This window comes from Struthio camelus, chromosome 5, assembly GCF_040807025.1.
Source record: "Struthio camelus isolate bStrCam1 chromosome 5, bStrCam1.hap1, whole genome shotgun sequence".
NCBI classification, from domain to species: Eukaryota; Metazoa; Chordata; class Aves; order Struthioniformes; family Struthionidae; genus Struthio; species Struthio camelus.
Window position 1 is genome coordinate 55,090,647 of NC_090946.1, and position 113,449 is coordinate 55,204,095.

At 40.3% G+C, this 113,449-nt stretch overlaps 2 protein-coding genes and 1 long non-coding RNA gene across 7 annotated transcripts; 1 reads left to right on the plus strand and 2 right to left on the minus strand.

Annotated features, from left to right (window-relative positions):
* Positions 1-23,250: 23,250 nt before the first annotated feature.
* CFL2 (cofilin 2) lies at positions 23,251-28,348 on the minus strand. The gene is made up of 4 exons (XM_068946434.1): positions 28,174-28,348; positions 26,493-26,800; positions 26,322-26,398; positions 23,251-26,228 (listed from the first exon to the last, which is right to left on the minus strand). Exons 1-4 carry the CDS (start codon positions 28,174-28,176, stop codon positions 26,116-26,118), a joined length of 501 nt encoding a protein of 166 aa, XP_068802535.1. The 5' UTR covers positions 28,177-28,348; the 3' UTR covers positions 23,251-26,115.
* Positions 28,349-28,749: 401 nt separating this feature from the next.
* Positions 28,750-33,975, plus strand: LOC138067497 (uncharacterized). 3 transcript variants are annotated; one of them, XR_011141576.1, is made up of 4 exons: positions 28,750-29,148; positions 29,398-29,507; positions 29,690-29,903; positions 31,149-33,833. It is a non-coding gene; the product is annotated as an uncharacterized lncRNA (long non-coding RNA). The 3 variants fall into 3 exon arrangements; XR_011141577.1 differs by having other exon boundaries at positions 29,403-29,507; XR_011141575.1 differs by having other exon boundaries at positions 28,750-29,507; positions 31,149-33,975.
* A 9,626-nt stretch (positions 33,976-43,601) lies between these two features.
* On the minus strand, positions 43,602-111,878 carry BAZ1A (bromodomain adjacent to zinc finger domain 1A). Of its 3 annotated transcripts, none has more exons than XM_068946435.1 (27): positions 111,544-111,878; positions 110,681-110,831; positions 102,665-102,943; positions 90,037-90,180; positions 83,258-83,359; positions 81,725-81,812; positions 79,716-79,850; positions 78,980-79,082; positions 76,138-76,304; positions 75,236-75,331; positions 73,103-73,241; positions 72,510-72,656; positions 69,492-69,587; positions 69,144-69,368; positions 68,274-68,439; positions 67,906-68,019; positions 66,552-66,676; positions 64,357-64,965; positions 61,402-61,565; positions 61,064-61,218; positions 58,221-58,369; positions 51,067-51,314; positions 50,725-50,951; positions 49,073-49,557; positions 47,444-47,589; positions 45,128-45,215; positions 43,602-44,613 (listed from the first exon to the last, which is right to left on the minus strand). In XM_068946435.1, the coding sequence occupies exons 2-27, from the start codon at positions 110,791-110,793 to the stop codon at positions 44,423-44,425; spliced, it is 4,701 nt and encodes a 1,566-aa protein (XP_068802536.1). In that variant the 5' UTR covers positions 110,794-110,831; positions 111,544-111,878; the 3' UTR covers positions 43,602-44,422. The 3 variants fall into 3 exon arrangements, with proteins under 3 accessions (XP_068802536.1, XP_068802537.1, XP_068802538.1); XM_068946436.1 differs by lacking the exon at positions 111,544-111,878 and adding an exon at positions 111,291-111,478; XM_068946437.1 differs by lacking the exon at positions 111,544-111,878 and adding an exon at positions 111,317-111,400.
* Between the last annotated feature and the right edge of the window lie 1,571 nt (positions 111,879-113,449).

Sequence of the window (113,449 nt, forward strand, 5' to 3'; positions counted from 1 at the left end):
AGATCTATTCTGGAGGAATAAAGGATCAGTGACAGGCTGACCTTGTATTTTGTTGTTATATTTTTGTAGGATCAAAGAACCCTACTCAAAGAGTCATTGTGCAAAGGCTTTGCAAATAATAAAAAGATGACTCCCTGTTCCGAAGGCCTGAGGACTGCAGCTCACTGGCATGGATGTGGTAGGAAGATCAACTAAGGTGCATATGCAAAAGTATGGTTATTTGGCTTTCCAGTTGGCTCTGGAAGCGGTTTAGTCATTTTTGTGGTGGCTTGGAGGCTAATGAGGAGTATATTCCTCAGTACAACAGTAGTGCTTTGGCTGTAGGGGTATTCTGAACCAAACGATACTAAAATTGCTAAGCAGCATTATCCATGATACTAACCTTTTGCCCTGCCCTGATCAACCCATCCCAGCTCTGTGTCCTACTATTGTCCCCATGCCCTACTTTTGTCCCCCTGCTCCTCCCCACTGTTTGAGCAATGCTTGTTACTCCCTGTTTCTACTTCAGTAATGGAGAGAATGAAGTTGAGAGAGAGCATACTCTTCCTTTTGTCTGCTCAGTCTGTGGTGTCCCCACAGTGTGAGAGGAGAATTGCTATGTCTATAGAGATCTCTTGCTCTCAGGACAGAGGCGAGTCCGAATCTGGAAAGGCCAGCATTAATCTGTTAAAATGAGGACATGCAAAGTCGGATCCTTTACCAGAACCGGAATGGGGACTTGAATGCGTGTTTCCATCTGCCACAAGGACGCCCTAGTTACCTGGCTAGTGGGTTAAAGAAGAGCACCACCTCTTCTCAGTGGTATTTTGTCATGACCCAATTTAATAAGCCTGCTCTGAGGCTGTAGTATCACATCATGTTTCCTTGGACAGCAAAGCTTGCCCCACTTAAGGAGCTTCCTTCTTAGCTGTTTGCACACTCTCCTCTATGTTTACATAACAAAAATAAACCAATGAATTGACCAGTTAGTCAATGAACTAAATATAACCCAGCAAGAGTGAAATTACATGTTACAGCTGAACCAATCTCACAGCTCTCTAGTAAGAGCCCATTCTCCTCCTCCACACACCTTGACACCAACTCTGATCCTCATCAGTCCATGACTTCAGCCGACCTGTCTAACCAGCAGAAAAATTACAGGGGAAAAAGGAAGGGAAAAGTTTTTTGACAGGTAAGTTGCATTGACTCTGGTAAGATAGATATCCCCAAAGGGAGATGTAGGAGTGTGAAGCCAGAAGAAAAGGAGAGAGGGCCAGAAAGATAGTGAGCTGTTAAATGAGGTCAGCTGTAAATTCTTTTTTCAGCTCAAAAGATTTTTTTTTTGGAAGTGACCTGTTCAAGGACAGTCAACCCAAAATGTGTCTGATCTGCGGTAGTATTTTCTCTTAAGTTCTTCTGACTTTTTTAGTATTCAAGAGCTATGGTCGAGCTCCACTTATGGTCCTCCTTTTGTATATGCTTATTTAGAATAATTCCAGAGCTTAAATTATTAAAAGATCATATTCTTAAACTCATTTGTACATAATAGAACACCTCTTCATCTGTCTGCCTGCCAGAGGGAGAGGCCTGTTTGCTTTGTGTAAATATATTTACAGGCACATGGGTGTTAAGCAGAGCTGAAGGCCACCAGATAGCAGGATGCTCTCTGTGTGACACAGAGTGTCAAAGTCTATTAGAAGAGAAAGCAGGCGTTCAGAGAGTTAGTGCTTGTAGCTGAACCAGTCATGAGGACTGGAATTTGCTGGAAAGGCCAGGTGAAGGCTGGGAAGCCCCGAGAATCTCTGCACAAACAACAGGGACATACCCTGAGGAGCAGGGAATTGCCTCACGACTGTTGCAAGGGGTACGTTGGTGCTTTGCTGTAAGCATTGTCATGCAAAACTATAGCTCTGTACCTTGAGATGTAAAATACTTGACATTTGCAAAGACTGATGAGTTTCAGTTTTGGAAATGTCCGAGTCTAGGACTGATTTAAAGGGTATCTAGAACTCCCCAAACCTTTACCTGTGGGAGAAGATGGCGTCTTTCTTTTTTCCAAGCTCCACCCTCCATTTCCTTCCCTTTACTTTTCCGACTCTTTAATACCTGACCAGAGGTCAGGAAGGCTGAACTCTGCTCTTCTACAACCCTTCAGTTTTCTGTATGAGACACACACATGCCAAGGGGATCAGCCTGTCACCTCTGCAACTGTGACTCAAAAAGAAGTGGACAGCAAAATGACAGTCATGCAGACAGCAGTGACTAGCAGTGCAAAGGCAACCCTAGTAGTGGGATTGCAACAGAATTGTGTATGCAGCAAGCCTGTGTATACGCCAGTGATGAAAATGAACATTGTGGGTGTCCCAGGTACTGAGGTTTTCCCTAGGGAGGGAGAGGAAAAGAGCAGTGCAAGTCTGAGTAGCAGTAAGTCTCCCCTCAGGTGTTTTGGAGCTGTATATATTTGGCTAAAGTATCTGTTTGATAAAGAGTCTGTGGGTTCTCAAATTACATCTTAAGGGTTTATTCCCCTTACCAGCAACACCTCGCTCTTGCTCCAGGCTATGTACCACCTCATTCAGCTACTCATAATTATTGTGTTTATCTCATTTTTCCTATTTTTTAATTTACATTTTTCCTACCCTGTTACCCTATTTTATTTTGTCTCGATTTTAGCAGTTAAACTCTTGAGGGTAAAGATCATTGTTATTCTAAGTCGATAGAGCTGTAAGTAGAGTGAGGACCTGATCCTGTGCAGATTAGGAAACTGCTGCTCTATTGTAACACATAGGTCTTCTAAGAGCAGATTGTTTAAAAATACTCCCCTGCAAAGATTCCTAATGTCAGTAGATGGTGCTATATACATATTTTTAGGCACACTTTTTGGCCAAGAATGATCTACTAACTCAACTGATTACATGTTTTCACTTGTATTTGAGACACAGACATTAAACGAGTATCATATCCTTGGAAACCTAGAAGCCACACAGTTTAAGAAATGTTTGGCTTTTATTGGGAATCACTGCAGAGATCGACAGAGTTGCCACTCCCTGGCATCATGCCATATGGTACTACTTGCATGATTCAGTGAATGCAAGGGTTTGATGTATGCAAGTGCTGTAGTTCTGTTATTTGCTTTAGCTGACTGATATATTTAAAAGAAAATGTATGAGAAACTATTCTTCTTGCACTTACCTCTGTTGACTTCTCTCACTAAACTTTATTGCTATCAGTTTCCTTACAAACAACCTCATGTATTGCTCATGTGGGGCTCAAATACATCTTGCAAAGAAACCATGTACATCTGGACCAGCTTCCTTGTATCTCAAAGCCAGATTGATGCCTCTTTCATTTCCTCTTTCGGATGAAAACATCCCTTTGCTCCTTACATACTTCATTTAGATTTTTCCCTACTGCTGCTAAATGAAACTGTATTTAGGTACCATATCATTAAAGCTGTATTGCAAGGCTCTTTTGTGACAGAGCAGAAAATTACATTTTAAAAAAGATGACTCAATGATATGTACCTTTTATTTCAATGAAAAGGTAGAGCTTTTAAGTGTTATGTTTTATTACAGATGAAGGAGGGAAAAGGCTTCAAAATCTAACTATAAAGCTGGTCTTAAAAGCTCAGTTTTCAGTGGAGGCTTTTTACTTGCTATGGAGATAGATACTTTACAGCAAAAAATAACCTCAAACTGACCATATTCCTTTAAGGACACAAAGAGGATGTGACCTGTAGGATTAAAGGAACAGAGAGAAAAAATTACATATAGTATTCAAGAGAAGAAAGGGAAATACAGCTCAGCACAGGAAGTGCCTAGTAGCTTCTAGCCACTCTGAAGAACAGTAATTTCCATCAGAAAAAGATCTGCTTCTTGGTGTGCAGTAGACTTCCGTGAATTCCATAGCATAATGGGGCCATATGCAAATAATAAGGATGTGTGGGTTTCTCTTTCAGACTGCAGGGATCCCGAAAAGGCTCACTGTGCAGTTTTAAACATCCTGGCTTCTTTACGCCAGATGCTGTATATATGTATGCATATACAGAGCAATGCGATTCAAAACCCTTTTCCCCTGGGAAGAATGTGATTTTTTTCTTTTAAAACTTCATTTATGTGGGCATTATAGAAACATTCTCTCTTGGTACTTAGTGCCAGCACACACCTGCATTGATGCAGCAAGTTGCACTATCAAAAGGCTCATTTTCCACTAGTGCCATGAACTGATATCAAGAAGCTGTGTAGGGAAGAATGTATTATCCACTAAACAGGGGTAAAAATAACTTATCCTGAACCCTGAACTCCTCTGAAGGCTTTTTTCCTCTTTGGACTGCATGCCATTATTAACCTAATCATCTCTTTCTTATAAGAGAATGTGGGCAATCCTTGCCGTATGTAAACAGTTTATGGCAAATGGGTGCACAATGAGTCTGCATCTCCTGTAGGAGATACAGCAGTCTATATCTCATATAGGATTGTCTAGGACTCATCATAAAAAGGCTCTTTCCTTCCCTGGCATGCAGGGATGTGCAGATATGTTTACAAATAAAATCGCAGACTGAATGGTATTTCAGCTGCCTAACCTGGATTTAAAGCATTAAAGCAACTCAGTTCTTTTCCTGAACTCCAGTCACATTTCCTTTTTAAAAATGGCTAAAACATAGAGCGCTTCAGAGAATATTCTGAAGCAACCATTTCAGCTCACTTTCCCCAAATCTTGCTATATCTTTTAAGAGAGAGGCAGAATTTCTGACCCCACTTTGGGGCAGACTAAGGCTTTTACTTGCTCCCAGTACTGGCATCAAAAATCTAAATGGTTTAGGACAGTCGCTGTTCTACTTAAGTTTAAACAAACATTTGATAACAGAAACAGAAAAACCTTTTTGTTGACATCACGGCTGAGACAAGAAGGATTTTATTCCCATGCTGCATGTCAGGTTTTTAGTTTCAGAGCTGCTTGTTTTAATCCCTAGGGTGTGGAAGGCAATATGACTGCTTTGGGATATCATCAGCCTCACAGTAAAGAGTCTTAACTCTATCAGTCAGTAACTGCAGTGATAGAAGCGTTATGGGAGACTTCTCCTAGATGTTTTTATCACTCTTTTCACATCCGATGTGGGTAAGTTTGAGGTAAAAATACCAGAAGCCCATTTATAGTAGTGCTTTCATCAGGGCTAGAACTCATGATATTTGTCAGGGCTAGGGAATAGTAAGAGTTTCAGAAAATCCTCTGTATAAATAAGGACTTGTTGAAGAACGTATAACCAAGAAGGATAAAAAGCAGATTTGCTAAAACTGACCTTGCACAAGTCATTCCTCAAAGACCAACTCTGCCTCAGCAGGGCAGCACCAGGCTGGCTAGACAAAGCAGCACTTGTAATGTCTTGTCATTGGCACAATAACGGATATCAGGAAGGACTTCACAATGCAGCTTATTTTGTCAGAATGGATTGAATGACACTTTCTGCCTAATTCAGTATATACCTATTACTTTTGAAAAATCATCCTTATTCTTTATCTTTTTCTCTCTGTTTTCTTACTTCTTTTTCTCCTAGTCCTTTTTTGTTTGCTTTTCAGTAATTTTTCCTCTTTTTTTTTAATATTTGGTATTTTTGCTTCCTAATCTCTCATTCTCCTTTCAGCCAGTCTCTTTCTTTCACTTTGTTAGGCTCTCTCTTCCCATTCCCCATGTTTTTTCAGCCCTGCCTGAGAGCAATTGTCAATTCTGTCTATTTTGTCTATTCACAAAATACCACGTTTCCCCTCACTCCTAAACCTTCAAGTCTTTTCTGTAATCAGTCCCAACTCATTCCATTTTTGTCTCTCTTCTTGCCCTCAGTCTTAACGTTCAGTCTTCTGTTCTCCTAATGTACTCCTTATTGGTTTCTTGCTCACTTATATCTCATTTGAAGTCTGGCAGGTAGCAAAACTCAGTTCTGAGTTCTCCCCTGAAAACCTGGGATATCTCCTAGCATGTCCTCTGGATACCAGTAGTGTTACAGCATCACTTGCAACAGGATGCTTCTACTCAAGGCGACATTCACAAGCTTGCCAAACAATAACCAGTGTCTTTTGTCTTCCTGGACACATCAGGTGAGCCTTACCTGCCTAGCATCCTAGAAACTCTCTAACCAAAGAGGTCTCATTCAAAAGGATCAAAGATAAGCCAAAAACAAAAAAAAAACCTCAAACCATGATCAACCTCTGATGTATGTTTTAGCAGAGAAACTGCTGAGTTTGAGAGATGCCATCAACCAGCAGTAAAACAACAATCAACTGAGGCATTATTTAAAGGCCAGGGGTGGCTCTTCAAACATTATAATGTGTGACTCAAAAGGAGAGCTGCTTCCATCTCCAGGTGAACCTGTTGTGACATTCATAGTACAGCACATTTGCATGGGAGCACCCACTTTGAGATGCGTGCCATGTTTCACTCACAGTCTCAGCTGCATATTTGCCCAGTGGTCCAAATTAAAAAAAAAAAAAATGCTACATCCAAACGTATTCCTTTCCATATGTTTTCTTTACAGCCAGGGGTCTTAGGACTGACATGAGGATTATTCAGAAGAAAAATAAGCCAGCCTAACATGCCTAATGTACTCTAAAAATCCAGCTGCACAGACATTGACTGCCTAAGCACATTATCCTCTGGGTTCCCTTTTCCTGACTTCACATCTATGCAGATGCTTGTTATTTTTAAAAAAGTGTTGGGTTAGCCAGTTGCAATAAAAGACATGGGTAAAGATGTAGCCGTGCAGAGCGCTCAGTGTTAGGCTTCACTGCAGCTTTATGTCCAGCTGTCTGCTTTTGAGTTAACATCTCCTGCGACAGCTTGATTTGACTGATGATGCTCACTGCAAACACAGCCAAGCTGTGGAGGGTGACTATAACAGCTGCACTGAATAACTCGCTCCCCCAGTGCGACCAGCAGCACTTGAGCTCCTGCCCATGCTTTCAGACAGGCCAGCTCCGTCTGATTCGGATGGAGCTGACCAAATCTGTATCTGGGGACTGTGAATGTGAACCAGCCATAAAGCAGAGTTTGGATTAAGCCAGTCAAGGGATATAGCAGTACCAGAGAGGGGAGTCCTGCCTTACCCCTGCCCCAGCTCTCTCTTATCTCAGCACTGCCAAAGCACAGCCACACGGGCAGACAGATCAGGCAGCTGATCCAGGTTTCCTGCTTTTTTGAGGGATCAGTTTTCAGATGGACCACTTCTGCCAACACAATAGGAACACAGGGAGATCAGGAAGGCTGGACCACGTTTTTCAGCAGCAGTAGTTTTTAAGTGGCTTAAGCCAATCGGGAAACCTCTTAGGGCATTACTAATGGATTATTTCAACCTGCACTTGAGCAAAGCTGAGCCTGCAGGTGTGTTCCAATCAAGCGCCCCGCTGTGTAAACCCCCTGGGTATACCAGCTCCTTGGGCTCTGCTGGGGTAACCGCATTGCAGTGCTCCACTACCGGACACACAGCACATGCCGGCAGAGGGGGCTTCTGCAGCTCCCTGAGGCGCTAGCAGGTGTCAGTAGCTTTCTGCACTGGGCTTCAACTGATCTGACACTGGATGCTCTGACTGACTGACAAAAGTGATGACCCTGCTCCCTCTCCCACCATGGTTAGTTTTCCTTTGGATCTGTGATTCATTCCAGCTGCCAGCAGCCTTGCCATCACTGCTGCCTGCACAAGGGAGGCTGGGGAACCACGTCGGGGTGAAAGCAGAGGGCTGCTCCCCTACCCTTTTCCATGACAACCTGTGGCTAGACCAGACTGAATCTACTGTGAAGCAGCATCAGGAAGATGTTCCTGTGGGCCTGGCTGTGGAGGGTTAGAGAGTGACTGTTCCCTCACAGTTCTTAGTGTGCCACTTCTGAGGCACCAAAATGCATTCTGTCGCCAACGCTTTACCTTGCCCTTTGCTCACAGGTGCAGCCACACATCCCATGACAGCATTTGGCTCCTGTAGCACAAGGAAAATACATGTGTGGCTCATGCTATGGTGTTTTAGTAGAGTACATTGTAGTTCACTGACAGACAGGCTGTGCTGCAGCCGATCAAGCGAATGTGCTGAGTCTGTCCCAGTGCAAAGTCAGCTGGGATAGTGTACGTCACCACGGAGGTCTGCACAAAGCACGCCTGGCTACAGAGAACAAAAGCACTTGTCCATCAGTCTCTCTTTGCCAGCTAAGGGTGATTTTTTCTTTCAAACTCCCAGCCAACATTGCTAAGCTAGCTTGACTTTATGATGTTGACCAGGCCTGGCTATAATCTGGAATGAAGACCACTGGAATAACGTTTAGCTCTCCATTAACACTTTATTTAATTGCAATAGTCCCACTATCAAGGCAAAGATAATATGATACCATGAGAGATTATATCTTTGAAGGCAGAAATTAGAACTGTAATTTTGTTCTCATGAGCAAACAAGTCTTGTACTGCAATTTGGAAGACTAAACTGTTCAGTGTCTGAGACAAAGACCTGTAACGCATGTGGTCAGAAAAGAGATCTGTTTGTAAGTTCATGAGCGGGTCCTGGATCAGGTCTTCAGAGAAAAACTGCACAGTTCAGGCTGCTTTTTGTCCCAGCTGTTCAGTGTATGTAGGGGGAGGGAGAATTGAGAGCACTGGTGCTCTGGCTTTCCGTTTTTCTTTTTCCACATCCGTGCTTTTTGGCTTACAGATTTTTGCATCTGAGTGGGTGGATCTGATGGTGAACAGCTGAACTGATGTCACTGAGAATTTTACACATGGCCAAAGGGAATGCTGGGCCACACAGGTGGCTCTGGGAATGGGAGCCAAGCAACAAGAAACAGCATAGCAAACGCTTCTACCCCTCCTGCTGGGAGCAAGGTTTCTCCTTCCCAAGGTATAAAAGAAGAATTCAGAACGTTGGTTTGGATTTTGGAAAGGTCAGTTGTGTTACAGCAACTGCTCTGTTCAGATCTGCCCACAACTATCACATCAACTGTGATATTGTAGGACCAAATCCTGCTGATATGTGGGATAACATAGGCACCAAAAATTCTTTCATCAAGGCAGTATTTCACTCCATGCAAGATGCAAGGGGTTCAGTGTCCTGTTTATTGCTGCTGAGTTCCCGTGCTTCTCTGTTAGCTCAGGTGTGGCATCCTGCCAGTGTGGTAGGCACTGTGCAAGTTCGCAGAGAAATATATACCAGGAGCAGAGCAGGGAGCTGTGCCTCAGGGCTGGTGAGCGTGCACTGGTGGGGGAAGTCTTTAACCTCATCCAGGCCAGGGAAAAAAAAGAAGTTCAGACCCTCTTCTAGACTGGGTTCCTCGTACTTTGCGCACTAGGATTGTTAAAGATAGCTTGGGCGCTGAAAATAAGGACCTGCAAAATGGAACTACAAAAGAAACAAAGACCCTTAATAACCCTTATTCTTGAGAATTATTTCAGGCAGATTACCTACCTAAGCAAGACAGTCAGGAATGCACCTTCTTCCACGCAGCTCCTCTGCTAGTGCATATCAGTACTTTTCCATTAAAGCGAACGGAGGTTTGCGGATTACCTGATGTTTGGGATCATTATGTACAATCTATTGGCTCCAGTCATTTGATAATACTCTACCATGGGCCATCTCTTACCTCAGCTTCTTTATACGAAACACAAAGGACCAATACAGTTTCACTTCACTATATTTTGCTCTAGTTCTCACCTCCTCAAAAAAATCCTTTTGTTATTTCTCACTTGAGGGGGCAGCTATGACTAAGTGGCTGCATAAAACCTTCCGATCTACCAAACCTGCAACGCTGTTCATTTCCCACCATTTAAGGCAATGCTATTCTTGGAATTTGCACTTTGAAATCTCCCCACCCATAGAATCAGCGCTGCAGGACAAAGGTGGGCACCAGGGTAATTCCCAATTACAAATGCGCCAGGCTAGAAATTTTAGGTTAAATCTCCCCTTTCACATCTTATAGAAAAAAAATCTCCTCGTTGCATTTCCTTTTTTATATCTCCACATAAACTCTCCAGCATAGCGCTGAAGACAGAGGGATTCCAGAGATACATATAGCCAATGGATTACCCCTCTAGTCTGCGATGACCTTTCTTAGCTCTGGACTAAACAGTTGCAGTCCTGTCTCCCAGTCAGGTATTTGCAAAATCAGCTTTTAGCCACCAACAGCTAAGGCTTTTGCCCGATAGTGACTACTTTGCATTAGAATACACAGGAAGTTCAGCTCCACAAGATACCCCTATGTGCTGGTGTGGAACAAAGCTGTGTCAAATATTGCAAGCACAACCAAACTGAGTCAGTGCCTGTGGGACAAGCCTGTGGGAAGTACAGCTAAAAGTGAAAAAGTGATTCACTAGGTGTTGCTCTTCCCTCTGCAACAATTCTGAACCGATGCCCTAATGGTACAGGGGCTCTGACTTCCAGATTAATCGTAAGATGTCCTGGCTGCTTTTGATGTGACTATGTGTAACGTATGTAATCTTTGTGATGAGCTAAGACAAATAACAGGAACAAACAATGTTCAATTAGGTTCAATAAGGTTCCTTGTTAAATCTGCACGACATTATTAGCTCAAGCCCCCTCCTAGGATTCTAGCAGTTCTTCGAAACCCCTCCTCTTTGGGTCACATCTGGCTCTGAATCTAAAACTCACACTGACGCTAAAATTTGTTTTAAGGACATGCAGCTTCACAGCTTAGCCTGAAGTGCTGTCAACAATTGATTTATATTGGGCAACAAGGCTATCATGTAGGGCAATACAACAAGATAACCGCCTGCTCCAGAGCTGAAAGTTGGCTAAAAGCTCTGCTGCTAATAGAATTTGTGACTGTCAGTCACAATAAAGTTGATGATAACTATTTTATTGTTTCCCTATTTTCCTTGCTTTTGTGCATTTCTGAGACATGTTTTATAATTATCAATAGAATATTACGAAATCACTTAATTTGTTCCAATTCTTCCACATTTTTATTTTGAATAAAGTAGCAAATATCTGGGAAGGAATTTATCAATAATAAAAGCAAAATACCAATCTCTTCAAATTACATTTTAGATATATTCGAGAAAGGGAGTAAGTCATCCAGGCTCAAGGCCCAAGCATGTAAGTCTGTTCTGAATAATAAGAAAGGTTTTAGGACACATTTGGAAGGAAGGCATAATAAAAGAGAAAGACAAATATGGAAATGGAATAATAAATCATTCCAGAATTATTTGATATATTTATTTGATAAGATGATTGCCTGTTTTTTACAGAGAGACACTAGAACTAATTTTGCTGGACCACATGAAAGTATTTCGTATAACACTACCTAGTAAAATATTAATTAAGATAAACATCAAGACATATATGAACTGTAAAGCATATAAGAAACTGACTGAAGACGAGTCCTCTGTCAAGAGGGAGGGGAGTTATTAATGGAATTTCCTAGATTCACTTTGGGAACAATCTTATTTAATCTTTTCATTAATGACTTTGGCACAAAAAGTAGAAATTAAATGAGCTAAGGAAATTTGCTGACAACACAAAGCTAGAAGATACTATTGATACAGAACAGGACTCGAATATCATACAGGAAGACCTTGAGGACTGCAGTAGCAGAAATAGGATGAAATTTAATAGTAAATAGTAAATAATGCAAAGTCATGATCTTAGGGACCAAAAGAAAATCCTATAAGCATGTGGAAAGAACAGAGGAGGAGAAAGAAGTCGGTGTATCACTCAGTCGCATGATATATAGTGAAATGGAAGAAGGTATAGGTTCCTAAGAGGAAGAGAAAGGAATATCTTTGTAACATATAGCAATAAGGCCTGGTCAGACACGTTCAGGAAACATTAATTTGAACTGGACCGCGTACCAACAGGTGTTGCTAGGATAATTAAGGGAATGGGGAAGCTTCTCTTGGTGTGAAGAAATGAAGGCTTAAGAAGATACTGTAACATCGGGGGCATAAATACAAGGGAAAGAGGAGACTATTCAAAATGAAGAACAATACAGGTGCAAAATGTCTAAGAATATATTTAGGGTGGAAGTAAAATAAGGCTTCAGAGCACCAGCTTCTCAATCAGAGCAACAGAGAGAAAAATCTAACTAATTTTAAGGTGAGTTTGAAAAGTAAAGGGGACTGTATGGCTTGATAGTTGGCAATAGCAGGTGGTTGGAATAGACACCTAATTAGGTGGCTTCTGGTTCTCCATTCCCTGCCAGCCAGACCTACCAGAGCAAAATGTGCCAGGTTTCATATGCACAGCGTGGTGTCCTGACCTGCGACATCTCTGCAGGTTTGAAGCTGTGTGATCAGAGACAAAAAGATGTTTTAGATGCTGTGGCACATCGTATGGGCTGGAACACACGGAGAGGAAGGCTGCCTTTGGCTGTGGCAGCTCTATGCTTCAGCAAGGCACAAGACCAACAAATTTCCTCATGGGAAGAAAAGACCATAACAGCTTCGGCCTGCTCAGTAAAGTCCACTCTGAAAGGCCTGGCAACACGGGCAGTGCTGCATTTGCAGTGGGAACAGGTTTTTATTGGAATAGCTTACAGGGATTCCTCTCCTGCTTTCCAAACTGTGAGTTCATGGAAGTATTTCCTGGCATCTCATCACTGGAGCTGAGGCTGAGACAAATACATTCAGCGGTGAGCAAATACAGTGACTGAAAGATGATTTCTGGAGGAAGTAAATTAGGCACATAGTGACATTATTTCATAAAAATAAAAATAAAATTCTTCTGACAACTGAATCTGATTCTTCAGAAGAGTCATCAGGCGTATTAAAGAGATGTACTAAACGGGCAAATAAAGTGAGCAAGGCATCTCTTTGATGTGGAGATGTTTATGGTATAATCACTAAGAGCTGAATCCGCAAAGTGCAAAGTGAGCTGGATGCGATGATACATCATCACCATGATGATACATCATCAGACATCACCATGTCTGACCTCTAGTTGGCTGCTCTCCAGTCATTAACTAGTGACTCCTTAACATTTGTACAATTCTTGAAGCAGGAACCAGACAAAAAGGATACTTACCAGTAACCAGACTTCTTCAAGACGTAAAGTTCTTGCCATGTTCAATGTGAGGGTGACTGTGTGTTAAAGCATTTGAGAGGATGACTTTTGTACCTTACCAGCGCCCAGGGATGCATTCTGGCCATCAGGCAAGGCTGACCCACAGGGATATGGGTGAAACCCCCAACTTGCAAACTAAAGGGAAACTGGAGTACTGAGAACTGGTTAGGGCACAGCCACGTGAATTAGAAACACATCTAGATGGAAGAGGACATTAAATTCAGGCCTCTTCTTTAATAGGTGAATTTTCTGGTGGTTTTTTTCCTATATTTTTATATAAAAAACAGGAGCACTCACGCATTTTTTAATTAAAGTGGCAAGAAGACATGGGCTATGCAATGTTCGTGTTAAATTCAGTGCGGCCAATTTATGTTAGTGCTGTTTGAAATATGCTTACTACACTGGGCCACTTGAGAGACTCAGACAGAGGAGCGGCCAGTTCATGGCTCACAAATGGACCTTGACGCCAAAGTTATTTTCTGAACTCGGCCTGAGTTCACAACGATGAGGTGGGCTTTTGTACTCATACAGAATGCAAGCAGACAATACGGATGCTGAGCGAAAAAGGTCATAATAACTGTAAATGGCCACATGACAAAACTACAGCATTTATCATTGCATTTCAAGTATTTAAAAATGAGCACTATTAAATTAATAACACATATTAAACACCCTTTTGATTAAAAGAATTACGGGTGAATTTTTTGGTACCTATTGAGATCCATCACATTTTCAGTTTGGAATATATTATCTTTGTGTTCTAAAACTACAAATCAATGATGCATGCTCTGAAATATGTATAATGCTGGTCAATTATTAGCTTTCATCTACTGTACAGCCAGAACATTTCCCTCCTGCCATTACATTACAGCATACTGTTCTAATGACTCCAGACACTAATGAATATGTAATAAGCATTTCTAACTTCCACTGATTTCAGTGGGAGCTCCCCCCGATTATGCCTGGACTACATCAATCCTGACAAAATAACAACTTAATATATACTTAGCACACGCTGTGTGCACCAGTTGCATGCCAAATACATGTCAGGTGAGCTATTTTGCCAATTATTCTGGTTTTCTAACTAGCATGTAGTAAACTCATCATTTACTCCTGCACTCGAAACACCGCTACATACAATTCACCTGGAACGCTGGCAGGAAGCTAAAGCTGGACAAGCAAAGTTGGTCTTACTAGAAGACCAAATGAACAAAGCAAAAACCAAATGGTCAAGAAACGCTGGCCCTTGCGTACTCTGCGACATGCTATACATGTATATACATGTATATACATGCTTGCCTGCACCCTTAGCAGTACTGTGGCATGGCAGGACTCCCAGGCTCGGAAACGCCTGTAGTCAGCACTTCAGAATCTGAGGAATTCAGTTCATTCGTATCACTGATCTTCATGGGGGAAGGGTGGCCAAAACTCTGTTAGAAAGGGGTGAAGAAAGGAAGCCAGAGCTGGGGACAGGCATGCACACGCTCCAAGTTTCACCTTCAGTTAAACGTTAAAAGGCCTTTATGCATCTTTTGCAGCGCTATCAGCAGCTGAGATTGGATGAACAAATTTCACCACTGCTCTATCAGTTTCCTAAAGAATAACAGGCAGTTTAAAGTATATATGAGATAAGAAGCTGAGATGCAAACAATCATCAGGTGCCAGATTTTTGCCTGAAATTTCCCAGCCAGAGACACATATGAGTATGTCCAAGTTATCCACCCTCTAGCACAGGCCCAAATGAATCTGATGCTTTTGGTCCGTGTTAAATATATTGTGCCTGTACATATCAGCTGTGTAATATCCAGACAGAGTGTCCAACTCTTCCTGGAAGAGCTGGAGTTACTACACGTGTATGTAACAAACAGCCTAGCATTACCCAGAAATGTGCAACTCAACACATAGGAGCGTGGTGGCTGTCATGAATACAGGGTGAGTTAGCTCCTCCAGAGGCACCCCGCGTACTGTGTGCGTGCGCTGAGTTGCCTATGTCCATGTGCATCAGAGACACAGCGAAGATTTTGGGTGTACAGCAGCCCTGCTAAAGCTGTCAGCTGTGTAGAAATCCCAGGTAAACGTAGAAAATCCTCAAGAGCACCACAAAATGCTCAGCTGGAAATAGAGAGGCATCTCCAAAGCTGTCCTTAACTATATACGAATCTTTTTACGAAATGCAGAAAGCCCCAGAAGGAATTAGCATCTCTATCAGAGCACATAGTTACAACAAACAAGTTTCAAACAAAGTAAAATGATACTTACGCTATAAAGTTCAGAGGCAATTTGGGGAAGAATGGAATTGTGCCGTTTGAACAGGAAGCCCAAGGTGAATGAATTTAACAAAAGTGCTGTAGATTTTTATATTTTATAAGCTGTCAGCACTTCAACTGGACATCAAATATCTCTATGACAGCACGGAGAAGCACTGTTTCAGCACTGGCCAAAGGCAAGTCCCATGTGCTGAACTGTCATGGCTGCAGCAATTCTCAAAATCGTTTAAAACACTTTAGGCACTGTCCTTTCCTAAACAAGCAACAAACCAGCCTTTCCAAAATAAGTGAAAAGCGTGGATTCCAAAATTCACTGCATTGGTGAGAAAGGCACAAGCACCAGCACAAACGAGGGGGAGCGCACAGCCACGGTTGTGCAGGACTCCCTTCCCGCTGGCAGCTTGTCAGGAGACCGCCTTAGCTACGCTGTTAAAACAGCACCCACGGACAGCCCTACTTCATGTCTCTTTGCCTCAGACTCCAATGTGGATAATACAGAGAAATATGGCAAACAACTATATTCATTTAAACTTGATTACCAGGGCTTTTTTTTTTTTTTTTTTAAGATCAGGAAATAAATCCCCGTTGTAACGCTCTCAGTTTCTAGTGCTTGTGATTGCAGGGAAAAACTTGAGATGAATTAAGCATCATCTAAGGTTTCAGAAAATGAAGCAGATGACAGATTTTAAAATATGTTAATATAGCTTCTGATTAGACATAAAGCCACTTGATGATTTTTTGAACTTTTTTTGGGGGGTGAGTACCTAAGATTGGTAATGTGGCCTGTAATCTTTGTAGCAGTTCTCCGCACATTTTACACTACGGAGATTTTCTTGTTTCGACTATGCAGTTTTACCGAATGAGCAGTGTGATTGACTCTCAGGTATCTATGCTGGTATACAGTCTACTTTACGCTCTTCCTACAGCTTTAGTTTTCAATATACCACAAACTCATGCATCTCACCACGCTGTAAGTACTTATTGCTACTGTGGAAGTTACTAGCTGAAACTAGATGTTTTAATGACTGCAAAAAAGGACAGTTTAGGCTTCTGCCATTGAGAAAAGGATAAAATAACCCAATTCTGCTAACGTGAGAAGCGCTGAAGTAGTTAGCAACTCACTCCCGAATTGCTTAACTCTGGATTTCAAGTTAAACCCTGTGAGCAGAACGTTCAACCTTCCTGAGCGAATATGTCAAACTGTTTGCCAGTTTGGTAAACTGTAGTCAGTTCGCTTTCTGAAATCTTTCTTGCTAAGTATAAGGTTACATGTTTTTAACAAGCGAAACCAGCAAATGGATCAAAGGTGGGATTGTTTTCTTGTTTGCTGTTTGTTTGCGACTAAAGCACACTGGCAACATGAGGGAATAGGACCAGAAGAGAATCAGAGCTAGCCAGGAGTGAAAAGGGTGGCAGTAAGAATAGATGAAACTGAGGTGAGGAACAGAGATAAATGGGAAGATTAGAGCAAAGAAACAGGTGAGCGATTTCTGCATGTGGGCCCCAGGAGGAAAACATCACTTAGGAGGAGAAGGGACACAGAAGGCAAGTCAAGGAGAGAGGAAAAACTCAATTTTGTCATTTTACTCTTTAAGGAAATCAAAGACATGGTGGAAGACTCATACGTGTACATAGTGGGGATAACCTTTTCTGAGAATGCTTTTTATTCCTTTTGCATGCAGCCTGACTTGTAACTTCACTACCATTAAACTTATTCAACATCAATGATAACAGATGCTATAGCACCACAATCCTTCTTTCTATGCAATCTTTCACACTGTGCCTGAAGGAAAAACAAGCCCGGTAACATTTTAGCAATCTTCCAAAGTACATTAAGTGAAATGGCTGCTTCTATAACTCTCACTTTTAAGTTTTAACCCCTCAAAAGATGTTCAAGAATTACACTTCTGCTAGTCATGATTCATCTTTTTTTTTGAAAAAAAAAAAGTAGGTGAACACATCAAAACATTCATCACAAGTGTAAATGGCCTATGCTATACTTCTCTGGAGAGCTCCAAGCTTATAACAATGGAAAATGATCTCAGGCAAATATCAGCAAGAAGTTAGCATATTCATCTCTTACAAATGCTGGTGCAAGCTTGACAAGGTGGTCCGTGGGTATTTTAGCATTAAGCATTACGGATAATAATCTCTTTCCCATTGAAGGTTCCTAAATACTCTCAGCAAACCCATTCCTCCCTTTTCTCTAACTGAGTGTGATCCCATCTCTGCAGAAAGAAATAACTCCATAAAATTGGGTCAAGCAAACAGTTTATTCTTTCCTACAGTAACTGTGTGCAAAATCGCGCTCCGCAAAGTACAAATTCACATTGTTCAGCTCCAGCTAAAGATATTCTGAGAAACAGGAACAACAGATTTTGGTTTATAAAAGTCTGCAGAGACTGTCCCATTTGAAAAACGTAGAACTCTCCATTTCTTTGTGAGTGTATTTACTTCCAACTTACTCCCGTGAGGATGTACAATACTTGGACTGTATCATCTGCTTTATCCCACAGACCGGTCATTTTAATTGACTTTAACAGTATAGAATTACAATGTATACCTAAAAATCCTTTTTTGAGGCATTTTGTTTTAAAAGCATTAAAATGCACAAGCAAAATAAACATTTTAACTATTAAGCTTGTTTAAGGGAAAATAAAAAGGACTCGTTGCAAACCAGCACAATCTCGCTGTCAGGTAGAACTGGGGAAATGACACCCACCTACTATGAAAGTTAAAAAAATAAAAATCTGAAATAATGAAAAGGGTTCAGTGCAGTTATATACCTCCTTCCTTGATAACAGTTTAACCCAGTCTGTAATTAGCCTGAAACATGCAGCAGTGTAAGGAAGTTGACAAAATGAAACACAAGTAACAAACAAATCAAAAAGAGCAGATCTTATTGGGCCACTTCTAGCATACAGAAATTGTTAGTAGAAAAAAAACTGTAAGCTTTAAAGTCACGAGTTTTTTTCCCCCCGAAATATGCCTTTCAGTAATTAAAAGTTTTCATCTCGTAGCTGAAAAACATGTGCTTGTTCATATTAATACTAGTAAACGTGACTTACAAAAGTCCTGTGTTCTTGTCCACTGAATCACCACTGAATGTGATCCGAAAGCTATTTTGTGAAAAATTTGAGGGATCTGTATTTGCACACAACTTAAGATGCTGATACAAAGGAAATAACTATTCTCATCGCCCCATGGTTTGCCATTACAGCAAAAAGACTGGTTATTATTACCATTCCTAAACTGAAAAGGGGTAAAAGCTGGAAATTCCAGGTTCCTTAAATATTTATCCAAATACTATTTAACACACAAGCCTGAAAGTATGTTCTTCCATTTCCCAGGTATAATTAGTCAGTCTTTGAAAATAGCTAAAGAAAATAGCTGTTGAATTAAAGTGAGATCCTGAATTACTACTGGTGTTAAATTTATTTTTATGGTGTCATTATTACATCATGCACAGGAAGACTGCTGAGTGAAAAGGCATAATACATGCATAAACAGAGCACCATGTGCTCCTTGCATCTGGTGCGTACAAAACTGTTATTGGAAATATCCCACCTTTGTACTTGTACCACAAGCTGCAGCAGCAGCAGCAGAAGTCCTAGTGTTCTTGAAGATGTACTGAGCTACCAAGCGCTCTGACCTCTGAACCAGGGTAGTGCAGCAATGCAAGATTCCTGAAAAAAAAGTCCAGAGTAGACATAGCCTCCTGATATTACAAAGATGTCCCAGGGACAAAACTAATTGTCAGCTACTCATGTTCTCAGCTTTCTCCTGGAGTCTATCAAGCTCCATGCGTATTTCAAGCCTGACAAGATAACATTATGTATCTGCTAGAACAGCCACAATAGTTAAAAACAATTATGATGACCGCAGTTAAATCCGGTGCTATATTTTGGCCTTATACTGCATAAAGCTATGAAAAGTAATTCTTTCCTTCCTTCTGGTAATCACGAAAGGCTGAAATTAGTAACCTAAATGGATAGCTATATTACTGTAAGAAAAAGCTGCAATTGCCATCTGTCCATTCTATTCAGCATGAAAAGAGAGGTGAAATGATTTAGACATAGATACCATAGATAACTTCAGTATGTCCCAGGACAGGAAATTTGTCCAGCTGTGTAAAAAAGCAAAACAAACTGCTCTGATGTGAATGCTCAGACACTTTCTCAACCCTGTCATCAAGATCTGTGGTGGCTGTTTAGTCAGGAACCCACTGGAAGACTGCTTGACTTTACGAAGGTCATCCTCCTTGCAAAATTGAGATCAGGCTATAGAATTAAAATGATTTTAAATTATTACTAAATTTGACAATGATGGCTTTTAAATCTTTTTTATGCTGTGTTCTGAGCGTTATATTGGCAACGCTGAACTCAAGGCAGTTACAGTTGTAATGGAGTTGAAGTGACCCTCTGAATTAAAATAATAATGAGACCAAAGCAAGTACCAGAATTTTATCGAAAGGTTATATATCTAAATATAGCTTGTCCTGAAGATACTTCCAGCCATTGCACCTGTCCAAGTAGATCTGTAAAACTGCATGGAATCAAAGCCAGGTGGTTTTATCCGAATAGGTAAAAGAGAAGTGGTTATCACTGTGACCCTGATAACTGTCTCACCTTACCAGCGATCAAGGCATTCGTCAGCTTGTGAAGAAGTCTTTATCTTAGAAAAATTAGGATCTTCCATTCAGTTTCCACACGTTTCCAGAGAGGGGTTGTTCCATACCCACCTGAAAGGACTGACATTCTCATCAGAATAAACAAACACTTAGAGACAACATAGTTTTTACATGCAGCAACAAACACGCTCAGTGGCCGTGTAGGCTAATCCCATGCATTTGCTTCCTACAGATGCTCCACAAGATGCCTAGCTACTTTAGTCACACAGAATAAATATCTTTTAGCAACTCTGGTTATTTGGGAAGGGAGTTCTGGGAACTGATTTTGAAGTATCGATGTAGAGAAATAATGCAGCATTACCAAGGGAACCCACAAGTGCAAACGGTCAAAAACTTTCAGATGACAGATTCTGCAGCAGCAAAGCCAACGAAGAACTAAAATTATGCTACTGCTTCCTTTATGCAGGCAAAGAATTCTGCGGCCAGGGAAGTGTTGCAAGTTTAAGTCATACTTAAATAACAGGAATAACAACTCTAAAACATGACCATAAATTATATTTGTCACTTGCAATCTTCTAATTAAGAACTATACCAGTTCATCCTAACTCCCAAGGTAGTTAAGTTAATCATCATATTTGGTTTAATCTAAAAATAAACATTTTAAAGGATCATTTAAATGCAGCTTAGGTACCCCACCTCTGTGACATCCTAAACCGAAAACCTTAGCAGAGCATGGCTTCATGTTTGTAAGAGTAAAACAAATTTCAGTTCGATACAGACAAATACATTCACATTTCATTGCCTGAAAGCGCTAAGTTGAGACAGTTCGGGCTGTGGAATCGGTATGTTCAGGCAAAGCAAAATAATAGTATAAGCCCAGTCTGTACTGTTGAAAACTCATGCTGAAATTACAAGGCAAAAAAATATCCTCTGCTGTAACCCATTTTTTTCCCCTTAGACATATAGGGAAAAACCGCTCGTTCTAAACCTTCCTCTGCTTCCCTGCATCATGTTTGCTACATGCACATTCAATTTTCTGTTGAAACAGCTAAAATGGAAGAAAAGCTTAGCTCCCACATTAGCCTCGATAGAAGGTCATACATGAAAGCAGTGCTGCCACTAAGAGGAAGCAGACACAAATAAGGCTCTCTAAACCGGTTCCCCAAATCGCCTCTCTTTTTCAAGGCAATGTATACCCACCCTGCAGCTGTGTTCAGCAGAGATTCACTGATGCTTTTAACTTTCTGCATAACAGAAAAGCTTCTGAGCAGCATAATATTAAAGCATTTAGTTTCCCTATATCGAATTTGTACAATCACAAAAAAGAGAGGGGAAAATAGATACTAAAATGTACAAGCGGAGATTGTCCGTAGAGCTTTACAGACCATGGTGGGCAGATGGTAGGGATTTGCAGTGACACAGCTGTTTTTAAAAATAAGAGGTGGAAGAGCAGAGACATGATTACAGCTACATACACATTCCTAAGCCTGTTGACACAAGAAAAAAAAAAAAGCAAACACGGAAACTGAAATTTGAATATTTTTTCCTCATCATCTGAATTGACATTTAGAAGCTTTCTAAAATAAACAGCAGCACCTTCAAGAGTTTCTTCTCCAAGCATTAGAATTCCCTTTAAGTATCTATGAAATAAAGCTGGCAACAGAAATACTAACCAACAATGAGATAGTAAAAAGGCAATGCCAAAATTAGTGTTAGTACCTCCATCTAGCACACACATTTTTAATGTAAGCTTTGCAATATAAAAACAGAATCCCATCTTGACACGAAATAAACACTGTAAATAATTTTATCCCTTTGAATTTTCTAGCCTTCAGCAGCTTTTTTCTTCTTCAGATGTTATTTAGTAGATAACTTGGATAAGCAGTAACATTACTATATTAAATAGGGGACCTATTTTAGATTTCACAGCATAGGGGAGGGCGCAGAAAGGCCCAAACTCAATACAGTATCAAGCACTTGATACAAATATAGTAAGAACAGAAAAATTATGAACTAAGCAATAACTAAGCAATGATTTGGAGAAAACGTAATTTCATAAAGAGATCTTTCACTCATTTGTTGTGCATATTCTTATATACATCCCTTACACAACCAAGCGGAAAGCTTGTGTCGTGTAAACACACTGTAGATTATCCATTTTTCTATGGAAGGCATCTAGAGAATCCAGTGAAGCTGTTTCTTGACTAGTTTTGGTACCTTTGTTTTCAACATTAACTCTCTTCCATTTAACCTATTCATAGATCTAAGAAATTTTACATAAACAGAAGAGGTACTGCTTACACCAAAAGGATGGTCTTTTGCTTATTCTTTGTGTACTTCACAGAGTCGCCTTCTTCACATTTCATCTACTCACTCTCTTTAGAACATTAAAGGCAATGGTTCAGTGTAGGCACGTGTTTTGCTGCCTTCTTAACAACCACCTAATTTTCTGAAGACATGAGCTGAGACCTAAAACAGGAAAAAGTTATCCAGCATCTACTCACTAAAATCTCTCTTACACCTATCTCGGAAAGAGCTGATGCTGGCTTCTGCCACAGCTGGGTATTGAATTGAATGGACCGTAGATGAAATCCACTGCAAAAACGCGTGCACTCTGTGCATTTTCTCCACAATCTGTCCTTTTACGCTGTTTGGGCTGCTCCCTCGCCAAAGACAACAGCAAACTGAGTAGTGTAGGTGCTACCTAGCACACAGACGAACTCAATAGCTGAAGACATTTAAATTAACTTTATTTACACTAGGTTTTCAAAATAAGAAATATTTTTAAAGAAATTCAGTACTTAAAGGCAGGTGCTACATTAATGATTCATCCATCTTTAGTGCTATGTTTTCACTCTACAGTCACTAACTCTCCACCATAAACTAAGGGGAACTTATAGAAGTCTATAAAAAGGGAGACATGAAAATTTGGTTTCTGCTGGAATTGGCGTAAGAGAGTATAGCTTATTATCAAACTGTGGCAATTCCATTCCTATAGTATTCCACTACTTGCTCTGAGTGAGTTTTATAGCAGAAAGAGACTCTTCCATTTCAAGAAACTAACTCTATGGGTTTTAACCCAACACACTCAAAATCGGTTTAATGATCTGACTAGGAGTGATTCTTACCCTGATACCCTTATAATATTAAGGTTTGCATGTCCAAAATTGCCACAAGCATAAACCTCACTAACTCCCCCTGATCTTGGGCTATTTTCCCCTTTCAGAGAAATTAAGCCCGTATGTCTGTATCTTTTTCAGAATTTACTGAGTCAAAGCAAAGTGCTGGTTTTGCAATATTTTTAGAAGAAAAATGCCATTTCTGCACAAGCTACTCTCATGAAAAATTTTATTTAACATTTCTTTATCAATAAAGTAACTGAAGCCAAAATACCCAAATGTCACATCTACACGGAGATACACAGAAGATATTCAACTTGAGAGGATTTTCCTCCACTTCTAGATCACAATGAGGCCCTCACCATTTTGCATAATGACAGAAAACAGCAGCTGACAAACCATTTTGGAACAGATGCCAGCTGTCTCTCATTTGTTTTATAATTCAAACAGTAACAGTTTTGTAGCACTTTTTAATTTTTTTTTTTAAAGCAAGCCATGTGAATTGGACCTCACATCAGCCAGTCGCTTCAAGAACTAAAGGCAGGCTGATCCTTTCTGATCCAAAATTTGTTTTAGTAGGCATTCAGACTCTTACATAAATACAATTTGTGCTTCGATTTTGTATCTACTTGGACTGAGTGAATATACATCTAAGCTAGCTTAAGAAAAAAAGTAACCTCCTAATATTCAACTTAGAAGCCACAGACATTTTTCCAGACTGTATGCAGCAGAGACAAACATTAAATTTAAACACAGTACTGCTTAAAAAGAGTTGACTGTCTAAAATGAGATTTAAATGGTTTATTAAAACGTAACATTTTCAGTTTCGGCTTTTTCTAAAGAAACCATGTAGATCTTGTGAAAATCAGTTAAAAGATTATTCCATTATACTGCATTGAACTCAAGTCAAACATTAAGCACAAAGGAGATCTGTACATTAAACGGGGCTTTGCACACGTGAATAGTCAGAAATAAAAGAGACTATTTTGAGGAATAAAAAGAATTATTATTATTTTTATAGACAACATGCATACCATCAGTTACTTCTCAACCTTAATGAAAGACACCTGAAAGGAGAGTTTTGTAGAACAAAACCAAGACTCATTAATACATTTAGTAAGTCAGTGGTCATCATGCCTTTTTAGTTAAATTCTAGTAAAGCTTAGCCTACAGAGAACAGCTAACATGACGAGGTGTGTAAGTCATAGGGAGAGCTAGAAGCCTGAAATAAAGTCTTAAAGTTCTACAAGACAAGAGAGTCTAAACACACCATTACAAAAAAAAAAAAAAAAAAAAATTTGATGGCTATCTGCTTCCTTGTGGAAAAAGGGTTTTGGACTGAAAATAAAGGGCCAATATTTAAAAGCTCCACAGTTCAACTCTACCAGCTTTTTAAAATAAGGTAATGATAAAAAGCATTCCTTTTGGCAGCATGCACATTTCAGCTGCGATTGGCTACCTCACAGAGTTCCTTTATGCATACCAGTAGAATCATGTCCAGTTTTGCCATTTGTGGATAACGATGACAAGATACAAAAGCATGTGTTTGCCATAAATAGCTCTGGCTAACGGAGGATTGCTCACAGAGAGCAGATCAAATTCTCTATAAGGAGAGCATTATTTGGCTCTCAGCCAAAACATGTCCCCAATGCAAGCCTCAGTAGTGGCAAACACTTTCCAGTTCTATTTACATAAAAGTTAACAAGTAGAACAATTCATTTAGGATATTTCTTGTACCAAGTCAGTGTTAACTGTAACATTTAAGAAACAAAAAGTATTTACTGATTCATATTCTGCATATCATATGACTGTCATTATACATCAACTCATCAAAAGACAGACAGCTGTAAGAGCGCATTAAGGGTTTTACTCTGGCATGTAGAACTTTAAGAACATTCAGGTACGAAACACACTGCATGGTTAATTACTTTGTATTTTTAAGCTTCTGACACAAGTGTTTCATGATTCATGGAACTAATGGTCTCTAGTAGTGGTAGCTTCTTTAGTCAAATGGTAAACTAGGAATAGGTCCTGTATCCAATGATCAGAATAGAGTCACATAAAGTATTGTAAAGCAGTACCTAAATTGTGACTAGGAATGAAAAACGTGCATTATTTAAGATGAGATTAATGATTGTTTATCTTTACAATACTTTCCACAGAAGTTAAGTTATTTGAAATATGCTTAAATTAAACATACTTAAAAAGTGTATTTTCCAATGAAAACAAGGCAACGTTCTGTAATAAGCCACAAGTTTTATTGCAGCGTGGCCAGTTTTTGATCTCAAAAAACAATGTTCCATTTAAGGCTCTTTTTAATACAGAAATTGCCATCATGACTGATGTTTTACAGGACTTTAGTGTTTCAAGACTCACATGGTAAACAGATAACTTCTACTCCTGTTCAGTAGTGTACATTCAATGGAAAACAAAAGGCATCGTAACAGCTACTTCATTTATAAAGATATGCATGTAACAGGAATGAAACCGAGGTACCACAATAATTTGATGACACAGTTACAGCAACTTAATTGGCATTCCTTTGGGGGGGGGGGGGGAATCAAACATATTACAAAAAAGTGCTTTAAATGCATAGTGTTGTGTGCTGCCATGTCACAAAAAATAGGCTTGTCAAGGCAGGTGAGGTGTATGAATGCACAAGAGCCTCATGGAACTGCAATCAAGTGCAACTGTAAGTAATACTGTATAGAGTCTACCATCCGACCAGTGGACAATACTTTCAAGGCATTCGATTAGCTTACCCTTTGCTGTCTGCTAGACTATTCACATTAACTATCACATTCATTGTACATGTTGCAAGGAATGCATGCAACGTCAGTTTTGGCTAAGAGTATGACGTGAAAGCATTCCTCGGATCCTACATAAAACTACCAGGATTAAACAGTCTAATGGCAATCACTGGTAGACTGCTTAACAATGACATCTCCTTCAGGGGCGTAGGGAAAGGACTTATTTTTTCCGAGGAGGGCAAGGGGAAAGGGAGACTAATACTATTCCAATTGAACGAGCTGCAGAAATGGAAGCTCCTTAGATCCAGATGGCACTTGTCTGTCTTTTTATAATGGTTTTCCTTCAAGTGAAACTACCACGTTGCCTCCCAATTTCTCTCCAAGTGTTGAACGGTCCTTAATATCATCCAAACCATTTACTTGCCACTCATGTTTAATACCTGAAAGACAGATGGACAAAAATACATTTGTGAGAACTTTAGCGTCTAGAAGGCACTACATCTAGTGAGTGATTTTTTTTTTCAGGTCCATACCTGTAAATTTCTTTTTAATGGCATCTTTAGAGCTTGCGTAGATCATCTTGCTTTTTAAAGGTGCACTTTCAGGAGCCCTTTAAAGAAAAAAGAAAACAGTTATTCAATCATCCAGTTTTAAGGAAGAGTCAGGAATATTCAGTTTTGACAGAAAGCTTTGCTTTTACACACCAGAATATAAATACCAGGTCTTCTTTCTTAGACTCCTTTGTCTCATATGTGGCATCATACAAAGCGTATCGGCAATCATTCAAAGGTAGTAACTTCACAAAGGCTGTATAGGGGTCCTCCACTGTATCTCCAATGTCACCAACCAATATCTGCTTTGCCTCCTCTACAATTATTTGTTTTTTGTCATCACTTAAGCAGAAGAGAACTGCTTTCTTTCTCTTTTTAATCTCTTCTGGGGTTGAAGATTTCCTTACTTTCATGTCATTAAAAACCTTTATGACTTCATCATTCACTGTTACTCCAGAAGCCTGTAAAATGAGATCAAAGGCATAATTTAAACAGCAAAAACTAACACTCACTAGACAAGGCAGCCTGCAGTGCTAGATAAAGAAGCCTATCTGCCTCAGTAAGAATAAAAATATTATACTCAACCTAAACACCTAACGAATTTAGTAACCCGTGTAGGGTTGTTGCCAAAGGTACAAGAGAGCACAAAGTTTATCCCTCCTTTATTTCAGATCTCAGCATCTTCGACTTTGATTTTGGATAGCAGTTTCATACAACTAGGCATACAATTGTACTACTCAAGCAGTTTTCCATTACCTTATCATGAATTTGACTTATCTGGGCAGAGGGAGCAGGAGGGAGGGAACCGAACACAGGAGAGCGACTTTGTTGGCCTTTTTTTTTTTTTTTTGATGGAACAAACGCTACAGCAGCGGTTCGCATCCAGCACTGTCATGACTCTCATTTTGTTGAGTGATGTAAGACCCTACTAGCAGCAGCAATGTTTTCTGCATTGTGTCAGCCTCAACGCTATGCTTCAAGAACTCCTCAGTTTTACTTTATACTGCTGCGCTATTATTATTTGACCGCTCTTTCTTCACGGAGTGTGAAGAGTACAGCTCATTCAGCTCTCCGTAACGCTAGCAAACCATTCAGAGACCCAACCCGACACCAGCAAGGAGACAAAATACCGACTGGGCAGACTCGCAGCAAAAAAAAAAAAAAAAAAAAAAAAAGGTTAGTTAAACACATTGCTTGCGAACTAGCAAAAATAAACCCGCAGCGTCCTTGTTTTCAGCCCAGCAGTCGCACACCGAGGCAGCGGCGGCCGGAGCACGCCGGGTCGCGGCAAAGGCAGGTGCACAGGGCGCTGGGGAGCGACTGCTTTGTCCCCGCGGCAGCCTGCCTGCCCCCTCCGCAGCCTTTGTTCACGGCCGCTCCACCGGCCTCTAAGAAAGGCGCGTTGCGGGACGCCGTTTCCTGCCCTCACGCCGGCCGCCCCAGCACCGCGGCGGGGACAATGCGGCGCCGCCCGCCCGCCCGCCCCGGCCGCCCCCGGTGCGCCGCAGCGCCGGCGCCGGCGGCAGCTCTCCTCGGGGCGCGGGGCCGCCGCGGCCTCCCCGCCCGCAGCCCCCGCCCGGCCCCGCCGCGCCGCGCCGCGCCGGACCCCCGCTGCCGCGGCCCGGCCCGGAGCCCCGCGGCCGGCTGCCGCCCCGGGGCCGCTCCCCACCGCCCCTTCCCCCCGGACCCGGCTAAAATTAGACTAAAATGGCCGCCAGAGGCCTCAGGGCCCGAGCGTGCCGCGCCGGGCGCCGCCGGGCCTGCTCGGCCCCCGCCCGGCCGGCCCGCGCTGCCCCCCCGCTCCCGAGCCCCGGCCGCCCCCCGCCGCCCTTACCATGGTGCCGGGTGCCTGGGCGGCGGCGGCTGCACGCAGGAGAGCGCTGCGCTGCGCTGCGCTGGGGGCGAGGCGGGCGGGGACTCGGCCGGGCGGGGGATGAGCCGCGGCGGCTGGGGAGGGCCGGTCACATGGGCGCTGCCGCCACCACGTGCTGCCGGGCCCGGCCCGGCCCGGCCCGGTCCGGCCCAGCCCGCCCCGCCCGCCACGGTGGGACGGGCCGCGCCGGGGCGGCCGCGCCGGGCCGGGCCCGCCCTCGGCGGGGCAGGGCCTGCGGGCGGCGGGAGCTGGCTCGGCCGCCCCCCCCATCCTCCCCCCCAGCCTGGTGGGGGCGCCGGGGCCGCCGCCCGCCCTGCTCTATAAGGCGCTGTCGCCGCCCGGGCCCTGCTGCGGTCGGGGCAGCTCCCGCGGGGCGCCGCCGTCGGCGCCACCCTGCGAGGCCGCTCCGCAGGCCCCGCGGCAGCGCCCGGCCCGGCCCGGCCGCAGGCGCCGGCGGGCGAGGGCGGTTTGAGGCGGGAGGCAGCCGCCCCTCGGCCGCCTCTCCTGGGCCTCCCGCCTTGCCGACCCCGAGCCCGCCTCGGTGGGTCGTTTGCCGCGGTAATTACGCGGCCGCGGAGAGGTCTGCGGCGGCTTGATGGAGTCCCCCGGCGTAATGTAGCTGGCAGGGCAGCCCCCTGTTTTCAGCACTCAGTAGTAACGCCAGCTCAAAGCTGGTTTGTGCGGCTCCCTCCGGAGGCCCACTGAAATAGCGCGGCTCCCCTGCAGCGCGCTGAGCGGCTGCTCTCTTTACCAAGGTGCTCTCTGCTGCCCTAAAGACAGAAATTTGGCATCCTCTCCCCATTCGGAGCTGGGCCCCGGTCAAGCTCTGTCTGTACGTCGGGGCACGCTTCACAGGTCAGCGCAGGGAGGGTTTCGTCCCTCTTTGACCCAGAGTTGTGCTGCTCTCTTGGCTGTCTTCAGCCTCTGCAAGCAAAGGTACGGGAAGGGCTGGCACGGAGACGGTGTCTTTCTCGGACGCCACAGACATATTTTTGAAAGAACGGCTGATGGGATGGCTGGGCAGGTCGTGACATAAGGAGTGCTCTTAAAAGCCACAAAGATGACTTACAAGAAAATGAAGAAGAAAGAATAACCCCACTGAGAGCACTTCATTCATTTGCCCATGCTGTGAGTTGGACAAGGGTTTTGGCGCAGGATGCCGAATGTGGCCCGTTTTCTCTCCAGCACAGCAAGAGGAGAAGAGGATTCCCAGTTTTGTGTGGCTCTCCGCTCCCTGAACAAAAACATGCCTGAAAGCCAAGAACTCCTGAACATGCAGAATCTCCACCAGGAAGGTATATGAGATACAGCCCCCGCTCTGGCCCACCAGCCAGCCCTCCCCAGAACACCTTCCTTACTAAATTACCTTGCTGGACACTAGTAAGCTAGCACTTGTCAGTGTGTCCGTGTATATATGTATACATTCATACGGCATAAGGTGAGATACATAGGACTTTTTTTCCCTTTCTCCTTTAAGGTAAGCCACCATGTTGACCAGCTATGAGCCGCTGTGTTTCCAGGTCTCCTTTTTGAGTTACATCCTGCTCTCTCTGTGTTCAGAACGGAGACGGCATTCATCAACTTTGGCCCATCAGCCTTGAAATCACCAACTTGTCAGTAACCTATATTACCACCCCAGCTCCTTTCCATCTACCCATTCAAGAATCACCACCACCACTGAGCTCAAAATGGTAAGTCTGTGTGAATCAACTTTTTGCAGCTGATGACCACTGACTTATTCCTATTGCCTGTTCACATGCCAGCCATGTCAGATCCAGGCAGATCCAGAAACGAATGCTTTTATTACATACTCATATTTAAAGAGAGTGATCTGCTACATAATTCAATTTTCAAATACAATACGCACTTTTTGAGCAAACAAGTAATTATGATTAGTGAAAATTTATTATGAGAATTAATCTTAGGCTTAGGAAGGTGTCTCTCTATCAGCACAAATTCCTTTTTTTTTTTTTTTTTTTTGGCTCAATAAGGAAATGAACTATTTTTAAACAGAACAGATGAAAAAGTACATTGCACTAACAGACAAATTCCAGATAGGAAATATCACAAAGTACCAACTCTGTTAGCTCTCTGGACAGTTTTATGATTGGCTTAAACCAAGGTAGGTCCACTAAGAATGTCTTGACAGCACGTTTCTGGGCATATATTCCTCTTCTGCAGCTTTGCAGACTTACGCGAACTTAAGCTATTTCAGACCCTTGTTTTCACTGTGATTGAACATATTGCAAAACAGCATTCATGACACTGCAAGCTTTGAGCGTGTCCATGGAAGACAGGAGGAGCAAGTTGAGGTATGGAAACTATTCTAATAGAACTATAATGTTATGTGGGAAACGTGCCTTCTCCTGGTGTCCCAAATGGAGGTCTGTGTCCTTGCAACCGTACACAACGTCAGGAGGCCATTGTGGGAAGCAGCAGCAATCCATACCTGTTGGATTAACCTTTGTAAATAGGTGTAGCCATGCATATGTGCAGTACATCCTCCAACGCCAGTGCAAACAATCACTGTCCTGGCCTCAGCAGGCTTCTAGCGCTCACACGACACCGTGGAGTGCCCTGATCTCATGCCCTTGCAGGGTACTCTCAGTCACCTATGCAGGTCCTCTATACCACAGTTCCAAGGCACGTAAAGCAAAAAGTGGAAAAGGAGGTAGGAGCTCCAGAGTTGCAAGACTGGATAAATGCTCCAGGGATGACAACTCAAAATTGTGCCTGACTCACCCTCCCCCCCTCCCCCTTACTACCACAGAAACTCACTAATGAATCATAAGTGCTTGTTATTCTGTTCACCTCACAAGGTATATACCTGAGGCCTCCAGACACTCAGGGATGCTGGTGCAAATCACTGCCCAGTATCTGGCAGCTGTCAGAGTACGGAAGAAACAAGGAATAAAGGAATTTTTTTGTCTTTCTAGAAAGCTCTGAGAAATACGTGACAGTTTATCAGAAGTGGAAACCATTTCTAAGGGATGAAAACCAGAAGGTCACAGGTAAACAGAATAAGGCTTCTCGTTTTCAAAGAAACTGAAGGGTGGACTCCCTATGACTGCGGCTTCCAGGGAAGGAACCTGTGATAGACCCTTGTGGTGACCTTGCAGGCCACAGAAATGGCCAATATCCAGCTTAGAGCAATAATGACAAGGCAGAAGTTATTGCTGGAGCACACAGACAAAGCTGCTGCTCGTCTGGTTCCCCACCTTGGCATCTCGCAGCACTCGGGAAGCATCAAGTTTCCCTACCCCAGTGCCACAAGCCCTGCATCCCACCAGGAGCCACCGAAATAGCCCTATGATTCAGAGAGCCCAGCAGCCGCACAAAAAAGCTTTGTGAATGATATCCGATGCTGAGCACATGCCTCGAAGGAACCCCTCCAAGTCTCCCCTCACCCTCTGTGGATGGAAGCAATGACTCACTGGAAAGCAAAAGGCACTGCTCATTTGGATTCAACTCCTGGATGCTCATTAGCGTAAAGTGATGATAATGAAGTCAATTGCCTCATGTACACATGCTCTCTTAAATCATAGCCCTTTGCTTTTTTGTTCTGAACATCCACTTTGCTTCTTTGTCAACTAGACTAAACTCAGCATTACCATTTTAGCCAAAATTCCTGTGGAAGCAAGGCCTATACTTGGCTTCTTTGGGCATCCCTTGCCTCGCTTGGGCAAGTCCTTGCCCCAGTAACTTTTAAACTTGTCAGCTTATTTCAGTCATATCTGGCAGAAGGATAGAGGTCTCAAAAGTAATTAAGATCCTTAATTAAGTAATTAAGTTTCATAAAATAATTCATTTGAGATGCAAGAAAGTGGGGTGTTATGTCCACAAGTTCAACCTAGTAATTTGTGATCGTGTTGGTTTCTGCTATGAGACAGCAGGCCCCTTATGGAGTAGCCAGTGTACCTTCAGGAAGAGGGCTATAAAGGGAGAGCAGAGGACCGTGTATAAATGTATGTTGAAATAACAGGAAGGCTTAATACCATTCAGTTACAAAGTCAATCAGTCAAGAGAGAGAAAGCCGTAGGTAACTACATTTTACTAGTTATGTTGCTCACTGCTCTTCTTATTTTTCCTTTGCTCTGCAAAGTACCTCTGGAAAATATCCAGTTTCCCTCCAACAGTTGTGTTTTTTCAGTGGGAGTACCAAGAATGCAGAATAAAATCTAAATTCATGTTATATGAAAGAGTATTATGGAAAACCCTGGCAAAAGGCAAACACTGAGTTTTTTTATATCTTTTCTTTCATTGCAGGTACATTTCTTTTTAAAAGTTAGATCATACTGTAGATTTATTTGACTATAACTGGTAGATTCTAGGGTGCAGGAAGATCTCTTCCTGCAAGTGAGCACGATTTCCAGAGTCTCCTGTGGGCACTCGTCCTTACGAGCCTGCAGCAAGGGGCAGAGTCTGGGGGCTGGCGTGGAGCACAGGACCCCAGCAAGCCATCCTGTCAGACTGTGCAACTTGGGAGGAGAATGACTTTCCCTCTAAGGGAAGCTCGGGCTCCACATTCCTTGGCAAGGCACTTACGCTGGTGTAAGCCGCCTCATCCACCTCCCTCTGCCACTTGTTCCTACCCCTGCCAGTACACACGTTCATGTGAACTGAGCTCGGGACCTGATCCAGCTGGAGGAACAAACGAAAATCCAGAAAACCGCTCCAGTTTGGGGTGGAGCAAGGTGCTGGGGGGAGGGGAGAAAGCTCCCAAACCTGGGTCACGCTTGGGCTCGGCCCTGCAAGGAGGGACAGGGGCTGCCGAAGGAGTTGGTGTGGTCCCAACCCCAAAAGCCCTTTTTGGCTCTGAGCCACCAGTCGGCTTCTTGCAGGCTCGTGTTGGGGTGGGATGAGGGGGCGCAGCAGGGCTGGCAGCAGCTCTCGGAGGACTCAGGCCCTACCTCCTGGCCTCCGCCGCCGCTCCCGTGCAGAGCGGTGAGGCAAGCCGGCCCGTTGCGTCACCCTATGGGCGCCAGGCCCTGCCAGGACATTCCTCAGCCGCGCCGCAGAGCAGGCTTCATCCTCGGCACGCCGGCTCCGTCCCCCGCACACCAGCTCCCGCTCTGCCCGTGCTGCTGCTTCGCTGAAGCGTCGCCCCGAGGATGCCTGCGGGGCCCGCGGCCGCTGGGCTGGCCCCGCTGCTCCCTGCAGCACAGGCGCTGCCTCCCCCCGGCGCTTCCCAAACGTCTGCACCCGCTCAGCCGGCCCTGCGCCCTGCCGACCCGCGCCGCAGCACGGGACGGGGTCGCAGATGCGTAGGCAAGAGGAGGGACAAGATCCCCCTGTGAGTCACGGTAGAGGCTATGTATCACAGGGTTTTACTCAAGCTGCAATTTCGGTTTGATGGCTGTGATACGTAAGTTAGTTTGAGCCGCCCTTTCCTGGCCAGCGGAGCTGCTTCTCTGAATGCGGCTGCAGAAGAATACTTGTTTTTCTCAGCGAGTTCTTCATCCATCTCCGTTCCCTAATCAAGTTCGTCTTACGGCCACGCAAACAGCCGTGCCAGAACAGCCCAAGGAAGCGTCAGGGAGGTAGGAACGAGCAGGAGAGGCGACAGCACAACCCAGCGCTGCTGCTGGAGAGACGCTGCCGGAGCCAGCGGCTGGCTCGCTTGTCAGGGCAGGCTGGAATTCCCCATTTCCCTCTCGGTGACTCTTAATGTCTTGCTAAAAAATCACGCGTGCCAATGAATCATAATGCTGCTCGCCCACGTGCCTGTCGTTGGTCAATGGAAAATAAGAGTTGCATTTAATTAGAATGGTATGTTTTTTAATGACATCATTTTAGCAATGGCATTTAGACATCATAAAAAAAAGGAAATAAAAATTCCTTAGCTTAGAAACGAATGGCAGAAAAATAGGCAAACAGAAACAAAAAAATCCTTCTGAAGTCTAAAATACAAGGAAACTTTGCCCAGCCGTATTAATGAAAAAAGAAGATTTTAAAAAAATGACTTTTAAGTAATTAGCACATGATCTATATTCACAAAGCTTTGCACATTTGTAACACTGTTGAGAAAGTAACTACTATTTACCCGATAGCCTTCATAAATTTCCGTGTCCCCTGCAAAATATTTTTTCCCTAGGAGCAATTTCTTTCCAAGGCTCTCTTTTCCTGCTGCCTCTTGTTCACAGCTGAGATAAGTTTACAGTATAACCTCAGGTGAGGAAGGATTTACAAGATCAGACACCATCCGTGTGTATCAGTTATTCAATCTAGACACTTAACAGCTTTTCTCTTCATACCACTTTCATGTTCATGGTAAAGACAGTATTTTTTCACTTCTATTGATAGCATTTTTATTCCAAGGTCTCACAGCTCTCTATTAAAATGATGTAACCAAGTGGCGTGTCCAGCGGGTGTTACTTTTCCCACTCAACGACCTGCCTGAGGTCACACAGGAAGCCTGCAGCAAGCCTTGGCGCAGGGCGGAGAAGGCTTCGAACCCCTTCCGTGCTTTAAGCCCCAGACCATCCTTCCCCAAAGGAAGAAAATGTAGGTCGTTCAGAACAACTGTTTTCTTGGAACCTCTCTTTCGAGCAAATAGCAAAGTCAAACTTTCCTCCTCAATGAGCGTCCTCGAACAACACCAGGTCAAAGGAGTTTGGCGCTGGCTGTTAACTCCCAACTGCGGATGTGTCGGAGAGACACATACATCTCTACATACAGTGAAGCAGAACCCTGGCTATATAAAAGACCTGGATGCAATATGCTAAACCCTGTCTAAGGAAAGGAAATGTAAAAAGCAGGATTGTTTCTGGGAGGCAGAGTAGTTGCTGTGCTTCACAGAATAATGCTTATTACAGTGAAATGGCAAGAAGGGAGCCAAAGTGACCTTTAGAAAACTAGCATATAGATCTGACCTATACACTTGGTAAGTGGATCTGGGGAAAAGTTGCCAGACTGCTTTGGAAGAATAGACCGTAACGTTAAATGAAATATAGATTTTATTATTTAATCATTCTTATTAAATAAAAGTCCAGAATTTCTCTTCAAGCAGCCAAAAAGCAAAGGTATAACTTGTTAGAGGTGTTGGTCACTTGGAAAACCTCTTCTGGATAATCCATTCATTTTGTGTTCTTGCTTCATACACATAACTTTTTCCTATAAAGTGAGCTAATGGCACAGTCACCTAAAAAGTGTAAAAATCTCCCAAACGGAAAGCATGCCAACTATGAAAAACAGTAGGAGGAAAAACTGAAGCGTTTTCTGTTACTGCCAGCTTGTTTTCAGCTAGAGAACACTGCTTTTAACTTGAAATACGTTATTCTCTCTATTTATGTCTGCACCAGGGATGTGCTGCTGCACAAAGAAATGCAAAGGATGGGAAGTTATGCCTGGGATGCCTTATTTAATCTCCCTTCCCCCAGCCCACAGACTCCACTCACAGTTGCAGAAGAATCCAACAGCCTCACGCTCCTTCCTGTCACTATTCAAGGACACATATGAGTAACATAGAGGAGATGCCGTTAATAGTTTTGGTGGTTTCTGTCAGGAATTTCTAGTGGAGCAATGAAACTGAGATGGCTAAGGATAGCAGGGATGTTAATCAATGTGATGGTCCCAGGAGGTATTTCTTCAATAGCAATTTCACCCTTCACTAACCTCTACAAGTTTATGGCAAAAGTTCCTTGCCTTTGCCATTGGAAGTAAGTTGTCTATTGTACAGTGAACGTTCAGCAGACCACTGTCATATGCCTCGCTAGAGCTATGCGTCTCTTATTGCTGTAATGTCCTTTTGCTAAGCACATTCCTCGTCAGCATTCAGCACTTTTTTTGCTTTTTCTCCTATCTTACACAAATACGGTGATAGTCCTTGTGCTGCCAGTTTCTCTCTCCAAGTTTAGCTGGTCAAATTCTGCTCCCCCTTACATGAGGGTTTCAGTAGATTTGCCACAGCATAGGAGCAGTATTTCTTCTGTTTCTTTGTAAAATCTGACTGGATATAAAAAGAGAAATGTGCTCTATTTTCTTACTCCCCTCAATATTATGGCTCAACAATTGGTTCTTTGCTCACTAGTATTATGTGAAATTCAATATACAAATATAATGAACTTATACAAAAGAAAGTAGTAAGGACAAATGCCACCAAAATAAAAAGTGTATCAACAACTTTCCTAACAGTGGTTCCATCTTTTTAGGTTTCTGAATACTTTGAGTGAAGAGGCAGTGACTCTCAGTGGAGGAGTAGGACACTCGGAAGTGGTAATTTCTCGGACTGCTTCAGCTTGCTTCTAGGGGGAATACTGCCAAAAGCTGGGATGTCATCAGACAGCTCAGCAGATTGAGCAATTTAAACTGGTGCATCTCCAGGAAAAGGTGGTAATGATTTAAGGAATCTCTTTCCCTTCTGGATAGATACGTGCAAACCTTCAAAATGTTTGGGTTGGCTGGCACTGATTCTCCTTTATTGTACTCTTCTTTACAGAAGACTCCCAAAAAAGTGGACTCCAAAGACCACAAGGGTTCCTTGTGCAGCAAAAATCCTTATTTCCATGTGGCTGGACAAGTCCAAAGCAGTATTGCACACAGACTTCAGATGCTAGTCCAGAGTCTTGCAGGCCTTGGCCTGATTCTGCTAGTAACCTGTTATATGGTCACCAAGACGACATTTCACCTCTCAGTGCCCTGAACTTCCCCATCCTACTGTGGTTATGTCATCCAGTTGAAAGAAGAACCTTGGAAAATGGACTGTTTCTAATCATGAGCAACAGCCCTTGTATCACGTTGCAGGTCTGATTTAAGGAGACATCTTTGCAATACGAAATATAATCACCAGGAAAAGATCAAATCCTGTCTGGGAGATAAGAAAACCCTCACAAAAGTGCCAAAAAAAGGGGAGATTAATTCACAGGACCTGTTTAAATTGGAGGTCTCAAAGGCCAGACAGAAAGGAGAATAGATACTTCTGGTTCTAATTTTTAATACTGTTAAAATTGCTGCAGACAGACCTAGTGTGAAGTATTGCATCTAAACATAAGGAAATTCTGCTGTTTTGATCAAGGTTGAACACAAGGACGATGTCCATTGCAATGCTCTGTTTGTCTCTCTCCAGCCACTGAGACACTGAGCTATCAAATACAAGAGAGGGGGCTCTGATATAGCCCTTGCTACGCTGCAGTGCAAAACTAAAGGGATTCTGCGCTGCTCAGTAGTACCCCTTTCACCAAGCAGCTCCGTGCGTAATCCAGGCACCCCAAGTATGCAAGGAAAGGGCAAAGATGCAGTACAGTGGAGATCACCTTTGCTTGCTGGAGGTTTGAGGAGGTTTTGAGAACAATTCTACAAAGTGCTTAAATTGGAGCGACTAGAGAGCACCACTGAGGCTTCACCTTCCTTCCCTAGTGGTGGTAGGACGTGAGATATCTATGGGAAACAATTCCAAAGGTTTTAGATCAGGTAATGCTAAGATCTTGTACATGAAAGACCTAGCAGAAAGGTCTTTGTCAGCCCACCCTGAGGTGCCTTCTTCACTTCCTTCATGCCACAGAAACAAAAGATGCCCAAACTAAACCTACTCATGCATCTATCCCAAGTGTTGCAAGCTCCTTACACAGCAGCTCTCTGTAGGAAAGTAAAGTCCCTCATGAAGTATGTTGCTTAAAAATAGTTGATCTTGTATTTTAAAACCACAAAGCTTTTATTTTTCAGATAGCAATCTAAAAATAAAACATTAACTAAGCTTAACATGCTAAATACATGAGTTGAGATCATTTGTTGGGCTATGAAAATGGGCTTTAGGATGACTTGGGCACAGGAATATTTATAACTGTTGCTGGATCTCTAGACCTGTAGGTCACTGTGAAAGTGTCCTCTGGTGACAGCAGCCCTCTCGAGTGGTGCCAGGACTGCAAAGCCCAGCATGTGACTCTGATGGCGGGATCTGCGCAGGAACGTTCATGAAAGGCAACTATAAAGTCCTGATCCCACAGGCAAATCCACACGCTGGCCAGAATCAAATTCACAACTGTGACCCAAAACTCAAATGTTTCGGCATCCTGAATCACACGTCTGACCTTTCAAATGATTCGTAGGAGCCAAGCCACAGTACCACTGGCTCTTTAAACTCCTTGCCTCTCCCAACTAATTTGACTTGGAAGATAGCTAGAGGAAAAAAAAAAAAAAACTGAAAAGTACATTGATATATGTATATATACATATATGTATTCTTACGGGACTGTTAATCTAGGGAATAGTTATATAAAGCATAAATAAAAACGTTATATAAAGCATAAATAAAACAGTAAACTAAGACTAGCAAATCAATAAAACTCTCATGTTTGACTGTATGTTACCCTATCAGAGCATGAATATCTTCTACAAGATAACTTTGTTACAAATCACAGGGGAAGTTATACTGCAAACACATGATTTTCAGTTCCTCCATATGGCACTATTAAAATCAGGTTGTACATAGCACCAGAGTACCAAAATCATATACTGTGGCTACTATGCAGTCGACATGATGCTAGAGCAGCGTCACCAAGTTACTAGTATGAAGACCCTTTCTTTCATGGTTCTTTGAAACAAATCTGAGAAAGGAAACTCAAATCACCGTAGAGAAGAATAAATGAAAGCTGATCTTTTGTGGGCAGTAGCCAGTGCTTCGGAGAGTATGCTGTAATGTAACATGGTTGTAGGAAACTTGGCCCAATTAAACATTTCTATCATCAAAAGCGAGTGACCTGAACAGCTGGATATATTCTCTGAGCAACAGCGAGGCAGAAAGCAGAGCGTTTGTGCTTGTCCCATTCTCCCCCTTCTGGTCAAGAGCAAGGGACTGTCTTGCACATGGCACATGTCCAACCCCCTTCTGCCCCCACAACGCTTGCTCACTCAGAGCCTCAAGGCAACAGCCAATATCCTCTTGTATTTGGAGTCCCAGGAAACCTTTTTCTCCTGCTTTCATACCTAAACATTTTTAAAAGATGAAGTTGCAGCTAAGCAAAACTAGAAAATTAGTTTCAGGGATTACAGAGATTGCGATTTGCCACAAAAGCAGCATTATAAACCCAGGTAAACCATACATTAAGGTAGGGAAGCAAATGCAAAGTTGGCCTGTGGACTTCCGCCACTGAAAACATTTCAGGTGTGCTTCATGTTGATGCTTAGCATTTTTAACACACTCCAGATTAGAAAGCATTGGTCAGCAAAAGTATCTCTCTGGCAGAACGCAGCTCCGAGTATCAGTCAGCAGGTGCCTGGCTAAGTCTGAAGTGTTTCACAAATAGCAAATCAACTCTGTTTGATTACTTAAATAATAATTAAAAAAAAAAAAAAGTTTAAACGCAGACACAGCCCTACACTGCCGCTATAGTTCAGAATACTGGATGCTGCCAAGAGCAGGCAGAAGGCAAGAGGAAGGTGGGCTTTGTTCCCAGCGTGACTTGGGTAAATCAGTTTTTCCACAGTTTTCCAGGTACTGGAGACCTAATTTTCAAAGACCTGAAAGTAGCATGTTCATGAACGATAACCCTATTGTAAGGAAAGATGGCCTAAAGCAGTTAAAATGACAAAACTTAACATCCATGCAATCTAAAAATAAGTACATTTCCAGATTCTGTGGTGCACAAATACACAGACATGTTCTAAAGTTGATGCTACTTCAGCATCCATCTTTGGGAATAGACAGGAGACTATGATGATGGCTTGACTTACCCATCTTTATAATTTCTACCTGATTTGCAGCACAAGTCATTTCACCTTTTGCCCTTGACTTAATCTGAACATCTTCAAACCTGAGTGCCCCAAAATGGGAAAATTCCTTATCTGTAACCAGAGATTCTCCAAGAGAAATTGTTGTACACATGCGTTCACACTAGGCATACACAATCGAACACCTAAAAGCAAAGACTTTTTTTTTTTTTAATAGAGGGCTGTTTGAGGAAGCACCAAATTAAAGGAAAAGGGTTAGCTCAATGGCTACATCAGTAGTTCACAACCCATAAAACAAACGCACGCTCTCCTAAATTCTAAGACACTACATGACTGGTCCAGTAGCAACGTTATGTCGGCCGAGAGTTTGGGGACTTCTGGTGTCCCAAAAGATCTCCTCACTGCCCATGTCCATAGAAGAATCCCCACTTCTGGACTATCACAGTTCTACAGATCATTGGTTGCTGGGCGCATTGCAGTTGGTTACCACATCAAGTTGGGCTCTCCAGGGTCCAGTGACCTCTACCTCCCTATAGCTTATGCACAGAGGTTCAGACTGGTTTCTGGCTGGATCTCACTGGCTTCTGGTGCCCATCTTTGCTAAGATTATGCTACGATCATCTTGCTCAGCTATTAGTACTAAAGTCCAGGTGTTCTCTCCTAGGATACTTAGAGCGTTTTTTTTCACCCTCCACATAAGAACTATTCAGCACTGGGTGCAGGGTGTGGTGATTCCAGCCCAAATCCTTCACAAGAGCAGATCCAGAATCCATGGCCGGCTGGGTGGAACCCACACCAAGCAAGCCAGCCTTGTGCCAAAGTTGATTTCATCTCAGCTTCACCCCAACTTGCTTTTCCTTAAGATCATTAGGCAGATCAAGACTGGAACAAGGGCCTGCATCAGGGAAAACAGGAATGCATTTGATCCCGGATTGCCTTAAAACAGAAAACCAGTATTTCTTGTCAGCATCAAAGGCAAGACAGTCTTCTGCTCTAGAAGCTGGCCTTGAAGAATGCTGTCTCAGGTCTGTCGCATTGTCTGTCAGATCAAAGCAGCTCAAATTTTCCAACATTATTAAAAGTTTCCAGGAGTTCAGTTGTGAATAGGTGAATCTGATGCTGGATACACCACTCCAAAAGATCACTCATTTCTAATAAAGAAGAAGGGACCTGGCACCACAGCTTTGGTACATCAGTGCTGCCAGCTGACACCTAAGCAGAAACAGCATCAGTTTGACTGCAACAGCATACAAGAGAGTTACGTTTAGGATCTGAAGATAAGACTCCGTTAATGGGCCTTCTCCTCCTGACCTACTCCTGCTCGTTTAGGAAGGGAAGCTTCCAGTAATAGCAGCCACTAAGATTTGACTTCTGTGGTGGCCAGGAGCAGAGCAAGTTGGTTTTGAGGAAATGCTGGGCCTTCCTGGAAGAGACAGTATTTCGGGTTGGAGTTCAGTTCCCCCAAAGGAACTGGCCCCATGAGAATGAAAGAATTGTTACGTACAAAAAGAATCAAAAGAAATTCCTTAGAAGATTGTTAACTCAGTAATTCCTATCTGCCATGAATGAAAGGGGCAGAAAGGAAGAGAGGCAGAATCTGCACAGTAGGAAAAACAGCTAGTTTAACAATCTCTGGATAACTACTGGGGCTGAGGGAGGTCAAGATATAGTGCAGATTCTTGAAGGGAAACAGACTCTCACTATTGGAAATTGTTATTTTTCTACTTGTAAAACAGGCACTGGACTTGGAACCCAAGGAAGCCTACTGCCTTTTTTTCTTGAAGAGCCTGCTAAAGCAGCAACACAGAGCCCAGTTAGTGAAGACCTGGATCTGAGATTGCGCCATTTAACCTACCCAATCCTACACCTCTGTGAAACTTTGGCTCAGAGCTCCTGCAGACATGGCACTTCTCCAGGACGTGCTCCTCACCCTAGTAGTAACAGCATCTTGGATGACTTCCAGAGGAAAGCACGTGCTCACACCAAGTCAGACACTGGCTTGTTCTGGGGGAATTGTTGACAAGAAGCATGAGTATCTCAGGCCCTAAGATGGGGAGAGAGATATGAAGCAATTCCCCCTTTTGCAAAGGTGGGTGTGGGGGAAAAAAAAAACAGACATAAAGACTTCTTGAAATAGCTCAAAAACGGTACAGCTGAAGTTTGCAAAAAGCTGCAGCAAAAGCACCAACTCATCCAGTCCACTGACAGGAAGAGAGGGTTTAGGCCATGCTCTGTGCCTGAGCACACAACGCGCACTCAGAAGGCGAGAGGCAAGCGTGCCCCATGAACATCACTAAAGCGAAAGACAGTTAGATCTGCATTGCGCATGCAGTGTATATACGAATATTTTCAGCACTGTTGCTCAAAGGCAAAGTGCACACTTTCCTGTATTTTACCCTCGCACATTGAACCTTAGACTTGCAAACTTCATGGCAAATTGATAACACTAATGGCACAAGCACATAAACAGGGCCAAAAGGAGATATTTGGGTTAAATTGTTTGCACCTGCTCTCTTAAAATCATAGTAGTATTACTGAGAGGAAGTAATTGAAGGAAGTAAGTTTGGAGAAAGAGTGACAGGAATGAACAGCTGGGAGTAGGTTGAGGACAGAGACAACTTAAATTGCACCTGCCACAGATGGACTTGTTCAGCTCACTGTGGCCCCCAATAAATATTCTCATTGAAGTCAATGGGGACTATTCATGTGAATAAGAACTTCCACAACTGTTTGTGCAACCAGCTAGTCAGTATGTTCATACCCTCTTGGGACTAGACAGACAGGGATATCAAGTACAACCAACACCCTGCAAAGACAGCTCTGCCACTCCCATTGCTTTTTCGAGTACTTTAATATTCTTTGTCGTGGGAAGGCCAAAAACCTTTCTTATGTCCAGGTCAAGGACATACAGATGTCAACTATGATCAAGGTGAAGCTCACATAGAAACTATGAAGTATTAACAAGACGTTCTGAGAGCCCCCTCACTATTCTCATTTTTAAACTTGAAGCTGAGCCGTCTCCTATCTATCACCGTCCCCTCCCTAGGTGCAAGAGAACATCTGTTTTTGCCATCTCTTAAGGCAAGATAAGCGCTGCAGCAGCAGCAGCAGCAATTTGCAATGAAAGAGCAAATAACCTCTATATGCTACAGACCTGGACAGTTTTCTTATTGCTGCAGTAGAAGCTGGCACAAAAACAAGGAGGAAAGTATCTGCAGCAGAAAACTCATCTTACAGTTTTTTCCTACCTTCTTCGCCCCCACCTCAAGTTTCTGCTGCATGCTCTTTCTCAGCGTATGTATGCCTCCACCTGGGGCAAACCTGTTTTTAAAGGGGATGTAAAGCTACTTACCCAGTCTGATTTAAAAGATAAATACTGAAAGTCATGCTCTGGTAAAAAGACCGTTATAAAGGACAGTAAGAGTGCTTTAAAGAAGCTGTTGGTCAGCTAAACAAAGCTATGAGGTTTTACACTGTTAGAATAAAGATCCTAATTTAAACAAGCATAAAACTTATACACATATTCCCTACATACACCACTGATGAACGTTTGCATCAATCGGTCAGACACCAGGTAAGACAGTGGGACAGCTCATGGCTGCAGCTGCTGAAAATGCTAGTTGAAGCCAAATCCTGCTGTATTGTCTCTAGCAACTTCCTCTGGTAAAATAACAGGGAAGCTGGCAGAGTGGCATGACTCAGAAGTAAATTTCAGAAACTCAAGGTACTTTGAAAAATGTGTCATTTTATTTGTACACTTAGAAAGTTGTACATAGAAACTTATAATACAGTCCTGTAAATTACTCATTGCTAGAAGAACTGCCAGGGAGAGGGGAAGGTATTTATTGATTGATCATCAAGAAGTTAGAGAGGAATAAACAAAAACACAGGAAAAAAAATTAAAAAAAGTTATGGAACTCTCTCTTTTTTGTTTTTAATCCCCAAGTACAAATTTTATAAATACAAAACAAATTCACAAATTACTTTGAATGCTAAATAAATATCTACTTAATAAACTCAGACTGAATACCTCCAGCCAGCACTGGTACAGTACTTAAAGGATATGCAATTGTACTCATTCATGTGTAGTGTTGAAAAGATAAGCTCCAACAAGTTTTACACAGACACAGTTTCTTCAACTGTGCTACAGTAGAAGATTTTATCTGAGTTGCTAAAGCCCTCAATACCACAGCTCTTAGAAAATCTAGAGAATGAAACAAGGTCATTTGGTGCAGGAAAAACAACATATTACTGGAAGATATTTGGACACATGAATGTATTAAAAATGTACAAAACCTCTGTAAACCAGTACTGTATCCAGTACATCTATCAAAATTATTAGACACTGAATAAAACTGTAGCAAAGGTAATCTTTCCTACGTTCTCCTGAGTGCTTAATATTACATTGAGAATATAGTGCAGGCCACACTTCAAGGTGGTTAAACAGTTGTTATTGCTTTATACAGGTATGATGACTGCATGATTTAACATTTCATTTTAATGAACATAAAAAGATTCCCTCAAAAAATCCTTTGGAAGGCAGAGGTTAGATTCGTGACTTCTTTGCAGCAGGAGCGGCATGGTCCACATTGCCAGATGTGACAGGAAGTCCAAGCTTTTGAGCCTGAATGTGGAAGAAAGCTTGAAGTCTAGTTCCAGCTTTTGCTTCACTTGTGTTACGAGGGTTGTATTCAAAGCAGTTTGAAAACATCAGCTCAATGTCTTCAATGAATTCCGCTAGTAAATAAAAAGTGAACAAATGAATGTAGTGTATCTCATATCACCAGACAGCCGTATGAGTAAAGCACTCTGACACCACTGAATTAGTGCAGTGATGCTACACACAGAGTTGCCAGCAAAGATGTCTTTACATACGCATTAAATGTATTTCACAGTAGTGAAGTGTCATGCAAACATTCTTAAAGTCCTCTGATTATCAACAGAGGAAATACAAATCAAGCAATTACAACTGACCCTTTTCTAAACATTCTGTCAGAGTGACCCACTAACAGCAAAGGCTTGAGAACTTACCTGCAGTTTCTCAGTTGCTCATTTCTTTTCTATACATCATGTGTTTTGGTGGTACAAGAATTATGTTCAACACATCCTACTTTAAAAAAAGCCTAAGTGTTCTTTCAAAAAACAATTTCAGCTTTCTAATCCTCTGACATAGCTCTATTTTCTGATCAGAATTTATTTTAAAGTGATAAGAGAACAGTGTTCATTACCTCCTTCGGTAAGTAATACTTACATGCTAATTTGTATTCACATTTATTCACTTTTTCACGGATTATATTTAAGGCAATAGGTTTTTTGATGATATCATAGTAGTCTGGTACCTTAAAAAAGTTCACACAAAAACAAATGGAAGATTAAATTTCAACTTATGTAAAAAAATAAAGTATATTAGGCATTAGCATAAAAAATTTGTTTTTTTAAATAAATAGAAGAGTCCCGAGCCCAAGCAACTGCCTCCACGTACTGGACAGAATATTAGTTTTCAGATATTGCTTTCGTTTTTTAAATCATTAAAGTGGTAGACCACAACAAATATTAGCTAGTAATTCGGTAAATAAATCTAATCCTAAATACCCTGTGGACAACTGTAAAAAAAAAAAAAAAAAAAAAAAAAGCTGTACAAACAGTTCAGTGTTACAGAATTCCAGCTGTTCACATCTGTCAAGAGCAAAATTGATTTCCAAGACTTAAAAACTTCTCATTTTCCTGTAACATATGACCATATGAAAAGCTCCTTAATCATGAATAATAGCCATTTTACTCCTGCGCATTTTTTGAAATTCCATTTAGTTATGTTGAAGAGAAGGTAGTGAACCTGCCTGTAACAAGCAGGACACAGTATGCAAGTACCAGAGATAGATAAACAAATGCTATTCTGTCTGAGTGGCTATGTGAAAAAAGTGAAGAGAGGAAAAAGAATTACTTGAGCCTCAAGGGCATGGATCATTTGGATGACAAATTCTGATTTCCAAATAAACAATTCCAAGCTTAAGGCACCTTCCTTCAATCACAGAGCAAGAAAAAGGTGTCTTTTTCAAGGCACAATCTGATCCAAATGTGGTTTTCTTACAAGAACAAATATCCACATGTACCATCATCCATATTTTAAAACCAAAATGCTTGCTTATGGCCTGTAACTTTACTGTATCAAATGCACCTTGCCAGCCAACCTAGAAGGAAGGGTTAGCAGAGAAATGGAATTAGGTCGATTAATTTTTTCACTCCTTTCACTTTTGAAGTGCCATTTACATAAAGAAAGGTATTTTCTCTTTCTAGCTTGCTGGACACTCTGATCATTTAGTGCACTCTTTACATAGTCCTAAAGGCAGTAAGAAGTTTAACCCAAAACTTCTAGCATGCGGAAGAAAGTCTGGGGCACTCAGATATGGATCTTTCTTTCTGAACCAAACAGAGGCTATCCTTTAGTGCTCAATTCAGGCAAGCCTGAAAGCACTGAAGTATCTGCAGTTTCTTTTCCGGATCAACATTAAATTATATTTTTTCATCCCTCCATAAGAAGCTTCCTCATATTCAGCCAGATTCTTGCGTTTCCCAAAACAATTCCAGTACTCTAGTAGCTGGGCACTAGTCTCAGTTTCATTCAAAATTCCTCTCCTCCTCTGTGCTTACATCTTTCATTCACATTTGTGTATGATTCTTTTTGTCCAGATGCATTGATCCTTCCAGTTCCCTAACACCTGTGGCTCTTAAAGAGTTTCAGGTTTTCATTTACCAGCTATTACTGCTAATTTTAATAGAGCACTTATAAATTATCACTGAGCCCTAGATCCTAACAAACTATGGCTGCTGCCAGTGTGCAGAGTTTCTCCAGAGAGACTGGAGAGGACAGGTACTTTGTTAGAGTAGAATAGTTCCAGAAATGCCTTTCAATCAAAAAGCCAATGCAGAAAAGCAAAAGTGCTTTGGGAGCTTTTATTGTACTACAGACCTCTAAAGCAGAACTTACTTTAGGTACCTACTTTAACATCAAGTATTTTCAAAACTAAACTAGAAGGAAACTAGATTAAGCAGCAAGCTAAGAAATCATCTTTCTACTGCATCACAATTAACATCAGAATGAGGATAAAGTTGTCCCTATCTCGTTATTTTATTGCAAGTCTCTGTTTTGAAAATATACCTTTAGTATCTATACAGCTTTAGAAAGATCCAATCCAGTGCATAAATTGAAGATTATTTCAACTAATTAACAACCATAAGATTACCTTTAGCAGTCCAGTGCAGATTTCCCAAGGCTTTGGGGTTTTGGGGGGTTTGGGGTTTTTTTCTTGTTGTTTTTGTTCTTTAATCAAAGTATCTCACGTTTTTCAACCCTTGAGGCCAAGTATAATTATAATTTTCACAATAACAAGTTAGTTGGAAAATCTATTTCTAGCAGCAAATATTTGAGTTGAAAAGCGAGAGTTTACCTGAATCCCATTGCTTAGCTGTATTCTCCTGCTTGGGGAATGCTATAAATTACAAGCTTTACTGGCAGCAAACAGAATTCCTAAATGTTATCATTCCCTGCGCAGTCAGTTTTATCAGTTACCTGGATTTTGGAAACCAGTTTCATGAAAGGCCAGCTGTCGTCATGTCGTACCAGTTCTACTACAAGTTGTTCAAAAGCCGAGAGTTCGTGAACTCCGCCCTGACGTCCTGAACTTCTCCTGTTCAATGAGGTTTGAGGAGATGATTCTGAAATAAACAAATCAAAACAAAAAAACTGCTGAGGCTATTCAGAAGAAAGTGACACCGTTATTCTGCACTCAAAGAACAAACAAAAAGACTATCTAGCATGGGACATAGAAAAGTGAGAAGATGCATCATCAGGTAGAGGTCTCAGTCCCTGATCGGAAAGGTTCTCTTCTCCTTCACCATGTCATCCAAGGTGAAGACAAGACACACTGTTCTTAGTCTTTTGCTTGGCTGCCTCATCCTGTTCACAACAAGCAGGGACAGATTCCAAGCATAGCTATGTTATAGGAAGAAAGAAGAACTCCAAATTTCAGCTGTAACGCTCTGGAAAGGAAAATTAAAAGACGAAATACAGATTTTTTTAATCCTTGACCTCTGTGTAGCAGGATACCATGTGTTAGTTTTCATTCTGTATTACTGTTTTACTCACAACAACAAAAAATTTTGTTTATACTAAAGTCTCCTACAGCAGTTTGTTGTTCTACTGTTCATAATAAATTTAACAGCTCCCACTTTAGGAAAACCTTGGATATTGAAACTATCAATACCACAGTATCAAGGCATAACTCACATAGTTCGGCTTACAGTAATGATTATATTACAGCCTTATTATTAACCACTCTGGGTCTCTCTTGCTGTATAAAATGCAAAGCACCAGAACTTCTTCTATCTTCGTCTCATTAGTTTTGAAAATATTTTTTCACTGATTTCAAGTTTAAAACAACTTGTTAAACACTTACAGAAAAGCCTTATCGGAGAAAAACAGAATAAGCTCTCTGCTCATAAAGTCTACTTCGCAAAACTCTATTCAGTGTGGTTTTATCTGCTTTCAAGAGTAGTCAGCAAGATAGGTGCAAGATAAGCCCACCACACTCCCAATGGTGAGGGACAGACATGCTATAGAATACAATGCTGCCACACTGCAGCACAGGCTCTTTTGCACTTTTCAGTTGCACCCTGGGTTGTTTTTGTTTTTAAAGGTATCGTGGCTTTCCAAGTATTTCCCCGCCGTCAAATACTTTGCACGAGCTTAACAAGCAAGGATACTGTTAGCCCTACAACAGATGGATTACATTTTTCTTCTCTCAAGAGCTTCTTGTTTTACATGTATATTCCTAACTTCACTTTCTTGCCTGCTTGTGTTCTTCACCATCTAACTCTTTAATAAAGCAAGACCATAAGAGACCTGTAAGTAAACATTTCTATTCGCATGGCTGCAAGGCACACATATCACTTTCAGGTTTGCTATATATTTATTAGGGTATTTATTCTTTACATGACTGGAAATTTACAGTGACCCTAGAAGCGAACCCTTAAAAAAAAAGCGGGAGGGGGGGAAAGAACAGGACGGTCTTGTTGAAAGTGGTAAAAATTCCTTCAACCACAATTTCTCACTAATTCTAGTCTTCCCTACTCTACCACAGGAATATTTCAGCAAGGAACTGAGCTCTGTTTTCATTCTAGACAAACACATTTCTCTAACCTGTGGATTGTCGTTTCCTGCCTCTTCTCTTGGGTTCGCTAACAGGAAGAGAAAGTTTTGAAGCAGAAACTGGATACTTTCTAACCCGTTCATTCGGGTCTGCAGTATCAACGATTCTAAATCCAAGAGAATTGGAAGGACTATTTTCTGATGTGTTATCAGCATTCTTTCTTCCTCTTCGCCGTCTTCGAGGACTGAGTAATTCCACAAACACATCTGCTTGTAATGAACCGTGGCTCTGACGGGTGGTCCGGCTATTAAGTCTTAAAGTAGGCTTTGTCACCGATGGAGGGGCTGATTTTACCTTTCTTATACCCCTTCTGGTAACTTTACATGAAGATCCAGTTTGCTTGGGAGTATTTTGCTGACTCCGAGAAGCATATCTTGCTGGACGCTGGCTGTTCCGACTTGAGAAAGGATTGTTGAGTTTGGCTGCTCTCATTTTTAATGGAAACTTGACTTGTGGTCTTCCTTGCTTTGATAGGCTATAAAAAGCAGATAATTATGTATGATATTTATCCCAAAATTATATTCCCCTCTTCTCCTTCAGTCTTCTAATTCAGCATTAAAAAAAGCAAACAAACAAAAAACAACTATTCAAGGTCGGATCAGTAAGCAGGTGGCTTTAACTATTGCAGTCATCTTGTTACCGCTCTCTTAAATACTGCTCTGAAGTCTCTTAATTAAATATCATGAGCAGCAGCTACGTTTAAGAAAAATTCCCCGGATTCTAACTTGGGCAATGCAAATTCATTACCTGGAGCATCACCTATCAATTGCCTCTTTATTTCTCACAGCAACTGTAATTACTAAGATTTCTGAACGATGTTATCAGCTACATAAATAAATTGCAGTTCTAAAAAGCTAAACATAAAAGTTACGCTTTAGCCAGGGTTTGTAACTAGTACTTAAGATGCTCGTGCCGCTGCAGGAGAAAAGGAAGATCCCTGAGACAAATTTACTTCTCAAGGAGATGCAAGTTCTCTCCAGCTGTTGAACCCCAACTGTCGGAGCAGGAGATAATCTTGTTTCAGTCAATTCAAATGACTGCACAGATAACAAGAAAAATTCTCCCAGGTCAGAACAGTTTCCTTCAGCTTTTACACTCCTTACACGTATATATCAAACTCATCACTTCAGTGAAATTGTCAAATTGGATTATTTACTTTGTCTTTAAACCAGCTACTGCAGTACTGCTTAAGCCCTCCCAAAGTGACATAGCCTCGTGGGGACGATCCTTTCCTTCCTACTATTCAGTACTTACTATATGCATCTAGTGCCCCGAAACCCAAAACAAGGCAAAAAAACCTCCAGATTTTCTGAAGAAAAATCTTCTGTACTGTATGAGACTCTCTCCACTTCCCATCCAGGAATTTACATTCAGAACAGTAGCTGTACAGAAGCCAAACCTGATGGCCATCTCATCCACACATCCAAGGCTGGAATTATCATCTTGGAAAATTAATCTAAGTCCAGTGGACGTAGCTCTAGCTAGTATTAAACCCAGCAGTAAGAGCCAAATTCGTAACAAGCATTTTTTTTCCATCTCTTTAAAACTGAATTTTCTGAGATATGCGCTGGTGTGAAAAATTCCTAACACTTAATAATCAAAATATTCCAGTACAAAACCATTTTAATGGATCTCTATTTACCTTATTTCTTCTTCCTCTTGAGATTCATCCTCTTCCTCGTGCTCTTCTTCATAATCCTCTTCCTCACTTTGTCCCACTTCATCATAGTTTGTCTCTTCTTCCCCTTCTTCTATTCGTTCAGCAGCCTCTTCATCACTTTCCACAGAAGGTCTCTGCCTGGAGGAGAGGCGCCTAGAGCGCTGTTTTGGTCGGCATTCTGGACAAAACCAGTCTCCTTCAGGAACGGCCTAGTAACAGGAGAAAAAAAAAAAAAAAAGCAAGCATTAATAAGATGCTATTAGTTGTGAGCACTGCTCACATTTTCTGTGTGAAAAAAAGAGACAATTTTCTTTCCTCAGATACCTTAAGCTTTGGCCTGATACAGTAAGTATGATAGCCTCTATCACAGCCGTCACACAGCACCATGCTTTCTGCATCGCCCTTCTTTCGACACACTTTACAGCGAGCATTGAGGATGGACTTTGACCAGATGACACTTCGATCCAACGTGGAGAGATGAAGGAAGACTTGGGACAAACTGGTAGAAGAAAGAAGCGACTCTCTCCAGCGATCCAATACTGTTTTATAGGATCGTCCACCATCACTGGCATCTTCCATTAGAGAAAGAAAAAGCAGGATCAAACTTCTTGTTCCAACATCCAGATTATTCTAGACAATGAGGTAAGGCTTTGTATTTCAAACAGATATGCAGCAGTAAATTGAGATGATATTACAACCTCTGTCTTAACTTTTCAATACTTATTTCCTCCTTAGTTTCCAGATCTGTAAACTTGTGCTTCTCAATACAATTCAACTCACATACATAGGACATATGAGTAAGAAATAAGTCTCACTCAGACTTCAACCTGAAAACCTAACAATTTGAATCAGTTTAGAAAGTATAAAAAAAGAAGACCTAAGATCAACCCCACGCTCCTGCTTTACTTTGTCTTGTACATAGAATTCCAAATCCAAAAATTAAAGAAAGTTAAGAAACCACCAAGCATTAAACAAGTGACTTTGTTGACAAGAAAGAGCTTAAAGAGCTATTCCCACCTTCACTTGCTCCTGCCCCGTGTTGTAATCTGCTAGATTAATTTTTCAGCACCCTTAATGTTTTATCGCTATCCTGCGCGCTCTGCCTTCACAAGAATTGTCACGTCCATGTGGCAAGCCAGATCAGGTGACTGATCTGGTTGAAAAATAACTTCTTTCTTGATGCTGTATAAGCAATATAGCACATCTGAAACTGTGATACACTCCTGGTGGCAAAACAAATAAGATCTAGGATCTGATTTAGTTTAGAAATAAATTAGGGTGGGCAGGAGGGAAACCGTATTATTTTTCAGACACGTCTGGTTTTTGATCCAGGCCACCGAGATGGCCACGCAAATATATATAGAGAGCAGTGAAGAGGGCAGTACAGAACAGGAATGAGCAGTGGGACTTTTATGGAAGCAAATGGGCTATTTGAGCAGGTACAGAAACGAGAAGGTATAAATTACACCCTGCATCACTGCTGCTAAGTGGAAAGCAAATTCCTGCATGAACAGTGAAAGTTTTTTCTTGAATTTTAAGGCAAGAAGGTTTAAGCAGAGGAAAAAGCAATACAGCAGCACTTTTGGTTACAGAAACATGCACAGATTTTCCTTCTAAACGTGATAATCCAAATATTACTGTATGAATGCATTGTTAATCAGCCAAAAGATCAACAATGCTACCTTGCCTGCTCTACTAGTCACAGCGGGCACAGGAATGGCCTAAAATCCAGCTGTCTGCCAAATGATTTCTCCTCAGAAAGAGGAAGAGGAAAACGTCTAATAACAAATAAAAGAACAAAAATGAGACTAATTGCTCTCCTGGCAAGGCCATTCTGCCTCCTCATCTACTCTCTGCCAGGACTTGCCTAATCTTGCATACATTTGCATTAGCAGCAAGCAGCACAAGAGCAATGATGAGAGAAGGCAGAGGATAAACAGGCAGCACATCTTTGTAAATAAAGTTTAGCCATTACTGAACTGCAGATACAAACCTGGATTTCCCTAAATTGCTATTACTTTGTCCCTAGGTTTTCTGTCTCAAATTCAGTCTTTCTAATGAACAAGTTTGTTTATGCATCACTGCAGTACAGCTCTCAATGCATTATTTAAAATTCAATAAGAAGAAAATTAACTATTTGTTTATTACACTACCAGTGTATTAGTAGTGCAGTACTCTACCAATGCACTAGACTGCAACTGGAGACCTAGATCAGCTTTCAGTTCTTCCACAGATTTCTATTATGACCCTGGAAAAAGACAGTTTATCTTAAGTTTGGCCAGTGTTTCTTTTGCTGACAATGGCAGCCTGAGCGTTACTAATTAATTTTTTGGGCAGTTATTTTTAACCTGGATCAGTTCAGCAATATAGTTCATCACACAACATAACAGATACTTGCACTGGCACAACTGCCGTTGCGATAAAGATGTGAAGATTACTGATCATGGCCTGCTTCAGCATGTCCTGCTGCTGAAAGAAACACTTGCCAAGTGACACTCACTGTTTCAGTTCCCAATTTGTAAAATCAGAACAACACTTCTCCCCGCCCCCCCCAATCATCCTTCTCATTTATATTGTTAACTTTGAGGGAAAAACGGCCTCCTCTTTGTGTCTGAGCAGCTCTACATTGCTCAGTGGGATACCCTTCTCTCAGCTAAGCCCTCCAAGCCTTGCTGCAATGCAAATGAAGTTATTTGACAGATCTACACAGTCATCTATCAATAGCTAATTGAGTTCTGGGAAGGGTTTTCCATTCTAGTATTTCTAGAAAGGAATATGCAGTTGTACAATGCTGCAAAGTTTCCAAAAAACAAGGGCAAAAAAAAAAAGTATTTTATGAACATGCAGATTTCTGTCCCAAAGTAATAAAAAGAAAATATAATTCTTGATATCTGGTTGCAGAAAACCTTTCTTTTTTATCTTTAAGCTGTATTTGTTTTAGTTCAAATAAAGGTTAAGCCATTGGTTTCAAGGCTGCAATTCCTTCAATGTAAGCAACTAGTTACATAATTACTGAGGTGACAAAAAGGAAAACCTGATACAATATTCAATTCTTTCTAATTCTTAGCAATATAAGTAAACATTTAAAATTTACCATCTCTCTGACTAGTCTGGTCTTCCTCTCTCTTCCTCTTTTTATCCCCCCTTTGCTTCCTTTTATTATCTTCTGCATTACCTAACATTAAATTCATAAAGTTATTTCAAATACCTTTTTGAAGTGTGGTGGAATTTATTTTTTTTTAAATACTAATTTGTATAAATCTATACTTGTTCAGCCTAAAAATACAACCAGAACAGTGGTTCCCAACACATGCAAGTCAACAACAGTAGGCAGGGAAGGGTAGAGAATAATAACGTGCATGGAGTAATTGTGTAATCCTGGATTCACTTTGACTCCCTCTACAAACAAAAGGATTAAACTGAACGCTCTTTAAACCTACCCTCCCTTACCTTACAAGTTAAACAGGAGGTAAATGGTTCCCAACTATCAGTCACAAAGGTGTCTCCATGAATTAGAAACCAACTTTTTGTATGGAAGTCTATATTACATATGACTGAACATAAGGGATGCTTAATGACTAATGTCCTGCACTGGTGCAGGAAATCTCTTTTTTCGGCTGCCTCACTGGACACCTAGGTGACCAAGTCACTTCATCCTATGCCTCACTTTCCACCTCTATATAATAGGAATGAGGAGACATACTTCTCCACTGTAAAAACTTCCTTACATTTCACATATAAGTGGAGAAAAGCAATTAACATTAATGAGAGGCAAAACCTACAACAATAGCTGCTTGTGTTTCCCCCTTCACATACACTCTTATCTGAGAAGCAAAAACACTTCAAGAGCTTCCATCAAACAGCTACTTTAAAAAGTAGTTTAAAAATAATGTTTCAATTCAGACTTTTTGCAGGAAAAAACATGTACTATAAGCTACAACCCCTTGTTGCTATTCTCCCACAACAGTACTTTGGGACGGACTGAAGGAAAAAATAACCCCAAAGTTTTCACAGCTAATGTGTAATGAAAGGATTTCTAATAGATAATTCATAATTAAGAAATGCATACAATTCATGTGTTGTCAAAGGTAATCACCAAACATAAGATTAGCAGCCATCTAGCAATTCCGTAAGGCTGCTAGTGCTGTTTCTGGGGTCTGCTAGATCTCCTTTTGCATTGCAATCTTCTGTGTCAGTCTTCCCTTCTCTTCCACTTGTATATTTTGTATGCATCCCAACTTTAAACTTATCAGAATCACCAGCAAGGTTCCTGGCAGCCTGATAAGAGACTTTGAGCAGAAAAGAGCAGAGAGAAGCAGCTGGTCTTTTTAGGACTGTGCTGGATCCCCTTTGTCTGCTCTGCACCCTGGAGGCCCCAGGGGTAAACTTGCCAGTGACTGCAGGGAATTTCAGTGTGCTGTACTTAACGCTTGAAGCTGTAAAGAGAGTGAAATGGTTTCAAGTGTAGCTCCATTCCATACTGGGTAGAGAGCATATAGTGAAAACAGGGGAGGAAAAAAAAAGGCAAAAAACAAACAAAAAACAGTGAAGGCAATGACAGAAATAACAAGGAAGAAAAAGCAAGATTTAGTTGGGTTTAAAGCAAAAATGCAGGGGACTAACCTGACATACTATACACTAAAAGCCAATTTCTATCCTCACAGCAGTCTTGGTCACTTCCTAGATAGGCCAATAAAAGAAGGTATCTCTGTGAACAAGAAGTCTCCCAGTAAGACATTGTGTCCACTTTTTAGAGATATTTAGTAATAGCATTAACATATCCTTTTTAAGCTAAGCAGAGAACTTCTTTGCACATTATACACATGCAAGTTGCAAACTAAGAAACAGAATTTGCTTTAGTAACATGAAAAGACATTGTTTCCAGTAGGGAGCTTAAGCTGAAGATCAGAAATGGCAAATTCTGTACTTTTTTTTTTTTTGGTTAAAAACACGTTTGAAACAGCAGAGGGTTATATCCAGAAACAGCTGCATCCAAAACTGCTGCTTGACCTCTAAAGTGCCTGAATTTTCTGGGTGCCTCTCTAATACACAAGTTTCCTTGACATCTTGCAGTTAGACCTTTTGGTCATGTCCGAAAGCTCTTAAGTGAGAGCGCTTTTCATATAATTGCCTAACAGTTTAAAAAAAAAAAAAATCAATAAATAGGTGTGTATGTTAGGCCTTCTTTAATGCAGAGCCATTAAAAACTTTTTCTCCTCGAAGAGTACTCTAACCCCAAAACTAAAACCTTGCCTCCATTCAGGCTCTTCTCATCTCTTGTTAAAAGCAGGCCGCTATGCAACCAAAAACGTGAGACACTTGGCAGCAAAGGTAAAAGAAGGAGGGAACCTGACACTGTAGCTGAGGGTAGTCAGCTAGAACGCTGGAGGCACGGGATTTCTCCTGTTCCCTGAGCTATGCATGTTATTCTATACATTACAATAATTTTAAGGCAGAATCATTCTTCAAAGCAGAAGAGATGGCCCAGGCAGTATGGCAATGTAAACAAACACATGAGATTCAAGAAGTGTAGACTGTCCAAGACTGCCTTCTTTATATACAGGAGCAAATAATAATCATCAAAAGGTCAGACAAAAAAAAACCCACAAGCTATCGTTAGATTAGGACAGAACTGGGATCAGTGAAGAAAAGATGTACTAGGATTACTGAAAACTTTCTCCAAATATTTCAAGGACACTTTTTGCTTTTAGCCCTTTTGCATCTAACTCAGGATGGCCAATCTACAGCCCAGAGTCTACTCACAGCCAATTCTTTCTTCCCTTAAGGGCAGACTGTGGTAGACCGGTGACCACCAGCCAAAATACCTTTCTCAGGCACAGTTTGGAAAGGGAGGCATACATGCAGAACGCATTGACAGCCTGCACATGCAGAGCAAGTAAGAGAAACATTAGATGTACTGCCAATTAACTGTACTATGTACATGCTGTGAATCCAGTCACGTGGCAGGAAAGCAGGCTACCGAAATAAGCTATAACATGCCTGTCCTGGAAAGGGAGGACGCTCCTGTGCTGACCTAACACTTAACCACGTAAGGCACTCAAACAGCTGCAGTTTAAACTAATACTCTGCTCTTCCCTTCCATCTCAATCATTTGCTGCTTGTTCCCCTGCTGGACATAACCACACTGATGAAACAAGCTTGTGGAAGGGAACCCATGCCTGTGTGTGTCACATTTTCCAGTGTAAATATAGCTGAAACTCACCTTCAGAAGCAACTGACATTAAGACATCAGACTGCACACAAGAGATGCAGAAACACAGTCTTACATCAGCTGTACCACAGGGCGGTAACCTCTCATGAAAACGCAGGGTTGAGTGGTATTAACATCTTAGACTGCTGCAGCAAAATCTGTCAGAGTGTAAGGATTTTGCATGCAGCCCTTATCCTAGCGGACTGTCGGTTTAACAGAACGCGTTAACAGTCCATGCTCTGGAGGATCCCTGGTGTGCACTGCATTGCTAGCCATGCTGCCTTCTTAAGGATGAGAATTAAAGCAGCCCTGTTGAGGCACAACTCTTCCTGAGCATCACACCAGGAATGAAAACCTAGCTGAGACAGCTGCCTTCGGAAGGATAAGTCACGTACGCACATAACTCCAAGACGAAACCCAAATTTTAATCCCAAAAGGATGCAGGTAAGGAACCCATACCTAAGGGATCACTGGAAAACAACATGATTTTATGAACTTCAGATTCTGGCTCTCACTGCTAGAATGTGTCAGAGGAACTCAAGGAAGTAACACCAGCTAGAGTCAAGCTATAATCTTGCTTTATTTTGTTTCCTGATATCTTTTATTTCCATGTTTTACTGTGTAGTGCAACACTTGAGGATCTTAAAATATGCAATACAAATCTGTACTATAAATATCCTGTTACTGCTGAACAAGAGGGTCCAGGCAAACCAGGCCTGCACTGGTTTCACAGAAACAATGTAAAAAGGACCCCACCTCTTTACAAGCTAAAGACATGTAAAAGGAACTCATGGTGTAGTTACCTGATACATTGACCCCAAAAGCAATACTGAATTAAGAAGCGTTCCCCCAGCAAGCTAATTCATTTCTGCCTAAGGGTACAGTTTCTCTCCCACTGCATCAGTATAATTGTGGGGCCATGCTGTAAACAGTATCACTCTAACGATCCACATTGAATAGGCATGTATTTAAGTAAAGTGTTTAAAGTGCATTTTCCTCTTAATCCATACGTGCTATTCAGGACATGCGGGATGTTAAGAAAAACTATGAGTATTTCTTCATGAACTATGGATTTGTAATCTGACAGCAATGTGACTTTTTTTTTTTTAAATGTTCACACTCTCAAATAGAAATAGGTTATTTTTCCTTTTCCTGCAACATAACCCTCTAAAACATCTAGCCTTCATGGAAGAAGCAAAAAATGTTTATTCTTGTTAGAAATCTTAAACAAAACTAGAGATATACAGTTTTAATCCTGAAAGCTTACCAAGAGGTGCTTTGAGAAACCTGCGCTCAATTCCTTGTTCTATCTGAAGCAGTGCAGATGCCAAGCAGTGGACCACATTATTCACTGGCTGAGGAGTACTTGTACTTGTTGATGCAGTACTTGGAGCTTCAGTTTTTAATCCGACAAGTCTAAAATAAAAATGCATTAGATACAATTTTTGATATTTTTATTCCACACCAAGATACTTGCAGAGATCTGTATCCACATGTGTATCCTGGGGATTTATACTTTTATTTTATTTATATGTACAGAATAGGGACATTAAAAAAAATACTGCTCAAATGTGATTATTTAGTAAACTATAGAATTGGGATAACTAACCTAGTTAATCTAGATAAAAATTTAGATAACTCTGTTACCTAAGCATGATTTAAGAAATGTGGATGATAAAGCTCACTATAAACATTAAGATTTCCAGAAGATTTGACACAAATAATTCAAATTATAGTTCAAATAATTTTTAAGTAAAAGCTCTGCCAGTGGTAAGATGTAGCATTTTAGAATACCTCCATCTGCAAAAGTTTAACTACATATATTCTCACAACTAGCAAGATTCAGAAATTATTTTACAATGGTACATTTTAAAGAGTTACATGTTCTTCTCCCTGGAGAATTTCTCTAAAATATTAACCGTTCATGTAAGAAAACAAAAACAAGAACAAATTCCGCAGCAATAAAAAAAAGAGACTTCAAGAGTTTAACATCCACAGCAACAGCCTTTTAAAACTATTTCAGCTCTTTTCATTACACAAAAATCTCCATTTAAAACTCTAGGATGAATAAATGAGCAAGCTATATAATTTCAGATGATAACAGATGAAAACAGAGCAGTATTTCATTTCAAGAATATGGTTTCCCCTAAGGATTAAACATAAGATACGCCAGCCTCAGAACGTTCATTACTGAAGAGCCTGCCTTCAAACAGCTGAACACGGCAAAATACACCGCCTTGAAAGGGATGTGCTGTGGATTTTTTTTTTTTTATTTTTTATTTTTTTAGACTCCTCAACCAAGAATAAAAGGTAGTTTTCCAGTCAAACAGCCTTCTCTGACCAAGGACTAAGTGATCATTTTCAAAGTGTAGTTAATGTTCCCTAACCACAAGCATAAGTAGGATGTAGGAGAGCAGCTCACATTTAAAAAAAAAAAAAAAAAAATCAGTTTCTGCTTGGGGTTTATCAGAAACATAACTAACTAAGACTGTCTGGACTCTGCTTTATTCTGGTGAACGAGCAGCGCTTCTGGTTGTCCCTGTTCTTTTTTCACGCTTAAAAGCTGCTCATTATATTGTGCAGTCACACACATTTAGAGAGCCTGAAAGCAAACAGAAAAAAGCTGCATACTTTATTTACATTTCACTAGTCAAACTCCAAGGTCTTAATGAGATGTCATTTGCGCTGAGGTGAATAAAAAGCCCAGCATCAAAAGGAACCTGTCACGTGACCCCAAAATCCTATAGTCTCTCTTTTAATATGCAAGACTTCATTAGAGTACCAACGATAACAGAAACTTTGATGGAAAGAGTCAGTAGCATGGGCGGGGCGGGGGGGGGAAGCAACAAGCTTCTGCAGGGGAATCGAGCGGCAGCAACAGGAGCAAGTGCCTGAGGTAACTGGAGACAGACAAATTTTAGCTGCTTAATAAATTAAAGCAATGGAATATGTCTACGTTGTGGCTTTCAGGAAGCAAATCTCCACAAATTGTCTCCTTTATAAAAAGGGATGAACCTATCCGTTTTGCACATGTTTGGAGAACTCGAATCTGAAAGGGAGTCCTACACGAAAGTACTAATTCACCAAACTGAAATAGAAAGGGAAAAACCTTAAAGTTTAAATTCCCACAAAATACAGGACTCAAGAGTCTGTCAAGAAAAGGCCTTTGCTTTCATAAGATAAAAATCCTACTTGCTTATCCATAAGACAAAGACATTACTAGGAGGAAACCTCACAGAGCACATAAGTAAACAATACGTTAGTGCAATGATCCTTTTAACGGATCTTTTTTTTTTTTTTTGCAACATTTCATTCTTTATATCACTTCAAGACATACAATTTTAAAAAAAATATGTAAATTAAGGTACCTTTTTATTTCTGAAAAGTATGTACCTACTGAGAATGAAATATTCAGAAATTTTCCTAGAAAGTCCCTAGTATCTATAGTTTGAACAAACACTAACTTAGTGGAAGTCTTGGATCTCTCTCAAAAGTTAGGTTAAAAAACAAAAAACAACCTCCCCACCCCCTACAAAGCAAAGCAAACCAACCATTTTTGTGGCTGCAAAACTACACAATTTGAAGCTTCCTCTCTTGTACTGGCTTGCAGTTTGCTTTACAAAAGGATCGTTGTTACTTCAATTCTAAGATTGTATCACTGTCTTGCTGTAGTGCTAACGGCTCTAGCGCAGACCACGCTCTCTTGCGCCGATGGTTCCTACTGTGACTCACGAAGCAGTACGCTGTACAGTTCACCAGACAATTAATTACTATTACTAGTTTTCCTTTTGACTGTTATACTTTCTTAAAAGTCTTTTTTTTCCAGAAAACAGAACATAATTGTCAGGTTCATTTTTCTCTGCATTTTAAGTGACTTTAAAGTGAATTAACATATTTCTTATTTAATAAAGAATGTTCATTTTGAGCAGTGTAATATCTGAACGGTGGAAGTTGTCGAAATTTTTGTGCAGGTGTCTTGGTTTTGCTTAGTAACAGAACAACGCAATTTACAAAACATAAGCAGTAAAAAAATTCACATTTTACAATTTAAATCTTAAGTTACCTGTTCAAAAATTACTAAAGAGTCATTATTTAAATCATAGTTCTTACCTGTCTTTCACAATAAATTTATCCTGATCGTCAGTTTCCATTTCATCAGATTCTTCATTCACAGTTTTGATTATACCATTTTCTTTGTTTTCATCAGTTAGAAACTCATACCGCCCATGTTCTAAGGCTGCTCTCCAGGACTGTCTGTCTGTGACCTGAAGCAAACGCACAAATTGGAAACTTCTAAAGAATGAAAGACCACAGACTTTTGTAGTGCCAGTTACTGTACACACTTAAAACACATTTTCAGTAAAACCCATAGAAGGCAAGAGTTCTCATTTAAGTTACAGACTTGGCGGCACCACTGTGTTCCCAGGTACTCTGCAATTCACGGATACCTTAATAGCCCCCAATGTTCCTTGGTAGATCCTGTCTTCAATGTCCAAAAGGAAATCTCTAAGTCTCAATTCAAGTTGCTTTTCTGCAGATATTTGAGATGGATCATGGGCATTCTGCATTCTTCCCCGTCCTGACAGAGGTCTAATGTCACTTTGAAGTTTGTCTGCAATAATACCAAATAATTTTTTGTTAGCTGATTTTGCTCCTTAAAGTGGTACAGGGCAGAACAAACCAACTCTACAGTTTCAACACCTGACAACTAAAAACCGGAACTCTTCCGATAACAAGAGCAGTTACTACCAACATCTCCGTGTCAACTAAGGTATCTGATCCAAGAAGCAAAGTATACTTTTAAAGGAAGCATTTGCGTCTCCCAAAGTGCAGAATGAGAAATTTTTGCCAATTTAAAAATTATTGTCTTTAATCTAGGTAAGTAGAAAAGCAACAACCACTCTCTGCTATAAATACAAGAGGGAAAGGAAAGAAAAAAAAAGATAAAAGTCATACTTGCAGTATGTTTGCATATTTGATCAACTGACCTTATTTTATAGGAAAAAAAAACCAGAACCGTCTTTCCTTTCGCATGGATCTTTATCACGGCCACGTTTAAAACAAGTACGTGCAACTGTAAAGTCACAAAAACTAACTGGACAACTTAAGGGCAGATACAATCTCTTTGAAATACCCAACTTGAAAACCAGAGGGACAAGATGGCACAGGTATGGATTAGACTTACTGGGCCCTCTAATTAAAGACAGACAATTTATGAAAAAGAAGGGAAAAGGAAAAGTTCATTATGAGGTATCACACAAAAGACCTCTTCGTAAGAGAGCGGAAGACACATGCAAAAGCTCAGAAGCTGCATGGAAGAGTTGAAAGCATGCACAGACACTAAATTAGACTTTGTAAAACCTGCACAGGTGGCAAACGTCTCTGTTCACAGGATTAAGGTAATGGAGCAGAGTGGTGGTCAGAAGTATGGAAGAACTTGGAGCTGTCTAATCAAAAAATATCTTAAAGCTGCTGTCAAGGAAGTACAGGGTGAATTTCTATCACACTCTTAACTGCAGGAACAATTACTGTCAGTCACAGGGAATCAGTAAATATTCTCAAAATGGATATTAGCATGCAGTGAAGTCCAGGTGGGGGAAATGCCCTTTCTGGTTTAAAAAAAGCAGAAATAAAATGCTTTTTCTGGAGCGGAAATGAAATGGCAGCAATTGGCTTGCAAACAAGCGATACTGAAAAAAGTACAAAATACTGCAGTAAATATTTACAATTACATAATAGCGCATTTTTGTTTTATTTCCACGTTCTTGTGAGCGCAAGGAGGAAAAAGAAGGGTAGTCTGTGGTGCAAGGGGACAAAAATAAATAAATAAATAAAAGCACAGATTAGTTTTCAACTGCCCTGCCTGTCGTCTGAGTAAAGGAAATAAGATGACTCAATTCGACTCCCGTAGAGCTCCCTCCAAAGCAGGACCACGCATGGCCACTTATCACTCCCCATCATGCAGGAGAGGCAGGCACTAGTATTAACTGCTGTGTTTTAATTTCCTTGCTCTTAAAGTGAAAATTCTGAAGTCCAAAGATGACTCTATCAACCTTATTCTATCATTTTAGCAAAGAAAGAAGAAAACGTGTGCGTGTGGCAACACAATCGCTTCAGCTTCAGGGAAGAAAGCAACGCACACAATACAGATAAAGCAGTAGCAAGCAGGAAAACAAGGGAACAACCCTACTACCACCACAACGTGTATAGCACGGAAGGATACAGATTTTCTCACCAAAACAACAAGAACACAGACATAAGACCCCCAATTAAAGCTTAATTACTGAGCAGAAACCCTGTGCTGTGCTAGCCTGCACCAAGAGAAATGGGAGACCCACTGTGGCTTCAGCAGAACATGGAGTGTTAGAGACACGTCCCGGCACACGCACTGCAGTAAAACAGAATTCAACCCTGCTGTGAACAATCCTCGCATGCCCCCAGACAGCTAACTTGAAAACCTCATAAAAACTTTGTCCGATTCAAAACAAAATGCAATTTCTTAAACGCTACTCTATCAAGGTTCATTCTGGTAACACCTCCTCTCCAACACTCCACAAGCAAGTCAGCTGCAAGTTTGCGTATGCAGAATTAGAGCGAATGCCTGGCCGATAATTTGCAAAACATTTGACCAAGAGAAAAGGGGAAAACCCCTAAAATCTAAACCTAGGATGGTCTTAAGTACATTTTACATTCTGAACCCATGAAAACATTCTGCAGATCCTCCCTCTCCTGTAAGGAAGATCTGCCAAAGAAAAATCACAGACTCCACTGCACCGATATTATATCATTCAGCAACCAACGCATCTACACAAGTCTTTCTTTTTTCCTTTCAAAGGTTTTAGTATGACCTTACAACATGCCACTTCCCCCTTGCTCACAACATGCAGACCTGTAACGACTTTTGGATAATTTCATGTATTATAATGTTATGAAAGGACATGTCGCTCCTACTCAAAAATCACCATAATAGCAATTGCCTCTCTTCATGAAGTTTCTCTCTCCAAAGGCACAATACCTTGTCCTCATTTTCAGTATGGTAAAAAAAAAAAAAAAATGACATGTCAAATGATCAAATTATGTGTAATTAATCTTTGGCCAAAGCTCAAATTACTTTCTAGGGAAGTTTTTTAAAAAGTAGATCTGATTTTACTAGGCAGTGAGGAACGAGAAGAACTATTGCTTTTTTTCTTTTTAATAGCATAAAACACCGTACAATTTAATATCCATCAGCAAAACAAATATCCCCAAAACCCTCAAACCATGTCTCCCAAAGAGCAAAATAATGCTTAAGAATAATTCTTATTTCTTAGGAATCACAATTAAATGAGAATTAGAGGTTACTAGAATCTTACATTAAAATTACAATTGTGGAAACAAACAGAAATCAGGAACTTTTCTCTTACCTGGAATATGGAATTTTTCCACAGGAAAACAGCTTAGTTGTTCATATATTCTATTTTTCTCTTGTAAAAGAGTTTCTTTTAAGGCACTCTCCCTATGTCCTCGGGAATTGAGAGCCTCTAGGAGTTGGTCCAGTTGTTCCCGAGAACTGTAAAAGCACCAACGGTTTGGTTTATATACTGGCCTTGGCACCTCTACAACAACACTGGTGTGTGAATCTTGGTCAATAGTGGAGGTAGATTCAGAGGATTTCAAAGACTCTCCAGTTTTACTGAATACCTGAGGTTCATTTGTGCAAGACTGTACACTATTCTGAAAGGAAGAGGTTCGAGGCAACAACATGTCTTCTGTGAGACCAGAATAGTCCTCCTCTATAAACAACCCAGGAACAGAGGGGAAAATCCAGTAGCGTCGGTACATGCGGTCACGACCTAAAGGGGTGATATTTGTGCAGGCTGTCGCATTCTGAATCTTTTCTAGTAGTTCCTTCTCTTTCTTTTGTTGCTCCTGCTTTAAAGCTTCTTCCTCTTCAGCAGTAAGAGGTTCACTCTTCTCGGAAATGGTCTCTTCTTGCCTTGTAAATTCTTTATACCCATTTTGCCCTCTTCTTCCTAAAAGTTAAAGCAAGAAGAGTGACAGTGACATGCTCGTAAATTTTTTTTTTAACTAAAATAAGCCAAATAAAGGGCAGTTTTTGTTTCTCTCCCTTTCTGATTATCTACACTAGTACTGTCAAGGACCATCAGCCCACTCAAGGAACAATACTAGCTTTACTAAAGAAAAATGCAAAGTGATTAACCTTTCTTTCCTTAATGAAAAGGGAGCCATCTTTATTGTGCTTTAGTGTACCAGACCTAGTCTCATTAACTGACATTGTCATTTTTAACACTATTAAAAGAACATTTTAAGAATGCAAGAGTATGTTATAAAATTATCTTCCATCATGACAGTAAAATTCTAGCAATTTCATTATTAAATATAAACTACCTTTCGGACTTTCATACTGAAAGCGTTCAACTTAAACCTCCCAGGACTTCAAGAAAAAACATAATCCATATATAAAACTTTCATTGCAAACTTTGTTACATTACATTACCCAAATTTTTTTTTCATATACTATTATTCCCCTCCCACCCCTCTGAAGACATTCCAGTTAACATTTTAGTTTGCCAGAGTCTGGCTCCAATAGTCACAGAGAAAAGGAGGCCTTCTAATTGAAACATGCAACTGCAAAAGACGCTGCCAGCGTTCACAGCTTTGGTTTTCCAGCATGACTATCAGTTTCTCCATTTGTAGACAAGAGTGAAAAACACTTGTCTATCCTACGGGCCTAGCGTCTCAAACTTTCTTTTCCAAGAATTTGAGAAACTTGAAATTATTTTTAAAGACTTAAATGTTTAGCATTCATTATCATTAAACTGCAATAAACATGCAAATTGTATTACTGAAAGAGTCAGAATTTCTGTTCCAGGTATTGTTATAAACTGTACAATTTCGCAACATAAAAGTCTCAGGTCATCCAAAGGCTTTCTTTTGGCATAGACACTGCCACAAAGCCTTCAGGAGAAAGAGAAACAGATGAGCTAGCAGTGCAAGTCATCAACAATTCACCCTTCTTTCATGATATCTGTATCTAGTTACAGATAGCAGGCTGTGCCATTCACTGCACTGCAGCTGCTAGCATACGCCTGAGGAAATTAAATCTGGGGATAAGTCTGGTTTCACTCTTGTATGGGAAGTATTCTGCTCCATTAACAAAGCCAAATGTAAACCCAACTAGTGTGACATTTTCTTTTAAAATACCGGTTGCTTTTGCAACTTCCTAATAAGAAGAATCTAAACCACATCATACGCTATTAGATGAGACTCCTACAAGGTCAGTGAGGTACACTATTCAGAACTGTAGTAGTTTGTCAGGCAATAGCCTGGTTTCTAAACATAAGAAGAATTCAGACACAGCAAGTATAGAAGATAAAAGGAACAAGAGCGTGAAAGCACATACAACTGACAGCTATAACTAGATCAGGCCCAGCTCAATGCCCTTAACAGCCTGTTATGATCATGGTCCTTTCCTCTTTGTAAATTTACAAGGAAGACTGATAGCTTATAAAAGCTCACTACAAAACCAGTAACTTCTCAGGTGCGTGCATGCATAGGGGTATGTTCATATAAATAAACAAACACATTATAGCATTACCTCTTCTTCCTTTTTTGTTTGGTCCCGGCTCCTCTTCATCCTCTGTCACTGTGTCCATGTCTTGCTCTTTACGTTCAACTTCTTTGCTCTCTGTACTAGTATCAAGGTCTTCCCGGTCCTCCTCCCTGACATGAGGAAATAAATAAAGATGACTAATTGACTAGTCATATTTTAAAAATTGAACGGAATGAAAAAAAAAATACATAATACAGTATGGGATCTTTAACTCAAGAAGTGTTTTTCTCTCCAAAGTACTTAACTTAAAGATCTGTAATGCTGCATAGCTTTTTTAAAATTACGAGCATTAAATAATAGAAAATATTTTCTAAGAAAGCAAGCAAAAATACTGAACTGTAACTGAAAAGTTCCATGCTAAATGCTAAACCCAGCACTCTAGTATTCACTATTATCATTCACACATTTAAAGAACAGTCTTATAATAGGACCCCTTTTGGAGATATCTTAGTGTTGTTCTACTAAGCTGAATTATTTTTCATTATTAAAAAAATAATAACGTTTCCCTACCAAAATATAATAATATTTTTATAAAATGGTATATACATTTATCCCTCATCCAGTAAATGTAATTAACAGCCTTAAGACCCACATGCATCTACTACAGGATAACATTTCATTTATGATTTTTTTCTCAATTATAATTTCAGAAATATAACACAAATCTGTCTTTGGCCCATGCTCACCTCTTGCAAGCAGATTTATTTAACTAACTCCCTTCCTCAAGCGCGTAAAGATATAGTGTTGTATATACACTTTGTTTTTTTTTTCTGGAATCATGTACAGCTGCATGAGCCTGAATCTTACCACCTGAAACCATACAGTTTTATTAATAGAACAAAAAAACGTGGGTTTATGGAAATCACCTGGGATAGCACAGCATTTTTTTTTAAAAGTGCTATTAAATTTGATTCATAACTGTTATGTGCTGTCAGTATTATCCAGCTCAGATCAGTTTTTCAAATTAGAAAAACTAGAATGGATTGTTATGAAGATATTCACAGATATGAAATCAGTACAAAATAAGATGTAACGCAAAAATACAAATTAAATTTTGCAAGTTTCTCTTGTCACTAAGTAAAGCTGTCATGCTTGCATTCGCATTATGAGTACAATAAAAATGATTTAAAAAATAAAATTGCTGTCACAAAACAATTCTAGAAACACCAAGAAGAAAAAAAGATAAATCACCATTAAGGGCTATATACTTGACCACATAAAAAAAGTTTCATTTAAGTTAATGAAACTACCTAGGCAAGCTCTGGTCACGTACACTAAAAGTGCCCTTTAAAAAGCAGGCCCATAGTCATACGTATTGCAGTAATACAACTTATCATACCCAACAGATACTTCTGCAGCAGGATTTCTTTGCTCCTCTTCCTTCAGCTTTTCTTGTTTCTCTTTCATTTTTAGTTCTTGTTCTTTTAACCTTTCTTCTCTCCTCTTACGTATCCTAACAGTAGGAAGAAAACAGAAAAATCAGCTGCAATTAATCTAGTATCTACTCCAGCTGCATCTACAGCATCATCTAAAAATAACAGTAATTAAGGAAAGTGTAACGCTTAGCGTAATAAAAGTTTCACACTTTCTTCCTCAAGAAATCAACATATAATACAAAACTATTATCTTTCTCATACGCCTTTTGTTATTAAGGAATTAGTCTAATTTTGTTTCAACAAAGCTTAGCTTCCCATATTCTAGTTTTACCTTGCTGCTGCTGCTTCTCGTTCTTTGCGATGCTGTTCTGCTTTTAATTCTCTGAACTCCTGTTTCGCCTGTCGTAATACATCAACGGAGTCCTCAATAAAATCTCGAGTGGAAACAAGAGTCAGGAGTTTCCCGCAGAGGGCATGAAGAATCTTCATCTTTTCCCCTAATAAAATTCACATCAATGTTTATATTCCACTATACAACTGACAAATAATCCTTACTGTCACACACTCCAGACTGAAGACAGGTTCTCAGTAAAGAAAAAGCAAACAGTGAGAAGTCAAACGCATGTACAGTATCAGCTTGCACTTGCAAAGAGGCACTTCTTGAAATGGCCGAAACACCTGCTTTGCTCAGAGATAAGCCTTTATTTTTATGTATTTATTTATTTTTTTAAACTCTTAGCACTCTGGGAAGAATTTGGTCGATGCAGTCAACAGGTATGCAAGAACTGAAATGCAATACTGCCTCCAAATCTGAGACACGAGAACAGCAGCACATATCCATCTTTTCTCCATTTTCAAATAGTTTAAGCAAACCAAAACATAGAAAGAGAAAAAAAACATGGACTGAGTCAAACACTCAGATGCTGCTCCCACAGAAAACCTTTCTGCAAGTAAAACTAGCCCTTGTTAACCTTGATTGCAAAAAGCTACCCAGAGGTAATAAGACTCCCCCTCTCTGCAGTCTCTGATCGAATTGGACCTGCTGGGGCACGGAGAGGATTGGAGTACCTGACCTTCAGAGGTCCCTTCTGACCTAAATTATTCCATGATATAGTAACTTCCGACCACTATTGATCTGAAACAGTTACAAAACTGATCACTTGGAGAACAGTCTAGTAATCTCTAACAATTATTTTATTACCTGGCAACAAATCATACACTGAGGTACTTGAAAGTTTCTTCAAGAGACCAGGATTACTTAATCTCAGCTCCATGCAAGCATCATCAGTAGCATCAAACCCTCCTCGCTTCTGGTAACGGTATTTTGCATTGGCTGATGTTACATCAGCGCCTGACGCTAGAATGTGAAGTCTGAGAATCTCAGAAAGAGTGCAGCTATCAAGATCCAAGTTTTTCAAATTGCAGCCTACAGTTAAAAAGAATGCACAGTTATTTTACATAGACATTACAAAATATTTACATAAATGTGCTTTAAAACACAGAGCAAAATAAGAACAGTAACAAAACAAGAAGTGAAACCCACACATACCCTGATGTAACTGGGGCCATGCAGCTGCCAAAGTTGCAACTGCAGACAGTGCAGATTTTGTGGGGTCTGCATCTTCATCCAAAGCCTCTGTTAAATCTTTAAGGAAATAAACACTTTATTCTAGTGCAAGTTAAAATTTGTACTGCGGAAGGGAGGAAAGCAAGCTTTTTTTTTTTTTTTTTTAAATCAATTGCAGAAAAAGCGAAAAAGGGCCCGATATTCACAAAAGCATCAGTTTATTCAAAACTCAATTCAACACCCAAATTGAAGTTTACACATCTTTAAATCCAACTAAATACCCAACTAAAAACTAAGGGCATGCAACACATGCTACAAGCTCTTCTCCCTATATATAATCTGCTAAAGCAACCAACAATGCACAAAACATGCACAAGTAGGCAACATAAAAGACAGTGGAAACAAATCACGAAACACTTGAAAGCAAAAATAAATAAAAACGCAAAAACACCTGTACTTCGTTCCCCCAAATGAACTGTTATTTTCTATTATCTTTTTGTTTTTAGGAAAGACTACTCAAACTAATCAGAAATTTTGACACTGGTTATCATCATTCACTATATGTTTTTATTCTCCAAGTTGGATATAAACTCACTCTGCACGCATATGATTAGTTAGTCATTAACAAGAGACGAAATTTCAACAAAAGAAGCATCAGCACTCAATAAGGAGCATCACACTTTAGCAGACTGACCAGTGAAGCAGCAGGAATGAAAGGGAGAAATAGGAGAGCTCTCTTGTTTCTCAGACAAAAGGTTTCCTTAGCACTTGGCAGGTCTTTCTCCAGAGGGTTGGCAAAATTTTGTCAGTCTTGTATACTGTTTCAACAATTTTACTTTACTCTGGTCCAATTCACAAAGCAGTTACAAAGTCACCAAGTAAAGAGAGAGGCACAAATCCAAACCAAGACTAAATAAAAACAAAATTCACAACAGATTCCTGCATCATGATTGATGACGTTCAAAACATTTTAGATACTGGAAAATTAACCCCTGTGCTTTCCTTCCTCTCACCATACCTACACAATACAGTTTGAGAAAGTACCATACACCAAAACCCTACACCCATGATGCATTCCGCCACAGAAAAATTGCCTATGCAGAATTTAAGCGAGCAAGCATTCATGCTGATTATTGCTAGTTTGGTGAAGTAGAATTACAAAGCCAAGAACATCTAATTCTCTTATAGGAAAGAAGCTGTCTGAACAAGAGTGACAAATATGAAAGTGCAGAGGCTTTAAATGAAAGTAGAAGAAAATAGACAAACTGCCTTGCCCACAGCTCTGCAAAATTAGAAGTGAAATGGTACGTTTTTGCAATCGCCAGCCCCATACAGTCAAATTAAAATATGAAAGTTACATTGCATTTCTTCCAGTCAGCCCTACGAGCAATAAAGAATCTAATTAGCTATTCTACAATAACCAAAATCAGCAGTAATTAAAACACACTAAATTTTGTTAACGCTCTACCAAATCTGTAACACTTAACTTTAGCAATAGATGCTTCTCTTGGTAAGACAGACATTTTACAGATTGGACATAAACCTGAAGCATGAGCGCACACAGAGTTCAAGAGAGAAATTAAAGAAATCTTCCTGTACGTCATGCATCTGTTTTACAGGGAACCACAGGGTTCACTGGAGCTCAAGCAGAAAGTACTCTTACATTCCTATCTACCTCTGATGAATTAAGACTAGCAGGAAGGGTCAAAGCTTCTCCTTTAACTAGTCAGCAAATTTGGCAGTCCATGAACAGAGGACATACTGGAAAACAGCAGCGTGGCAGCAGTTGCCTTCCCTTTCCAACAAGCACTGCACTAGGCAAGAGAACTGCAGAAGTCTTAGGCCACAGATTCAAAACCCAGAAGGTTCATGCAACAGTAACATCTTAAGGTATTTTCAAGGCTCTCTGTCTGATGCCACTTCCTGCCTCCTTAGCTGCATGAACATAGTGTTTGAGGTACCATCCCTAGATACAGGATGAGCGTAACAAAGAAGCCAGATCAGTTCCCCCATCCACAGCATGGTTTCATAAATAGCTGAGCTGAGCACAAGGGAGCAACACCTTGCAAGGGCATGAATAACCAGAAGTGTGCAAAGGAAAACACAGAATATTTTGAGTTGGTATAATTAGCAAACGCTTTGCATCACATTGCCTCAGTCAAAAATCAGACCCCTAAAGCATTCCCTAAAGCATCAGTAAGATCTCATAGGTACAACACCGCAGAATGAGGCGTAAAGCATTCACAGACTAAAAACTGAATCATTAAGCTGGCTGAATGCAAAACAAAAAGTCTAATAAGGATGAAGACACAGACATAATGTTGCTGACCACATAAATTCGGAACAAAATGTGAGTTGCCTTTTGATTAGTGGTTAGTGTATACTGAACGCCTCTGAGAACGTGGGCAGCTTCAGCTTTAGAGCGGAGCCCAGAGGCACAGCGAGTCTAAGATGCTCTACTGAGAAACCACAGCAACACAATAGCATCTGGGAGTGTACATGCATACCTATGTAACTTGAAGGACAATGAATATTGAATTTTCCATTATAGCTGTACTCAAAGAGTTTTTAAGTTTTTAACTGGTGCCAGGTTTAAGCCCCCGAATTTTTTATAGCTAGAGATTAAAAACTTTAAGAAGATTTAGGAAAATGTCTCTTTTCCTGACCCTCAGGAGAAACATCTAACAGTGCTGAAGGAGGAGGAAGAAGGTGAAGACAGGTTGCCTGCACCTCCAGAACATAAGCAGTGCTGTTAAATGCTTATTATGCTTTGCTGGATACAACCATAGTAGCAATGAGTTTGCTTTTTCTGTTCCCTCCCCCGCCCTCCATGCCCAGATTAAAGCTTTTATTCTGGAAACAACAGAAAAAACAAGTCCATTTATATGCATTATCCATGCATAATAAGACAAGGTTAAACAAATGAATGCTGTAACTCATGCAGTTTAAAGTTAATTCCAGCGGAATTTCAGTTTTCAAATAGTAAAATTAAGATCTGACCTTTGGTGTCAGCATCAGCTATTTGATCTTTGGCCACTTCCTCTTCCTCTTCGGCCATTGCCTGAAAGATGGCAGTCAGGAAGAAAAACAGCAATTCACATAGTGGGCCTTCAGTGTCATTTCCTACAAGAGCTTCCTCTAAAACTTCTGTGAATAAAGTTTAAGAAGCGTCACTTTTGCCGCAACGTTGCAAAGCAATTACGTACTGAAAAATGAAAACATTTTTTTTTCCCCTTCAGGTATGACAATCAAGTTACTTTTCCATAATTTACTGCAACTATTCTTAAAGTGATGCTGTCAGAAAGCAAATGTTGACAAAACCATTCTTTGCTTAATATATAACTGCAAGAAAAAATACAAGTAGACTTTGCAAGTAAATTAATAGTTTCTACATTGAAATTAATCTTAATTTTACTGACACTGCAGAAGTTGACTGCAAAGAGAAAAATTGATTGATATCTGTGTGTAAGCACTGCCACGTTAAAACTGCACTGAAAATTCTGAAGCCCTGGTAAACGTATACACTTAAGATGCTTGGGAGGAGAAGGGACACCACAAAATTGGTGTATTTTGCCCCATAAATGACAACTTGCCTAAAGTTACTCCTTCAGGAAATTCATCTTGAAGATCAAAGAGTTCCCCAAAAGCATATAAAAACTCCAAAACCATCAGAGCATCACCAAAGATCTCAGGAGGAAGCCTAGTCTTCACTGGCATTGGCACTGGAAGTTCCTGCAATCCAAATGGAACAACTTAATACTGTATTTGGTTTCAGCAGAGTACACAGGTGACTAAAAACATAAAAAGTTTATTATTCTAAGGAATACATTCACTGGCCTTCATTATATTTTACTGAAAATATTTCTGTAACATATACAATCACTTAGTATGGTAACATCTGCAGCAGTATTAACTTAAAACACCAAACAGCATGCAACTTGGACGTAAATCTTTTGAGATATGAAAGTATTCGACTTCATAAACATGAATAAACTTCAATCTTTGTCTTAAGGAACTCAAATCTGCTACCAGTTTAATAACACGGGCTGTCAAGTTTTTTCTTTTCAACTTGTGTTAGTCCACAAGAGTTTTTAAATTTGCTGGAACTGTCCAGACAAGCAAAAATATACACATTCTTAAAAAAGTTACACAGCATTGTTTGCAAAAACAAAACAGGAAACCCAATACATACACAAAAGAACATACATATCTCATATTAGGATGTGCAAGGTCATATCAGATGAATAAGTTGTATGGCATTTGTGGTTTTGCATTGGTGAGGCAGTTATGACAGCTGAAGGAAAGCATTTTAGACTTAGTTGATTAAGACCATGTAACAGAGATATAACCAAGAATTCACAGATGACAATATCTAACACAGACTTTGTCTTCCAAATTAATGTCTTGATGAAAGTCTTCAGAAACATTAGATGAAGACAAATTTTGAATAGACAGAGTCTAACTATTTCCTGTCAGAAAAGGACGGCTCCTTTCCACAAAGAATGTAGTTTATAAACATGAATGAGAAGACTGATCAATTCTACGTTTTCAGAAAAACACAGCTAAGATATTTCATATATTCCCCGAGGAGTATATTTTTTTGAGAAATTGCAGTCTATGGATCGATCTTTCTTCTTCCCTCCTCACCCAACTCACCAGTCATCTTTATTCACATTCGTGTCAATTTTCACTGTTGTTCTGATGCTATTTTTCTATATCTCCCCTTGCCTTTTCCATTCAAAATGGAAAAGCACAGCTTCCTCTCATCTTGACAGTCTAATCCCGTTCTTTGATTTCTTCTCCTTTTCTATTCGCAGCTAGAAGTTTTTGTCCTTACTGTCAAGGGCTGATACTGCTCACCCTGCAAGAATGTTTAGTTTTCACATGTTCCTCTCACCCAGTGCTAATGCTTCAATTAACACTCTCTTAAAATGTCATTGTCTTCTTGCTTCTGTCAAGTTTCCCTGTATATCTCTCATAAGCCCCTATCTGCATATTTCTGATTATTTGTCCTTCTTTTGCCATTCGTTGCCAAAATTAGCCACAATAAAGCTCACGTAAATGTAATTAATCGCACTTTATACTACACAATCTTATGTGGAACCACACTATTTTCTTATTTAGAAAGTTAAGTTCTTTGGTAGGTGCATTCTTGTTACTTTCTACAGGTTTCCAAGATCATCCAGAAAGAGGATCATTAAGCAAGGATATTGCTAGAGTTTAAATCAAAAGGAGTGCCTTTGATTGAGAGGGAATTAAAAAAAAAAAAAAATTCATCTCCTTTCTATGTTTTGCATTAAAAAATTGGTTTCTTCATTACTCAGATTTTTAAGTAAGTCAGGCTTACTCTAGGCAAATTCATGTTGTGTATCTAACTGAAAAGTCAGGCATACTCAATACACTCTGTTCAGCAAGTTCAACAATTTAGAGGAAGGAGAAAAAAAAACAAACAAACAAAACATAACCACACACACCCCCTAACCTGTTCCACATTAAGACAGAGAAAATAAGTCAAGATTTTTTGCAGGGTGAAAATGCAGATACTGTCCATCCTATGAGCATCATCATGGGGATTACTCTGCACAATGATACACGACTGCTGCTGACACACAACCCCAAGCGTTCAGATCAGATCTGGACCTGCCTCTGAATGAGGGGAACTGTCTTGAGGACCTTCTAAAGTACAAGTCAAGCCTGCACTACTCCAAACGCATATTCAGTCATACCTTAAGATCATCACATTCCATATCTTCTCTAGGTTTACTCCACTGTTTTAGGTATTCCACATATTTTCTTTTTTCTTCTCGCAGCTTCTCTCTTTCCTGGAGGGGGAAGGGGTGGGGAGAGAGAGAGAGAAGTCAGAATTGTAAATAAAATATAATCAGTTCTTCCTATTACAATTTCTAGAATCGTGCCATCTACCACTTCAATAACACTGAAAAAAAACTCATTTTATTAGAAATAACCTAATCATTTTTATTTTGTATTGGATATTGATAAAAACATTCAAAAGTAAAAAAAAAAAAAACCTGCAGTGTTTCTTTTTTGTGTTAGTCATGTTTTGAGTTTGTTTGTTTGTTTTTAAACAGAGGCAGGTTGAGGAAAAATGTCCAGAATAAAGAGTCTTTTATGAAAGTTGTCCCAACAGAGGACAATCGGAATAGATAGTGGATGTGACTGTAGTAAAATATAGCGGGAGAAATAATTTCTTCATATTATGCCTAAGTAATAATACTTAGCAATTTTCATCCACAGAAAAACCAAAAAGAACTCCACAATAACTTAATACACTGTGGTGCCTGACACTGTACAGTGTCTCTAATACTGAAGCAGAAGACAACTGCCTTTTCAAATACTGTCATGCATTACTGGCAAAAAAAAATTTATTACTTCAGGAGCAAGATCGAAGTGAATATTTTGTGAATTAATATGTATAAACCAGAGAATGTAATCTAGCAGTAGAAATCCACAACCACATTTTATAAATGCATTGTCTTTTAAAATGCAAGTCTTACGAGCTTCGAAAGAGTTAACGGAAAAAAACTTAGGCAGATAACAACAAAGAAATAAATAAGCTAGAAAGGCATTATGATATTCCCATATGAAACACACGCTACAATTGCATTACTTTTTCCTTTTCTATTTTAAGTCTCTCTTTCTCTTCTTTCTTCTTCATCCTTTCTTCTTCTACAATCTTCTTTAATTCTTCTCTCTTTTTCTCCTTATCTTCTTTCTCCTTTTTCTTGGCTTCTATAGCATTTGCCTTCTCTCGCTTTAATTTAGCTTTTTCAAAAGCTACACAGAAATACAAACAAACCTAAGTTATTGCTCTTTTATAAAATGCTAATTTTATGTAAACATGCTAAATAGGTAGATTGATCGCTTTATAATTACCATATGAAAAAGACACTGTTATGAAGACTGAATTGTTTCTATGTCAAACAGAAATTCAGTTCTGCTCTACCCAGTAATCACTCAGAAGCTCTTCAGACAATCAGAATTTTAGCGCTAACACATTATACACGGTTTACAAGGCTGTCATCACTGTAATAAAGTTTTTTTCCTGTTTTTATGAGTATACAGAAGTTCAGTACTTGTTTATTATAGTTTTCTATATAAAAAATTAAAGATGACAATCAACACCCACCACGTACAATTATAACAAGGTATTTAGTAACGACTCCTTAATAAAAGCACAACCCAATTAGCAGTGTCTTATAGCCATGAAAGACTTATGTTAATAAAAACCTTTAAATAAGTGATTTTTAAATGTTTAAAGTAATTATTACTAAATTACTGAAAACGTAGTACTTCAATGTGTTCTGTGTGACTTTTACCTCCTTTACACAGTTTAAGCTGTACTTTAATTGGTAATAATGTTATTGCCTGAAGAGATCCAGATTTCTTTGTAGCTGTCTGCAGAAAAACAGCAGGACACAGAAAATTCCACTTTCTGTGGTCAGCCAACATCTGTCAACCCACACACAGGCTAACAAATAAATGAGGGGGAGTGGACTTACCATTTTAATTGAATAAAAGAAGGCTAAAAATCACAAGTGAAATTTAAGACAAAAAAAATGAGGAGAGACCTTAATTCTAATAGAAAATGAATGTCACTGAGAGGAACAAAAACAAAAGTACTATATCATTTAAGTTTCCCTATAAAATTCTGAAAACGGCCAAGATAGTTTCTACAGCTAGCTAGTGTACACCTCACCAATGGTTCTCACCTGGAAAACAAAAGCAGTGAAGCTGATCCCCCATAGTTTTCTGAGAAAGTTTATTTTCCAAGGTACTTCGTGTATTTTGCTGCCATTGCACACCATTAGCAAAGCATTATGGCAGCTCTTCTGAAGAACTTTATGAATGTTAGTAATTACCATTCCAATTAAATTAATATTTAATTTACAATAACAAATGTTTAGTTTCATATTCACTTACACTCACAGTTTTAAGTTTATTTCATAAATGGGATCATACTTGGTTTCAGTATATAAAAAGATGCTAAAGAAAAGAAAACAAAACAAAAGAAAAGAAAAAGAAAAGAGACTGAGCCAAAAACAGAACAAGTGTAACACCACAGTACTTTTTTATTTCATGCATTCATCACTATTTTGCATCTCTCATCAAGAAACAGAAAGCTATTACCAAGCCTGAATATTAACACACTTTGGCAGTTTTCTAGCCAGGTGGCAGAAAACCCAAAGAATACTTTTGGTTCTCCACGTCATGCAACTTATTTCACTGTTTGAAACGAGATGTTTTAAGGGCATTGCATTGTGGGGTGCAACAGGATAACACAAAGATAAAAATAAACTAGAACATGTTTTAACTAACCTCCTAGAAGCTGTAGATAGCACCACACAGGAAAGGAAGCGGCTTTGACACTGCTGCATTATTATCTTATTCTGTGCTGCCATTTCCAGCACACAAGAAATAGATGCTATCTGTGCAAAGAAGTTTAGTGGAGCTAGTTATACTCCAATGTCCCTATCTCCCCTGAAGACAAGTCCCTGAGCAGCCTCAGGCAACTTTAGTATAGTCCTGCTTTATGCATGAAGTTGGACTAGGCAAGCTCCAGAGGTCCCTTGCATCCTAAAGCAACCTATGATCATAAGATAATGGAAATAAAAGGTAGAAAATGAAAGTTCACCAAGGTATTTTCACAGATTTAAGCAATGATGTGCTTCCTCAGCAAAGGCTTTCATCTAAGAAAAACATCTCCTTGTCTGAGGAAGGAGAAGTTTCACTGCTTTGTCTCCACAAGAAGAAACACCAGTTTACTTGGTCACACCTATGCAAAGGTATGTGGGTCCTCTTATCTCACTTGAAACCAAGTTTAAATAGACCAGAAATTGACCAAAGCTAAGCCAAAATAATTCAGCCTGAAATAAAAGCCTCCAAAGTGATCTGTGCTCTTTTACCTAGAAAAATTTGTAAATATACTTGAAGTAACCTTGCAGAACATGTACATGTATCTCAAGTGTTTATGCAAAGACATCTTCATAACAACTCAAGTGTCCAACACAAGATTTTCTTAAGGGTTATTGTAAGTTTAGAAAATATTGCAGTTCTTTTTAATTTTAAGGTAGTTTTTCTATTGATAGCTTGTCCTCATACCATAGATTGATTTCTATGTTAAAAGTCCATGGTACACACTCAGCCAGTAAAAATTATACATGACCGTGGAATCTAACTTCCGCAAAATTTATGTTTTATTCGTTATTTATCCGAGATAGAGACCGACATAGTTTGACTACAAGCCTCATATGTTTCCACAGCATAGTAAAAGAAGTCAGGAAACAACAATTCTAACCTCTGAAAGGAACAATCTGAAATAGTGCTGTGGCAGTGCACTCTCATTACATTTTTCCCTTTGAAAAGCATGACCCCAAAATTCTCTAATTATGGTCAGCTCTCAAACCTGCAGAAACTGGTTCTGCCAGTCATAGGACTGAACCTCAACTTACCCATGGCCTGCATTTCTTCTTTTTGTCTCTGGAATCTTGTCTTTTCCTTTGCTCCTTTACTTCTGTTTCCTTGGATATTTTGTTTAGCAGTAATCTTGTCCTCCTGATAGGGAAGTGGGTGGGTGGGGTGGGGGGAAATGGAGAGAAAGACTATAGTAGGTACAGTGAGATGACCTGCAACAGATATTCCCAATTTTTCAACAATTCTCTAAAACAAGAATAAAAAGAAGCTATAACCATTTCTCACAAATATAGTATCTACTCAAAGATTCTAATAGTGGAAAAAAATATTTTTTCTTACAGCTTTCTTTCTGAATAAGAACATTTAGAGCATTAAGCTGTACAAAAAAAGGCAAGTTACTTAATTGAATCTGAAAGTATGAAAGTAAATTTTTTAGATTATTTATTAACCATCCTGGAAGGGATAAGTACTATATATACACCTTCAAACCACACTGAAAAGCCAACTTCTTGGGGGGATCACAGAAACAAGAAAGATAAAAATAAGAAGATAAATACCAAGTTTGATCTCTCTTTCCCTTGAAACATAAACCAATCTTTTTTTTTTTTCCTAGCAATTATGTAGTATTTCCCAATTCACACTTAAGGGGTGGGAGGAAAAGCACAGTTTCAACCTCGCATTCCAACTCTTCTAAGTTCTTCCATATTCTCTGTGATCTCAGAAGACTACACTTACACGTCTTCATCAGAAATCAAAAATTTCTTCATTACTTACCTGACTAACGGATGCCCTCTTTGGAGGTCTCCCTCGCCGTCTGCTAGCAGGACTGAAGATAAACGTGGGTGGGTCATCAGGAAAGAAGTAGGAAAAATTTTGTTCTGCTAGATTGTATTTTGCAATTGATGTTGCCTTAATACGAAAGATGAAAACAGATATTTATTGCGAAATTTTTACCTCTTCATAGATACAAACATATTAATGAATCAAGAATTCAGAAAGACAATACAAGTTATTAAACTCACAATTGGTTAGCTTAGGGAAAAGAAAAAAATAAGAGATTCCAAAACAGTATAAACGTAGAGTTAATCCAGCAAGAGGATAATAATGTAAGCAGCACATGTTTGAGAAAAGAACTTGGCCTGATTTGGTAAAATTGTGTTTATTTAGATACCTTTTAGCAAACACAGCTGGACACAGACTTTCCAACAAGTTACTGGAATGTGCTAAGGATGACTTTTGACAGGGAAAGCAATTTACTGGAGAAATCCACAATTCTCTACCATTTAAGCAGTTTTGGAGGAGGGGAAAAATTTATGATTTTTCTCGTTCTGGGTTGCCAGATTCATTTCAAGTCAGCCTCCTCAAACCGGTGGCTTTGGGAAGCCTGCCCTTATCAATTGATATTGATGAGGATACAAAGGAGACACTCCAAGGAGGACACGTCCATGTAATTGCTGAAACGCAAGGCACTCAATGGAACAAGGAGACACCCCCCAAAAAAAAAAAATCCCAAAGAAACAGATGACAAATGTATACTCATACAGAATGTCACAATTTTCCTGAGGCAGCAGAAAGTGATGCAAAATTGACAGATCACCAGATCCAGCACACTATGTCCCACTTCCTCTGCATCAAGGAAGGACAGCATCCTAAGTAGTCCAATGTGCCCTCTAACTCCCTTTCAACTTGGTTTTCTCCTATTTCCATTCCTCTAAAAGAGACAGGCTCTAATGTTACAAATCCATTCAAAAAGTTTGTTGCCTTATTATTTTTCACAAATTTCAGAGGCAAGATTCCCACTGATGCTCTCATCTCTTAGCACTTTCCTGTATAGAATGAAGTTACACAAGAATACGAGGAGGATTCCTCCTAACGCACACACAAAATGCAGCATGTAGTAAACACTACTTTTTAAAAACAAGAATCTAAGAAGAATTTCAGGGTCAAGGCTGCAACACGCAGCAGAGAGACTGCAGGATCTCTTGTGGCAAAGGCGGCATGACAGAGGAAACTCCTTTTTATTTTGGAAGTGTGGGGAGAGCTGCTCCATTTCTTGAACAGCACAAGAAAACAGAACTTAAGAGCTGTCCTGCACAAACTAGGCTGTGAACTCTAGTCTGAACTTCGTACAAAATATCACAATATATCTTACATAAGACCACAAAAATATGCATCATAACATCTTCAATATCTCAGGCCTCACCCAAAGCTCACTCCCGATACCTGGGCTCCTCTGTATTTCTGTCTCACTGAAGAACTGGAGATGTAATTAAATCCACAATAAAGTACTTTTCCAGCTAAAAGTATTACTATAGAATAACATTAGCTTACTATACCACAGCTGAAACAGTTAATTTTATGTAACCTAGAAATTCTAGCTGCATACCTTGGAGAATGAAACCACCTCATGTGCTAGACTCCTTAAAAAAAAATAGATCACGCTTTAATAAATAATATTTTTGTAGATGAAGGCTCCTACTTTAATTTTGGGGACGTTTCTAAACCAGTAGCTAATGGAAGACTTAAGAGACTTAAATTCTATATTCTAGAATTTAAGGAGAAAAACCATCTTGTTTAAAAGATGACAAAAAACTGGTTTTGCAGAAAAAATTACAATATTCATCTCTATTATGGATAGGTCAAATGCTAATTCCTATAGAATACTAACACAAAGTTAAAGATTAGGTACTTCAGAAAGATATTTAGAGTAACGGGTTGAAAAGCACAAAAAAAACAAAAACCATTTTGAGTAATGTCAATATGCTATCCCACATACTATTTACCTTAGTTTTAATGACTCCATCATGTGGTTCACAGTGTTGTTTCAGGAAAAGTTTAAGTCTGTCACGAGAAAAGAGATGTTTCCTCCGGCTGTATTAGGAGAGAAAGACAGCATTATCAACTAACTGACTTTAACTATTGTTTAAATACAGCAGACAATATGTGAAACAACACATGTGACAGATCATACGATTTCAAGCTTTTTGCCATTTTCTTAATTCTAAATTACACCCTTACTATTGTAACTAATAACTGTTCTCAGCAATACCAATTACATTTCCTTATAAACAAAACAAAACAAAAAAAACCCAAGTAATGCTTAAATAATTGCTTTACGAATCAGTAATTTTTGTTTTGAACATCACGGTATATCCTCTTCTATATATATACGCATGCACACACACAAATCTACACAGCCTATTCATCCTTTCTAGATCCTTGAAACATTCATTTCTATCACAGCGGCATTTAAAGTCTACAAATAAGACAAGTCCCATTGTTCTAGAACAGGGTGAAAATAAATAGATCAACAACAAAAAAAAAATGGTGGGAAAACAGCATTCAGTTTCACAGACGGGGAGGTGAAGTATACAAGTCTCAAGCTAACAAGTGTAAGAGGCGATTCACGAACTGCTTGGCCAGACTGTAGACCCCCTTGCCACAGGACAGTGTGCATCTAAACGCTTCCTAGCTTTTCCAGGCAATCTCGCACTACTTCACAGAAAAAAGAATACCAATTCAGGATTACTGCATTTACAGAAACCACATCTGCCTGGAAGTATTTGCGTACCTTAAATTTAAATATGAGCTTAAATGCACTGGAAAATAGCGATGATTTGCTGAATCAGGACCAAAGATATCAAGTAACTCGCCTACTACACAGAAGTAATTTATTTAAAAAAAAAAAAAAAAATCAGTTTCAAAGACTCATGCTGGAACTAAGTGACTTGAAATCAGTGAAGTTTTTTCCAAAATATCCAGATTATACAATTTTGATGAACAATGTACTCTTTAAAAAAAAAAAAAAGTGTTTTTCACTAAATTCATCAAGATAAAAATTGTGTTATTTAAGAAATAAGAATCTTTGCAGCTATTTTAAAGCAACTAAGCAGTCTGATTGCCAATGGCTGCTCTAGCATTTCAAACCAGTATGACTACTGCACAGAAAGAGAGCTCACAATGCATTGGCACAGTGCCTAAACATTATAGAATAGGATTCTCAAACTTTTTTTTCACCTTCATCAGCCACAGCAGTAGGGAGAGGCACTAGTAGCAATAGCTGGGCCCATCTGTGCGCCAGTGAAAGCATACAGATTTGAAAGGAGTTAGTATAGGGACTAATACTTGTAAAGCCAGGAATCTCTGCTACAGAAAGCTTGTAAAATGCAAAGACAGTATTTTGTTCCAGTGTTTCTAGTAGTTCTAACATCTTCTTTCAGAATGTTAATTTGCATCAAAAATATCCTTGCAGTGACTTATACAACTCTCACAGTTGTCATGAAGTACAATTTTAACTTTCATACACTAATTTTTACCTTAGCTGAGATGCTTTAACAATAACAGATTCATATAGTTCTTTTTTAATAGGTTGGACTTTGTATTTGAACAAAGAGGGATCAATTATGGCTTTCTTCTTCCTAAAAACAAAACAAAAAGTTAACTACACAATCACAGAATATCAATCTTAATCATATACATAAAAAAATCTCAAACATTTACTTATTTTTATACATAAAACACATGAACACACACACACAGAGTAGACCTCTTGAAAATACCTGATCATATGTAATAGTCTGTAACTTCCATTAGTACCAAACAGGACCTATTCATTTCTTCCAACTTGCTAGCTTAAAACATGCATCAAAGCCAGTATAATTGCAAAGCATAGGAAAAAGGATGGAGGGAGTGTATGCTGACTGGGGGGGGGGGGGGGACAGAAGGGGAGGGGGTGGTAGGCAGAAGAAAAGGGAAGGAAGAACACACAGAAAGATGGGTGATGCTACATCTCTATCCCTTAGAAAATCATCTCCTTAACACCCTCAGTAGCGGTGATGGGAACAGGAAGGCAGGAAAAGGGAGAATGGTAAGGTGAAGGAGTCCAAAGGACAGAGTTAAAAAAAAAATAAGCAGCAATAGAGGCAGAGATCATATTTTAAAAAGAAAAAGAAGGGGGGGAAAAAAGTGGAAGTACCAATTTAGAACAAACACCTTCACCAACAACGTTCAGGTGGTGGTAGGCAGAACAACAGGAACTGTAAAACAACATATCTGCACTTTGGAACAAACAATTATCAAGTCACAGCTTTTGTCAGAGCGTACTTCCCCTTTACAGCTATCAGTTGCAGAGAACAAGGTTTCTTCCCTATGGAAAATATTTCTTCAGTTTTAATATAGAAGTTACTGTTTTCTTACACCTCTTCTTGGGAGAGCTACCAAAACAAATTCACACACTTCAAAAAGTTAGAGAGAAGGGTTTTGCTATAGACAAATATACTTTATATAGTGTTGTATCTCTTTAGGGACAGACTTCACCAAGACGGTTAAATTACTGAGATTTTCTTTAAATAATGTTACGTTTACTACTAAACTACAGAGCTTCTCCTAAGGCGGAACCTCATACCCAAAGCTCTTACTGCTGGGTCAGGAAGAATTCTGTGAGGATATTGCATCAGTATGGGAAAGGGAGCAAGTCATGTCGACGAGCTAGGAGATTCATGGCTATTTTTTTAATTGGCATTGCCAGTCCTTCTGGCATTTATGAAACACTTGAGGCCGCGTTCCGTGACAAAACAAAATAAATCCATCTGCCACTCGCTGTTCTTTATTCCTATGAAAAACGCACCCACAAAACATTGCGACTGTACTTTGCAAGGTTCTTGAATATGAAAATTGTACCAATTCTTATTCGTTCACTAAACTCTGTGGAATAAAAGCTAAAGAGATACAACATTCAGATGGCTGAAAATACATAAACTTACACAAATGAAGTGTAAAATAAACCACTTATCCACATTTAGTCCCATTTCAGATAAGGGAAAAAAATGCAAATCTCCAAAGAAAAATAGTCTCAACGACTAAATGATCTATATGGTCAAAAAAAATGAAGGGAGAGAAAAGACAGACAGACTTGGAAACAGTAACATATTTATTGGACCTATAGCACTATGATATAGATACACAACCTGCCCTACTTGCATGTTACTATCCAAGTTGAAGTTCCAAGTTAAGTTCAAGTTGGTCTGAGCGACTCAAGAAAAATAATTTTTTCAAAAATGGCTAATCATAATAGCAAAACAACCCAGAGACAAACTGTAGAGACTAAGTAATTCAGTATACGCAATTTGGCAAGATTTTAACATTCCTGCCATTTAAAATTTGTTAAAATAGTCTAGCCACCACTACATACAACACTTGTATTTTCTATGTTTAAAAAAAAATTATTTATGAAGACTTCACTGAAAGCCTGACTAAACTTATCATAACTAGAAGACCTTTGTATTTTAGTCATGCTGTGACATGGTCTTCCATGATCTTTTGTAGTCTCAGGAAAGGAAAGCAAAGGTAACGAACACTGTTGCAAGAAGATTTCCTAGATAGTAACAAACACAAACTTGTTTCCTCACCATACATCCCTGCACTCCCAGGCCTTTAGCCAAACAGACTAAAGAAGGACTCAAACATCAAAACTTTATCATATATAATGTCCAGACACAAAGTAAGAGATGTTAAACTAAGAGTGCTAATGTTATACCAGAAGCACATTAACTTATTTATACACATTAAATAGATTGCCAGTTCCAATACTGTCTGCAGCTGAAAGCAGGACCCAAAGAATAATCAAATGGTTAATAACTCTTATACCATTAACCTTTACTTTCCGGTTTGAGTAAGCTCTTCTCTCATCTTTTGTGGATCGCATGTAACAGCCCCAACCTAACTCCCCAAAATACTGTTTTTCCTGCTTAGTTTCTGAGTTTCCAATTATTATCTTAAGAAGCTAACACATTCCTGAAGTCTTCCTCTGTAAATCTTAAAGTCTAAATTTTGCTTAGTGCACAAGAGGAAGAAAAATTCATTCAGTACACTTTAGAAGGCTTAAAAATGATATAGATTATTTAAATGCTTTGGCATACAAGTCACAGTATTAACATTTGCTTTTATAAAGCATTATACAAAACACACAAGAGCCAAAGGCATTATTAGACCCATTTTACAGCAGAGAACCGCTACAAAAAGTGTTCACATGACAGCTCAAGCAGAGCACAGAAAAAGAAAGTCACCAGATGCGAGACTAGCTGAACGACAATACAGCAGCTATTTTTCCAGTATAAAGTCTGACAGATCATACTGCAGCTTTATGGACTATATAAAGGCTTGCTGGGATGATGAATTTTGTTCATCAGAATTTCAAACCCATCTCTCCATGCTTCTCAGTAAAGTCACTGAGCTCACCGATTTGCACAGATCTGAATTAAAGAGGAAACAATACAGAATGCTTTTGAACTTAGTAGGCAAAAACTGGAACTGCCTCATCCCTATTATACTAATTCCTATTCGCACCCAAGGAAACATGCCCAGTACCTGGTAGAGTCACCACCGCCCCCTGAACCACTGACAAAACATAAATCTCATCAGCCTTCCAATTACTTTGACATGGTGACCCCCATGAACCGGTAAAAAGTTTCACTATGTTATGTTCAGACAGCATAGCCTTATAGTGGCTTACCAAGAAACTTCTGAGACCAGAGTAACTTCAAAGTCACCTTGTCCAGGACAGGACTGTCCTGATTATCTGGGCTGAGTCGTGATGGAGCTAACTATACCTTGCAGTATCAATGGGACTTGACAAATTGCACAGAAATTCTGAGGTTTACAGGATCAGGAATGCACCTAAAATGAATTTTGTCCTCCTTTGGAAAAGGGGCAGCCATTTTTCTTCTCTTTGACAAAATCTGCGTTTAGGAAGGGGAATGCTCACCTGAAGAACGTTAGCTGAATAATACAATCATTTACCTCAACCAGCCTTATGCAGAGGTAACCCGTCAATATATTGATCCTGACAGAAAAGCTGGCCTCTAGATAGCTTTGAAGGTTGCTGTTGACAAGCAGAGTCACGCTAGTCTATACCAAACAATTGCAACTGCCCGTTTGGAACTCTATAAATATTTCATACAATCTGACTAGACCTGCAACATGGAAAAAGAACAACTTGAAAATCAGTAATGGTTTATTAGTTACACTGCTCTAGGGACAACACAACAGCAGTTAGCAACAAAATTCTGACTTTGAACCATTTGATGAAGATTTTAAGCTACACTAGATCCACTATATCAGTCACCCCTTATAATACAATGGTGATAAGTCTTAGTCCGCTTTATTATTAGATTCAGGGCCTGGAGGGATGAAAGGGGAGAAGAGAAAGGAAAGAAAAGAAGGAAATAAATGAATTAAAGGTAACAAGAATTGTGTTGTCGAAGACCCTGTACCACTCTAATGACAAGCTACTACTGTACCTTTTCACATACCTCTATAAAAATGGTTCGTGTTTTTACACAGAGATGGTGAAAAATCTGGAGAGTAAGATCCACTTTCCAACAATGCCATTTCACTGGCATTATTTTCCAAACCTACCGTTTACCTCTGCTCGTGCCCCCAAATTTGCAGAAATGATTAAGCATTCCCAAAAATAAAGATGATACAATCCTTTAAGATTGAATAAGCACCTAAACTTACTATCAGGAACTAGTCTGACAAGCCAAGAAGAGATTTTTCTTCTAATACTTCTGATGTGGTCCATGGTTCACATTACTTGTAGTCCTGACAGAAGGCATGCTTCTTATGAACTAAGCTGCAGCTAACAATGTATACGTTTGGCAGCACAAGCTTCCCAGAATCCCCAGTCTGCTGCTGAGCGATAAAGCAAATGCAAAGTTTGACCTTACCACTAACACTGCTGGTGACAAGAATGTGGCACTTCAACGTATGACCACCACTGAGGTCTGTGCTGAGAGCTCCCAGTGAAGACAGTTACTCTAAGGTCCAGAAGATCCTAGAGGATCCTAGGGCATAGTATCAACAGTTTAAGACCTAAGACTGCTTTTCGCTTTGTAACTCAGGCCTTATGAGGTGGCCTCCTTTTCTGAGGGAGTGCAAGAGAGTGTGAGCGTTGTTGCCTCTTTCTCCATGTATACCTAAAGGTTTGGTTTTACTGCAGAACACCATAGGAGAGGTCAGTACTTTCACAGAATACTTGGCTATTTTTGCCCCAAGCAAACAAGAGTAGGGTCAGAGAAAGGTTGGGATCTCTAATGACATCTATTTTCAGTTAAGATTCTCTAGCCTTATAGATTCTTTAGGAAAAATATTTGCAGATGGCTCATCAATCTGTGCTATGTGCTTCCCTCCCCCACTCTCATAAACACATGAAGCATCTGCTGCACCATTGTGTAAAGGCACTGCAGCTTTGCATGGAGGGCAGTTCCTAAAACCTGGGGATTTGTGTGCAGACAGAGGTAGGACTCTGGGTCTGAGCATATCAGCTCGACACTGCTTCCAAGACTAATGAGATCCACATTCTCCACATCCAAGATTCTCCACATCCAGCAAAATTCACTCCCTAAAGAATTAGAACTACAAAATCATGTCATTTAGTTCAGCAGAGCTTCTTGTTACATGAGTAAGGGTATAAAGAATGTTAGATGCTAATATGCAAAAATTAACTGCAATGCTCTACATTCAGTTTATGTTTTATACTTTTGAAGTTTGAATATACCCAAAAAATTAATTACTGTACTACACTCCTGCATTTCTTAGAAAAAAAGACTTAACTCAAGACTTTTCGCTGACATTTTAAAACCGTAAGAGGTTTGCAATTTATGTTTGTAGCATAGATGCTTATTAGGTACACCTCAGAAAAGCGCTTCAAAAGTTTACTCATATATTCTCACAAGATTTCTCTTTCTAAGCAAAACAAACTATTTTTCCTCTCTTTTCTGCACTGCCAGAATAAGTAATCATCTTACTACCAGCTCTGCACATATGGAAGCAATGGCTATATAAAGGGATCAATCTTCCAGTGTGCATGCTTGTATTAATTCCAAGAATAACATCTTTCAGATGCCATGCCTTGTAGAACACAGAAAATATTTTCTCAGACATGTAGGACTGCTTCACAAACAACTTGGGCACGACCTTAAAACGACAATAGAGAACTTTAAAACTTTTATCCCACTATTTCCTTAGCCATATGAGGAGCTCCTCCCTACTTGTTCAAGGCATATCAGGACATGGAAGTCCTCATGCAGCTATCTATGACAGACTGCTGCATTCATGTGACAACTCGAAGTCAATGACAGTTTGCGTACAGCCTGTTGTCAGCCTCTGTGTTGCCAGCTACAAGCCTGGGGCCCACTTCAAGCATTTTTTTTTTTTTTTCATTGACACAGTACCTATGAAGCACAGAAATCCGTCTTCTCGTTATGTTCCTGGGATGAGATGCCTATATAAACTCAACTACTGGTCAGTAGAGGGATACTGCAATTAAACACCAGAGTTACAGACAAGCTCTTATCCACCATCATTAAGCTACAGTAGCATATACTCAGGTCTTTAAGGCAACTTAAGACAACTCTTTAAGACACACAGTGCACTTAAAGTCATAATCAAATTCATGAACTGCAAGGGTACATATATGCATGCACGCAACAATGAAGAAAGCTTTGTAAATGTTTATATATTGGATACCAACACAGTAAGTCTCTGGGGAGACTTTTGTCCTAAACAGGACATGAAAAATGAAACCTGTCACACCCCCTCTAGAGAGTCCCTATAAGACCATGTTCTCTTATTATACGACCATCTCAATTCTGAGCTTTACAATGGACGTGCGTATAGGTGAAGTCGTGCATCGTGCTAAGTAGTAGTAGACTGCGGAAACGCAGATAGTAACTGCATTTTCCAGGACACAGCAGCATGAGTTTTGTAGCACAGAGAGGACTAGTGACAGACACACATGGCTTTCCACCATCCTTCACCAGAGACATTGCCATTCCAAACAGATTAATAATGATTATGTTGTAGGTACCCCATTTCTTATAATGCACAGTTCTTTGGTTGACTATACATAGCATAAACAGACATAGCAGCATAAGGCACCTGTGAACGTTCAGTTTGTCACTCTCAGCTGGCTGACTGCTCAAAGGCTATACCCCACTACAAGTCAAGTAATCTGTCTAAATCAGACCCTGCCGCATCTGCTTTAGACTCATTTTCCCCCAACTCAAATGCTTTATACTGTAAAAGTATCATTTACCCATTTTGTGCAGAACTATTGTGCGTTTCTGAATCATCACTATCACTGATGACAATCGTGTCTCCATCAGCACTGCTGACGTGGCCGTTAGCCATTCCGTTGTGATGGGCTGGAGCAATGACTTCCAAAACCTTACATTGCAACCTGAAAAAAACCACAGACATTTATTACCATTAAAGTCTTTCACTAATGCAAAAAGTCTAAGGTTGTAGCAGATGTTACTTTAAGAATACATGAATAACTGAACATTATGCTAGCTACTGAATAAATAGACATAAAAGAGCTTTTCACTGAAATACTGGATAAAATACTCGTTTCGTGAGTGCGTTAATCGGCACGTAAGAAATTATTAAATTCATCTGCTTAAATACAACAATCAGTTTCACTGGTCAAGACAACAAATTTGACGTCATTGGTAGAATAAGTTTTGGTGGTAAGTTTACTTAGGTGAGAACTTTCAAAATTTTTTTTAAAGTTAACTTTATTTGCTACTTTAAAATTGGAAATCAAGCAAATCATTTACATTTATTTTGATAGCAATCTAAAAAGAGTAAAAGATTTTCTTATCCCTAAATATTTTCACTTGTAAGAGACCATCATCTACTACTGTCAATGACCTAAATAAACAAGGCTGAAATGATTATTATGCATCTAATCTTAATAATGGCCCATTTATCTCCTGACACATATTAAGGCTCCATCTGGCATGCACACAACTGACAAAACAAGTCTACCCCCTTGCCATCCTGAATGCTAGTTATAAAAAGCAGAATTAAAAAGTATAATTAATTGACACTTAATGCTGGATAATTTGTCATAGCTGATTCTTAACCACTAACTTTCGCCCTTTCCTGGAACACAATGGTGGGCAGTTTTTAGTTTAATCTCCTAAAACCTCATCTACTTCATGAAAATTAACTATTGCAGACACTGGATGCAGTCAAGTACTGTTACTAAAAGCTCAAAGGGCACAGGGAGGGGAGGAAAAAAAAGAATCACCGATAGTTCTCCTCCTCTGGGCACCACGCGCTATCATTTGAAATGAACAAAACAGAATACATGAAGTACAGGCCTTGAATTAGCCTGGCATCATGCCTAAAGCTAAGAAAGTCAAATTCTAAGTGTTTTTCTATCTAAACTGAACTAAACACGGGCAACGTGAAACTGGATGTTGAAATATTTCTTATAGATGCTTCTTTATGAAAGCAAGCATCACTATCCAAAAAAACTGTATGCACAGGGAAAGGGAGGGAGCGCAGCAGAGCAAAAAAAAAAAAGTTGAAAACATTGAGTTGTCCTAGGTTATGTTCACTAGCAAGCTTAGCTGAGACTAAAGCAGTCTTAAATCAGTTAGTAGAAGCAGTAAAGCAGATAGTGCCTGTAGCTGTTCACCCCAAGGCTCTGTCAAGGATGCTCAAACAAGGCATGTTATCAGACAAATTTATTTAATCTCCTTATATATCTAGAGCAAAGATAACAATATGACCAATGCTTATCCATGGGGACACCAGAGTTGTCTTCATACAGAGCCAGCATGAGTCCACTGGACTTACTAACCCCAGGCACACTGCCATTCAAATGCAGCTGCCTCTGACTTCCCAGGTTAGCTGGTTTTACTCTGGAAGACATGTTTTCATTACAAGCAGTACCCAAGTTAATTAGCTGTGCAAGTCTAAATAGACTCTGTGTAAAAAAAAAAAAACAAGAACAACTAAGAGTATCCAAGTGCGTGATGGAGGCAGATCCAAGTGGCTGTGCACAAAGCAAGTCCAAGTTCAATGGGGCTTAAGGTCTGGCCCAGCACCAGACTGGCTAAATCCTGCGAAAACAGTCAGGCATGGCAAATATGCTATCAATACAGTATCCTGTTTTTCAGGATCCAGAACACCATAGTCCCCTTCATAACCATAACGGAGAAATGACTGTACGGCCAAATGTGCATTATCAGGCTTTTTTTTAAAAGCCAAAAAAAGATTACCTGTTTAAAAAAAAAAAACACACAAAAACAAAACCCCCACACACATTTCTTTGTAGAATTATTTTTTTCCAGATAAGATATATTTCTAGAGTTCAATTCAATTTAAAAAATATTTTATTTTCCACGAGAATTCGTTTTAAAAGTACCAATGTTTAAGGCTATTGATGCTTGTCCATTTTCTAAATTGTTCACTTTTAAAGAACACTAGAGGGAGCGCACGCACACTAAATTTGCAATAGTATTAAAATAGCCACATGGAAGCTAAATGACAACTTACCACTACCAATACCATGAAATAGACAAACACATACACACACACACACACAAAATAATCTTCTTCAACAAAACTTGAATACTTAGTCTCTGAGTATTTCAGCAATACTTAATTTACCTGTTTATCCATTTGACAGCCCTGTAATTTACAGGGCTATCACATCTTCTGTAACAGCAGAAATTTTATATCCTATATACTTTACGCAATAAGTAGCAACATATCCAAAACAGCTTTCTTTTTTTTTTAATCATTATTAAACAGGGAAAATGATTCATGGAATACACTATAAAGGAAAGCAAATGACTCTCCATCTTTCATGTCCTCATTCAAATCATTACCAGAAATCTTTGCAGACGGAATCCTTATGTGAAGCATGCATTGCCTGGCTCAATAAAAGCACAATCCAATAAAATTTAAAGGTCAGTGATAGCGAAGAGATTAAAGAAAGTGATGCAACTATTCCTTCTAGAATTAAAGGAAAAACAATCTATGAATGAAGACTTTTCTAAGCCAGGCTACAGTCAAGTCATGGCTATGCTAGTAGCAGCAGAATCCCTAGGTTGAGAGAGAGAAAGACACTCTGCTTCTAGTGAGAATGCAGGTCTCCCTCTTCTCAGTATCTTAAACACTCCTCGAGCTCAAATATTATAAGTCTTATTTTATGTCATAAGGCACATAAAAGAAAAGAGTTGAAAAGTGAAGTAACAAAAGTCCACTAGTTCAAATATTTTCTAAAAAGACAGACAGCTTAGCGATCTTTACAAAGTTTATGTCAAAATTAAACAAATCAGATTGTACATATTTTACTGTAATGCAAGACAGAAAAATCACCAAAATAATATAGTTTTCTTACATTCCCTAGCCCAGTCTCTAAATATTACATCATGATCACCTCTAACTCCAGCTATGCAGAAACACGACAAGCTAGTCTCAAATCCTGCTCCCTGCTATCACAGACAAGCACTTATTATATAAAACCCCTTTCATGAACTGACCAAGCACCATTTTAAGAGTCAATTAAAAACTCCTACAGTAAATTTATTCCAGGACCTCACATTCTTTATAGCAAAAGTGTTTTTCTAACTGCCAGCCTACCTTTCATTACAAAAAGCTTAAACTCACTTGTTGCTTCTGAACACTCTTTAGATCAGTCTTTAGCTGCCTCCTCCAATGTATCTGAAGAGAGTCTTATAAGGGTCACGGGAAAAACAACTGGGGAATGCTCACTCAGTATTTCCCTAAAAATAAGAACTAGAAGCACCTCAATTTAAAAGACAGTTGTCTTAAGCATATATATCTATAAACACAAATCTATATCTAAGTCAGGAAGTACTTTCTTCATACAGCAATAAACATTGTGAGAAAACTTCTTGCCCCACTAAACGTATTCAGAAAACAATCAGATAAATTGAGAATAGATCCAGCATGAATTTTCACATAACAGACCCAGCAAACTCTGGCTCAGGAACTGACAGCTAAAAGCCAAAAGGGTAAACCTGGGAAAGGACTACCCTATACTCACTCTTGCCTCAAGCTCTCTCTAAGCCTCTTTGTGCCACAAGCTGCTATCTAAGACAGGTCCTCTCCCAATGATAGCCTTTACGCTCACAGCCTTATTTTTTGACAAGCTCAGAAATCAAGCTACCTGAGGTCTCTTTAGATAGGCTAAACATGATCACATAAAGGTTCCAAGAGATGCTTGGCCTACATGATTAAATCTTTCAAAGAAAGAGAACAAAAAAATAACATGGGAGCCCAGAAATTGTAAACACAAAGCCAGAGGAGGTATCACTAATGTTTTTGCTTTCTGTTTGGGTTTTTTTGTTTTTTGTTTTTTTTAAATACTAGCACACATCTCCCTATCTCTCGGATCAAAAAAAAAAAAAAAACCCGAAATCTTCTGTTGATTTCCATGAATTTGTGTTAGAGCTGGTACGCTGCTCAGGTAAAAGAACATAACCAACTCTGGCAATCTAGACGTTCTAGAGACGCCAGAGAATACAGTATTCATACATTTCCATGCTGTTAAAAGTAAAATATATGAATATTTATTTAACAAGTTTTTAATTGCAAAACAATATAGGTGTAATACACACTGAAGGGTGCATATCTAAAAAGCTATATAGCATTCTAGAAATATAACACAAACTCTTCTGAGGTGCTTTGCTTTAGATTGTTCTGACTCTTGAGGGGGCCCTTTGGTACCCAGGGAGACCTAACAGGCAAGGGATGCTGGAGATGGTGGCATGGAACATAGTTACTCCCTAAGCTCAACTCCACCAGTCTCTCTGAAAAGGAACAATTCTGGGCTGTAGTTTGAACAGCAGCTTGGACACATCTATCAGAAAGCCTTAAAGGTAGGACTTGTCATTCCCAAAGGGACAGTAAAGAAGTGGCTGGCTGAAAGCAGACAGAAGCTAACAGTACCCGCAATCTCAGAGTGCTGCTCCACGAGAGGCAGAGATGACTCAACAGTCCAATACTGCCAAAAGCAGGAAATCTTCCCTTGTCGTTCCTCCTTTCAAACACATACTCCTAATGCTTACTTTTTGCAGCTCCGGCACTCAACATTATTTAATGAATGCCATTAAATTGAATTAACTGACCTGACAAAAAAAATAAATAAATAACCCAGTAAAAACATCTGGGTAAGTTTCTGTCATACATCATGTCTTAAAAGTAGCTCACTAAAGGGTCTGATGAGAACTCGAACCTGTGCCAGGGGCAAATGCTGGCCACAGGAAGAAGCAGGGGAAGAATGAGAAGCAGTAAGACATCCCTCATTTAGAGGCCCTGAGACACTGTAACTCCTTGGGTAGCTCAGCAACTTCAGCAGCCTATCCTTCTTCAACTGGAAATGGAAAGCTGGACATATCAGCGCTAGAATACTAGGAGAATATGTACCAGGCACCTGACAAGATAGCTGGCCAAAACACAGTGCATATTACAAATTCACCTGAATATGATTCCACGCTGAATATGATTCAGGGAAACCAAAAGCAAAGGGTCTCTAAGTACAACTTACTTTCCAACTTTCTTTTTCACTCAGTTCAGCAACTCAAGGGCATATACGCAATCCATTATTGGTTCAGGGACACACAGGAATTTCCATCTACCTCTGCTGAGGCAGCTAAAGAACACAACCTATTTGAAGAAGAGAAGGAGGTGCATTCCACTATACAACCGGCCAGTAACAGGCACAACAGGATGTCAAGCTGAGGCCTTGACCCTGCAGTTGCAGGCAGTTTTACTTAATCAGAGAAGTTCTTCCTAAGTGCAGAGTAGGCCCTTATGCTGGCCCAAGCCCTCAAGTCACCAGCTCCTCAGAAGAGAGATCCCTTCTTCCTGCGCCCAGACTCAGCGCTCTGCACAACAGCTTTTTGTTCTAGTTGAGGCTAGATGTTACTGCAATATAAATAATAGTCTGACACTCTACTACGTCTCCATTTCAAATCAAAAAGCAAGGAGCACTTGATGGGTGTGGTGAGTAATAAATGTGTCTCCGTATGCTTTACAACAAATGGATTAAAAATCCATCAGAACGCTATTTTCCGAGATGCAGGATTCTGTTCAAAGCAGGGGAAAGGGAAAAAAATTTGCCATCCTTTGAGGCCAATATTTAACATAAAGAAAACAGTGATTAACGAGTCAGAAGCAAGAGGAAACGCACTTTTGAAAACGGACATACAAATGAAAGCAAAACAAGGGTTCCAAATACCAAAATAAAAAATACACATTTTTAACAGTAAGTAAACAGTTAAACCCAGAAAACCCTCAAAAGACACAGTAATTTATAAATATGGACCAAGAAGCTATATCCTCATTAAGTTGTTGTTCCTTTTTAAGATTTTAAGATTAGAATTTTTAAGAAGCGAACGTGAGGTTACGTGCAGTAATTCATATCCTTGTACTAACAGTGCTCATACATTTCAAAGTAATTAGAGAGGCAAGACCTGAAGGAAGAAGTCACATCTTTTACTAAGATAAATGATACAGGTTAACGCACACAGAAAAGCACCGACAAGGGGACAAGCCTGGGGCACATAAGGGCTTCCTAAAATGCAGTATGAGCTTCTGTTTTCGAGTTTTAGCATCTTCATTTGTCAGTCATACAGCAGATAGGATTGTATAGTTCAAGGAAACTAGGGAGACATAAGTTTCTGCTTAGGACAATAAAATCCTTTTCACACAACGGCTGAACTGGCTCTCTCCTGTTGAATTAGAACAGTACTAAGCACTTTGAATACAGTAGCATGAGTGCATGCATCATTCTGACTGCCCAGCCTTTGATTCATAGTATCATATGATTTAAAAACAACAATCAGGAAACACACCAAAATCCATACCTTTCAATTTATACCGTTACACTGGTAGATAGTGTGCACAGAGATGAGAGCTAATAAGGCTGGCAGCAACCTAAAATAGTTATAACAGCTGTTAATAACCTACAAGAAATCAGTTGCAGGTTCTCTCCCAGAGATTATCATCTCATAGCTTCCATTAGTCAAATACATTTATTAGTCAACAAATGCAAATATAAATACACCCCGCAAAGGACTTAAGGGCAGTGAAAAGTGAATCCCTTAGACATGACCTTTCCAGGCCAGAAGTTGAGTGATCCTTAAACAGCAGTGCTTGAAGAATGCAAACTGTATTTGCTCTATGAACAGGTAAGGTGCTCCTTCCAGCACTGTCAGCTGTGCTATATCATAAGCACCATACTAACTTAACTACTGGAACTCCAATTAACCTTTCTAAAATAAAGGAGGAAGCTTCCTTTGTACTTAGGAACTTATCTTTAAGCCTTACGACTACAAAAAACACACTAACTTTCTGATTTTGTAGGCATTAGCTCCAGTGCTTCTGCTTCCAGTCTGTTTTGCAACCTATTTGTCAAAGGGGAAAACAGATTGGTGGACTGGAAAATAATTTAAGTTTACTATAAGTTCTTACAGCCTAAATAAAGGGACACTTTGCCTTTTACTATCTGGTAGTCCGTATCAACTTTTCCTAGTTCTCAGCAGATAACTGAGATTGGCAAGCAAATACCTTGTTGCCAGTCTGAATGGGGAAAAAAAAAAAACGCTATACTCTTTATCTCTTACAACGGTTATTTTCTACCCTCCCAACCCTCTATTAGTCAGGCATAGTAATGGCAAGCAAGATGCTTTCTATGACCCGGGAAAGACTTACAGAGATGAAAACAGTATGCAGATCTTTTAACTGGCCTAAGGTAGTGTTTAACCCACTATCAACTGTTGTAAAGCACTGGGACACAAGCCAAATGAATGATCAATGAAAAAAAAAAGTTTCACTTATAGGCAAGGTTGTTCCATAACTATGTTTCCTACAGCTTGGCAACGGTCGATACCAGATTGCTTAGAGCAGAGATCTTAAAAATACCACATTCTCTTAAAGTATTCTCATATCGCTTGCTCACTGACATCAGGCAAGTATTCTTTTGCAGTGGTGTCATCTAGTGGTCAAATTAAATGCAAAATATGTTCCCTTTTGATATCTACCATGCTCTTGTACGAGTTTTTCCTTCACATACACTACCTTTATGTAAGCTGTTTGCTTTAGCTCACAGGTGGTTGAGTGTTTAATTAAGTTCCATATTGCTGTATAACACAATACAAACCTCAGTGGGGAAGCAAAGGCATCACATAACCTATTTTTAAGGGTGGAAGAGGGGGAACTGACGAGCTAGTGAATTGCGGTCCAATCTAAAACTTCAGATTTCTTCACTACTCAAGTCATGCTGCAAGCTTACAAATTGATTTATTATGGCACTACTTACTTCTTTACCCTAATAAAGACAGCTGCTATTTCTTGTAATAGCACCCTGTCTCAGAACACTGACGATAAATCACAGTCAGCTATTTATACATGCTTTAAACCCCATTTTTCCTCTGATAAATTTAAAAAAAAAAAAAAGTCAATCTGTTGGCCTCCAACAGGTACTACAGCTGAGTGAGTTATGTAGTTGTAGGTTTTAGTTGGTTGCTGTTGAGTCTGAGGCATCCGCTGATGTTACTTCAGGTAGGCCTTCCACACTACATAGTTCCAAGTACCAAATAACTGACTTCAGATTCTAGTACCTTGTACAGCAGTTTAACAAGTTAAAATACTGACAAGTATTACACAGTACTAAGACAGCATCAAATGGACAGATTGCAGGAGATGTCATTGGGGGCGGGGGGGGCCGGAGGGGGGGAAGGAGAGATAAGATTGATTGGCATGTTATTGACTCTTAAATTTCCAGTTCTGAAGTGCAAATATAGTAAGAAATTCCAGTCGATATGGTCAACACCTTTTCCTCCTGTTTCAATAAAATGTGAACTAAAACATTAGCTGCTTATTTTATTTATTAACTGATCATGGTTGAAATGAAATACTACTATAATTTTTTTTCAACAAAAATTATAAGGAAAACAATTTATTTAAACAGCCATGGGAATTATTCTACAATACAGTTAACTGCATATACACAGTTCTTTAAGTGGAAGTCCAAACACTTCCTTTTTTTAAAGCAGGGCACAGCTGCCGGTTTGGAGAAAAGTCAGCCCAAGCTTGGCCAGAAAAAACTTCACACACATAACCCAATAGAGGCTAGCCACTTTTAATCACCACACCATCTGAAAGATTTAAGATCAAACAGAATTAGCTCCTTGTTGCTCCTACTGGATTACCAAATTGCATGCACCATTTTCAGAGACTGCCACATCATAGGACTACGGGGGGGGGGGGCTTTCTCTGCAATTTCTCTTTTCACGCCCTCAGAGTTTCTCCTACCCGCCCTCAGCAAAAGGGCAGAAGCAGCCAAATTCAAAGCTGAGCAGGACAACAAAACGCTAGAAACCAGGAGAGCATGCACGGGACATGAGACCAGAAAAAGCAATGGCGCACAAAAATATCAGCCAAAGCACAAGTTGGTTACAAGAATCGCCATTCTCAAAATTCTCTCTCCAACGTCTACACAGAAGACGTGTCTTCTTACCCTTTCCAGATGCACTGTCCATTATGCACAGTACTACAGACTACTTCATACGCTCAAGACGAAAACATTTATATCATTAAAACAAAATCCTAACCCTTCTAACGTTTAGGTTTCCTCCCATTTACTTTGTTCAAAGCCTACAAAGCTGCATCAAAACAATCCTTCTTACAAGTGTATTACGTTTGCAAAGTTCAGAAGCGCTAAAAAAAATGTTAAAACATTAAAAGGTTAAAATTTGAATTGCTCGAGGAACCTCAATACGCGGAACCTCAATACGTCTCTTGTTACCCGCGCAAGCGTTATGTTGTAGGCTTCACATTATGCATCACTTTGTGTCTATGCATCACTTAGAGCTCTGAGAATAAACAATCCCACAAACATTATATGTGCAAAAAACTTTCCATGTAAATGCAGTGGAACTCTTTACAGCTATGCAAACGGCTTTTCATGAGCTGCCAAATTCTGTTGGTCTACTTCATTATAGATGGACTATGACCACTTTAGTTAGAAAAGCGGAAGACAATGTAGCTAATCACAGCCAAAAAGAGCTACTAAACTTCTATATTGTCTGTATAAACCATATATTCTGTAAGAGCTTAGCTTAAATGATATGCTACACAAAACACACACACATCACTATTAGCAGTGTTATTTGCCATCAGCATGAGTTGGTATACTTAATCCCCAATGCAGTACTGTGAAACTTAGGTCAAAAATCAACTGTTAATTGGGCAGAAGAATAACTATGTCTCACTTCTCCTCACTTCGTATTTTTTAATTATGTGTCGCTAAGCACAGAGATCCCTGTGCAGTATCACGTTATTTGCACTGCTTCCTGGATCTAATTTTAAAGGTCTGAAGTAGCTCTCTGCTATACATTTATCTAGAATATCAATGCATACAATCAGCTACAGAAAATTGTGCTTCATTTGACAAGATATAGTTTATACTTATGTAGTTTAAAACCTACAACCTCTAGCAGCTTAATTTTTGATGCAAAAAGATTTTATCTGAATTTTCAGTATTTTGAATATCTAGCTCACCCCAAAGGCTTAAGAAGTTTAGCTTAGATCTGACTAATGTATTGCTCTGTAAAACTAGAACACAAACACAAAATTGTTAGATACGTATCTCAAGACAATTTTAAAGAACCAAGACGACTGAATTAAAGGCTAGTTAAAACAAAGAGTTAGAATTATCTTAACGTGACAGAATCGTATCACAGAATCATATCACAACTTTATCAGAAGAGAATTTAGCTTACATTATAAGTAGAAATCATTTTGTTAGGGCAAATTTAAAAACTGATTTATGACAGTCAAAAAAAGAAAAGTGAAAAGGATTCTGTATTTCATCATAGGAAGAAACAAGAAAGATTTTATATTTACTGCATATATGCTTACTTTTCATTTAAGCCTTGAAAAGCTAAGATGCACAAGCATAAATATTTTAGCTAGCAGTTTAGAAAACTAGCAGAAAGATGGGATGGTTTTGGAAAAAAAAAAGAAGTGTGTGTTCTTCTAAAGCATTCTGTGTGTTAACAGTTTGGAAAATGACAGTACCTTCAAAGATTGAAGACAAATGAAAGGTATTTCATTGAGCAATGACAATCCACAGCTAAACTATACTTATGCTTGCGCTTCATAATATACAGGCTTCTGATAAAAAAACAAAAACCTTCTTCTGAAAGCAAAAGTATTTTAGTATTAATGGTAACGTGGGTCTACTTATTAAAGTAAGTATAAAGATGAAAGAGATGGACAGACTTCAGACACAGGTTTCCTGTAAAGAAGGCCACAGCTCTACAGAAGTTCTTCTGTGCCAGCTTCCCAGACTGGGACTTCACTCTTTGGAAGGAATAAGTCAGGGAATACATGGAAAGCTATTCTTTTCAGCACCAACCTTGCTTACATAGCCATATAAATTTCCTTACAAATTATCTCCTGCAGCACATCAGCATATTCTTCTAGGATTTTTCTCATGATGCAGTACAAAATTTGCTTTCAAAAAGATCTGCATCAGCCGCTGAAAAAAATCACATAGAATAACTACTTTCACGTATCTGTACTAACACATGAAGAAAGGCAAGGCACAGCTGAACACGCAGCTGGGACTCCAATGACCATTTCGGGCCAGCCCACTCCGGTCACCCAATATCCACAAGGTCATGCCCAGGGACCTCAGGCTAGCCACAAGCTCATATAGGCTGAGCCACATCTGCTCTGAAGGGGAAGCTGGCACCTTGCTCTGACAAAACAGAAAGAGCTCATCCCACAAAGGCTTTCGCACACGTTCTGCAGCTATTCCCAATGTGAGCGTGTTTAAGTCTTTCCATTTTAAACCTCAGTTACATGAAACTACAAACTCATTTTGATGAAACAAGGACCTTTTGTAGTCCTCTTCCAGAAGCTGCTTAAAGAAAGACTCAGACTAGCTGTTGTAAAACAGAGCATATATACCAATGACATGAGAAAGCGTCTGAAGTTCAAAATTCTTCCAAATTTTCACCGAGTAATCCTATTGTTCAACCTTCTAACTGAATGCTTTTACCACTTCAAGAAAATAACATCAATAAAAATGCTTACAATATATAAAATAAGTAAGTCAGTGTAAGAGTAAGCACAACACAAACCCGGGGGGGGGGGCCCTAAATCCCAGCTAGTCACCTACTGCAAACATTTTAACTCCTCACTTCTCTGAGAATGTATTTCCACATCAAATATAATATCATTCACGATGTTACTTACTACCTGACAAAAGAGGAAAAAAAAATCCAAACTTTCCATTCTGACCTCAAAGCTTTTAAATGATTCTGAATTCATAGCTTTCCCTAGTTTCTAATTAAATCTCATTCCAAATCTTCACACTCAAAATGTCCAGTATACCTCGCTTCCCCCCACGCCATATTTAGTTGCCTCTTAATCACACAAAACCTCCCTTGACCTTAAAGAATGCCTAACCACTGAAAGTGCAATATGCTCTTTGCATTGTGATGAGGTTTAAAAAAAAAAAAAAAGCAAACAAACAAAACCAAAAAACAAACAACCCACCTTTGTCACACAAACACACCGAGGACCTGATACTCCTTTGCAAGTCTGTCACGCAGACGAAAAGCCTACTGCTGTGCCAAGACCTGGGAAAAGTGCTGCCTCCACAGCTGCTTCTAACCTACGTAGAGATACCAAGCCCAGCAACGCAATCCTACTCTGAACTACAGCAGTGAGGAGCAGGAGCAGCACCGCTAGCCAAAACATCACACCTGACTTCTGGTGCGTTTGATGGAGTTTATTATCCTGATTTTTGGTTTAAAAGAAGCACACACAATAAGTATCCACACCAAACAAAAAATAAACACTATTTTTTAAAATATCCTTACCTTGCACCATTATTCCTGACTACCTCCACCGTTTCACCAACAAAGTATCGATCCTTGACATAAGCGAAGATTTCATCACAGATCTCATGAAGTCGTGGGCGATGGGTAAGGGTGGCCAAGTAGAGAACTGGAATGATGAGTGCCTCTGGAAAACTCTGCAGATTATGCCTGGCTTTCTTTTCCGATTCCAGTGCTTCCTGATACGTGAGTCCTGGTTTGCCTGTGACAGCACAACTCCATACAAGGCTGTTACACAGAATGGTGCGTTCAAAAAAGTCACTGAAAAGAAAGGGGGAGGGGGAGGATTAAATTTTGGCTGACATTTACAGTTTGGTCACAATTAATACAGCAGCAAATATCTTCTACAAGCTTGAAGTTCAAAGACAGCTCTACTTCTATGCAAGTTGTAGAGCACACAGAGTTAATACTCTCACTACCCTATGTCTAAAGCACACTGCTGCCATGACAAAGCAATCAAGGGTTATTTACCACCTCTGTTAGGCATGGCTTGGTAAATCTGTTGCTTTAAAACCCAAGCTTTTCTCACTACAGACTACTGCAACAGACCCATTCATTTTAATCACGGAGCATCAAGACCAACAAGCGCTGCAGACAAACATTCCTAAGAATAATAACAGAGTTTAATATGTGTCATTATCTTCCGCACTTCCCCCATATTTCCACACATATTTGCAAGAGGAGGGTCTAAAACTGTACAAACAAAAAACCTTAAGATCACAAAAACATGTTGAAACTTGACTAAGTTTCAGGTTTTGAGTGCCCTAGCTCACAAAATGAAAAGATGGGAGAGGTAAAAAAATTAATGTCAAGCACTTCTTTAAATAGTTTTTATTCCTTTACTGTTTGTACTGCTCTTACAAAAAGCATTAAACTATTTTTCCCTACAGATTCTTCTCCTCCCTTGTTTTCCATTAGCAAATACTGGTTCTCATTCTTTCCTGGTATTTTCAATTAATACTAAAATCACCATGTTGTTATTGCTTACTTATTAGTTATTACTTTGGGATCATGAAAGTAAAGTGCTCATTAGTCAACAGCTGTCAGGTTTTGACAGGTATCAGAAAACAGTGGTTTGTTAAAATAGTTTCTAGATGAAGCAGATAACGTAGCTATTCACTAAACTGTGTTAAAACATACTATACATTGTGAATCAGTGATCTGACAGCACAGCACTTTTTCAGTATGCCCCAGTTCAGACAATGGATTGTATTTGCCTTCCTTTCCAACTCTTAACAGACTAGTATTCACATGTATGCAACATACAATGACAAATTTAATTTTTTTCTGCCCTATATCAGTCTAACAGCTATTTCAAGGTGGACACACAGTACTAGCAGAACACTGCATGCTATTGAGATACCTATACTGAAGATTAACTCCTAAAAAAGAACAACAACAACAAAAAGATTACACTATGTAGTAGTCCCAGAGCAGTTCAGTATAGGTACCTTAAAATAATTTTCTTTTTCTTGCAGGCTCCCTGCAAACTCAAGCTCACAAATGCACATCAGTTACACTGATGCAGATGATGTTCACTGCAGATAGATAGATGCCACCATAACATTTTGTAAATGAAAATGGAAACACTGGATTAAGGACAATGGAGGGTCCCAGCTCAGATAATCCTTTCTATATCAGCATAGGATTCCTCAGAGCGAGGGAAAAATGCTTTAGGAAGAATATCAGCTTTGAGAGAAGAAAGGAAACAGGACAGAGGAGGAAAAGATACATAATATGAATAATATCTACCAGCTATAAAGTTACAGAATTTTCTATCACTTTTGTCTACTTAATTTATTCGACACTACATGAGCCTAAAACCTGGAATTAGTAATGAATAATGTGGTCTTGCTCAAACAAGAGAAGGAGAGGAGCAAAGAGTGAGAGAAAAGGAAAGAAATCATTCTTTAAACTTAAAAACTGATACCAACAGAATGGTTGTCAGTCATTCTTTGTGACTACTGGGGATAGGGCAGAATATCCTCTTTTGCTGTCAATCATGCTGAATCAGATTAGATATCAGCAAAAAATTAAACTAGGTATCTTTAAAGGTGTAGAGCAGTAGGCAGTCACACGTTTTTAAAAACAGGTTAGACATCTGACTTTAAAAAAAAAAGTGAAGGAATATGTACAACACGATCTCTCCAGGTCTCTTCCTGCCCTACATTTCACTACTTCTGTGTTAGATTCACAATACTTTTAAGCAGTCTTATTGACTTCAGTGGATAAAGTTAAACATTTACTCAAATCTTCATACAGCTGTGTGTCTCTACACGTATTTTTTGTGTCTCACTTACCGAAGATAGTTATCTTAGTCAGAAAACCACACTAAGTATTTTCCAAAAAAAAAAAAAAAAAAAAAAACCCTATCAGGACGAACTTTTCAAAAAACAATAAAGAAAAAAGAAAAAAAAAGAGACAGACTGACTGACTATGGAGGGAGCAGAGGGAGATTAAAACTGACAGTGTCCCTTTAAGAGCTGCTGTTATTCTTTGTGAGGGGACACTGGGCAGCCGTGCTATTTAAAGCAACAGCATTGAACTTAAAAAATAAATAAATAAATAGAAACCTCTCTAAAAAGTTTTTACCCTCGATTATTACAAATGCAAAATCCTAAGACTGCTGTAACTGAAACATATTTGAGGAAAATATTTTGCCATTTGCATATGACAGTCCTTTGTGCATCCAGTTGCATTGTAGCTCATTTCCTCTTTTGTTTGGCATGGATTTTTCCCCCACAAACTTACCGGGAAGAAAAAAGTTAAAAAAAAATTACATTCAGTTTTGATAGCATTATTTGTCTTTACCTAGTCATTACATATAGCATGTCAAAACCATGTGTGGCTTATTCTGTTAACACAATTTTATTGCAGTATTGTAAGTATTTCACTTTAACTTGGTTCAAGAGAAGAGAAGAATACAACAGTGCAGCAGCAATCTTATTTGCAGTATTCTTTCATTCCCTGTCTCTGTGCGGCATATTCAAGCTATCACATAAAGATTTACAAAAAGCATATACAACAGCTACCAAAACATCAGGACAGCAACAGGAAAAATTTAATTACTCTTTCCACGAACAGAAAGAGTACACTTGATCATATTCTACATTCAATTTAAACTCGCAAAAGCACTTGCTGTTCACGTCTTGTATACAGCCGTACCTACATCTTTATCTAGAGTGTTATTGTCTTTTGGACTTTCTCACTGTTTCAAGATCACTATAAATCCTGACAATATTACGAAGTTCATACAAAACAGTGCATGAAGCTCTCTAGCACAGTCCCATCCGGCAGCAAGAAGTCAAACGGGATAGTAGTGCTCTGCCCAGGTGAAGATGTTCAAATCAGCTCAACTGTTTGAGGAGCAGGAACTAAAAATTGAGTTACACTGGCTGAAGGAATTCATGTTAACGCCTCAGCTGGATGTCTCCTAGCATTTACATTATATAGTTAGCTTTGCATACAAGGTAAGCAAAACAGCAACATCATCAACAAACCATTGAAAAGTAGTTTAATCCTTCCAGTAAATACACATTTGATATGAAGCAATTCAAAAATAGAACTTGGAAATAAGTTACTTGCAGTTTCTGTGCAGTGTGTGCTTGCAAATGGATATAAAAACCTAACCTGGAAATGAGATGGCTTTTGTTTGAGCTTGACATGTATTCGTACTGAATCTAAAATCTACTGTCTTTTTAGTGCGTTTCAAGAACATGTTTGTTTCAAGTACTTTAGTTTCATTTATTTTCTTAACATATTAAGAACAAGTTGGGGTGTTTTTTTTAAAAAGAAGAATTAGATATCGGAAAATGTAAAATACGAGAAAAGGATGTTAAATAAGTGAGATTTAAGAGACAGGGAAAAAAGCAGAAAAATTCAGTGGAATGGCTAATCTATAATCATTATTATTTTTAATCCTGAAGGCCTTATGGGCCTCCAACATATGATATATATATAGAGAGAGAGAGAGGCTATAGTAGCAGGATATTTACAGAAGACAAACTTTGCCGTTCTGGAATGCAACAGTATTCTTGCACTCTGCCTGTATCCAGAAGTGGGCAATAACACATACTGCAAAATAATGAACATTAACGGCATAAACAAAAGGGGGAGGGGGAGCTTTTATCACTTAACATATACAGGATAATTATATATGAAGGAATATATTTCAAACTTACAGGTTTCTTTTCAACAAAATAGAATAATCCACATCATTTAACTACGGACACTTCAAATAGCCTTTTAAACAGACAGATTTCTTTTTGACACTGACAAAGAATTCCATCCAGGCTGATCTACAAAACCTTTTTCTCAGCTAGTTCTGAAGATGCTAACCTTCTCTTTTTCCCCTGTGTTTTATAACAAGAATGAGAATGAGAAACAGTCCTACCGCCATATCTATACTGCTCATTATTTTCATAGCTTTATCAAATGCCCTCTTTAGATCAGTTGTCTCTTTACAAAACAATCCGATCTTCCAGGCTGTCTTCATGAGCAAGATTTTCCATACTTTGATAGCAATTTTCACTGCATATCTATGTCACCTATTAAGTTTCGCAGACAAGGTGTCAAGGACTGAAAACAACATCCCACTGGTTTAACGTGTTTTTCATGCATCCCAACTTACTTGCTTTTTCAGCTGCTACTATGGCTTGAGAGGCTCTTTTGTTGATCTGTCCACAGATCTGGCCCTTCACGGTTACAACTAAGCATCAAGAACATCTCTGAAGTTCCCTCAGTTCCTGTTACTCTTCATACATACAATTAAACATTGTCACCTCACTATATCCCCTTTTAAGGATTACAAAATTATGAGACGGTATTTCAGATTAAAAAGGAAATACATTCTTAAAGGGAAAGTCGCTTTACAAAATACTAGCCTACCAAATTCTCCCTGCATTAGCATCATGCTCTCTTACACAGAGAGAAATAATACCAATTTATGATTCTACTCGTCTCTGCTAAGGCTGCTTATAGCATCAAAGCTTTTCAACTTTGTAAATTTGTACCCTGTAAAAACTAAGAAAACAACATTCAAGTCTTAAGAGTTTATAGGAATTAAAAGTGTCAAAGCACTTGAGGCAGGGGGTGAATTCAGGTTAGTATATGTTTTATATATATATATATAAATGTTTTATATATATAATATATATACAGTCTACGTGATCTAGGCAGATTCTGTAGTACTTAAATTCTCACTGAAAAAAGAAATCAAGTTGTTATTACAAAATTAATTCCCAGATTAAAAAAAAAAAAAGCACAAACCGATGCAGCATCGTCCTTTCAAGTACAGACTAATCTAGACATTGGTTTTCTGTCACAAAACAGCTAAAATAACTTTTTTTAAAGTACAGCCTCTCTATCCCTGTTAATTAACTGCCCTTGTTTAAGCAAAGAAAAGGACAATGTTTTTCTCAGAAAACATTATCTATTTGAAGCATCGCTTTGCACCTAACAGAGGCAAGCATCAACGTTTTTAAACTTGCTAAAAGATGACCCTATGCTCTTCAGTGCTTTATACTACACTTAACGTCAAATCTCTTATTCAGTTGTGCCAGAACACATTGCTAAGTACAAAAACACCGAGCAGACCAATCAAGGCACCAATTTTTACCCAGCCTAAACAATATTAAAGAAAGAGGAAGGAAGGAAGAAAACAAAACAAAAAAAAAAAAACAAGCACATCAAAAATTTCTGCAGGCAAACTGCATCTTCTGGATAGAGGCAGAGTACAAGAACACTGTTGTGTTCCAGAGTGGTAAAGTTTGTTTTCCGCAAATATCCTGATACCATAGCCTACAGAGATCATTCTGCAGTATTTTCTCCTTAACGCGAAGTCCAAGGAGATTTAATAAACTTTAGTTATTCTACAAATGCAATATACTAGTCCTTACTTCTGGGTTAACCACCCACTGATATTTCTAGGGATAGCCCATGTGAACATAAGTTTATCCCAAAATCTGTTAACTCTGGTTAAATGCAGAATTTGGTCTTTCATACATTTTCTTAATGACAACATCCTTGCAGTGTAAATAAGTCTGTCAAAGTACTTGAAATCTTCAAACCTTTTCAGAGCAGAAAGATGTTTTAAGAAGATAACTCTTCATGCGAAATCTTTAGCAAAACTACACACATCTGAAACGTAATTCAGAACAGTGTCCACAAATACTTGAGAGTCATCTTATTATGTGATAACAACAACTGTGGCTAGAAAAGCAACCTTCAAAACGGTGGAAGTTGGGGGAGGGAGACTTAATTTCTACAGAAACACGAGGTTGTCAGTTCCTGCTTGTTAGGTTCTCATATGCCCTGTATGATAACACTCCTTACAGAACTTCCTAAAAACACATTTAACCCTATGCACACGCACTAGATTCTCCAGTAAACAGTAAGGCATTATCCTTCAAAGTTACCTAATACAACTTCTTTAAAATGTTATTAGGTGAAGTGTATCTGAGTAAGAAAAGCAAGTCTAAACATGAAAAAGACTTAGGTGTGATCTAATTTCATATGCTGCAAATGAGAAGTATTTCAGATTTAATCTCATTAGTCTGCATTTCTTTTGAAAAAAATAAGAAGAGTTTGGATTTGGAAGACCTTTGTTCTAGGCGGGGAGGGTGGGAATAAAAAGGAGCACGTCGATCGCCTTTCAAAATACGTCTCTCTCAATACTTTTTATCCATTGTTCTCACAAGCAATAAAGTAAGCGACAGTAGGTCGGGGGGCTATTGCTGCGTTTCCCCAACGCAAGCCTTCAACAGTTAACAACAGTTTCGCAATTTCCATTGGTCTTTTTACACTTGGAAAAGCATGGGGGGGGGGGAAGAGAGAGAGACAGAGGGACATAACTAGAAGAAAAGATCCTGAGGGGACAGGTGTACTTCTCACTGCTCGTTTTCAGACGATTTTACAAGGCGATCGCGCCCTGCGGCGGGGAAGCTCGATCGCTGTCCAGCCCCGGCCCCGGCCGACAGGTGCAGCGCCCCCCCCGCTCCGCCCGGCCCGGCCCCGGCGGCGGGGCCCAGGGCCTGCGCCCGGCGGCCGCCGCGCTCCCCCCCGCCGCGGGCGCGCAGGGCCAACGGCGGGGCTCGCGAGCCATTTCCAACCGGGTCAGCAGCGACTCGCCCCGCCGCCAGTCCCGCCGAGGGCGGGGCGAGGGCGGCCGTGGGCGGCGCTGACGGCCCGGCCCGGCCGCGCACCGGGAAGAAGGGGTTAAGTGCGCCGGCACAGCCAGGGGGGCGGCCGGGGAGCCGCGCCGAGCGGGCTCCGCAGGCGGCGCCCCCCGCCCAGCTGCTACGACAACAATGGTGCGGCTGGCACATGTCAGGCGGCGGGGGCCGCCGCTTCCCCGCGGCGCCGTTTGAACGCAACGCAACGCGGCCCGGCCCGCGCCGCGGCCGTTGGCGGCCCGTTCCGCCGGCAGCGGGCGGCTGCCGGCGCGGGGGCCGGGCCGCGGCCTAGCGCCGTCCGCCGCCGACATGCGGCTGCCCACGGGGGAAGGGGAGGCCGAGCCGCGGGCAGATCCTCGCTGCCGCCCGCTCCCTCCCACACGCTCAACTTTCACTTCCCCGCCGCCGGCCGGGGGCAGGGGCGAGGGCGACGCCGCACGGGGCCGCGCGCGCCCTGCGCGGTGCGGGGGGGGGGGGGGAGGAAGCGGCCAAGGAGCTCCCCCCTCCCCATGAGGGAAGGGAGGCGGGGGGGAGGGGGTCTCGGCACACCCCGCCGAGGAGGGGAAGGGATTCCCTCTGCCCGGAGCAAGAGATCCGCCCTCTCCCCCCACCCCCCTCGGGAGGGCACGGGCTCGGCGCCGGCCCCCCCCCCCCGGCTCCCCGCGGCGCTGCCGGGGAATCCCCTCCCCTCCCTTCCCCTCCCAGGTGTCAGCCGTTCCGGGGGTTAAACTGCTCCTGCCCTCGCGGCAGCGGGGGGGGAGGACGCGACATGACACGACACACAAGGGCCGAGCGGGAGGGAGGGAGGGCAAGGCTCGTCTCTTACTCGTAGTCCCTGAAGATCTCGTTAGTGACCCTGCAGTAGAAAACGCGCTCGTCCGGCCGGAGGTCGGCGGGGGGCTTCTCCCTCACGAAGGGCTTTCGGTGCAGCAGCGGCATCGCCCCACTCCGTGCTCTCCTTCCTGCCCCGGGACCCGCTTCAAATTGGAGGGAAAAAGACGGAGAGAGGGAGGGAGGAAGGAAGGAAGAAGGGAGGGAGAGAGTGAGTGAGTGAGTGCGAGCCGCGGCGGCCCCCGGCCCGGGGAGGAGGGAGCGGGGCCCGGCGTGTCCCTCCCCCCAGGGGAGCAGGAGCGGGAGCAAGCGGCGGCGGCGGCGGCAGCCTTTTGTGTGCCTGACACGCCGCTGCCTGCCTGGGACTGAGCGAGGAGCGAGCGGCGGCTCCTTCCTCCCCCCGCCTCCTCCTCCTGCCTCACAATGGGGCCGTGACGCCGAGCAGCAGGCGGAGGCGGCTCCCCCCCCCCCCCCCGCCGCGGCCGCCCGCCCGCCCGCCTGCGCCACACAACGTGCTCGGCTCGGGGATACCCCGGCTGCCGCCGTCGCGCTTTGTCTCCGCCGGTTCCCCTGCCCCCGGGTCACCCCTTTCCCCCGCCTCTGACCCGCGCACGCCGCGCCGGACACCAACTTCCACTCCTCCGCCCCGCAGAGCAAACAGCCAGCGCGGGCAGCGCCGATGGCTTATCTGCCTCCTTCGCTTCCTGCCGGGCCGGTACCGGAGCGGGGTCCTCGAGCCTTTCCGCCCCGCCGCGGCCGGGCGGCTCCCGCCGGGCTGCCCGCACCGCTCCGCGCCGCGCCGGGCTCGGCTGCCCCCCGCCCGCCTGCCCGCCCGGCGGCCGGGGCTCGGCTGCCCACCTGGTGCGTGGGGAGGCGCCCCTCGCTGCTTCTCTTCCTTTTTCGCTGCCGCCGCCTCCCCCCCCCCCACCAAGCTCCTGGGAAGTTTTTGATCTACTTCTGCAAGCCCTCAATCAGGAAGAGCTGCTGGGAGGAGCTTTCCACTTCTCTCCCCTACATCTTTATTGGCCGCTCGGTGCCTTCCAGCGTGTGTCACACAGGAAGACAGAGAGCTACATTATTAATTAATGGCTGAGAGGACTCATCCTCCATTTTTGAATTATCAGCCTAAAGATCTACAGCGCGGCGGGGAGGCCGGGCCGGGCCGGCGGCGGGGAGAGCGCGGCCCTTTGCGCGGTGCGCGGCGCCGGGCCCGGCGGGGCGGCGCAGGGGCGCGGAGCGGAGCGCGGCCGCCGCCGGCCCCAGCGGTAGCAGCGGGCGGCACCGCGAAGCGCCGGCCGCGCACCCGGCGAGCCCGCTGCCGCCCGCAGCGCGCCGGCACAAACCTGCTCCGCACGGCTGTTTTGTGCTGCCGAGGCACCAAGGTTTCCGCGTTTGGTAGTACAATGACAAGAGGCTTTTCCCCTTCCTTGGCTCCTTAAAAAGCCAAGGGATATAGTGCTATCACAGTGTAACTACAATAGGGGCACGATTTGCCTGAAATTAAGATCAGCTATTCATAACATTGTGCGTAAGAGTTGTACGTGGGCCCCTAAACAATGCTGCGCTTTTCCCCAGCTACTTGAAAATGTCAGTGTACTTACCACTGTATTCATTTTCATTACTTTTTATTATTACCTTAATGCGTTTACAGTGCCACTGGTAATTAACATTGGGATGTTAACTTAATTTTGATCTTAAGAGTGCTAGCCAGCTTAAAGACATAAAAACGCAGAAATTCCCCATCTGTTGTAGTGCATCATGTAAGGTCCAGACCTGCAGACACACAAAATAATTGTAGACGTTCTGTAGAATTATTCACGAGCAAAAATGTTTTATTTGAAGGCTGACAGCTAAACAGAAGTTTACAGCTGAAAACTCTGTTCATGCAAATAAAAGGTCCTGTGCTGTCCCCTGCACCTGTGCATAGCTGTTTTCATTACCACTGCCAGGAAAGGCAGTGATCTGCATTACTACGACCTGTCTGACTAAAACCTAAATGAATCTTTACAGTCAAACTGTTGAATTACTTTTTTTCAAAAGTGATCAGGTTTTAATCAAAGGCACTGAGAACTGTTAATGCTCATTTCTTCTTACAAAATAGTAAGCCTGAGCAAAATATTTACAAAAATATTTACAAAATATTAAGCCTGAGATACAAAACAGGTAATGCATAAGTCCCTCTAATTCCTACCAGTTTATTTTCATTTGTGAGATATCTTCACTTTCAGTTTTAAGTTAATTTCTAGCAAAGAGCATAAGTGCAAATTTAGTTAACGCTCTTTTAACGTATCTAACGTCTCTTGTAATTTTTAGCTAGTTTTGCATCAAAGCCACACAGCAGGCTAGGGTTGTGACATTTAGTGTTGCCAGCTCTATGATTACAGTGCAAGTTTTGCAACGTTTAGGTTTTTTTTAAGCTCTTGCTCTTCAGCAGATGTCAGTAAACGGGAACCTCAGTTTTCATTAAAAACAATTACATTTCTCTACCTCAAGTCTGAGAGGAAGGTTTTAATATGTGAGCCTGCAAGGCTCATAAATCAGAAGGGAAATAGAAGCCCTTGGTGTATACTTTTTTAAAAGTCATTATTTTTAAGCCCGTATCATGATATTTGGGAACTTGGGTGATTTTTTTAATGCTTGGATTGTCAGCACAGCATTATTTTAGAACTAGTTGGTATCCATGAAAAATGCATGAGTTGATAGAACTGTGACATCAAAAGCAAATTCCCTTTTCCTTTTTGCTCTCTCTTGCCCTCTTTCTCTT

What these genes read in the sequence shown, in the direction of transcription:
- CFL2 (XM_068946434.1), bottom strand. An exon ending in GACCTGGTATTTATATTCTG is followed by an intron (nt 26,399 to 26,492) that starts GTGTGTAAAAGC and finishes TTTTCTTTAAAG; the next exon opens with GGCTCCTGAAAGTGCACCTT. An exon ending in CATTAAAAAGAAATTTACAG is followed by an intron (nt 26,229 to 26,321) that starts GTATGGACCTGA and finishes TCTGTCTTTCAG; the next exon opens with GTATTAAACATGAGTGGCAA.
- BAZ1A (XM_068946435.1), bottom strand. Translation starts at nt 110,793, where the DNA reads ATGCCGCTGCTGCACCGAAAGCCCTTCGTGAGGGAGAAGCCCCCCGCC. An exon ending in GCTGCAGAAGTATCTGTTGG is followed by an intron (nt 66,677 to 67,905) that starts GTATGATAAGTT and finishes TCCTCATGTCAG; the next exon opens with GGAGGAGGACCGGGAAGACC. An exon ending in AAATTTATTGTGAAAGACAG is followed by an intron (nt 58,370 to 61,063) that starts GTAAGAACTATG and finishes TTTTTATTTTAG; the next exon opens with ACTTGTCGGATTAAAAACTG.